Source organism: Lissotriton helveticus, chromosome 7 (genome assembly GCF_964261635.1).
Source record: "Lissotriton helveticus chromosome 7, aLisHel1.1, whole genome shotgun sequence".
Taxonomy (NCBI): Eukaryota; Metazoa; Chordata; class Amphibia; order Caudata; family Salamandridae; genus Lissotriton; species Lissotriton helveticus.
The window spans coordinates 132,245,956-132,378,182 of NC_136068.1; the positions used below are offsets into that span (position 1 = coordinate 132,245,956).

Genomic DNA, 132,227 nt, shown 5'->3' on the forward strand with positions numbered 1-132,227 from the left:
TTCTATAGTGCAAACCTACTCAAAATGCAGTGGCACGCTGTACAGGGTGAAAGACTAGCATAAAGCCATGGTGATAAGAGAAGGAGCGTGTTTGTGAGCGGTTAACACATTTTGGTGTAGTGCCATTTAAAGAGGCGCGTATTCAACTCTTTCCTAAATCAGAGCAGCGTTGGGCCAATCTTCAGAGATTCAGGAACATTGTCCAGATCCTGGGTACATTGATAGGAAAGGCCTGTTGACTTGTTCTTTTCTTTTTCTTAGTCTGCAGCCTGGTGGTGTCCTAGTCGAGGGGCTGTCCCAAGAATCACCAGATATGGTGAGCTTGTCTGCAAGATAGCTGGGTAATGATCAAGATGGATTTGTAAATACCGCTGGTTTTGCAGATGGCGTGAGCAGCCAAGGGGAGCCAATGGAGTTCCATAAGTATGGAGGTGATGTAATCACATATCCTCTGGCCCTGGATGAGACCTGCTGCAATGTGTTGGATGCTCTTAAGGGTGCCAATGTGAAGACAGGGAGGCCAGGGAGCCGGGTGTTACAACCATTCAGATGTAAAAGTGCGAGCACTTCTGAGGTTGCATTCTGTTTTTGGCAATGTTCTTTGTGGGTGAGGTTTGAGTAAATTCAAGTGACTTGGCACTGGGTGAGGGTTGAAGTCGCAAACATTCATGTCACTAGGCCATATTTGTATTGTTCCATGTTTGTTGTTTTTGACAAATAACATGAATCAGGTCTTGTTTGCGTTACGCTTTGAAGAAAAACTTGCAATGTCAAAGGCCAATACTATATGGCAGGGGTGTGAAGAGCGTGTGATCTATAGTTGTACATGCTGCACAAACACATGGATCAAAGGTGGCTGTGCAGACAGTTTTAAATTCCTTCCAGGTGCAAAAGTAGATTGTGAATCACAAAGTTCACCCACAAGGAGATGCCTCAAACTTCAGCAATGCAGCCAGGTCCCCGAAAGAGGCACAGCCTAAATACATACCCTGCTATACACAAAGTTCTACAGATCAAACACATGACAAAATTCTGAGCAAGAGAACAAGCATGTGCCTAGATGAGCTCTTGAGAGTAAATGGCCTATACGAGTAACCAAATGCGAGCAGATTCAGCTGAGCAAACGGATTCACAATCTTGTGCGTTTCGTGTGCCAGAATATAGTGCAACTAAAGAGAAGAGACAGACGCAACCGGTAGCCTGATCTAGAATGAACACGAAACATGGCTGCAGGTTACAGTTATACAGGGCAATGCATGCAAGCTCTTTCACACAGGCAACAATCCAGAATCCAACCTGCAGACATCAACATTTCTAAACAGACTATGATCAGGCTGTTTCAGCAGTTGTGATTAACCGCCTTTAAGACAATGTGCCTCTCACGGAGGGGGGCTTGGGGGATTATTTGTCGGATTGTCTTGTTTCCTGTTTACCGGTCAATAAAAGTTTAAGTATTTTGAAAATGCTCATCTTGGATCTGTACACCCCCTCCTTGGCCTTAGACACATGAGTTGGTTCTAAGAAAGCAAGCGGGGTACATATGCTTAGATAGAAATGATAGTTAAACTCTTAAGGTATACTCATCCCTTTTGAATACTGCCAACATTAAGGTAACAGACATAGCCTAGGACATGATCTTCTCTCTGGGAGGTCACATCACAAGAAACATGGTTTATAGGTATTCAAATTACAGCTCAGTAGGAGGTTCAACCTGATGGACCAGTAACTGATCAGCACCTAACTGAAGTCTTCTGTGCAGATATAGATGGCATGGGAAGATTACATACCTGAAGTCCTAATTCTGCATCAAGGGACTCTTCATGAAGTCATAAACCCTAAGTAATCCTCCGCTGCTTGCACAGACCCTGAAACACCTTTAAATATATTATCATTAATGAAATTAACGCAAGCAAAAGGAACAAATGATGGACGGAATGCTGAACAATGCAAACATTCACCCCCAGTCACAAAGATGTGGGTTTAATCAATTGTTCTTTTGCTCGCCACGCCAGTTTGGACCCAGCTATATGCAAATCAGTCTTGACCCTGTGTCTCATGGGAACAGTCCAGCTTGAACTGCCAAGTCAGGTCCTCCCTGGACGGAAAACAAGCATTCTGAGACCAGTTTCACCCCTAATCAGCCAGGCTAGCTTGAATCCAGTGGCACAGTGAGCACGGGTCCCACATCTGGGCATATCCTTCCCACTTAGGGCGACAAAAGCAAAAGGAACAAATGATGGATGGAATGGAATGCTGAACCATGCAAATATTCACACCCAGTCACACAGATCAGTCTACTGCTAGATAAAGGACAGCACTACACAGTCATGGGGCAGAAACCACTCCAAGAGCAACAAAATCAGCTCACTGACCCATAGAGCATCAACAGACCACACCTGCAATTCATGGGGGCCATGATGTAAATAAACCCCGCACCACCCATTATCACCCCCCCCCACCAGAGAAATGATGAAAAGCCTTGTTGACAATTTGCAGCACAAGATAGTTCAGAGACCAACAGGCAACACAAGGAAACGAGTTTTGCTATTTAAAGGTGGATTTATTATTAAAATAAAACACATTTTAAAACCACAAATTATTCAGTAAGTGCAAATAATTCTTCCCATAAAGTAGCCTCTTGCAACACCAGCAAGAGGTATAAGCCCATTTGGTCTTTTGGAGTGCAAGACGCTGACGCCAGAAGACACTTCCATTACAATTGATCCAGAACATTGGGAGGCAAAGGTCAGGAGAAACCAGGATAGATGTAAAAGGTGGAAGAAGGAGGTCTCGGATTGTACTAAGGTTGTTCTAAACGGAGGTGCAAAAAAAGGGTAAGGAGCATCGGTGTGGATCTAGAGGGAGTGGAACAAAGATGAGCTTCATTTGTAGATCTAGAGGAGTAGGAAATAAAGAGGAGATGATTCCAATGTGTATCTGATAGGCACGTGATGAGGAGGATGATATTTGTTTACATCTGGACAGTGTGGGGTAAGGAGGGAGATAGATTTTCAGTGCATCTCTGCAGGGCAGAAGACATGGAGTAATAAGCGCTTCTCGTATAGATCTCGAGGGCTAGGGACCAAGATCAGTAGAATTATTTGCTGTTTGAGTGCAGTTTGCCAGACACTAAAGTCAGAAGGAATTTACAGTGTATATCAGGCGAGAGGATAAACAGCAGCAATTACAACAGATCTCAAGACAGAAGCCAATAGGTTTTGGGGTGTAGATCTGGTTGGCTGAGAATCAAAGTTGGAAGCTTCCATTGTCCGACAAGACCACAGGTTAGGAGGAACTTCTGAAAGATATAAAGGCCTACAATCTGGGGGTCACAGAGCGAGATGGTTATGCGCCTCTGACAAGACAAGCTTTCTGTAGTTCTGGAGGTTTAGCATGGGGTTAAAAGCCACCGCCTTGTTGACAGATCTTGGAGACTATGGACTATCTGAATAGATCTTTACTAAGACTCGGGGGTGAATGACAACAAGGATGAGAGGCCTTCACCCTCGAGATATATGGTCAATCAGAAGCCACTTCCTTTTCAATCAGCTTTTGCCACAACCAAGCCCCTCTGTAAATTCAAACCTCTGAACCTGGACTATCCATGACCTACCCTAAGTTCACACAACTGGATGCTTTGCATCTTGTTACATCACGATTCATCCAATTAACTAATTGTAAGCTATATGCTAAAGACCACTCCCTTGTACGCTTTGCACTGTGACACCAGTTATTTTTCCTTGTAAGCTTTGCACTCTTCTTGCTGTCATTTCACTCCTCATGCACTTTTCAGACCCCGACCACACTCTTCATCTATGCACTTTTCCAGCCCTTTACTTTGCTCTGTCTGCTCTCTCTTTTTTTCTGATTTGCTGTGGAATTCATAGGCTCTGCATTATCAGGAAAACGTTTCTTGTTGGTTCCTTCAGTACTGTGAAGGGCTTTGAGATAATACCTGGTGGAGTACCTTATCCTCCTTTGGGAATGGTGGTGCATCAGCTGAACACTGCTCAAGATGTGGTTCCATTTGTGCGAGTACCTGTTGACAGCCGGGTCTAGTGTAATGTGGTCCTCTCTGGTTCCAGTTGCGCGGGCTGCTTGAGAGACTGTGGGTCTCTCAGTAACACAGGATCTGGGACTGACTCACTCAACGGACGTGTGCGCCCAAATGCACAGTCTACATACCCCACCTACTATCTGGTATGTCCAGTTGTATCCTAGCCTCCCAACAGGCTCTCATAATCCCTGCCCTATTATGGCCGCACCTAACCTCTGGTATATCTGCCCTGGACTGGCACCTTAGCATGCTTCTTTAATGCTCTGCACTCTACAGAAACCCACTCCTCACTTCTTTTTGGTCCTGCGCACCATTGAACCCTCATGTGACTACCGATAGGATCTTAACCCTTCCCCACTCCCATACAACGTTGGACTCTCCCGACATCAGTCTCTCATACTCTTCTCTCTGTTAGGATACCTCGCTTCTCACACAGATGATTACATGCTCAGTAATCACACGTACCCTTACTTATAACAATAAGAATTGCTTCATGTTGCACTCTCATGATCTCCAAACAACCTTCTGCAGACACTGTGCTGTCATACCTCAAAGAATCACACACACTGTACAACCTCCTGCACTAAGACCTTGCAGACACTGCATTTTCATATTCAAATCCCAACCCAGGCAAAGTCTACACTCTTATGACCCCCTTCTAGAATACTTTCATACACAGCAATGCCCTGACCTTTAACCCTTTGCACACTGCAATCTTAACTTCCCGCTAATCCATTACCTGCTGCACTCTTCTGGCCCCCAATCAAACCCCTTGCCCTGCATTGTCTTTGCTTCCTACTGTAGTCCATTGCATATTCAGCACTTTCTTGGTTCCCCCGAGCACATCTTTTAAACTAAATTCAAATATTACAGACAAAGACTGCATTGGAGAGTGGAAGTGCAGACCTGGCAACACAGAAGAAAGGTGTCAAGCCCAAACCCAGAGCTGGGCACATCAGCAACTGGAACACAGAGCCTTCTCCTAAAGCAGAACCGAAAAGGGGAACATTCCCCAGTTGCACAACGAGGCATGAAGCAATCCACTGAAGCTCCCAGAAGCAGGGCAAGGAAGGGCCTTCTTCACAGAGATGAGGCAGGAACATTGTTCACATAAACATGTCATCATAACCTGGAGGGGGCAGATGATCAGGGTCTGGTCTGTAAAAAGAAAGTAAAAGATTTTAGAGATTTAATATAATATGACAGGAACAACAGCGGTGTCACTGAGCACTGCTTCTACTGTTCGAACAAGGTATGCGGGTGAAAGGCAAGACCATCTGTGAATCTCAAACAGGCCCCGTCCGGTGCGAAGATAAAATTAGTTCACAGAAGGATTGAAGGGGCTGAGAAATCAATGTAGCGAAATCCTAAATCACTGTCCTAATGCTACAATATTATCTATTGTTCTACGTACTGACAAATATCGTTGCCACTCCACTACCTTGTTCATTTTCGTAGCAACTACTATTCAACTGTGTGCACTAGGATAGGTTTTGATTTTAATAGAACACATAATACATTCCTAGTGTGAATTCTTGTGTGGGTCTGCTCACGATTAAAAAGATTCTTCACTATTCCTGCAAGTATACGAGGAGTCATTGTATACCTAATATGCATCTTGTCAATATAATGCTTATTGATTGCAGTCCATAGGGTTTGCTGCTCCATGCTGGCACACTGGCTAAGTTGTTGGTGCCAGAGGGTCTACAGAAGCCTTTCTCTGGTTATGTCCTTAAGAGAATTCCAGAAAACGAATCACCGGTGCCAGCCCCCAAGATTAATTTGTTCTATTATGTAACAAACATTTCCTAGAAGTATGTGATTTCAGGGAATTTATGAAGCAGGTGCTGCAAGGAGTATGCAAGCCAGTGCTTAATTTGTAAAAATAAAAAAAGAAGTGCAGGTGCTGAAAATTTTGCCGAGGAGGCCACAGCTCCCTTCTTCCTCCGGTGAGCCCAACTTTCAACACTCTCACTGCCTCAGTCTCTATCTTCTAACCTTGATCTGTTGTCTGTCCCCTACGTCTTTGCTCTAAGAGTCTATCCTCTCACCTCTCTAATTATTTTCTATCATCTTTCTCATACCTGGTGTGTTACCTTATTCCCTGCATTTCTGATTTGCCCTCTATTCATTCTACCCCTGACCTTTTTCCTCTTCACTTCTATCCATACTCTGCTCTCTCTCCCCTTGATCTTGGCTCTTTACGATCACTCTTCTAGCAGTGATTAGCTGTGTCTCAGTTTTATCACGTGTCTGCTATTTCTCTCTGTCCTGTCCTCTACATCCTTTCATTCTATCTTCTCTCTTCTTAATGCTCTCTTCTTCACATCATGGCTGCTTTCTTTTTGTATCCGATTTGCTCTCCTTTTCTTCTACTTAGCTCTGTCTTATCTCTCTCCTCTCCTGTGGTTTCTTTTGCCTCTTTACTCCTGCTCTCTCTCTCATCTATAACACTGCTGCTGCCTGTGACCCCTGCCATCAGCCTGTACATGTCCCTGCTATTTTGAACTCTGCGTTTTCCTGTTGTCTTTCCTAAAGAAGAGGAAGATGACGTGTTTTACTTCCTTACCTACGACTGCAAAAACAAAATGTACACCAAATGAAAATCCTTTTTTTGCATATATTAATCAGTGCAGTATAACTGGGTTATTTGCAGAACAGGTAGCTGCTCGATCACAGCAGGTGATGTCACTACTAGTGCTGCCTGTAATTAATAGGTCCTGGGATGGCAACGGCATTGGCATCCACTGCTCAGCTTGCTGTGACCCTACCTGCTACAGCACAGGCATTGTCCCCAGCCGTAATGCTGCCAATGCCGGTAAGTATGGCTGTGGTGCCTACTGGACTCACGCACGCTCAGCAATTACCATGCTGGGGTGCAGCGCACAGATTCTACAGGTGACGGCATGGCACACAAAGGTTGTGTTGGGCCACAGCCGCATCTAGCACGTTAAGGATAGCAGCAATACAGGGCTGCAGGATATACTACTCTGGCTACACAGCAAGTGGAAAGTACACACTTACTTTCGTTTATTCTTCCTCAAGAGCCCTCACTCCAAGTTCCAAATGCGCTCTCGCAGCTTCCTTGCCTCAACTCAGTCTTGAGCCAGCCCCCAGCTGCAATTATCCAATGGAAGGCTCAGGCAGTGGCAGGGTGCAGCAAACTCAGGAATAGAATGCAAGTCATAATTTGTCGATACCTTCTTGGATTTGTGATCGGCGAGATGGCATCATCACTAACGTGGTGATACACAATCATGCCTGCCTGGACAGGCATATGCTGGCATTTCTATGAACATTTACCAGACAGTCAACATGCAATGTATGTTATTCTTTTTATTTTGAATTTGAACAATTAATATTGAGACCACCACCTGTAGGGTCAGAAATTGTAGCCTGTGTACCCTGTGAAAGAAGTGCAGGTGCTGAGCACCTGACAGCACCTGTTCAAATTAAGCACTGATGCAAGCAAGTCTGGGATTCAAAGGGTTACAAGCGCTGTAAATAGTGAGGGGATTGGTGCATGCAAATGTGCTAAAAAATGCAGGATTGTCTTCCGTCAGGTTTTGTGTATAGTACCACCATTTATAATGATGAAAGCAGCCACTGGCAAGGAGATTACTCTACGTAGGAGCCACATAAGAAGTGAATCTTCAGCTGCAGAAAATTGAGGGCTTTCGGTCTGCTCTATTGAGAGAAGTACGATGCCTCCTTCCTGGAGATCATTATCTGTCTTGGTGTTAGATTGTAATGGAGAAAGATGGCTGATCTGGCTAAGAGCTGCCACAACACTTTATGCTTTTTAAGAGTTTGTAATGCCCAGTTTAATCGTGTTAATGCTCAAATTTGAGTCTTCTGAGAGTTGAATCCATTGATAATAATTTTAAAGGTGGTTTTCGTTATTTCTCATCAGTTTCTCCAAGTCTTTCTACAGCTTCTCTTTTGGAGTATACCTGATCTTTCATGGTGCTCAAACTAGATTAAGACAGCCATTTGTGACATCGTTTTTGCCACAATGTATGCAGCTACAGTCATAGAGAATATAAGTTATACCTAGAATCTGCTCTGCTTGCCAGCAGGTCAGTCGCTTTGAATAGAACTCTGTACATGAATAAGTCAGTATCAATTGGCAATAAGCTATATAATCGGAATCAAAAAATGTCCAAGAGTAAATTCAATTTTGCATCATTTCATTTAAATCATTATCAGTAATGTTCTCATTCAATTTCCAACCAGTAAAGTATGTCAAATTTATTTTTGCAAGTAATAGTGTTTAAGTATTTCAGAGGCACAAAACTCATGCAAGTTGTCACTTGCACTTTCTGGTTTAAAAGGGATAGGTTACTTTCCTTGTAAGCATCTGGTCGTAGTGTGTGCCTGTAGATACACATGTTCTGCAAAGACTGTAAAGCAGTTCTCCTATAAGCAATGGTTAGCCGGAGGATGTTGCAGAAGACTCCAAGAAGTCTGCAAGACAGCTTAGCTAACTCATACTAATAGGTGTGCTAAGACATCCACACAGTAATGTTTGGGGAATGTGTGTGAAGTAGACCAGGAAGCTGTATTACAGAAGTCATCTATGGGTATGTTACCTAAGGAAGCCCTAGAGACTCCTTTCTTGCAAGTAGAATATGGCCTGAACATTTAGCTTTAATGTAGCAAATCTGTAGGCATTTGACAAGCCATCGAACTATGCCCACCTTAGAGAGGGTAGACCCTTTCAATGGCTTCGAAAAAGCAACAAATAGATGCAGTTTTGAGAAATGGTTTAGTTCTTTCGATGCAATACATGGGAGCACACTTAACATCCATAATGTGAAGGACCCTCTCTGCAACAGAATGTAAAGGTTCAAAAGGAGGATCCACCAGTCTCCTGAGGACAACACTGAGGGTCCAAACAGGGGCGGGTACCTTGGAAGGAATAACACATTTCAGACCCTCCAAGAAGTTTATGACAACAGAATTCTGAATAAGGAAGAACTGTATCTGTTCTGCATGTAGGCAGCTATAGCAGCTAGGTGCAAGCGTATGGAAGCACAGGCGAGCTCAGATTGCTGTAAATGAAGAATGTAACAAGGATGGACATGTATGGTTGAGAGACATTCAGTTAACCAAATTCGAAGACCCGAAGAGAGGCATATCGCTAGATTGAGCGGTCTGGGATTGGGGTGCCTACCTTTGCTGTGATTCTGCGTGAGAAAGTCAAGCCTGATCGGGAGCTTCTTGTGGGGAACCACTGACATTTATAAGAGGGTGGGGAACCACAGCTCTCAGGACCAAGTGGAGTAGGACTTGAGGGTGGAGTTTCCAGTCGTTGACTTACTGCCACATCCTGCTGAGCAGGTCTGCAAAATCTCTGTCCTTTTCAGGAAGGTACTACTCCATGTGGTGTATCTGATAGCAAACGTTCTGAGCTAGCGCCGATAGCGGTGGTGAGTGCCACCTTATTTTTAAAGTTAATACATGGCGGTCATGTCTGCTTTTATCAAGGCTACTTTGTGCTGAATCTGCTAGAGCAGCGTTTCCCAAACTGTGGTCCACGGACCCCCAGGGGTTCGTGAGACATTCCCAGGGGGTCCGCAGGACTCGAGTGCCTGTCGTCGTAGTGAAAAATTAAACGCCCATACGTGCTCACAGCACACAAGAGCTGTAAATGTTGGCTCAGGGGCGTAGAGACCACAACAATACAAACGGGCGGCGGGGGCAGCGAATGGGCAGTCAGGGGGTCGGGCCGCAGAGGGCACAGCGGCTGGGGAAACGAGTGGAACGGAAGGTAAAAGGGGCACAAAAACAAGCGACAAACGAGTGGAACAGAGGGCAGAAAGGCACAAAAAACGAGTGGAACAAAGGGCAGAAAGGCACACAACCGAGGGATAAACGAGTGGTACAGAGGGCAGAAAGGCACAAAAAACAAGGGAACAGAGGGCAGAAAGGCACAAAACACGAGGGAAAAACGAGTGGAACAGAAGGCAAAAGGGGCACAAAAACAAGGGAAAAACAAGTGGCACTGAGGGCAGACAGGCACAAAAAAGGAGTGGCACAGAGGCAAAATACAGAATACGGAAATACAGGGGCAGCTAAGAACAGAAGGCAGAACGGGCAGAGTGGCACAGGGGCAGCGAGGGGAACAGAAGGGAAAACCGGGCAGATACACGGGGCAGCGAGGGGTACAGAAGGAAGGACCGGGCAGAGAGAGCACGGGGATAGCGAGGAGAACAGAGGGAAGAAAAAGGGTCACGGACCACGTACAGGCAGCGGGGGAAGACAGACAACAGCAGTCACAGACACAACAATGAAAATACAGGCAATACAATAAAAGCAATAAAGCGTTGAAAGGCACACATTGAATATGCTACTTACCAGTATGCATCTGTTTTTGGCATGTAGGGCTGCTGACATTCATATCTATAGCATAGATCACCGCCTAGTGTTGGGTCCGGATGATTGCACATTGTTGTCCTGGAAGAGTCTTCGAAGTATCACGAGATAGGTGGCTCCTCCCCTGGACAACAGTGCGCATGGGCATCGACTCCATCCTCAGATTGTTTTTAGCCATTGTGGCGAAGATGGAGTGTAATAGTGTAAGTGATGGCCATGCCTAAGAGTAAATGCAAGAAAAGTCTGCAGCCGCTACAGGCGCCGGGGAGGAGGGCGGGCGATATGAATGTCAGCAGCCCTACATGCCAAGAACAGATGCATACTGGTAAGTAGCATATTCAGTTCGAGGCATGTGGGCTGCTGAATTCATATCTATAGCATAGAATACATAGCAGTCCCTCCATTAACGGAGGCCGCCTGTGCCAGCTGCAGAAGTCTGAAATAGTGTTTTAAGAACAGCCTGCCCTACAGCTGCCTGCTGCTTGGAGTGCACGTCTACACAGTAATGTTTAGTAAAGGTATGTGGTGTAGACCATGTGGCTGCTCTACAAATATCTTCCAAAGGGATATTACCAAGGAAAGCCATAGAGGCCCCCAACTTACGGGTGGAGTGGGGTCTGGGGGGGACCGTTAAAGTGCGCTTAGCCTTGTGATAGCAAATCTGAATACACTTAACGATCCACCTGGCTATACCTGCTTTGGAAATGGGGTTGCCCTTGTGCTGTGCTGAGAAGGCAACAAAAAGCTGTTGTGTCTTTCTAAAGTCTTTGGTTCTGTCAATGTAGTACATTAACGCTCTTTTGACATCAAGCATGTGGACCATTCTTTCTGCTACTGTCTCAGGGTTCTGAAAGAATGCGGGCAGTTCGATGGTTTGATTAACATGAAACTGCGACACAACCTTAGGAAGGAACTTGGGGTTAGTGCGCAGCACCACCCTGTTAGAATGAATTTGGATAAATGGCTCTTGTATTGTGAGCGCCTGTAGCTCACTAACACGCAGTAAAGACGTGATGGCAATGAGAAAGGCCACTTTCCACGTTAAGAACTGAATCTCACATGAATGTAGAGGCTCAAAAGGTGGGCCCATCATTCTGGTGAGGACTACATTGAGGTTCCACACAGGAGCTGGCGGGGTCCTGGGAGGGATGACCCGCTTCAGCCCTTCTAGAAAAGCTTTAATGGCAGGCACCCTGAAAACAGAGAGATGCTGTCTGTTTTGAAGATAAGCCGCTATGGCGGATAAGTGTATCCGAATGGAAGCATATGCTAGATTGCATTTGTAAAGATGTAACAAATAGCAGATGATATTAGGAATGGTCGCATCTAGCGGGTTGATATTGTGTTCATCACAGTAAATGACAAACCGCTTCCATTTTGCTGCATAGCAAGCTCTGGTAGTGGGCTTTCTTGCCTCCCGAATGATGTCCATGCATTCAGGGGGCAAATTAAGGTAGCCAAACTCTAAGACCTCAGGAGCCAGATCGCCAGATTGAGCTGTTGCGGATCTGGATGCTGAATGTCGCCATGGTTCTGCGTCAAGAGCCTGGGTGTGAGGTGCAGCCTTTGATGCGGTACCACGGAGAGTTCTAGAAACGTGGTGTACCATGGTTGGCGTGCCCACGTTGGAGCAACCAGGATGAGCGTCATCGAGTGTTGCTTTAGCTTTCTTGCCACCAGCGGTATGAGAGGCGCTGGGGGAAAAGCGTACGCAAATCTGCCTGACCAGTTCATCCATATCGCATTGCCCTGCGACTGTGGGTGAGGGAACCTGGCGGCAAAGCTTTGGCATTTTGCGTTTTCCCTTGTGGCAAACAGGTCTATCTCTGGATGACCCCACTGCTGGAAGTACGGTCGGAGTACTGATGGATGTATCTCCCACTCGTGCATCTGGTGGCTGTACCTGCTGAGCAGATCCGCCATCTGATTGTCCTTGCCCGGGAGGTGTTCCGCCATGAGGAAGATGTTTCTCTGAATGGCCCACTTCCACATGCTCTGAGCCAGATGAGACAACTGTGGCGAGTGTGTTCCTCCCTGCTTTTGGATGTAGTACATGGCCGTCATGTTGTCCGTCCGGATCAAAACGACCTTGTTGCACAGATGTACTTTGAAGGACTTGAGCGCCATGAAGATTGCCATCAGTTCTAGATAGTTGATGTGCATCTTCTTCTGCTACGTCGTCCATAGTCCCTGCACCGTGTAGTGGAGCACATGAGCTCCCCATCCCTGGAGAGATGCGTCCGTCGTCAGGGTAATCTGTGGCACAGGCTCTTGGAACGGTATGCCCGACCGGTCACCAACACTAGGTCGTTCAACTGTCCTTGAGCCTGAGTCCACTGATGTGCCAAGCATTCTTGGAGCGGACGCATATGCAACCTCGCGTGCGGGACTATGAAGATGCAAGAGGCCATCATGCCTATCAACTGCATGAACACTCTCGCTGGAAGCGAGTGTTGCGGCCTGAACTTTTGAATGAGCGACTGGATGTTGTCGATCCTCACTGAATTCGGCTGAGCCGTGGCTGCCAGAGTATCTATCGTCGCGCCCAGATACTGCCGCACATGTGCTGGCTGAAGGTGCGACTTCGGATAGTTTAGTGAGAAGCCCAGACCGTGAAGGAGATGAATGGTGTGGGACATGTCGGCGGCGCATTGCTGGGCCGACTTTGCTTGAACTAGCCAGTCGTCCAGATAAGGATAGACGTGGACGTTTTGTCTCCTGAGGTACGCCGCCAGACATTTTGTGAACACTCTGGGGGCTGTGGTCACCCCGAAAGGAGGGACCTTGAATTGGTAATGCCTGTTCTGGATTGTGAACCTGAGGTATTTCCTGTGGGATGGATGGAGTGGGATGTGAAAGTAAGCATCCTTGAGATCCAAGGTTGCGAGGAAGTCTCCCTGATTTAACAATGGAAGAACCTGCTGCAGTGTTAGCATGTGGAAGTGTTCTGAGAGAATGTACTGGTTTATGGGCCTCAGGTCCAGAATAGGTCTGAGGGACCCGTCCTTCTTTGGGATTAAGAATTACAGGGAGTACACCCCTGTGCCTTCTTCCTCCACTGGCACGAGCTCTATTGCGCCTTTTTGCAGCATGACAAGAACCTCCTGCTGCAATAAGTGCAAATGCTCTGCTGACATAGGACGGTGCTTTGGTGGTATGTTGGGCGGAGTGGATGTGAGCTCCAAACAATAGCCGAACTGGATCAGTTTCCTGACCCACCTGTCTGTGGTGATGGATTTCCAGACTGGCAGGAACTGCTGGAGTCTCCCCCCCGACAGGTGTTGGATGGTCAGGGGGCAGTGACAGGGAGTCACTGTTTGTTGGTGGCAGAGGAACGGGAGTTGTTGTTGCCTCTGCCTCGGCCTTTGGCGCTGTTGCCCCGATATCCTCCTCTACTCTGCTTAGTGTACGAGGATTGCGCCCCACTTTTATTGAACTGTGTCTGCTGTGACATCTGCCCTCTGTTAACACCTCGATTGCCTGAGCGACGAAAAGTGTTTCCTCGAAACTGTTGGGATTGGAGAGCTCCCATGGACTTGGCAGTCTCCGTATCTTTCTTGATCTTTTCCAGGGTGGTATCCACCTCTGGAACAAATAACCTGTCAGGGTTCACCGGCTGGTTAAGGATGGTAGTTTGGATTTCTGGCTTAAAACCTGAGATTCTGAGCCATGCTTGCCGTCTAAGCATTACACTGGTATTTATTGCTCTGGCGGCAGTGTCTGCAACGTCTAGGGCGCACTTAATGGAAGCGTTAGTGATGAGCTTCCCTTCTTGGATAAGCATCTCCCCTGCCTCTTTATATTGGTCTGGTAGATGTTGTAATAGGGTCTCTAGTGTGTCGTAGTGTGCCCTGTCGTAACGTGCCAAGAGCGCCTGCGTGTTTGATATACGCCAGATATTGGCCGCTTGAGCTGCCACTCTCTTTCCAGATGCCTCCAGCACTTTCGACTCTTTGTCCGGGGGAGGAGAATCACCGGTGGTCTGCGAATTCGCCCTCTTGCGGGCATTAGAAACTACCAAAGAGTCCAATGGCAACTGGCCCTTGATATAGGTAGGATCGCCAGGTGCCGCTCTGTATTTCTTCTCGATTCTAGGGTTGACCACCCTGGACCGCTGCATGTTTAAGGACCCACTTTAGCATAGGAAGAGTCTTTACAGTCTTTTCGGCTGTTGAAAAAGTGTCAAATAGGAAGTCTACATCCACAGGGTCAGGATGTAGTTCCACATCGTGGTTCTTGGCTGCTCTTTCAATTAAGGCATTAAATGCAGCTGAATCCTCTGTGGGAGAAGTTTTAACAGTGTACAGTTGAGGGTCATGGACTGTGTGCTGATCCCCTTGGTCACCAGCCCCTATCCAGGAGTCCTGTTGCTCATCAGGCTCTGTGGTAGCTGGGAAGTTATATTCCTCGTCCTGCTCTCCTGCATCCTCTCCCTCAGAATAAGTGTGCGAGGGTGTTGCAATTCTTTGGGACTGTGGAACAAGTGGTTCGACCAAGACCATGGAATCTGGAGCAGGCCTTTTGCGCTTTAGAGGAATGGTGTACGACTCCAAAGGCTGCGTTGCCGTGACTTTCCTCTTGTAAAGCGTAAGCTTTCCGGTGTCGGCATCGATAAAAGGCTCTGTCTGCTCCTCCGACAAGTGTTGTTGAGCAGCCGGGTGAGTCGGCTTCGATACCCCAGAGTCCTTGGGCACCGAACGGGGTGTGAAGGCCTTTGGCGGGAACGTGAAGAGGATCGGCGTCAAAGTCTTCGGCGCCGAGGCAACAGGCTTCGTTGGCAGAAGGTGTCTTCGGATCCAACGATGAAGCTTTGTCTCTAATCCGCTTGAGGGAGTCCGAGACCTGCTTCGTAAAGGAAGCGGACGGTTTTACACCCCCAGGAGAAGACCCGAGCGTCGTAGACTTCTGCCTATCGGAGCGAGGCGTCGGAGCATCCTCCTTAGGTGCGCCACGACCCTTGTCCTTGGCTGCAGACGCGGCCGTCGACGGCTTCGGATCTGCGGCCTTGACCACTGGCGTCGGGGTTCCGGTCTTCGGCTCAACGCCCTTGCCTGATGTCGGCACGCTGGCCTTCTTTGGCTTTGGCTCGACGGTCTTTGTCGGCTCCGAGTCGGCGGCCTTCTTTAGCTTCGTGTCGACGACCTTGACCACTGTCGGCACCTTGACTGGGTCGACTGCTTTCTTCGGCGTCGATCGCTTCGACACCTCGGAAGAAGACTGCGTCGATGGGGGAGCAGACGTCTTCGGTTTCGATGGCGCCTCGGCCATTTTTGTTGTTGTCGACACCGATGGTTTCGGTTTCGTTTTCGACAATGGCGGCTCCGCCGAAGTGTCCGTAGCCAGGCCAGAAGGCGGGGCCGTGGATGCTGGTATATGGTCTTGGGTAAGGCCGAGTGGCGATCCCTCGACCTGAGCCTTTGTAAATGTTCGAACGGGGCATAGCTCTTCCTCTGAGCTATCTTCCACGGCCCCATAGGCCTCCTCGTCGTCTCCTACCTCGTCGACGACTTCTTCAACGTTGAGGCCTTCAACATCCGCGTTGTATTCGCATTCGACGTCCACCGTTGGAGGTGAAATCTGCATTCGAACCTCTTGTTAGTCTGCTCCTTCGTCGTCGAAGATGTCCACCGGTGCCGGGGCCGACTGCCGGGCCGCCATGCGCGCCGAAGCCGAAGAGTCTTCGTTGAACGAAACTTGGAACAAGCCTGCAGCTTGCTTCATTGTGGTCCGGCGACAGGCACTTGTTGCACACCGGGTGGACGTCGATGTGTGGGTACTTGGATCCACACACGGGACACTTCTTGAACGTGCTCCGTTCCATGTCGCGTCGTCGGGGGTCTTGCTGCGTCAACTGGGCCTCGATCACCAAAGAGTAACTAGACTCCCTGGAAACCCAACTCAGGAACTGAGTCGGGATCGAACCGGGTCACCGAACGCAAACAATACCGACGGATAGTAAAAAAGGCCTTTTGGCCTCGAAAAGTTCAAGTTTATTCCGAACTGGAGATATACATCCGAACCCAATGGCGGAAAAAAACAATCTGAGGATGGAGTCGATGCCCATGCGCACTGTAGTCCAGGGGAGGAGCCACCTATCTCGTGATACTTCGAAGACTCTTCCAGGACAACAATGTGCAATCATTCGGACCCAACACTAGGCGGCGATCTATGCTATAGATATGAATTCAGCAGCCCAGATGCCTCGAACGTATAGGTTACAGTTACTTGGCAGGCAGGTAAAAATAAATGCAGCCAGGATCAGCAGTAGGATTTTCGTGCTGCGGTCTGATTGCTCACTTTCCACAAGCCCTTGGGTGAATTATGTGTGCTGTCAAACTTTCATATATCGGACATATCAAGCTCTTATTCTGTGTAGCCTTTGCAGTTTGTTGTTGGCAAGGGACGGGGCAGTGGGCATCCTAACAGGAGCGGGTCATGTCAGGTGCCACGCGAGGCCTCTCTGAAATATGCCTTAACTGCACTGCTCTCCCCTTGGTGGTAACATTTTGTTCTGCTGTCTGTGACTAAAGATTATGTCTAACAGGGGTTTATGGTAATTGGCATAGCATTGTTCCATGATCTCGCCGAAACAATATGCCTCCTGTGCAGATACCTTCCTGCCATCTCTTGGACTTCTATGATGAACTCCTAATATAGACCTTGAATTTGCTCTGTACACTTGACTCATCGCTTTGTGCACTATCTTGTTAGAATTTTCACAATATTCCTTGCTCCTTGGGGCATGTCTTTATGATAAAATGCTTCATAATTGTATAATATTTTAGACCTTCTTAAACTGTGAATAGGTAAAAATGCTAATAATTCACAATCATTCAACCTGTTGCTGTAAGGAAGGGTCACCACTCCAAGGCTCTGGAATGAGAATGTAGAGGTGCTGCTGGGGATGAGAGCAGGAGACTTGTACCACTAAATAATACACTGCTGTATGCATACATGTCCATGCCAATAGACCCAATTCAGGCTGTCTCCCTCTTGAAATTGCCTCTGCTTCAAAAGGCGTTCTTAAAAAGAAATTTAAATTGTACAAATTGCTTGGGGATCCCCGGCTTCCAGTAGTGATTCAGGGGGGGTCCTCAGGAGTCAAAGGTTTGGGAACCACTGTGTTAGAGGAATGCCTCAGGTGCTACTTGGATGGCCAGTAGATTGAGGGAATTGATGTGGAGGCCTCTCTGCTGTGGTGCCTACATTCTCTGGACATTTTCTGGACAGTGAGAGACTTAATATGTGCTCCCCATCCCAAAGTAATGCGTCCATAGTGTTGGTCACCTGCGGATTAGAGTCCATGAAGGGCCGGCACTGCAGCAGTTTGTTGGTGTTCTTCCACTACCGAGAGCCATGTGTTCTGGCCCAAATCAACTTTAGATCTTTCAAATGACTCTTCTTATGACCATTGCGTTGCGAGGCACTGTTGTAGAAGACAACCCACACTGTTCGCAGATCGCGAAGGGGTACCGACGGAGAGAGCAGGGCCTCAGCCACCGAGCAGTCGCCGGGTGAGGTGAGGCTTACTCCCACAGAAAGCTGGGAATGAAGAAATAACTCCCGAAGAACAAGTTACTTACCGTCGGTAACGCTTTTTCTAGTAGATACAATATCTGCCTGTGGATTCCTCACCTTGTGAATATCCCCCTGCGTCAGCAACATTCGGAAATTCTTTTTGTAGCTTCGTCTTACAAAAGTACCCCTGGTCTGAAGGCCCAACGACTTTGCTGTTGCTCTGCTATCTTTAAAGAGTTCCAAAGCAGTGTCTGCCTTCTTCCCAAACAATCCAGACCCATCAAAAGGAAGATCCATTAATGCAGCCTGGACATCAGTGGAAAACTCACTAGATTTAAGCCATGCGGCTCTCCTTGTCGCAACTGAAGAACCCATGACCCTCGCCACAGAGTCAGCGGTATCCAATCCACTTTGAATAACCTGCCTTGCTGCAGCTTGGGTATCAGAGATTACCTCCTGAAGGTCTTTCCTATCCTCCTCAGGTAACTTGGGCACCAATTGTTTCACAGTGTCCATAAGAGCGTGGATATAACGCCCCATCAAGCAGGTCGCGTTTTTGGACTTTAACGCCATACTGGCAGATGAAAATACCTTTTTAGCAGCCTGATCCTGCTTTCGACTCCTTTTCCGCCGGGACCTGCGGAAATGCACCCGTAGATCTTTTTGAACAGGCAGCCTGTACCACCAAACTCTCCGGCAGAGGATGAGATGTTAAAAATTCCGGGTCTTCAGGAGCTGCTCTATACCTCCTAGCTACAGCTCTAGATACAGCAGGAGCTGAAACAGGATTTTTCCAAATCTCTAAAATTGGATCCTTTAGGGCATCATTAAAAGGTAGTAAAGGTTCAGTCACTGAAGAAGGAGAGTGAAGGACCTCTGTGAGCAGATTAGATTTAAATTCTGCAGTTGGTAGAGCAATGTTCAATAAATTTGCGGCTTTCTTTATCACCACATGATAAGGTGTCACATCCTTTGAGGGTTCACTAGAAACTGAAACAAGGTCCCATTCAGGTGACAGTTCTAGGCCACTAGCTACAGACAGGTCCTCAAAAGGGTTTCACTTGTGACTTCGGTTTGGAACCCGACTCTTTCTTCGATCGATGTCGGGATTCATGGGTTCTATTTTTATGCTTCTTTCTAGAAGATCTTGAAGCATGGGCTGAGGACGAATCCGACCGCGACCTCGATCGAGATCTTGACTTCGATCGTCGAGTTCGCGATCTTGATTTCTTCTTTTCTTTTCCTTCTTTAAATTTGGCAACTAGAAGTTTTGCTTCTCTTTCCCGGAGGGCCTTTGGTGTCATCTTCTTGCAGGATTGGCAGTCTTCGACGTCGTGGTCGGAGCTCAGACACCACAAACAGCATTCATGCAGATCTGTAATGGACATTATCTTGTTACATTCTCCGCAGGCTTTAAATCCGGTCTTCTTCGAAGTCATGTTGAAAAAGACAAGACAAAGAGACTAGAAAATCAGCAAGTGACAAAGTTACAGTAAATGGCTACAGACGATCCCAGAAAACCGTTAGCGTCGACAACGCGGAAAAAAGGGAACTGATGTCATCACGCCGGCGTGGACCTGTTATAGGCGTCGGTGACGTCAGCGGAGTCGCGAGCGATGCCGTGCCTCTGTGACGTCCGGATCCACGTCGGCGAGAAGCTACAAAAAGAATTTCCGAATGTTGCTGACGCAGGGGGATATTCACAAGGTGAGGAATCCACACGGCAGATGTATCTATCAGAAACTACATTACATGGGATACATGTCTGGTAGGGTGGTAATACACCACTGATTTATTTTCTTCTGATAAATGAATTACCGATTAACAATCTTTTCACTTATGACTTATTTGCAGTAGCACTTTGTTCTTATAAGGTCCTGAAGAAAGCAGAGCCAGTGAGCTATCCGGCTGAAACATGTCGACCTCACCTATTGCCAAGAGATAGTTCAATTATTCCAAACTATCTGGCGGTTTTTAGTAGATGGCATTAGGACAATCCTTAATAAACATTTTTTGTCCTCCTAGTCATTTTTAATTCACACACGTTTATCACTTGCACTGCACTTCATCAGTTTCCGCATATCTTTTACAACCATAGTGGTTGAGATTTCATGAGAGTATGAGGCCCAGTATCCATGTATGTTAGCCTTAGAACAACTTTGGCTACATGTGACCCATCTCTCTTGTGTTTCCAGATGACGAAGTTCCGCCAAATGGGTGGGCTGATGGAAACTTATCTCAAGCCAGGTCTTGCACGAGTTGCGGAAAACTGGTGAACTGGGTATGCTTTAGGATTGGAGGCACATCTGTTACACTGTCTAGACCGATTGACTCCCCGTTGTTAGATAGGTTCATACTTAGGGGTATGGAGTGAATCTGGTCTTTAAATATTGCCCCTGGGACCCTCCCCCACAGTTTTGATACTGTTGTAGAAGACACATATGTAGGTAGATCTGGGTAACTATGGCTATGCATGAGATCATCATACCCAAAAGGCGCATAAAGGTTTTGTCAATTGATGATTTGACTGAAGAAGAAGCAGTAGCTGCTGGAAGGTCTGCACTCTTGCTTGACTTGGGGAAGCCATGCTGGAAACGGAGGTCAGTACGGGTCCTAGAAAAGGCTGAATCTGCAGATGCTGCAGGTGGGACTTGCAAACATTTATCATAAAGCCCAGTTTGTGCAGGAGGTAAATAGATGATTGGCTGATCAAGAATGCAAACAAGCAGCACTGCCTCACCCACACTCAGAAAACCAAGTATGAGAATACATGAATGCTGCTGCATCTGAGGTCGGTGGCCACCACAGTGAGACATTTTGTTAACACTCTTGTGGTAGTGATGACCCAGAATAGTCACACTTTGAACTGATAATACTGACTACTAAGCACAATTTGCAAGTAGCGGTGATGAGCGGGGTGGATGGATATATGAAAGTAGGTGGCCTTAAGATCGAGAGCCGTCAAAGTTGCCTTGTTGTTGAGAGGGATGACATATTGCGGAGTGGCCATGTGGAAGTGTTTTGAGAGGATGTACTTTTTTTTTAAAGTGCTAGTGAGTGAGAATAAGCTTTAGAGATCGGTCTTTTTTGTGGATGTGAAAATAGAGGGAGTGGACACCCCTGCCTCGGTTTTGCAATGTCATTGGTTCTATTCCGCCTTTGAGGACAAGCACCTGAACATCCTCTTGAAGGAGGCGCTGTTGTTCTGCAGGAAGGGTGTGTGTACGAGGTAGGATGTTTGGTGGGGTTGCAGTGAGATCCAGGCAATAACCAGATTGTATGATGGATAGTACCCACTGGTCGAAGGTGGAAACAGATCCCCAAACACTAATATCCTACTTCTCAAGCATGGGAGGTAGCAGAAGTTTGTTAATTCCTGCTAGTAGTGGGGAGTATAAAATTGCAATATTTCCCACTATGCTAGACATGTAAAGCCAGTCACATCTACCTCGTCGTCCTTCAGCACTGTGGGATGCATGCACAGGTTAGCTAATAGGGACTTGGTTGTTAGAGTGAATTACATCCATGCATCCATTAGTGGAGTTTGTGTATGTAGACAATATATTTTACATAATGAGCCCGCTCCACAAAATTATAAACATATAAAACTGGGACAGCCAACCCATCATCTTTCATAGGCTGGGTCAGAACGGATCATTACAGTCAAGGTTGTCCACCACTCCATACCAGTCTAGGGAGTAGTTGCCGCAGTTGGCAGAAGAATTCCATAGGGATGCATACAGGGATATTAGTAATCGGAAATAAAAAATTTGGTAGAATTATTATTTTGATAAGTGAGACACCCCAGCACTGAAATCGGTAAATGTACCCAGCGCTCAACGCAAGTTTCAAAAGCCTTGAGTGTCACGCCAAGATTTTGCCTTATTAGCTTGCTTGTGTTTCTGGTGACTTGTATTCCCAAGTATATCGCCCCATCACTGCCCCAATTCAAAAGGTAATCTGCAACAAACTCCACAGTGGCATCCGTTAATGGAAACATTTCAGATTTATCCTAATTCATTTGTAGTCCAAAATAACCTCCAAATCGTACGACTTCTCTTATTACAGTGGCTAAGTTTGTCTTCTTGTCGAATATAGTTTTATAGCCCGTCGTAGCGGTCTATCCCAGTCTCTTAGAACATTTCGCCCCATCAGGGCAGTATGTTCGAATCAGTAAAACAAAGGCCTCACGGATCCTGAGGGGGTTGAAATACCCTTGGGCTCCGTGAGGCTGTTGCGGTCATTGCTCTAAAACTAACAGCTGGGCGCAGGGCCACAGCTGTTAGCTTTTGAACATTCACAGCAAGAACTGTGAAAAGGGGCTGAAGTCAGCCCGTGGTTCTCCCTTGCTCGGCTGAACTGCTTTTTCTAGTTCAGCCATGCCAGGGAGACCCAGGAGCTGAGCAGCATTCCCCCTCCATCCCTCCTTCCGATGCTCATGTGACCCTTAGCTAGGGAAAAGGGAGGGGGAGGCTCCGGTGTGCCTTTGGCTTTCCCCTGCCCATGCCATGTATTTTGGAGAGGCAGGGAAAGAGAAAGGCAGAGGCTGCTTATTAGAACTTTGAAATGCTGGGTGCAGCTGACTTATACTCGTTCATATAGGCCACTGCTGTTCCATTGTCTTCAAAGGAGCTCTCAACATTCTAATTTTCTCATATAAAATACAACACCATCAGCACAGAGAAAGGACTAGGGATAGGGATTTAACCATGCCTAGATTGAAATTCCCAAAAGAAACAGACCAAAAGCGCCAGCGCAAAGTTCAAAGGAGATAGAAGGCACCCTTGGCGTGTGCTCCTACAGATAAATATTAATCATGAATACAGTCTATTCACTTTGATTCTCGCTAATTGGCTAGAGTAAAGAAGGATGATTAATTTCAAGAAATATGTGCCATGGCTCGTGTGACAGAGAATCTCATATAACTAGACCACTCTAAAACATCAAATGCTTTTTCAGTGTCCAACAGTAACACTGCAGCTGGCATATGTGGGTCTACACAATGTAATCTGGCCATTAAGATGACTCCGCTTTATAGATATTGTGAGAAAATGATTATTATAATTGGGGAGGTTGTGGGACCTTACAGAGTAATAATGTCACTATTCTGTGCCAGGTCCAGTTAGGTTACTTTATTTTTTAACCTTAGCGGAGTCCTGGGTAGCTGGGGCACAGAGCAGTCAGACGTAACCCAAAGAAAACAAGAGTATGTTATGTTATGCAGATGTGTAGAGCACACTATCGCCCAGGACGGTATCCTGGTGCTGAGCAAGTGTGATTCTAAGCACAGCTCCTTCCTAGTGGGACTGCTCTAAAAGCTGCGTCTTCAGCTCCTTGCAGAATTTAAGAAGCGAGGAGGAGGCACCTATGTTTAGAGAGGTCATTCGATGCTTTAGGAGCATAGTTGTAGAAGGCTTGACCACCCGATCTGGTTTTCTGTATGCATTGGGATTTGTGCAGATAGGAGTCCGGACTAGCAGAGGTGTCTGGAAGGTTTGTGAAAGCAGATGAGATTGTGGAGGTATGCTGGGTCAGTGGTATGTAGTGCCTTAAAAGTGTGGGTGAGGAGTTTGAATTGTGCTACTTTGTGAATGGGGAGCCAGTGAAGCTGCTTCAAGATTGTTATGATGGGAGTGCGGTGTGGGAGGTTAAGAGTAATTGTGACTGCCGAGTTCTGAATTGTCTGCAGTCTTCTGGTGAGTTTTTTGTGGATCCCAGCATAAAGCGTGCTCCCATAGTTAGTTTGCTTGTAACCAGGGTGTGCATGATGGTTATTCGGGTGCTGATTGAAAACCATTTGAAAATCTTCCTCAGCATCTTCAGTGCAGTGATGGCACTGACGTGAGCGGTCCTCTAGCGTTTGCTGTCGATTATGAATCCAAGGTTTTTGGTGTGGGTCCTAGCTCCCTTAGGCACCAGGTGGAGTCCCACTGTGATATGCTTGCCCAAAGATCACGATTTTGGTTCAGTTAGTATTCAGCTTTAGATAGTTGGTCTCAGTTTTAGGCATTTATTAGTACCAATATGGTTAATAAGTCAAAGATACTGCACAAAAATCCCACTCCACCCCACACAGGGACCCCAGCATTCCATTCATCATCACCCCTTTCAGCTAAGGCAAACCAGCAAGCTGAGTTCAATGGGTAAATTGGTTCCAATTTTACAATTTTGAGGGGGGAAGAGAATACACTATAACACCAGCCAAGGGTCCAGGAGGTTTTGGGCACTACTAGGTGAGTTATGACTCAATCTACCAGAAGCCACCAGAAGGGCCCAGTATAATTCCAGTTGGAACTGCCGAGCAGGACTCTTCTTTGTTGTAGGTTACTTGCAGCTTTTGTGTTCCTGGAGCTTAACAGGAAGCTGGCCAACTAGCCCTTGGAGTCCACCGTTTGGCCCTGGATACCAGAGGAAACAGGGACAGCCTTTAGGGGTTCCCGCCACAGGTCAAACAGTAGGCTGAGTCCTTCTGGGTTTCTCTAAACGGGTATAACAGAAAGCTCAGTCCTTCGTCAGAGAGCCAATCATTTGGCTCTGCTGGTACTATCCTCCTTCTGTATTACACAGGTCCAGCAGTGTCCTGAGAAAGGTCTGCATGGGGGGGGGGGGGGGGAGATGATATAATGCCTTTCTCGATTGCTGGGTGGGGAAGGCACCCTAACTAATAGGAGTACAATTCCCACAGGCAACCCTTCACAGTCACTTGCTAAGGGGGGGGTGTGGGGGGGGGGGGCTTGGCACTAAACAGTGCCACAGTGCATCTCTTCTCTCTGCCCAAATCCAAGATGTAAGAACCTTTCTTCCATGGGCCATAACTATAGACACACCCCTGAAGTGTTTCCAGTATAATAAGGAACTCTCCCTGCTAAGACACTTCTGGGACATGTTTCTCTCTCACTGGGATTGGTGCAACTCTGGCTTCTCGGTCAATGGTAGGGGAATGCCTAGGTGTGGGTTACATCTGCCTGTGACAGGGGCTGTGCCTTTGAAACTTCTCTAGTTGGGGGCACATACACCAGACCATACGGTCAGGACAAGGTCACACCTCCAAGCCAATGAGCGTTTTCCTTTCCTGAGAGCAATTCACACCTCTCAGCAGGTAGCCAGGTTGTCACCTGGCAGCCTGCTGGGAGATAATCCCTAACTGTCGTTAGGGATGATCTCTGAAAGGGCTACAGAGTTTTTCTGCAGAAAAATGCCAAATTTCTAGGTGTACTGCAGTGAGTAATGTTGCTGCACACCTTATTTTCTCAACTTCTCCTGACTTGAGGACAAAAGTACTCAATTGTATTGAAAATGTGCGTGCATCTACCTTAATAAGAGATGGGACCCCCCCCCCCGCTCTTAATAACAATATACCAACGAGGGCTGTAGGAACACAACAGCCTAAATAGAGCACTACTTTCTACGTGTGGCATTTTCTAAATAGTTTTTTACAATTTGATTTTACCATCAGATTGGATTTTAAATTACTGATTATTTAAGTCCTTGAATCATGGTTCTAGCTAGTCCCAAACTGAAATGATACATTATAACGTTGTTATAATTTAACCCAGTATTTTTCTATGGAACAGCCAGCCTTGCCACACTTAAAACTTAAGTACACATGTCATATTTTTTTATATTTTTAAATACCATGCGCCCTGCCCCGTTAGCACCTTGGGCCCCCCTTAGGGGTCACTTTCAGTACTTAAAGGATGCTTTAAGACTGGTGAAGGGGTTATTTTGACAGGTCGAATATGCAGTTTTCGAACAGCCATGCTAGGCTGCAGTGGCCGGTCTAGAGTCATTGTTTGACTTTGTCACTGTAGTGGTGGCACAATCGGTGCTGTAGCCCACTAATGGCATTTAACGTACAGGCTCTAGGTACACAGAGTACCACATACTCTGGACTTTGCCAATCAAGTATTAGCGAATTGCACATATACTTTACGGGACAGAGCACATACAATGGGCTCTGGACATCAGCGTCCCAGTGTTCAGAGTCAGTAAATCAGCACTATACCTAGAAAAAGGTGGGGGCAAAAAAAAGGGGTGATCCTGCAACAAGGGTTTTTTCTCAAAAACATCTAAAAGTCACAAGGCAAGAACATCTATAAATTCCTTGTAGAAATCAACTGAAAGGCCATCATCTCTGGGGGTCTTGCCACTGGATAAACTCATAAAGCATTCTTAACATCTTCCAGTGAGAGTGGGGAATTTAGAAGGTCTCTCATCTTGCCCTCAATCTATGATCTTGGTATGTGCTAGTTCGTTTGACTTTGGTTCCTTAGATGGCCTTGCACCCACCCACATACCTTAGTGGAACAAAAGTATTGATCTGTAGAAAGACAGCTGTTGCTTCTCTCCCCGCTTTCAGCAGCTATTGTGTCTCCAGGCAGGGCAATAAGCCTTTCCGGAAGGCGATGAGCCTTTCTTTAGCATTCGGAAAAGTTGTTCACAGATATTGTCTAAGTGGTGACTCTCAGCTTGCAGTACCCTGGAAGCTAATATTTCTCTCACCGCTACTTATGTTCTAAAACAGCATATAGACTACAATTAAGTTTTATAGAATGTTATTGAAACAATTAATGTATGACTCCTAATATCCTTTCATCTATTTAGGTTTTCATGAAACCACATGGAATGCAGTGGGAAGTTCCTAAATAGGAAAAGTATGAAGATCAAGGCTGCATAACTGCAGAGATACACAAATAGTGTGTAATATTAGATGTTTTGTGGATGGCAGATTAGGTGACTAGAATAAGACCGGTTGCCTTATTCTAGATGGTCTACCATTGTTTGGGCCTATGCAGAAGCAATCGAAGGTTAAAGACAACTACACCGCAATACTTAAGTGTACTTTGCCTTTTAATGGTTCGAGGCACTTTTTGAAGCCTCTAACTGGACAGCCTGCTTGGGAAACTCCTTTGTGAAACATCAATTTAAAAGGTGCAACTGGACTAACATAAAACTGATGGCATACAGGAGTATCCGCTTTAATACAATCCTTTTTACTTAAAAGTAGTATTGTTTTATTTTGGAGATTGTTACAGGCCTTGCCAGCATCCTTGGTATTTTGAGTACCTAACTTTCATAATCAGTTAAATTACTTCTTCTTTGAATTACAAAGTCTAGACCTTTATTTAATGTCTCTTCATTATTATCTTCAATTTTACTTTTTTTATGTACCGACGGTCAAGTTTTAGAAGCGGTGACCGACTACAGCCATGCCACCACAAAGAACAATAGAGCTTCTTACGTTGTACACTCGCCTTTGTGTGCTGCAATCGTTATGGTGAAGACCTAACCTAAAGCTTGCTAAGCCTGGGCTAACAAAATTCCTCACAAACAAAGCAGGTACTTATCCTCTAGTTCAAGGAGCTCAGGCTCAACCACAAATAGACAGAACTCTTCCTCTGGCACATGTGGGTGACTTATCTTATAGTACACTGCCTCATTCTCCAGTACACACATTTTTCTCTTACCCCTGACGAACAAAAGCTCTCACTTACCCTCTGCGCACACAGCTTTTGCTGGCCCTCTTGCACATTGAGCTCACATATGCTCTATGGTACACTCAGTTCTTAATACCCTCACCGGCATGTTCAATGCCAAATGGGTTAGCTAAGTCTTCCTCCCCAATCTCTCCTGTCTATCCAGAGTATAAATAGCTCTCTCAGCACTCACCCTGCACCTCGTGACCCTGGTGGTCCAAAAGGGTCAAAGCGGGCCCCTGGTGGCACGGATCCTGGAGGAAGGCGTCCCGGGATCCCAGCCGAGGGATCAAATCCAGACTTCGGGAATCCAGATCTTAGAGGATCTACAATCATTCCACCGCCAAGACCCCTAGAAGAAGGCAGCAAACGTAAACATCAACTTATTATACTATACATGTGGAAGATTGAGAAATTTAAAAGCGAGTGTGTATGATGGTCAGCAGAGGTGACATGAAGTGAATTTAGAGTGAATGGATGAAGGATAAGTGAGTGGTGGAAGTGTTTAGGGTCTGGGAAAAATAAGGATGGTATAGGGATAAGGAAGAGTGTGGGGGAAAGAGGAAATTGGGAGGGGACACTGAAGGTGTGTAACTAAAGGGAAGAGTGTACAAAGAATGTCAAGGAAAGAATGAGGTGAAAAGAGGAAGAGCGTTCAGAGAACAGTATGCAGAGGAGAGAGAGAGAATTAAAGAAAAGGGGGAGTGTGCTGAGAAACTGAGTGGTAAAGGGCGAATGAGCAGCCGATTGTGGTGCAGGTAAACGTCCATGGGTAGCGCAAGTATGCTGCTGAACGTACAGAGGGTAAGATAATTGAGAGTCAAGGATGAAGCATATAAGGAATTGGTTACATTTGCTGGTTGAAGGTGGTAATGTAGTAATGTAGGGGAAAGAGTAACTTTATTTTAATATATATATATATATATATATATATATATATATATATATATATATATATATATATATATATATATATATATTGCCACAGCTTCTTCTCTCCACTTCTTACGGATCAAAGGACACGGCACAGCAGCAGTAGTTTTTTAGCGTTTTATTATTTACACACCAGTGCAAACATAACGTGCAACAAAAAAGGACGGTCTACGCGTTTCGGCTCCTGCCTTCAACTGGACCATAGAGTCCCTAGGTCTAGACCTTATTTAAGTAGTGTGTTGTAAGTGTAAGTACCCTCTACCATTTCCATGGTCATCTTGACCAACCCGCCCAGCAGTATATACATGGCTATTACATGTTAAAGGTATATACACAAACCTATGTACAATCAATGTAAAGTACTCTACTACATGTACTGTTCTAGTCACTTTTTAGAAAATAAAGTATTTACAATATCTCTCTTTTGTACATGTGTTACACAATTAAAAGATTAACGTAAAGTACCCCTAAAAAATAAAGTATTTACCATTTCTCTCTTTTGTACATATTTGTGTAACAAAATTAACGTAAAGTACCACTGAAAGTGAAGAAAGAGTTGAACCGGTAATTTGGATGAAGTATTGACAGTTATTTACAATATGGTCCTTCTAGTGACATGTAGTATTTATCCAAACACTACGCAATATCAATAGGGAGAGTGAGGGCTATTTAACCTAATGGGTAGGGCTGAGGTTGTACGGTGATGGCATAACAGGATGATAATGTGGGAATCTAAGAGAAGGTCGGGTGAATTTCTATATTAAATAAAATTAGGATTCTAAAGTCCTCTTTTAACCCAATCAACTTCAAAATTATTCTTGTAAACTTTTTGGCAGATTCCTATGGTAAAGTACCAAAATCATTACATCTCATTCCAATAGTACCCTACAATCTCAATTTTTTTAAACAAAGCAGCCACAATGTCTCTCTCCTCAGTGGGAACGTTCTGTGTGGTGGACCATCAATTTTAACCAGTTCAATATCTATATAGGTTATAGCATGTACATTTTCCAGCATTCATTAAGTAAAGGATATCCTTCCTAGGAGTTCAATCTACTCATATGACTTCAATAACATCGGTTCATCAGGAAGTTACAAATGTACATGAAGTTCAGCGTCCAAATTATGGCCGAACGGTGCCTCCGTTCCCATACTCAATATCATTCGGGATTCTAGACGCCTTAGAAGTTGTAGTTGATCTCCACCTCGTTCTGGTGTTTTACATAGTCTGATTCCCGAATATTTCAAAAGAGTGGTGTCACTTTGATGGTGTTTAGTGAAGTGGGAGGCCATTGGGTAGCTAGGGTCTTTGTTTTTGATCGCCCTTAGGTGTTGTAGTATCCTCAATTTCAATTTATTTATAGTGCTCCCAATGTAATACTTTTCACAAGGACATTTGAGTCGATAGACAACACATTTGGATTCACATGTAATGTGGTCATAGATGGTTTCTTTTCTTCCATTCTGAAGTCCATAGTGCTTGATGTTCTCCCCATGTTCACAGGCCTTACATTTATGACATTTCCAAAAGCCAGGTGTTGTCAGCCATACCTGTTTCTTCTCCTTGCATAATCCCAAATGACTCTGTGTTAATATGTCTCTTAGGGATGAGGTCTTTCTATATGTTATGCTCGGGTTGGCTGGCAGGCTTTCATTCAAAGTTTTGTCCATGCGCAAGACTGCCCAGTGTTTTTTATAGGCTTTCTTCAATTGTGTGCTCTGATTGTCATATTCCACAATGATTCTAGTTGTTGTGCTACTCGAATCATTGTCATGTTCCTGGTTTCTGCGCAATCTCTTATCTTTTGGTGTTAGTAATTCTTCTCTCTTCTTTAAATGCATCCGATTTCTAGCAGAGATGATGACTTCCTTAGGGTATCCCCTCTCGAGGAATCTGAGACTCATGTTGTTCACCTCCTCCTCTAAATCATCTACTTCAGAGCAATTCCTTTTTGCCCTCAGCATTTGTCCGTATGGGATGCTCCATTTTACCCTAGTTGGATGTCCACTGTTAGCATGCAGGATGCTGTTGCATGCAGTTGGCTTTCTGTGGATTTTGGAGCATAGTTTGTTATCCTTAATGAATACTTCCACATCTAGGAATATCAATGATTGGGAGCTTGTAGTTGATGTAAATTTTAGAGTGAATCGATTGTTGTTCAAGGTTTCGGTGAATTTTGTTATCGATTCCTCATCTCCATCCCAGATGACGAACAGGTCGTCAATAAAACGACACCATAGTTTGATTCTGGGTCCATCCGGATCTTCTTGGTCTTTCCTGACCACCTCAGTTTCCCATGCCCCCATCAAGATATTCGCATATGTGGGCGCAAAAGATGTCCCCATCGCGGTCCCCTGCTTTTGGAGATATGTGTCTCCCAGGAAGAGGAAGGCGTTGTGTGTTAAGCAATATTGGAGCATGTCCAATAACATTATTGAATGTTCCAGGAAATTGACAGACCGTGTCTTGAGGATTTCTTTTACAGCCTCAATGCCATCCTCGTGGCGAATTGAGGTGTACAATGATGTCACATCAATTGTTGTCATTTGGTAAGTTGATTTCCATTCACAGGTGGATATTCTCTGCAAAAAATCCATTGTGTCCCTTAGAAAGGAGGGCTGAGTAGTCACATAGTGCATCAAAAAGATGTCGATGAATCTCATACAGTGCATGAGTAGGCCAGTGTATTAGAAGGCACTCGGATGGTTACTCTTATGACAAAGTGTCTTGAGTCAGTGGATGGGTTGGTTTGATGGAGCCACTAAAGTTTTCACTATAGGTACTGTAATGCAATGGGACTTAGGTTCATCTGCTGAGGGATAACCACGGGACAGAGTGCCTTCTAATACACTGGCCTACTCATGCTCTGTATGAGACCTGCTCTCTTTTCAAATACGCCCTTACTTCGAAATAAGCATTAGCAGCGCCTCACAATGCCCCCAGTTTCCATTTGGGTAAAATCATAATACGTCATTGAATAGGATCTCTTTCACCATCCAGAAGGTCCATAATCCTCCAAGAACCGTTCTGGCGAAATTAGGTCAAAATCCGACCTGTTCAATCATTTAGCGTGCAACATCACATTTAATTAATTAAATCCCACAACTTGTTATTTATTAAATGTTGTTATTATTATTGTTTTTTCTACCCTCCAATATCTGATCAGAACAACTTGGTATTATTTATTTTTATAATTATCTTCTACCTTCCAATATCTGATCAGAACAATAAGTTACTAGCAAAGCGGGAAGTAACTCTTCCCTTTCCAGTAACTGTGTGTTAAATCCCACCCGGAACCGCACCTCCTGGTAGTTCCGGGTGATTGAGAGGCAGCGCCAGCACATGCGGCAGAGTCCGAGTTAGAAGGAATACAGGTAACGCGATGCGCATTCCGTCAGCAACACGGGAACCAAACCGCAAGTATACACCGCGGCTTGTAACTACTTGTTCTTAATACTCTCCTAGTATTCCTCTCTCGACAAGCCTTCATCCCCGATGAAGTACTTCTTCATCCTAAACAAGGTATGCATTAGCGCGCGCTACGCATTGGGCACAATGATAGCCATTCACCACGCACTTCGCAACAACGACTCCTAGACGTTTTCTGACAATGAAACGAGCATGCTTATATTCATTTATATTTATAACCACACGTGTGATATGCGATAGTGAGCATGGTGTGTATGAGGTATGCAAGCCACTACGGACCGGCCACACCTTCTCGTTTTCACCGTAAACCACGCACTGAGAAAGTACTATGTTAAAACTATGGGCACCATAATACAGTATTAGCCCTACCTATCGGAGTATGAAAAAGGAAGAGTTGACGCCTGAAATGAGTATGAGGTAAAGCATTGCCATTTATGAGTTCCTGAGAAACTACAAGGAACTACTGTATATAATACGTGTTTTCCCGCACCCTGTCTCCCTATTTGTTGTTGTTTGTGTGTGTTTTTTCATTATTCAGGTACAATGAAACCTTGAATTCCGAAGGATCAGGTCAATTTACCTTTTCTCTTCTCACTAAGTTTGCTTTTTTCACTATTTATTCACCCCTATTGGTCCTGACGAAAGCCTAAGATCCTCTGACTACCAAAGGCTGAAACATGTTGACCTCTTTTTAGACATGAAATGCACTTGAACCCCTTACCAATTCAAAAAGTGCACCATCAATTTTTTAACCTAGTCCGAATCCAGACCTATTAAAATTGTCTAAGTCTGGCTGTCCGGATTTTTTAAGTTTGATCATCACCACAACCCCTCCCCTACCATTCACGATCACTACTGCCTTAAACCAAAGGCAAAACCTCCTGGTGGAGGGTGCACAATACAAAAAATAACTCGATGATTACGCACGCACGTGTAAAATAGCGGGTACCCACTATATACCGCTGAAAAAGAACCATCCAAACTACACGTGTATGAGAGTTATATTTGGGAGATACCAGTTCCGCGACTTGTGAAACCCAAGGTTTAAGCAGGACAAGTGATCCTTTCCCCTTTTTGATTAGAATACTTAAAATGTATTACATTTTTTAAGTTAGGTCTCGAATAATCACAACTATTCATTTTTAATAACAGAAGTTACATTTGTTTTAACTAAGTTTAATATTAAATTGTAAAATAGTTGATTAATAGTTATAATTTTAAATATATCGTGAGAGTCAAATTAATTTAATTTGTTTAACATTTTTTCCCCACAAGCTGTTATTGTAAGCTCTTACCACCATAATTTGCTATGAGAGGGTGTTGCAATACCCTGTGAATAGCCATGTGTGGCTTGAATTACTGCAGGGTAGGCTGGAGTACATTTAATAAAGTTTGTCACATTTAGGGCTGTAGTAATTTTAGAAGGGTTTGTGAATAGCAATGTGCTTCGCCTTACTAAGTAGTAAATTTAGATTGTGGAGATCTCATCATAGAAAAGAAAGGAGAGGTGGATATTTTCACTCATACATTTGTGAATTGCATTTTGTAGTAAGTAGGACTACTGTAGAATGACTTTCAGAATACAAAAGGTAGTCTGGGAATCTGGGAATCTGGAATTATATGCATGTGTTAACGAGGTGAAATGTGGGTATGTTTAGATGCCTATATAGATGCACATTTAGAAGGTCTCTGGGCTGGTAACACTTTTGCAGTTCTGCACACTTAACCTGAGAATACACCTGTGGAAAAGTAAATTTTGCCATGTTGTATGTGCCTACGTGTTCCCCATCTTATGTTATATGTGCATGATCGATATGCCTGTATTCCCCTCTGATCGATTAAAGATGCAATTACAGTTGTGTCCATCTCTAGTATGCCAGTTTCCAGTCCTCGTGAAAGCAACGAATATTAGGCCTATGTAAACCTACGTTGCCGCATTTCACAGTGTGCACGTTAATTCAGTAAAAGTCCCCGTTTCTAGGCCTCAAAAGGGCCCGGACTCAGATTCAGCTCCTGTCTCCTGAACCCTCTCCAAGGAGCGATACAGCCCCCACCTGTATCCCTGACCCTTAGCTTACTTCATGCCTCACAGTGCCGTGCCCGGCCCGGCCTGGCTCTGCCTGCCTGTCTGCCAAGAGTATGTTATGCTTCTAGTTATCAGTCCAGCCCTCCTTCTCTGCATTCCTGAGCTACTGAATCGCATCAATAGTTCCCGTCATGGTCTAGCCTTTATGTCTCCATGCAAGAGAAATACTGTATTATATTCATAGAATATTCCTCGCACACGCAATACATGTAGAATAATGCATGCATCAGTCTTAGCGTCAAGTAGCCTTTGCCCTGATAACTTTTGGATTCTATCAACATGTTCTCTAAACACCAGATACTAGATATGCCCTAGGTACATGTCGCTCTGACACTCCAGACTTTAGTCTCCTCTTCTAGCGCAGAAGTCATAGCCCCCAGTTCTCCCTGGTAACACGTCATTGCCCGTTTGCGCGCACCACTAGGTTAGAGGTCCCAGCTGCTCAGGTAGCCCCCTCCATGATTCCGCCCCGTTTATGACACTTCTGTTACGTTTGCATCACATGTCTATGTATACGCCCTGTACACGCCTCTTGTTCCACCCATTTTATGCCTTATCTTTCGCGACTGTTACGAACCACGCCTACTGCTACGCCTACTGTATTGAATGTAATGCATTTGTTTTGATATATATATACTGTGCACCCATATTAAAAGTTATCCCAAGCTAGCCATCCCAAGCCTGCCATTTTCCCTGCCCCCGGCAGCTGCCTTCATTCCCTTCCCGTACAGGCTGTCCTGTTCCTGTCCTGTTATGCCTGATTAAAGCCTGTGACTCAAGATAGCTCAATAAATAAGAGTCAGGATTCGAGGTATCTGTTTATATGAGTATCCTGAAAAATAGAACCGGTAATTAATTATTTATTTACCACATAATGGCGCCCGAACAGGGACTTGCCCTTTCCCCACGCGCCGGAGAAGCCACGCAGGCCCCCTGATCCTCTGCAGCCGTGACGGAACCATACCGTGCACGTGCAGATATTTCTGCTTCAAGTATCCCTCAGGCCCACGGAGGAGACGGAGGTTGCGGTCCAGCGTCCAGACGAGGCGGTGGAGGAACGCGGCGAGTCCCCGACCAGAGCCCAAGCCGAGAGTCCAAGGTCCGAGGTATCCGGAGGCCCACCTGTAACTGAAGTCCGAAGTTCGTAGTCCGTCGTCGTAGCAGTCCAGTCCAGTCCGAGGCCTTCCGTTCTTGCTGCCCGGTGAGTACCATTGCTGGGGTAGTATCTAGACAGGGTCAATTAATTTGTCTCTGGTCCGTGGGTTTGGGTACACAGATCCAACACGAAGTGTCCACCTAGGTGGATGCGGGTCTTGACGTGTCTCTTTATGAGACCGGTAAGTTTCGTACTGTTTTAGCAGTGCATCTAGTCATTCCAGTAAGTCCTGTTCTCGAGAAATTCATGTGCTCTGTTCTCAGTACTCCAGGTAATATTCTATCCGAACTGTCATTTTAAATGTTATTTAATGTGTTTTCAATGTCGTGGTATGAGTGATTTGTTTTTCAAGTTATTATTGTGTTTATTGTGTATTGTATTGTGTCCAGATTCCAGCCTAAGTCATGCCTCTATTCTCGAAATTACGTCAGTTAAAAACAAGAAAAGGGCTGCTCGAGGAAGCAGTCCCTGTCCCTCCTAGGGACAGTCCAGGTCATTTTATGTATCATAAGCATGGCTTAAGTGCCATATTGTACTTAGACTTATGGGTCGAGTATACTAAAGATCTAGAAGAGAAATATAGATGGCCTGTATCAGGCACATGGGATGCCGAGTGCATCATGCGAGTAGAAGAAGCATTATGGAAAAAGAAATCCAGACAGTCCCAGAAAGATGCCATCGAGTTATGGCGCAAAGAATCTCATAAAAGAACCGAAAAAGAAATCAGAAAAACAGAATTAAGTAGGGAATCCTCAGAAAGAGCCCAAGAAAGGGAATTAATCGAAGTAGGTGAACGAGTTAAAGCCGAACAGTCAGACAGACAGAGAAATGCCCTTATTAAGGGTATGTATCCTCTTCTTGCCGAGGGCTTGCCAAAAGTAACCCCGGAAGCATCCAGTAATTTCCCGCCATCATTAGTTCCGATTAAGCTACGTCACAAACCGACCGCAGCTGATATTTTTCTCTCGTCCTATTTGGACGATACAGTCCCAGAATATGCCAATCCTGTTCCGCCAGCTCCCGTAAATAATGTAATTCCTGTTCCTCCAGCCACCGGGGCACCCGTTACAGCACCTGTTACGGTACCCCCGGTCCAGCCTACAGTACATGTACCCGCTACATCAGTCACTCTCCCAGCCCGTACAATACCCGTCGACGATTCTAGTCAAGGGGCCTCGGGGGGGAAGTCCTCCTGGAACCCCGCCTCAGCACAGACGTGTGACATGAATCGAGCTACATGCCCGAGCGTTACAGCGTTCGCCCAAGCATCAGTCAGTTGCAGATATCAAGCGAGCTCTTACCGAATGCCGTTATGATCCAGTCCCAGGTGATGATAATATGGTCATCTATTCACTGCGTGTAAGACGGGTGACCGAATATTTGGACACCCTGCCGAATATGAAAGGTTATCTAGACAGAATATATCGTTTCATCCGTACAGGAGCAGACCCGGGAAGTATTGGCGACGCCATGGCTCAACGAAAAGTCGAGACCCAGCTCATGCTTTTAAAGTTTTTAATTAATTGTTTAATAAGAGAACAAGATTATCCGGAAAAAGATCCGGAAGAAATGAAAGTCCTGACCAGGTGGAGTGACCATATAGCCGAGGGAAGACACAAGACCCAGAACTGTATAGAGAGTATGTACAAGAAAATACGTAGGGAAATAATAAAGTTACACGAGAAACGAGAAGCATTACAAGCAACCGAGAAAGAAGACGCCTCTGATACTGAAGAGGTAGACAGCGAGAATCCCTCCAGAATAGCGTATGTAGGTAGAACTAGACTTCCCGACCGACATTCACGCCTAGAACACAAGAAGGTGTTCCTTCCTCCAGTACCAGAACAAGGTTCTCTCGAACAAGTATTTCAAGCTACCGATCACATTCTGAAATCACGAATCGGTTATAACGAACTCAGTACCATACATGAACAAGAACTAGCCCGATCAGCAGTCCGATGGACTACTGATTCTACCACTTTTCCAGACGAAATAGTGGCACAAATGTTTCTGAAACTGCCCCCAGCCGAGCAGCGACTGGTGGGTGTGTATATGATCCAGCACCTCATTACACTGTATGAGGGACAACATTCTGATCCAGGTCCGTTACATAATGTTCTGAACGAGTTACTCCAGTATAGATGGAGAGGTCTAGGTACCGATTTAATTAGTATCATTCTAGAACAGCGCCACAAATACCGAACGTTTCTGAATCCGCATTTTGTTCATGTCTCACCTCCAGAAAGTAAATCATTGTACATAGATCGACAGCATCCGTTACGAGAAGTACACCCAGTTAGGTCAGCGGGTGGTGATCTAGAACGAGTATTTGTTTACACCCCTATCACCAAGATGGAACTCTTAGAGATGAAGAAGTTAATTCCCTGTCACGACAAAGATCCAGCAGGGTTCCATCGAGAATTAAAAGACATGCTCCGTATGGGAGAATACACGTATCCAGATATCATTAAAATGTTAAAAGTCTTGTTGCCCGCAGGGGTATATGAAAAACTCAAGGAAAAAGAATGGGAGGTGGGAGAGAAAAAGATAGATTGGACAGCTCTAGAAGCTGAAGATAATTCACGAGTACCAGGTACCGGTCTAGGGGGTAAAGTTAAAGAATTGCCCGAGTTATTGATACAGGTTTTGCCAAGGTTACTAACCACGAAAAAGGAAGATTGGGATGCAATCTCAGCTTGTAAACAGAAACAGGATGAAGACACTAGTGATTTTTATTCTAGATTTGAAAAATGTTTTATTATTAACAGTGGTCTGAAGACAGGTAGCGAATCGTACCCTCATCTTTTTGTTACCAAATTAGTCGAGAATTCAAGTGCACAAGTTAAAAATCGAGTTTTGAAAGTCGAAAGTAGTTGGCAAGCTAATACTCCGTCCCAGATGTTACAGATGCTCCAGTACCACCAGAACAGAATCAGGGAAGAGCAAGAACACGAAAGGAGACGTATGAAAGACACGAAAATGAAAGTATTAGTTGCACAATCTGTTCCACAAGACAGTCAGAAGAGGGGTCCGAATCAAGCCAGTCATCCTGCAGCTCCCGTTAAAGGGACTTGCAATTACTGTAAACAGCCAGGTCATTTTATAAACGAGTGTGCGGTTCTGAAACACAACATAGCTACTGGTAAGACTAAAGAAAGACCACGTCCGCCTAGACAAGAACAAGTTTCACAGACTTCTCAGGCACCACAGAATGCACAACAGACAGTTCCAGTGCCGCAGCCTATAGCTGCAACACAGCATGTTACACAGCAGATGTACCAGTATGCACAGTCCGAGTATCCAGAGTATCAACAGTATTCATGAAACAGCCTAGAGAGGGAGGTAGGCTTGCCTCTCATCGAGATACCTGTAGATCAAGAGGGTCCCTATGTACACAGTCAAGTATTAGGGAAAGATAGAAAGTTTCTGATTGATACAGGGGCAAGTAGGACTACTATCAGTCATGACGAGGTTCCAGGGGCTCCGCTCTCAGGCTCTAGAAATGTTTCCCTTGGATTTTCAGGAAAACCGATTGTTAATGAAATTTCAAAACCAGTTACTCTAGAAGTTGGTCCATTGTCCCGAACTACTGACTTGTTACTCACGAAAGCATGTCCCGAAAATGTATTAGGCATCAAGACGTTAAAAGAATTAGGAGCAGTTATATGTTGTTCCCCAGAAGGAGTTCGTTTGTTCCTTAGAGACTTTAAAGGTCACTATGTATTACGTGATTTTGATCCAAGATTATTGAATGTACCACAGCATTTATGGGCGCAAGGTCCAACTGATGTAGGATGTATGCAAATCACACCCCATCGTGTGACTCTCAAGCAAGGTATAGTTTTGCCACAAATCAGACAGTACAGATTGCCACCTGAGGCTGTAGCAGCCTTATCCAAAATTATTGACGAGCTTATTGCTCAAGGGGTGGTTGTAGAAACCGACTCCAATGTATGTAATTCTCCTATCATTCCAGTCATGAAACGTACTGATCCAAATGCACCTCCAGTATATCGATTAGTGATTGACCTTCGAGAACTTAATAAATGTATTATTCCTCAGTACCCAGTAGTCCCAGATATTTCATCCCTCTTGACAGCCATTGATTCTGAAGCCACGTTCTTTACAGTTATCGATCTCAAGAACGCATTTTTCAGTGTACCCATTCATCCAGACAGCCAGTTCCTTTTCGGATTCTGTCTAAATGGAAGAAGCTATAAATTTACACGAGCTCCTCAAGGTTTCACAGAAAGTCCTAGCATTTACAGTCAAGCACTTAAGAGACAACTAGACAATATTCACATGCCAACTGACACTGCCCTGCTCCAGTATGTCGATGATCTACTGATCACAGCCCGTTCTGAACGTGACTGCGAGCGAGCGTCACTTACGGTTCTGTATTTTCTGGCCGAGCAGGGGCACAAGGTGTCCCCTTCCAAATTACAATTCTGTGTCCAGCAAGTGGTATACTTAGGACACTTACTGTCCAAGTGGGGTAGGCAGTTGACACCAGACCGTATCCAGCTAATAGCGAGTCTTCCACAGCCCAAGACCCAGAAGGAGGTACGAGCTTTTATCGGCCTCACTTCTTACTGTAGACAATGGATTCCTCAGTATGCATTTCTAGCCAAGCCACTGATACAGTTAACGACACAGGAGGCAGCCGTATCGACTGTCCTCCCTTGGACCCAGGAACATACACTTGTTTTTAATGAGTTAAAGAAAGCCTTATGTCAAGCACCTGTTCTAGCAACACCGAACTACAGTAAGCCTTTTACACTTTTTGTCACAGAACGTGATGGTACTGCATTATCTGTTCTCACACAAGATCAAGCAGGACAGTACAAGCCTTGTGCTTATTTTTCGAGCACATTAGATCCAGTAGCCCAGGCTCTGCCTGCGTGCCTCAAGTCAGTTGCAGCCACAGCTCTAGCTATCAGACAAAGTGATTCCATAGTGTTAGGACACTCCCTGACAGTACAAGTTCCACACTCTGTGGAAGTTCTTTTAAACCGAACACAGACTCAGCATTTGACAATTGCACGTTTAACAGGTTATGAACTGACACTGTTCCAGCCACACATAGAAATCAGACGCTGCAACATTCTAAATCCCGCTACACTGTTACCGTCAGTTACTTCAAATCCTGCCACACATGACTGTGTGGAAGTAGTTAACACCATGACAAAGCCCAGACAAGACCTGACAGATATTGCATTATCTGATCCTGACCTGACACTTTATGTGGATGGTTCATGTATGAGAACAAGTACAGGAGAACTAGTAGCCGCGTATGCAGTGACTACTGAAACTGAAGTTATAGAAACACATCGTATTGACACCCTGTCTGCTCAAGCAGCAGAGCTAGTCGCTCTGACCCAAGCCTGCATACGTGCCAAGAACCTGAAAGTTAACATATACACAGATTCACGTTATGCATTCGGAGTCGTACACGACTTTGGAGTGCTCTGGCAGGAGAGAGGTTTCATGACTTCTCATGGAACCAAGATTCAGCATGGTCTCCTCATTCAAGCTTTGTTAGATGCAATACATTTACCGACAGCTATTGCTATTATGAAGTGCAAGGCACATACGGAAGTCACTGACATCATTTCCCAAGGTAACGATCTAGCAGATCGAACAGCCAAGCTTACAGCTCAGACCCCAGACATTCCAGTTAACATGACACAGACACTCACTCCAAATCAGACTACTTGTATGACTGTTAAGGACCCTACACAAGATGTCATAGATATACAGTTACATGCTACTCCCGAAGAAATTAAGAAATGGTCCGAACAAGGAGGGGTCCAGACAGATCAAGGATGGTTGACGAAGGGAAAAGCCACATGGTTTCTCCCCGACTCAATGGTTCAAGTCATTATCAATACCGCACATAGTCCAGCACATTTAGGAGAAAAAGCTATGTTAGACAGTATCCAGAACCTTTGGTTCAACAAGCATTTACGAGCTGCAGCCAAGCAGAAAGTCTGTACCTGTATGATATGTTGTCAGTTCAATCCAGGTAAAAGTGTCCCGGTGGAACAAGGTGGATTCCAACCTCCTGACCACCCTTTTGAAGTCCTCCAGATGGACTACATTCAGATGGAGCGATGTCGAGGTTTCAAGTATGTCCTCGTAGTTGTATGCGCTTTGTCCAGGTGGACAGAAGCATATCCAGTCCCAGATTACACAGCCGCGACCACTGCCAGGCAGTTGGTTCGTGAATTCTTTCCCCGCTATGGACTCCCTAGGGTCGTGTATTCAGATAACGGCCAGCCATTCTCATCTGAACTTATGAAACATGTTTCCCTTCTGTTAGGGTACCAGTGGAAATTCCATTGTGTACGCCATCCTGAAGCAGCCGGTCTCGTAGAGAGACATAACCAGACTCTGAAAATCCGCATTGCCAAAGTTTGTAAAGAGAAAGGTGTAGACTGGCTAGTTGCCCTGCCAGTTGCTTTATTCTACATGAGGATGGTTGCACATTCCAGATCAGGTCTGTCCCCGTATGAGGTCGTATTCGGCCGCCCCCCAAACATGTGGGGTACACCTAGACCCCGCAGTATTACAGATGTTTCCAGTAATATGCTGACAGATTACCTAGCTTCCTTGATGTCTGCCCTACACTCTTGTCGTTCACAGGTTGCCGCCGCATTTCCCGACAACACCGAGGTGAAACCGCATGAAGTCATTCCCGGTGACCTCGTATTTGTCCGGAATTTTGATCGTTCAAGTCCGCTGGAGCCCCGCTGGAAGGAGCCCCGCATGATCTTACTAACAACAAGGACCGCAGTCAAGCTAGAGGGAAGAAAAGGATGGGTCCATCTGAGCCATATAAAGAAATTTCACGGACTTAAAGACTGCCCTATTCTCAAGGACTGCCTAAAAACAGACTCTGAACTTAAAGTTCCCCTGTCAGAGAAAACTCCACAGCAGGAGTATAAACAGAAACTCAGGTCTAGTCAAATAAGTCAGCCAGTTTAATTGTCTAAGTCCCTCTCGGGTGAAACGGTTAGACAGGTTCCTGACATGTATGAGATAGACCCCCACAGTGAGAGAGTTAGTCAAAACTCTATCAAATGTATTATTGTTCTAAGTTTTTTGTTACTCTTGAGTCTAATGGTTACCTGCACAAGTTATGCTTTATATTTATGTTTTCCAATTTCACATGTAAATATGTTTTCTAATGCTACAGTAGAGCACACGTTTAGTGATCTGCCTCCTCACGAACTATCCTATCGTCTTGCTATGCGAAATAACACATTTATCAGAATGTTACACTATTCACACCAGACCAGCAATGCCACTAATTGTTGGGTGTGTGGTCGACTCCCCCCTTTCCAGACACCGAAGGGAGTTCTGCCACTTTTTCCTTATCCGTTCTCACATAATGGTTCGTGTGGAGCATGGTCCACGTTAACGTCATCCTCAACTGATATGTCCCTTCTGAATCAAACATGTTTCCCAGACAAGGAAGGTCTTTCCCATAGAACAGGGTTAGATCTTGAAAATGAAGTATATGATTTAGGTAATTATTCTTCGAATTTTATGGTCCTGAATGTTCAGTCCGATACTACTCCAGATTTGCCTGCTATTTCAGTACTACCAGTCAAAGGCGAATTATGTGTCAGAAAGAATGGTTCCGCACATGTAGGACATAGTGATTGTACTACTACTGTCAAGTATAGTGACAGTGGGAAATCTATTTTCAAAGCCTCGCGTCATTCTTATTTTGTTTGTGGTCAGACCGCATATGTTCGTCTGATTGGGATGGAACATGTTACATTGCCTTCCTACTGCCACCAGTTTTTCTAGCCCCATCTGATTATCACAGAAACACACATCTAGTACACGTCAGACATAGAAGGGAGATCGAGTCCCCGATTGTCGATCAAACTGAAACTACTCTAGAACAATATCAAGACTTCAATAAAGGTTTCTTCTTCTTTATAGGACCTATCCAGAATAGTAAGTTAATACGTAGACTTACCAGAACCCTTGAAGCAGTAGTGAATGAGACTACTTCTGCTCTAGGTAACCTAACCGAAGAGCAATCTGCTATGCGTTTTGTCGTGCTCCAAAATCATCTCGTTCTTGACGTCATACTGGCCGATAGAGGAGGAGCATGTAGAGTCATCGGATCTAGTTGCTGTATTTTCATTCCTAATAACGCGCCGTCTGTTTATTCAGCTATAACCAGACTTCATAAAATTGCCCATCAGTTACACCAGAATCCAGGCACCTGGACATGGTCCGGTTGGCTCTGGAGTATCATATCTGCCTGGGGATGGAAAGTATTGTCATTCCTAGGTATTGCAGTAATGATCATATTCAGTTGCTGCCTCTGTATACAATGTGGCCCTGCGATTTGCGGCATTTGTGCTACCTCTTGTATTCCTAGTCCTAAATCCCGTTCCAAGACAATTCGAGACGAGCAAATGATGCAATATGAAATGATAGATGGTATCATGAATATTGATGTTTCCTGATGGAAACGTAGGGCACAAGGAGGGAATGTGGAAAAGTAAATTTTGCCATGTTGTATGTGCCTACGTGTTCCCCATCTTATGTTATATGTGCATGATCGATATGCCTGTATTCCCCTCTGATCGATTAAAGATGCAATTACAGTTGTGTCCATCTCTAGTATGCCAGTTTCCAGTCCTCGTGAAAGCAACGAATATTAGGCCTATGTAAACCTACGTTACCGCATTTCACAGTGTGCACGTTAATTCAGTAAAAGTCCCCGTTTCTAGGCCTCAAAAGGGCCCGGACTCAGATTCAGCTCCTGTCTCCTGAACCCTCTCCAAGGAGCGATACAGCCCCCACCTGTATCCCTGACCCTTAGCTTACTTCATGCCTCACAGTGCCCGGCCCGGCCTGGCTCTGCCTGCCTGTCTGCCAAGAGTATGTTATGCTTCTAGTTATCAGTCCAGCCCTCCTTCTCTGAATTCCTGAGCTACTGAATCGCATCAATAGTTCCCGTCATGGTCTAGCCTTTATGTCTCCATGCAAGAGAAATACTGTATTATATTCATAGAATATTCCTCGCACACGCAATACATGTAGAATAATGCATGCATCAGTCTTAGCGTCAAGTAGCCTTTGCCCTGATAACTTTTGGATTCTATCAACATGTTCTCTAAACACCAGATACTAGATATGCCCTAGGTACATGTCGCTCTGACACTCCAGACTTTAGTCTCCTCTTCTAGCGCAGAAGTCATAGCCCCCAGTTCTCCCTGGTAACACGTCATTGCCCGTTTGCGCGCACCACTAGGTTAGAGGTCCCAGCTGCTCAGGTAGCCCCCTCCATGATTCCGCCCCGTTTATGACACTTCTGTTACGTTTGCATCACATGTCTATGTATACGCCCTGTACACGCCTCTTGTTCCACCCATTTTATGCCTTATCTTTCGCGACTGTTACGAACCACGCCTACTGCTACGCCTACTGTATTGAATGTAATGCATTTGTTTTGATATATATATACTGTGCACCCATATTAAAAGTTATCCCAAGCTAGCCATCCCAAGCCTGCCATTTCCCCTGCCCCCGGCAGCTGCCTTCATTCCCTTCCCGTACAGGCTGTCCTGTTCCTGTCCTGTTATGCCTGATTAAAGCCTGTGACTCAAGATAGCTCAATAAATAAGAGTCAGGATTCGAGGTATCTGTTTATATGAGTATCCTGAAAAATAGAACCGGTAATTAATTATTTATTTACCACACACCAAAGCATGCCACTTAAGAGCTGGTAATATTCCACAACACTGAAACCTAGTAATAAGTCACAGCCTTTGTCTAAGGCTCAGCTGCCTGTACACTGTTAAAAGCCACATCATCATGTACGGATCTTCTACCTTAACATGCACTACAAACCTTTATTGCTTAGATCCCAATTCTCCTGGCATCCAGTTCTAACATGCAGATATCGCATCCAGTCTAAGCACAGTGGGTCTTTGTGAACCACTCGAGCTTTCACCATATCACACGAATGAGCTTACCGATTACAATGTATCTAAGCAGATCCACCGACACTGGACCATTGCCTGAAAGGTATCCATTATTTCTGCTTGGAATCCATTTCTGGAATTCTTTTCAGAGTAACAGAAGGAAGATTATCCTAAACTCATTTTCTAAATAATGTTATGGATTTAAAAACAAAAACCTGGTTGTTGATCCATAAAAAAGTAGTTGGTCGTAAATGTCTTACTTCAATCACACGTGTTAACGGATGTTCAATTTGCATACTTAAGAGTCCAGGTATCACATCAAGGTATTAAGGCGAGACACTGCCTTCCTGTCTATAAATCACAAAGTGGGGCATCTGTCTTTGTAGCGGTTACACCACTGTTCCCTTTGACCTAGCACCCTGTCGGTTTAACTTGAAAACAGTGCGGGAAAGGCAAAGATTCTAGGACCCACCAATCGTTGAGAAGCCAGCATACTCACCCTAAGGGATCCAGGTCTGATCCACCAGCTGCAAATGGTCCCAATGGGTTGCCCCTGGAGAATATACAAGGTGACAAACATGATGAGGATAGTCTAATGCTACACTTAAACAGAAATCACTAGACCAAAGCCTCACGGAGCACTGTATTTGGAGTAGAGGCTGAATTTGGAGGGGGAGGGTCAGGCAAGGCTGAGCAGTTTGATGGGGGAAGAAAATGAGAAGTAACGGGAAAAAGACATAAGCCAAGAACTAGGGAAGGAATTTAAAGACAAACAGAAAACAGATGCATATGCCAGAGAATAGGAGAGACTGTGGTGGTGGGGGTTACCAGACAAGGGAGATGGATATCACAAGTGAGAATGGCAGTTAGAAACATAAGCAGTGGTTGCAACCAATTCAAATGTCAAGGTGTTATCCCTAAAGCAGGTCATTATAATACAGATTTCTCAGAATCTGGAGGGACTCTACACTGGTATTATGAGAAGCAAAACCAATTCTCATCCATGCTGTCTGAAAGTTGTAGCTCTCTGGGACTCGGGGCAGGTCTAGGTTTCAAAGCGTCCGACACAGGGGTTTGCCCTCGGTTTACCTCGCAAAGGATTAGATAATCATCTTTTCTGCGATGCCTACAGCTTCGTAAACCTCCCAACTCTCAAGGGGCATAGTATGTGTTTAAAGGCTTAAACTACAAGTTTCCCCGTAATCCTTCGCTGATCTCCAGTGCAGAAATAAATGCTGAAAAGCAGTATAAATAAAAATATTTCTACACACCTAAGCAATTTACTACAGTACCCACAGTGGGTGGAAGCTCTTGAATGGATCACGAGCAGCAACTTGGAGATGTGCACATGAGCATGGTAGAACAGAATTACAGGCCTTAGACAGAAGCACCATCTCTCACAGTGGGTACTGTCTCAAAGTCACCTTTAGGGTGTGCCAAAAATACTTAGAATCCTCCAACGCTAGGCAAAAAAGTGGAGGAGGCAGAACAGAGGAATGAAGGACATTTTTTAGGTTGGACATATTATAGTGACGTGGTAATAATAAATAATTACATAGACCATTTGATGCTTCGGTCAGAGGTGAATTAAGAATAAAGACAAGAAATATCTGTGTGAAATATCAGGTAGCCTGGAGCAGAATGTGTGCTGGTGACTATGTAGTCAAACAGATTAATGGCCCACACTGTGTTTTTTGGAAAACTTCCCATCTACCCTTGCCTCAGCAATATTATCTACCAGATTTGGGAGCACATAAAGCTGGGAAAAAGCAGCTATTTTTGTGGACATTTAGTGGACGGCGAACAACTACATGACCTTGCAGTTCTAATCTAGTGTTGAATTCCACGGTATGATAAGACAGCAAGAAATTTCAGACTGGAATGAATTTCACTAGTGCAAGTTGACTGTATGTGGGATAGGGCATGGTGTTTACTGGGTATGGAACTGTGCAAGAAAGAAAGGGTGTGCCATAATGTAAAAGATGTTCATATTTCAACATTCTCTCACCGGAGTGGCTGCCTGATTAAGTCTGGGTTTCGTGGTGGTATCCTGAGAGGGTCGTAATCACTTGGGAGTTCTCGATGCACAAACGCCTCCCCTGCCTTGGGCTTCGACTTCCGGCTGGTGAACGGTGAGATGATGGTTGTGAGGAGTTGGTGGCTCAGGTCTTTACTCCTTCTGAAGACTCTGTGAAGAGGAATACAGGGTGGTGGGTAATAGAGCAGCAAGACCTCTCCAGGGAATCACACTCTTTAGTGACCTGCCTGAGATTCGAAGTGTGGTGTTTCCCAGTTTTTGTGGGCATAGAACTGACTTTATGCGAAAGAACTTCGATGTTCTGATGAAAAAAGGACCACATATTGAAACAAACGGGCGTGATATGTATAGAGCTTTGCTAAGAAAATAAAAATAAAATAAAAGCTGAGTGCTGTCTGTAAAACAGTTCTATAGGCAATACCCTCTTTTCCTTAATGGAGGCGCAGTTTCCATTCCTACACAGTGATAGAAGCAATATATGCATAATGCAAGCTAACATCTAAATCACAGAGCTGTGCCACAGGTATGACACTGGGCATGTGCTACACAGACGATGCCACAGAAAATAAACACGAGGCAAGAACATTGTTTCACATTACATTATTCTGCATAAAAAAATAGCCCTGGAATGATACCAGAGAACACCATTTAGGCATACTGGATAACATACAAACTGCATCTGTTGATAGTTCCGCACACACCAGCGCAACATTTTAATAATTCCCAATACTACAACCCATTGGCATGCATTAACACAACAATGTTGGTTTTGTAATGAGCATTAACCAGGTTTTCTATAGCATGAACAGAAGGGAGCGAAGTAGAGTATGAATGACTAATATATTTGTGTGTGTGTATATATCTATGGTACTTAAAACCATTAAAATAAATAATAACATGAACAACATTAAAGTTTCATATCTAATGCCTTCAAAACGATTTAGATTCTATGTCAGGACTGGAGGTGAGGATTATGCTAATCTTTTCTTCGCTTTATTAACAGCAGCAATGTAAAAACAGTACTAAAACTACAAATCCCATGTGATACAGTTCATTAAGGTTCAACCAATCAGGGTGCTTATGACCCCCATTATAGGCTTATGTCAGGATCTTCTCCTCCTCTTTCTTTGCTGTCCCTTGCAGCGGTCAGTACAACCAATCAGGTTTCTTTTAAAGCACGAATACTCACCTATTGAACCTGCAGTTCAGTCGAAGAGCTAGGTCTTGAGTTCCTTCCTGAATTCAGGCAGCGACTGTGATTGCCTGAGATGTAGAGTGAGTGAATTTAAGGACTTCGCAGCGAGATAGGAGAAGAATCTTCTTCCAGCTAGGTCTTGCAGATCCGTGGGATGGTGGCCAGGGCCAGTTAGATGGAGCAGAGATGTCTTCTGGTGGGTGTGTAGAAGGAGAGGCGGTGATTGATATATGCAGGTCTGGTATTGTGGAGGGATTTGTAGGTGTGCATAAGGAGCATGAAGGTAATTCTTATGTTCACTAGGAGCCAGTGGAGGTCTCTTAGTTTAGTGCCAGGCCCTTGGCCACTTGCTTTTATTCTTGTCGGTTAATGCTGGTTTTGTCATAATAACATTTGTTTTCCCTTGCAGGGTTCTTTAATTACCTCAGAGTAAGCGTGCACGTTTCTACGCAGCAAGGGTGTCTCCAAGAGACATGTCTGGCTGTGCAGTGCTGTCCTCCAACTGCTAGGGGCGCCTGTACGTCTCTCAGGAGGCTTGCTCTGTGCCAACATGGCCACCGTTCCAATCGCATTCCACGAGGGATAGCGATTGGATCGGTCTCACGGCTGGCCTCTGCCCATTTCAAGCCCCAAGGCCTGGAGTGCTGCGACCCACACAGGGGTCAGTACTTTTGCCGTTAGGCGACAACTCTTTCCTTGCCCTCTGTGCGCGATTCTACCAACCGCTGGGGTCTGTATAAGAGGCCATTGGCCTTAGTTTACTGCACACATCAAACGCCCGCGTCGAGGCCAATTTCAAGGTTTTTGACCCCAATTATAATGCGCAAGGAGCCTTCACTATCTCCATAGCCCTAATCATGTTTTATGGGACACCTCATCACGACCTCAAAATAACACAAAAGTAATAAAAAATACCAGCTAAAATTATAGCATCACAGCTTAAGGTTTGCTGTTTCTCATAACCTATCTGTAGCTTTGAAGAAGGGGGCGTGGCTAGCAGCCGATGCAAGCGGACGCAGCCTAGCGAGGCTCCCGTCCTTTGCCCCTTTAATCCGTAAACTATCCGTGATTCGGAGCAGAATCCCCGTGGGAATCGGGTTGATTCCGCGTTAATTGTCGATGCCTGCCCAGGGTTTGTGACGGGCCTGTAGACCGCCCGCACTCGGCGCTGTGGATCCACCGGACCCGGAGACGACGGAAAACAACATGGCGGAGTGAGGACGAGGAGAGCGCTGAACTACAGGCGAGGGGGCCCAGGGCTCGGCGATCGGAGTCCAACAACCTTGCAAGGAGGGGGGCTAACCTTGTGAGGCGAACTGGTGGCAGCGGTCTACAGGGAGGCGACAGCGGCGCTGTGGAGCGGGGTGAGGATCAGGGCCCCGGGGAGCCCGAGAATCGACGTCCCGGCTTCTGGGCCTGCCCTCTCTGACGGCAGTGGACCGGCGCATACGCCGGCGCACGCAGGGGACAGGCGAGCGGAACCCCCCGGGGGGTCGCCGGGAGCGCGGCCAAACCCAGGACACAAGCGGAGCAATACCGCGGACCGTCAGAGGTACGGTGGGAACGACGGCGGTGGAGGGTGGGAGGCCCTGGGGGAGAGCGCTCGGCAGCGGAGAGCTGAGCGCGGATCCTACCGGGAGGCCCGCCCGCCTCTTCTCGTGAGCCCTGGGGGGGAGCCAGACTGCCTCTCATAAGGCGCAGCAGGACTGAGGAGTGCGCCCCTGACCCAGTGACTCGGCCCGCCCGTGCTGCCGACTCACCCCATCGTCCGACTCCTACGAGCCCCTACGGGAGTAATCAACACCCTGCGACCGCCCGGAGAGGCACTCAGCGCAGCGCTGACCGGCAGGAAGGTACTCCGCCAGCGAGGAGGGACAGTGCATTCGAGCCTCAACGCTGTAGGCAGCTCAAGCCCAGGCAGGAGACTCTGAGACCACCCGAGTGGAGGGAGGCAGCGACGGGCTGGCGACCTTTGGCTGGGCTGGTACGCGGCCTAGTTGGTGAATAGCGGCGGAGACTGGCTGCTCCGCCTTCGGGACGACGACCCAGCCCTCCCCTAGAAGACCCACGTCGGCAGGAGTACGGGAACGTGAGCACGGACACCCAGTACACCGGCTGGTCTCTTGGCAACCCATGGTGAGAGGAGGAACGTGGGGGGCCGGCACCGGGGTGCAGAGCGGGAACCTATCCTGACCGTCAGTAGTGGGCGGACCGCTGTGGGACTACATTGCAGAGGAGACCTGCCAGGGGCAACCACCCCACCACAGAGGTAGTGGAGGGGGAGCGATCGAGTGCGGCGGCAGGACCACTGGGACACAGCTGCCACTACCGGCGAGCGACTCCTGACTGCTCGGCCCGCGGGCTACCATCACCTAGCAAGTAACGGCTCGGCCTGGAAGTAGCGACCTGACGTCTTGCTGAAGGTCCTGTCGGTCACGACCAACCCAGACTAGCCCGGCGGATCGCCCGGAGGAGGCATGGGGAAACCGAAAGGACCGAAAGGAGAGGGAGGAACGGCTACAGAGGCCCGGGACGCCTTGCAACAACCCCAGTCGGAATTGCTAACGATGCAAGACACAATCCTGGAAGCTATAGCGGCCACGAGGACCGCTCTGCAAGCAGACATTGCTCAGGTATGGACGGGCCTAGGGCTCTTGCGGGCAGATCATGGGAAGCTGGCTGACAGGGTCAAAGAAGCAGAAGTGACTCTGAAAGACATTGTGCCAGGACAAAAAGCTTTGGAAAGTAAACTTGTAGACGCCCTGGACCGCATCCAGACGCTGGAGAAGAGGGCCGAGGATGCGGAAAACCGAAGCCGGCGAAACAATGTACGACTGTTGGGCCTTCCGGAGAAAAGTGAAGGGACGGACATACTGGGTTACGTAGACAATTGGCTGCGGACAGTTGTGGCACCGGAGGGTCTGTCCCCATTCTTCACGTTGGAGCGGGTACATCGTGTGCCTGCTCGACCCCCGAAGTCGGGACTCCCCCCGCGACCGGTGGTGATTAAAGTGCTCCACTACAGGGACAGAGACTGGCTCCTGCAACGGGCGAGGGAAGCGGGACCCTTCCAGGTTGAAAATAGCAAAGTGACGCTGTTCCTGGACTATACCTTCGAAACACAAAAAGCAACGAGCCTCGTTCCTCTCCATTAAAAAAGAACTACGAACAGAGGGCCTGCAGTATTCGCTGTTGTTCCCGGCGAGGCTTCGAATCTCGTTGGATGGGAAAGCACTGTTCTTCACATCATCGGCTGATGCCTGGACTTGGTGGGACTCTTATAAGGCCGGAACAGACGGGGCCCGCCACAGAGCTGCGGAGGACTTCCGACAGGGATCAGTACGGCGATCCAAGCGGCTTCGGAAACGTGGCCAACACCGAAAACGGCCGACGGAATCGCAGACGGTGGTGGAACGGAAGGCAGCATTGCAAGCGGTAAAGGAAGTCTCGGGTGTGGTGACACCACAGCGGAGAGGGGAATCGGTCTCGGAGGACAAACAAGCAGGGTCGGAAACTGAATTATCGGAGGTGGACAGCACAATGGGCCCAACTGTAACGCCACAAACGGCGGAGGAAGTATTTGGCAGCTAAAGTTCGTGCCTGGGGGAGGCTGATGGCGACAGCCTGGATGGACTGGCGAGCCCAAAAGCTGGTGCAGGCAGACGTGAGACTGGTCAGTCGTGAGTTTGGATGACTATTGTGGGGCGGAAGGGGAAAAGGGAGGCAAATTTTACTGAAGTAACTAGTTCACGTGCCCAGAGGCCCCTAAGGCCACCGCAGTACAGACTGCGGAGTAGACAGTTTTGAGAGCACTTTGCTCAATTGTTTGGACGGGGGTGACTCTTTGTGGTTGGGTCCTGTTCTAGGGGGGTGGATGTCTAGAGATGTTGGGGTAACTCAGGACAGGGTGGGGGGGTCGGGGGAGAGGGACGGGCGGAGTGGGGTTAGAGGGTGGAGGGGAAGTGAGACAGAGCAGTTGGGGATGGGGGACGGGGGGGGCGTTACTGGTGTCTGGCCACTGTGGGACAAAGTCCTTAGCAAACAACATCGAGATGATGGATAGTGTGGGTTCGTTAAAATGTGTGTCCTGGAACGTGCGGGGTTTGAACTCAATGACTAAAAGGCACAAAGTTCATTCTTACCTGGTCCGCAGGGGGATTCACATTGCCTTCCTGCAGGAGACCCATCTGATTAACAAGCATTTACAATGCAATGGTTTTGCCTTTGTTAAAGTTAGAGCTATTGGCATTGCTCTTGACACTCTGAAGCTCCACTCTGAAGCTCCACTCTGCACTCTGAAGCTCCACTCTGCACTCTGAAGCTCCACTCTGCACTCTGAAGCTCCACTCTGCACTCTGAAGCTGCACTCTGAAGCTCCACTCTGCACTCCGAAGCTGCACTCTGAAGCTCCACTCTGAAGCTCCACTCTGAAGCTCCACTCTGAAGCTCCACTCTGAAGCTCCACTCTGAAGCTCCACTCTGAAGCTCCACTCTGCACTCTGAAGCTCCACTCTGCACTCTGAAGCTCCACTCTGCACTCTGAAGCTCCACTCTGCACTCTGAAGCTCCACTCTGCACTCTGAAGCTCCACTCTGAAGCTCCACTCTGAAGCTCCACTCTGAAGCTCCACTCTGAAGCTCCACTCTGAAGCTCCACTCTGAAGCTCCACTCTGAAGCTCCACTCTGAAGCTCCACTCTGAAGCTCCACTCTGAAGCTCCACTCTGAAGCTCCACTCTGAAGCTCCACTCTGATGCTCCACTCTGAAGCTCCACTCTGAAGCTCCACTCTGAAGCTCCACTCTGAAGCTCCACTCTGAAGCTCCACTCTGAAGCTCCACTCTGAAGCTCCACTCTGCACTCTGAAGCTCCACTCTGCACTCTGAAGCTCCACTCTGCACTCTGAAGCTCCACTCTGAAGCTCCACTCTGCACTCTGAAGCTCCACTCTGCACTCTGAAGCTCCACTCTGCACTCTGAAGCTCCACTCTGCACTCTGAAGCTCCACTCTGAAGCTCCACTCTGCACTCTGAAGCTCCACTCTGAAGCTCCACTCTGCACTCTGAAGCTCCACTCTGAATCTGCACTCTGAAGCTCCACTCTGAATCTGCACTCTGAAGCTCCACTCTGCACTCTGAATCTGCACTCTGCAGCTCCACTCTGAATCTGCAGCTCCACTCTGAATCTGCAGCTCCACTCTGAATCTGCAGCTCCACTCTGAATCTGAAGCTCCACTCTGAAGCTCCACTCTGCAGCTCCACTCTGAATCTGCAGCTCCACTCTGAATCTGCAGCTCCACTCTGAATCTGCAGCTCCACTCTGAATCTGAAGCTCCACTCTGAAGCTCCACTCTGCACTCTGAAGCTCCACTCTGAAGCTCCACTCTGAAGCTCCACTCTGCACTCTGAAGCTCCACTCTGAAGCTCCACTCTGAAGCTCCACTCTGCACTCTGAAGCTCCACTCTGAAGCTCCACTCTGAAGCTCCACTCTGCACTCTGAAGCTCCACTCTGAAGCTCCACTCTGAAGCTCCACTCTGCACTCTGAAGCTCCACTCTGAAGCTCCACTCTGAAGCTCCACTCTGAAGCTCCACTCTGAAGCTCCACTCTGCACTCTGAAGCTCCACTCTGAAGCTCCACTCTGAAGCTCCACTCTGCACTCTGAAGCTCCACTCTGAAGCTCCACTCTGAAGCTCCACTCTGAAGCTCCACTCTGCACTCTGAAGCTCCACTCTGAAGCTCCACTCTGAAGCTCCACTCTGAAGCTCCACTCTGAAGCTCCACTCTGAAGCTCCACTCTGAAGCTCCACTCTGAAGCTCCACTCTGCACTCTGAAGCTCCACTCTGAAGCTCCACTCTGAAGCTCCACTCTGAAGCTCCACTCTGAAGCTCCACTCTGAAGCTCCACTCTGAAGCTCCACTCTGAAGCTCCACTCTGAAGCTCCACTCTGAAGCTCCACTCTGAAGCTCCACTCTGAAGCTCCACTCTGAAGCTCCACTCTGAAGCTCCACTCTGAAGCTCCACTCTGAAGCTCCACTCTGAAGCTCCACTCTGAAGCTCCACTCTGAAGCTCCACTCTGAAGCTCCACTCTGAAGCTCCACTCTGAAGCTCCACTCTGAAGCTCCACTCTGAAGCTCCACTCTGAAGCTCGACTCTGAAGCTCGACTCTGCACTCTGAAGCTCCACTCTGAAGCTCGACTCTGCACTCTGAAGCTCCACTCTGAAGCTCGACTCTGAAGCTCCACTCTGCACTCTGAAGCTCCACTCTGAAGCTCCACTCTGCACTCTGAAGCTCCACTCTGAAGCTCCACTCTGCACTCTGAAGCTCCACTCTGAAGCTCCACTCTGCACTCTGAAGCTCCACTCTGAATCTGCACTCTGAAGCTCCACTCTGCACTCTGAAGCTCCACTCTGCACTCTGAAGCTCCACTCTGCACTCTGAAGCTCCACTCTGAAGCTCCACTCTGAAGCTCCACTCTGAAGCTCCACTCTGAAGCTCCACTCTGAAGCTCCACTCTGAAGCTCCACTCTGAAGCTCCACTCTGAAGCTCCACTCTGAAGCTCCACTCTGAAGCTCCACTCTGAAGCTCCACTCTGAAGCTCCACTCTGCACTCTGAATCTCCACTCTGAAGCTCCACTCTGCACTCTGAAGCTCCACTCTGAAGCTCCACTCTGCACTCTGAAGCTCCACTCTGAAGCTCCACTCTGCACTCTGAAGCTCCACTCTGAAGCTCCACTCTGCACTCTGAAGCTCCACTCTGAAGCTCCACTCTGCACTCTGAAGCTCCACTCTGAAGCTCCTCTGCACTCTGAAGCTCCACTCTGAAGCTCCACTCTGAAGCTCCACTCTGAAGCTCCACTCTGAAGCTCCACTCTGAAGCTCCACTCTGAAGCTCCACTCTGAAGCTCCACTCTGAAGCTCCACTCTGAAGCTCCACTCTGAAGCTCCACTCTGAAGCTCCACTCTGAAGCTCCACTCTGAAGCTCCACTCTGAAGCTCCACTCTGAAGCTCCACTCTGAAGCTCCACTCTGAAGCTCCACTCTGAAGCTCCACTCTGAAGCTCCACTCTGCACTCTGAAGCTCCACTCTGAAGCTCCACTCTGCACTCTGAAGCTCCACTCTGAAGCTCCACTCTGCACTCTGATGCTCCACTCTGAAGCTCCACTCTGCACTCTGATGCTCCACTCTGAAGCTCCACTCTGAAGCTCCACTCTGAAGCTCCACTCTGAAGCTCCACTCTGAAGCTCCACTCTGAAGCTCCACTCTGAAGCTCCACTCTGAAGCTCCACTCTGAAGCTCCACTCTGCACTCTGAAGCTCCACTCTGAAGCTCCACTCTGCACTCTGAAGCTCCACTCTGAAGCTCCACTCTGCACTCTGAAGCTCCACTCTGCACTCTGAAGCTCCACTCTGAAGCTCCACTCTGCACTCTGAAGCTCCACTCTGAAGCTCCACTCTGCACTCTGAAGCTCCACTCTGAAGCTCCACTCTGAAGCTCCACTCTGAAGCTCCACTCTGAAGCTCCACTCTGAAGCTCCACTCTGAAGCTCCACTCTGCACTCTGAAGCTCCACTCTGAAGCTCCACTCTGCACTCTGAAGCTCCACTCTGAATCTGCACTCTGAAGCTCCACTCTGCACTCTGAAGCTCCACTCTGAATCTGCACTCTGAAGCTCCACTCTGCACTCTGAAGCTCCACTCTGAATCTGCACTCTGAAGCTCCACTCTGCACTCTGAAGCTCCACTCTGAATCTGCACTCTGAAGCTCCACTCTGCACTCTGAAGCTCCACTCTGAATCTGCACTCTGATGCTCCACTCTGAATCTGCACTCTGAAGCTCCACTCTGCACTCTGAATCTGCACTCTGAAGCTCCACTCTGCACTCTGAATCTGCACTCTGCAGCTCCACTCTGAATCTGCAGCTCCACTCTGCACTCTGAAGCTCCACTCTGAAGCTCCACTCTGAAGCTCCACTCTGAAGCTCCACTCTGAAGCTCCACTCTGAAGCTCCACTCTGAAGCTCCACTCTGAAGCTCCACTCTGAAGCTCCACTCTGAAGCTCCACTCTGAAGCTCCACTCTGAAGCTCCACTCTGAAGCTCCACTCTGAAGCTCCACTCTGAAGCTCCACTCTGAAGCTCCACTCTGAAGCTCCACTCTGAAGCTCCACTCTGCACTCTGAAGCTCCACTCTGCACTCTGAAGCTCCACTCTGCACTCTGAAGCTCCACTCTGAAGCTCCACTCTGCACTCTGAAGCTCCACTCTGCACTCTGAAGCTCCACTCTGCACTCTGAAGCTCCACTCTGAAGCTCCACTCTGCACTCTGAAGCTCCACTCTGCACTCTGAAGCTCCACTCTGAAGCTCCACTCTGCACTCTGAAGCTCCACTCTGCACTCTGAAGCTCCACTCTGCACTCTGAAGCTCCACTCTGCACTCTGAAGCTCCACTCTGCACTCTGAAGCTCCACTCTGAAGCTCCACTCTGAAGCTCCACTCTGAAGCTCCACTCTGAAGCTCCACTCTGAAGCTCCACTCTGAAGCTCCACTCTGAAGCTCCACTCTGAAGCTCCACTCTGAAGCTCCACTCTGAAGCTCCACTCTGAAGCTCCACTCTGCACTCTGCACTCTGAAGCTCCACTCTGAAGCTCCACTCTGAAGCTCCACTCTGAAGCTCCACTCTGAAGCTCCACTCTGAAGCTCCACTCTGAAGCTCCACTCTGCAGCTCCACTCTGAAGCTCCACTCTGAAGCTCCACTCTGAAGCTCCACTCTGAAGCTCCACTCTGAAGCTCCACTCTGAAGCTCCACTCTGAAGCTCCACTCTGAAGCTCCACTCTGAAGCTCCACTCTGAAGCTCCACTCTGAAGCTCCACTCTGAAGCTCCACTCTGAAGCTCCACTCTGAAGCTCCACTCTGCACTCTGAAGCTCCACTGAAGCTACACACCGCGCAGGGCAGCTCTGGATGCTGATGCGAGAGGCCAGCTGGGAGGCGCGCTGCTCGTCTTCCTGCTCGTGCTGACTCGGAGAGAAAACTTGTTTTCATTGGGAGAGCGGCCTTCAAAGACCCGGTCACTGCGCCTCTCCGAGTGTTTAGCTTGGGATAAAATGGGCGCAGTGTTGTGGTGATGACAGTAGAGCAAGGGAGGTGCCGGCAATGCCGGAACAGACTCGGGGGCGTTCCCGGCGTCGCGTGACGTTGGCAAAAGGCAAAGAATGTCAGGAACGCCCCCGTGTCTGGTCCGGCATTGACGGACAGGCCCCTCGTCCAATGGCAAGGCTCCGTTTACGGAGCCAGCCAATCAATGACGAGGGCCGACCCAAAGCACCCTACAGTTCTCAACAGGATTTCGCCTGCGCGAAAAGCTGCGCAGAGCGCAGCTTTCGCTAGGCAAAACCTAAAAAGGAAGGGGGCGCACTACAAAGGAGGTGGAGGGGTCACCTGTTCTACACCACATATTCCGCATTTGCTAGGGGGGTACTAATTTGGATTCGGGCAGGGATCCCCTTCCAGGTCACTAGGCATACAGTGGACCCGGAGGGCCGATTTGTAGCTGTCGAGGGATTACTGAGGGGACGCCATATAGCGCTCTGCAGCGTTTATGCACCGAACACTGAGCAAGCACCCTACTTCACTAAACTATCCAAGCACTTAGCGACCTACTTTGCGGGCCCGGTGTTGCTGGGGGGGGACTTCAACTCCATTGAGGACAGCACCCTGGATAGATCGCACCCACCGCTGCACACGTCCCCAGTGCACAGATTGGCGAAACATAGAGTGCAATGGCAGGGGCAGTGGGATCTCACTGATGTATGGCGCGCACAACACCCTAGTGAAAGGGACTATTCATTTTATTCCTGCATGCACGACCTCCATGTCCGTATAGATGCGTTTCTATGCTCCCAACAAGTATTACCATTGGTTACCCGAACGGAGTACCTAACACGCACGATATCAGACCATAATCCCCTGCTACTCACCTTAGCCTGGATGAACGGAAATACACCAATCCCAACGTGGCGGCTCAGACCGGACACGCTCGATGACCCACCATTCAGGGCGGACCTAGAACTTAGGATCACCCAATACTTTGTAGAAAATGAGGAGACCACCTCCTCCAGAGCCACCGAATGGGACGCATTCAAGGTAGTGGTAAGGGGACACTGTATTGGGAAATTTGCAGGCGCACGACGAACACTAGTGGAGGACTTAGACAAGGCGGAACGGAAGCTGCGGGAGGCAGAGAAGTCGCGACCCGGCCACCCCGAGTTGCAGGGCGAGGTTAGTGCAGCGCGAGAGGCGGTTGCGGTCGAAGTGGAACGCCTACGCAGCTTTGATTATAAATCTTATTTGACCAAGACTCTCGCTGAAGGGGACAAGACGGGGACACTCCTAGCCTGGCTGGCCAACCCCCATAAGGGCTCCACCCCGATACTGTCCCTAACAGGTATGAGCGGGGACGTATGCAACACCCAACCAAGTATAGTGCAATGCTTCACAGACTACTACGGCAATTTATATAGGAGGGGAATGGAGGCCCAACCCGAGGCAACGGAAGCCTTGCTGGCAGAGACCCAACTGCCCCGACTTGACCCGGAACACGCTAAAGCAATCGAAGGCCCGATCGATCTTGCCGAAATTAGAGGAGCTATATAGAAAAAGGCGCGCAACAAAACACCGGGGATGGATGGGCTACCAATTGAGTTCTATGCAAAGTATGTGGAGCTACTAGCCCCGAAACTTAGAACGGTGTATAACGAAGCCAAAGAGAAGGGAGAGTTGCCCCAATCGATGCGCGAGGCGATCAGGATTCCGTTGCTAAAACCGCGTAGAGATGGCGCAGATCCAGCGTCATACAGACCGTTATCAATGCTGACGACGGATTACAAAATCTTAAGTACGATTCTGGCAGGGAGACTGATAGCTCATATGAAGGGTTTAATCCACGGGGACCAATCGGGCTTCATCCCCACCAGGAACACGTCCCACAATATTCGACGGTTGCTCAGACTGCTAGCAGACCCGCCACAGACAGCAAGAGCCCCTATGGTGTTGTCAGTTGACATTGAAAAAGCGTTCGATAGTCTGGAGTGGGACTCTCTCTATGCGGTGATGCGGGGTTTTGGCCTAGGGGATGACTATATAAACTGGACCAAAGTGCTGTATGTGCGGGCAGGCGCGAGGGTGAGAGTGGGAGAGTGGGAGCATTAATATCAGATCGATATGAGGTGAACAGGGGAACAAGACAGGGCTGTGCACTATCACCTCTGCTATTCGCTCTGGCCATGGAGCCGTTTGCAATGCTAGCTAGGAGAGGGGATGCATACCGCGGACTCGAAGCGAGAGGGGTACACCATCATATATCGTTGTATGCGGACGATCTCTTGCTATTCTTAGATAACGCCGAAGAGGCGGTTAGGGGTGCGGAGGGTCTGCTACTGAGATTCGGGGCACTATCGGGCTTGAAGGTGAATTGGGCGAAGACTTGCCTTTTCCCGCTCCGAAAGGCGGAGAAGCGACCGACGGCAAACGTTAGCATGCGCTGGGAACCAGATTGCCTGCACTATCTTGGGGTTTACCTCTACCACGATCCCGCCAACTTGCTGGATGGGAACGTTGGACGCTGTATTCGCGCGTTGAAGGGCAACATGTCCTTCTGGGCTACCCCCCCCCCTATCCATGACGGGACGAGTGTCCCTCCTCAAAATGATCGCACTACCACATTTATTGTACTTTTTTAGGACCCTTCCGATATGGATACCAGGAGAAATATTCAGGCGCTTAAAATCTAGCGTAGTGTCATTCCTATGGGGAGAAGGCAGGCGGCGAATAGCATTGACGACTCTCATGCGCCCAAAAGACCAGGGGGGGCTTGCAGTACCAGACTTCGAGCTCTATTATCTGGCGGCGCACCTCCAATTCTTCACGCAGGAGGTGGCAAGGGTATACCGGGGGCCTGACCAAGAGAGAGACGCGGGCACTCCCCGCCATGTGCTAGCATACGTAGCCCTGCAACAGAAATTGTTCCTGAGAGGGTTGACCCAAGAGGAAAGGACACTACGGCTGTGCTGGAATCGCATGCAAAGGCGTGCAGGTCCAGGTCATCCATACGCACCAGAGATACCATTAGGGATGATGACGCCGCTTCCGCACGGAGGGGATTGGTCGAACCTCCAACTGTGGGAGGAAGCGGGTCTTCAAATGGTAGGTGACTTATACTCCGACGGGGTGCTGATGGAATTCCAGACTCAGCAGGAACGATATGGCCTACCACGTGGAGACTACTTATTACATGCGGCAGTGGTGAGGGCAATTCAGACACATTGGGGGGAGGGACTGATTGAACCTAAACCGTCATTGGCGTGTCAATACACGATGATGACAGCAGGAACGTTCAAGGCGGTTACATGTCTTTACTCCCGAATGAGCACAGAAAACATTCCGCCATTAACACGCCTCAAAACGCACTGGGAGAATGACCTGCAAAAAGAGATCCCGGACGCAACATGGTCCCAGCTGATTCAACGAGCCAGGAATAGCACCAGAAATGCCCGTTTCCAATTAATACATCTTTACATCCTGCATAGGGCCTACCTCACTCCAAGTAAAATAATACAATACTTTGGCGCGGTAGATGCTGCATGCCCCAGATGCGCGCTAGTGGGTGCTGACTTGCTACACATGCTCAGGACCTGTCCGCGATTGCAGGACTAATGGATGGGAGTTGGGGACACCCTGAATGAGGTCACGGAAAGAGCCCTGCATTACGATAGCGCGGTCGCCCTCCTACACTGGTTTCCACACACACGCAAAACGAAACTATCGAGCAAATTCATAGACATGGGCCTACTGATTGCAAAGAGGGAGCTCACCAGGGGTTGGAAATCTAAGACAGCACCAACACACCCTAAATGGCTGAACGAATTTCTGAAATGGGCAGCGGCAGAGAGCACACTTAGGTACCAGCTGGCCCGGCGCACGGCAGATGAGAAGGCTCAGGAAGCGGCGCTAGCATGGGAAACCCTAGTCCAGGCGCTTAGGGATAGTGCAGGAACGGGAGACGAAGAAGAGGAAATCCTACACGGGGAGGCCCCAGGGGAGGAAGGGTTGGACCTTGCACAAATGCCGGACACACACACCTAAGCATTGTTTCCATGATCCTACTTCCACCAACTCGCCCGAGTACGCAAACATGACACGTAGGTTCAGACACCAGGGACACGGGGAGGGGGATGGGAGAAAACAGTTAAACAACTCAATACAACGAAGTGAGTTACTACACCACTACAGAACGAGGGGATGAAGTAGGTGCAGAACACCCAAAAGCGGAGGGGGTTGAATCACTATGACGATTGTATATAACGGCTGAACACCATGATACGTGCTTATACGCCACCCAACCTCCGGGATGTGGGATGTACGGCTGTGTAAATAGTAGATGGAAGTACAAGTATTGATTACGATCCCGAGTACAAACTGGTGTATCTGTTATATAACCCGAATTACCTCTGCAATAAAAATTGTTTTACAAAAAAAAAACCTATCTGTAGCTTTGGTTTTTGGCCCTGCGAAATAAAGGGCAGTTAGCGTCCCACTGTTGATTGGCGCCTTTCAGGCCCCCACATTACCTGGTGTTGTCCAGACCGTACTGGGCCTCCATCGCGGAGATCCACAACTCCTATATGGAGGAGACGATCACTTAACTTCCCACTGATGACTTCTGTGAAGTCATGGATGACTCAGTCCATAGGCCAGTGTTGAAAGCCATAGCACCACTCGAACAAAATCTAATGGTCCTGGCAGCACAGTGCCTTCTACCCCTCAATCCGAGGGCAGAACCTGAAGGGCCTTCCCCCATCCGTCTGGCATACCAAAGGTCTTCTTGTAAGAGGCACACTGGTGAAGACTTAGACGCCTCTGCCCACCTTAGGTGCGCATCCCTGGACCATAACTAACGGGCACTAGTAGAGCCTTGCACCCTATTCACACCTCCGATCACTGACTTGGACCCACTTCCCCATTCACCGGACAGTGACGTTTCTCCAGCCTCTGATGGAGACATGGAGCCAGACAGACCCTGGTGCCCCCAATTGGACCCCAAGGCATCCAACAGTGATAAACCCAAACTGGATCCAGATTGCGAGTTACTTAACCCAGATGTCCTTCTCAACCCCCCCTTCTTCTGTCTGGGTCCCTGCAGACTAAGGAGCCATATATGTGGCTGAGAGACCGCAGAAGTCTATGGACAAAGTAGCCCGCAACCGTCTCAACATAGAATGTCCTTGCCCATCCTTTGCAGACAAAGTGGCCCTTACGCCAGAAACAGATCCGGGCCTCGTGACCTTCCTCACCAAGTATATCTGCGACCCTATAAAGGGCAGCGATCGTTCCTGCCAGTCCTGTCAGGACAAGGTTTTAGACGTGGCGGGCTCCTTGACGAAAATATTAGACATAACGGAGAACGCCAAGGCCTCCGGCTTCCTCATATCCCCGATATCCTGTCAGGGCGGGCGCATAGGGCGATAATATTCGCTGGCAGTGCCAACTGCGCCACATCCATGGAACGCAGGAGGTTCCTATTAATCAAGACTGACCCCAAAACTAGGAGCCCTAGCCACCTTTGAAGATGGTCCCGTGGCGCAAGGCGGCTAATTTATCAAGGCGCTCTCAAATTTGCCGCCATGTCCAACTCGCTGGGCACAGTCGTCAATGAAAAAGATTTTTCCCTCTGGGTTTTCAACCGGGCTGGGTGTGCAAGGGGGCGCTTGGCCTGCAGTGTGCAACAGCAGGTCTCTTTCCGAGGCAGTCTCTAGACTAGGGAACTACCAGAACCAGTCCAGGTTCGGGCATGGCTCTATCCCACCAATGAATACCCCACACACTGAGGCTCCAGAGGCGGACCTAGAGGTGGACACCAGCAGGGCACTTCTCACGGTAAATGTAATCCTCTTTTTTCAAGTAAAGTTGGGAGGCAGAGGTTCAAGATCTCCGTCCAAAGGGGCCATTGTTCCAACAATTCCACATCTCCAAGGCTTTCTCAGCAATCATTTTTGTGGTTGACTAACGAGATAGCAGGAGATGCCCAGTTATCAACCTCAAGCAATTCAACGAGATCTTCTGCCCAACGCCTGGTTGGCACGTTTGGATATAAAGGATAAGTACCTTACGGTTCTGTTATTCCCACCTCACCAACACTTTCTCCAATTTCAGTGGCTCCATGCCACTTATAAGTTCACAACCCTCCCTTTCGGCCTCTCCTCGGCTCCGTGGTGTTTCACTAAGAGCCTCGGACTGGTGGTGGCACACACCAGGGCCAGAGGAGTTTGCCTTATTCTCTAACTGAATGATATTCTGTTGATGAACCAGGACCAGAGGATCCGGCAGATCCACCTTCAGTGAATGGTCTCCCTCTTGCAGTCACTGGGTTCTCTCATCAAAGAGAAAAAGTTGGTGTTATCTCCCACACAATCCATTGTCTTCCTAGACTTCGTAGTGGAATCCATTCAAGCCACTCAGAGTCTCCCATCCAGAAAGGTAGCCAAGATCAGACACTAATTAATTTGCTGCATAGCAATCCCTTTGTCAGATCTCAAGGGTGGTCATGCTCCTCTCCTCGTCCATCCAGGCCAAATTTCCCAGCTCCTTACATTACAAGGGCCTTCAATGGCTCAAGATATCAGACTTAAGGAAGGGTCTGACGTACTCAGAGTGCATACCCCTATTAGACAACGCAAAGGCGGAAATTCAATGGTGGTAAGCTCACATGGAGGCTTGGAACGGCCTAGTCATCTTTAGGTCCCAACCTGACTTGGTGATCGAGTCCGATGCCTGCAGAGTGGGCACAATATGGAGAAATTTCCATAGGAGGAAAATGGTCATAACAAGAGAGCTCTCTGCACATCAATTGCTTAGAACTGATGCCTGAGATTCTCAGTCAAGTGTAGGACAAAATAACAAATGCAATGGCCTCCTAAAAATGGACAATGCGGCAGTGTAAGGTACATCAACCACCTGGGTGGTGGGGGGTTGGGAGGGGAGGGTTCACGCTCCAAACCTCCATCGGATCTGGCCAGGAGCTTCTGGGAGTACTGCCTGGAGATCCAGATCTCAGTTACAGCAGAACATCTTCCGGGTTCGGACAATCAGGTGGTGGACTCGCAGTCCCGATACCCGAGGGACCTCAGTCTTTGGAAATTGGATCAGTCCATCTTTCGGCCGTTGAACTTACGATGAGGCCCATTCTTAGTGGACCTCTTTGCGGCCAGGCTAGACCATCAATTTCAGAAAATACTTCAGCTGGAGACTGGACCCCTCATCTCAGGCGACAGATGCATTCCTACAATGGTGGGAGAAAGAAAGGGGTTATGAGTTTCCCCTATTCTCGATAATGAGGCTTTCCACCCAAGTCCGGTGATAGCAGGCAGAATTTGTAGTGATCACTCCCCTTTGGATGTATCAAGTGTGGTTTACGCTTCTGGTGGAACTTTCTTGCGATTCCCCAATCCATCTACCCCCATTCCCAGCTCTCCTCCGGGATCCCTTCAGGAATCTCAATCATCTAGTCATGAAGGGTTCACGGCTGCTCAAGGCATAGAGGAATACTGGGGACAATGGCATGTCTATGGACATTCGCTCCAAGCCGCAGACCTTCTCTCCCAGGCACGGGCAGGTAACACAAATAAAAGATATTGATCAGCTTGGTCCCGACGGATGGGTTGGTGTCGTCAATGACACTTGGATCCCGTGGGGCCCACTATTGTCCATTTCCTTAGTGTTGGATGGCATGGCTTTTATAAGGCGATCAATATTTCTCTGTCAGCAATTTCTGCGGGCACACCCTCGATTCATGGACATCCTGTGGGCGAACACTCGTTGACCCAGAAACTCCTGAGATGAGTACAGCTATCCATTCCCCCAGAACAGTGGTATTCGATCCTTTGGGACTCATGAATCTTTTTCTCTCTGCCGAGAATCAAGAACCTTTCTATGAAGCAATTGTCTGCCAAGTTACCTTCCCTCCTATGCCTGATCTCCTGTAGACAAGTATCTGATGTCAGGGCTTTGGACATCAAGCACGAGTTTTTACTCCGGTGGGTGTTACCTTTCAAGTCTCAAGGAGAACAAAAAACAATTCCAGGTTGATCTCTTATCCAGCTTTTCCGGACTCTCCCAGGTTATGTGTAGTGAGATGCATTAAGTTTTACGAGTCCATGACAGAGAAACACCATCCACCAGGGAACAACAAATTCTTATTACCCTTAAAGCGATGCAGGAACTAGGCATCAACACTCAGACATTTAGGGCCCAGTGCACCAGAGGGGTTATAGCCTCTAAAGCCTTCTCCTTGGTAGCTCACTATGAGGATATCAGGAATGCAGTGGATTGCTTACAGCCTCAGTTTTCATGAGCTTTTACTTTAAGCCTCCTCATAACATACCATCCTTAGTGGGGAATAAGCTTTGAACTAGCATAACCCGCGCGCCCCTGGTCCGGACAGAATATAAAAAGTCGTATCATTCGTAATGCAAATTTTCAATTCTATTAAGGACACAAAGGCAAGGATATCTATATCTATATCTATATCTATATCTATATATATATATATCTCTATCTCTCTCTCTAACTGTACCCCCACTCACCCCCCCCCCCCCGGGTATTAGATGATGATTCGTAAGAAACGTAAGCAATCCCTTTTCGATTACATATGGCTTTGCAAATGACAGTCTCGAGTTTGTCTCTTTGTTAAATTGTACTTGTGATTTATGATGAACAGTATCTGTTATTATGCATGAACGTTAGATCTTTCAGACTATTATAAATGCTAGCCTCTTTTACAGGAAATGATTTGGGCAAGCAGGACTAATGGTTAACTTCCGGCTAATCATCACACTAAGAAAGAAGAGGAGAAGATACGGACATGGGACTATAATGGTTTAATGAGCACCCTGACTCGTTGAACTTTAATTAACTTTATCCCATGTGTTCATGGGATTTGTAGTTTTATTACGGTTTTTACATGACTGCGGTTAATAAAGCAAAGAAAAGATAAGCATAATCCTCATCTCTGTGTCCTTATTAGAATTTACATTTTCTGTTACAAAAGCTAGTAAATGTTATATTATCAATAATGCAGTTGCATGCAAACTGCTACAGTGGATTATAAAAACAAAGTGGAATATATAAATCGCAGCAAACGTTTGTCGACAGGAGTTAGGTGCATGAGCCTATTGTTTCCTTTAGAGACTAACACATAGTTTGGCTCAAGTAACTTAAATCCTTATCATAGCCAACATTAGAAATTCATAAACAAAACCTACAATACACTTTGAATTAATCAATAGTGCAGATGCAACCAAACTGCTCCAGTAGATACAAATAAACGAAGTAAAGAGTGCAATATATAAAATAGCAGCAAACTTTTATATACCAGAGATAGGTGCAGGGGCTTATAATTCCCTTTAGAAACGAACACATAGTTAGGCTCAAGTTACTGAAAACCATAACAACGAAGACAACATTAAAAAGTTATAGCCAATAAAGCGTCAATACATTTAAAATTAATCAATAGCACAAATACAGTCAAACTACTCCAGATTATGATAAAAGCAAAGTGCAGGGTACAATATAAGAGATAGCAGCAGACTTTTGTCGATTGGAGTTAGGCGCGGGGGTCTTTTGCTCAATTTAAAAACTAACATATAAATCGGCTCAGTGTGTCTTCAATGAATACATACAACTTAGAGTGCAATTACACCGCTTTTCATACAATGCATTAAAACAGAAACTTCATAAACAAGCACAGCTGTAAGAAGAACTCAAGTAAATAACAATGATGCAGGAAGCATAAAAAGCACTTCACCCTTAAACTTGAGACTGAGGAGGGTTGCCTCAATACGATGTGGCACTAGCGGGCAGTCCTGTAAAGTGCTTGAGCTTATGACTGATGCCACACCAAGAGTTGTTACCTCCCTACTTAGTTTCTTAACAGTCAGGGCCACAAACTTGACCAGCAAAATATTCAAAGTGTGGTTGTCAGGATTGAGGGCGCAGATAATTGCCTGCTGGCATGTAGGAGTGCCTAGTTTGTTCCATTCTGGCCTTGGGAGTGCTTTCCGTTCCGCTGACAAGGCTGGGTAACTACAAACAAGGCGTTGAAGAGATTCCTTGTACATACTGCAGGCTCTAAATCTTGTGGCTTCTGAGGGTCTACGCCACCTGGTTAGGTGTTTCAAAAACTGCCAAGCCCCCAGGCTATGGGCAATGAACTAAAAATGGTAATACATGCAGGCCAAATAAGGTTGTTGACGAGTCCGCTGGTAAGAACTCATGACAGCATTTATTTGTGAGTTTTTTTTTTAATTACTTGGGTATGTCAAAATAGGCTTACCTTCAGATTCTTTTTCGGAGGACCATCACTTTTTTTTTTTTTTAAAAGAACGAGGAGTGAGACTCCACTAGGGATATGAACTCGTTTAGTATGCTGGCTGAAAGTGAACAATGGGATTGCAACAATATTTACACTGGGCAGTTTCGGGGCTAATGGGTTGATGGAAAACCTCACAAATGTATGACTGAATTAGAACAAGGGTTTTGTACCTGTTAGACCTGTCTGCCCTTTGGGTAGCCCCTCCTATTAATCATTTATTTTGTCCCCTTTTTACCCCTCAAAACCTTTTATCTTTTTATGTCCACTGATTTTTTTGTGGTGTTGTCCTAGGGGTTAGGTGTTTCTTTGCCCTTATAGTCCTTTACCTGAGGCCTAGGTGCCTGTCCCTGACTAGAAGTAAGGGTCACACAAAATGGTGGTCATCAACTGCCATAACTGTCACCCCTGAGACCTGACCCATAGGATAGAATAGGGCATTCCAGAACCTTCTGGTCCCTTCTGGACCTCCTAAGGTCAGCCTATAAAAGGCGGAATACTAGGCAGCCATTTTGGAGGTGACCATTAAATTACAGGGTGGAACTGGTGAGGAGAGAAGCAACTCTGAGGAGGAGGATAGTGCTTACTAGGAGTGGGATTGACCTGTGGGCCAGCCGATATCCTGTAATGACCCGTCCCCCCTGGTGTTGACCGAACCCTGCCGTGAGGGACCACGCCTAAAAGCTCTTGAGCAACCCACAAGTATTCCCAAAAAGGCTCGGGCGACTGTGTGTGTGTGGAGTCGCTACTGGAAGGGTGAAAAACCCCAACGCTGTCGGATCATACCCAGAAACTGCGGAACTTAACTCACCCCCACCTTTCTGTGAGAAGCTAACCAATCCCTTCAGGAAGGTCTCCCTGCGCATGGATCCGGTGAGATCGTAGGCACCTTAGCCGGGCTGATATCCTCCGGGAGCTGACAGGGGGCGGAGCCGCATCAGAGGAAGCTGGTCGGAGGAGGCGGAACCACCGGCGTGTGGAGACAGCGAGGAAGGAGCCGCCTGCGTGAGAGCGCCGGGAGCAGTGTCTCTTCGTCGTCTACTGCGCAGGCCCAGCAGCCGTGTGAGGGCGCCGGGAGCAGTGCCTCAACGTCGAGAAGTGCGCAGGCCCAGTTGTGCCGGTCCCCGAGGAGTGCATCGGGCGGCGGTGAATTGCTTCCGACTCGGAAGGAGAAAGTGCGGGGTGATTCCAGCATCGGCAACCGTTCCGTGTTGCCAGCGCCAGGTCAGAGGGCTCTTCAGAACAAGAGCGCCGGGGTGAGTGAAGTGAGCGGAGCTGTGGGACCGAAACGAAACCCCTGGTAAGACTGTGGGTAGCGTGGCCGAGTCTGAATGGGTGCTGCTAGTGCCTAACAGAGCTTGGTGAGGGAGAGCCTGTGTCAGCACAGACTACCAGCGTGGAACCGAGAAAAGAGTAGAGCGCTGAGGTTGACTGAGAACAAGTCTGGGGGGTAAACTTTAGACAGTGCTTTTAATAAAAGTGAGGAAGTGAAGTAGGGGTAAAAATATTGCTAAATCCCTATCAGGGAAAGTGAACAACTTCGAGACATTACTTGGGCATTTTTCTGAATCTAACTGGGTGAGCCATAGGTGGAACTGAGCAGGCATCCTATGGAGGCGATGTACATGTGAAAATTGAATTATCTCATGTTAGGTTGCTATTAAGAGAATTAAATGTATGGCTCAATCTGGATGTCAGAGAGAATAATGCTTACTAGTTTCCAGAATTTAGGATGCATGTTTTATCTGCTTAGGGCTGAGGAGGTGTTAGAGAACTCTTTCTTCGAGGTGAAGGTCTCCCAGAAAATACCAGTAACGATTTATCTTTTATAAAACCTGTCTAGTTGCCAACTACTTTCATGCAAGGTAAAGTTTAGTGCTGAACTCTTATGTAATTGACGAAGGAAGTATAATATGACTTTGTAATGTGATATCAAATCCTAAAAGTGAAAAGGAGAAATAATGGTGTGAAAAAGAAAAAGTGAATCAAACTATTTTTATAAACCAGTCCATATTTTCCCACAAATTTGGTGTAGTGTTGTTTTTGTGTGGAAGTACATTGAGTTACTGCTGGGTGGAGCGCAAACTTTACACGTGTGCTTCTAGGATCTGACTGTCTTACCCTAGGCCAGGCTACCCTATGTGACTTGGTAACCCTAGGTCCAACATGTTTGGTGTCTAGCGGTGGGATGAGAACTGTGGTTGCGACTACTCTGCAGTAACTAAGTGTAATCCACTGACCTACACCAGGAGTTTTCTCCTGGCGGACTTCCTAATTACTACTTTTGTTTTTTCTAAATTCATTCCTGGTGGTGGGTGGAGGTAGCTTCAAATTGCCCCTTGTGAATCTATTCTTTTTGTGTGCTTGTCCCTACATTGCTCTTCAGCAAAATGGAATTTGCTCTGGAAGAACTGGAAACTTATTCTGCAGCCCAGCTTAAGGACTTTTGTCAAAAGATGGGAGTGTTTTTTAAGCGTGGTGCCAAGAAGGGGGAACTCCAGACCAGTTTGAGGGCTTGGGTGGCAGCACATGGAGAAGAGAAGGAGGAGGAAGAGGGGACGGACCGGGACACAGTCATAGGGGTAGAGGGATTGTTCCATCCTGAGATGGGAAACCTACTTCCAGGACCGATGACCTACTCAAGGAAGGGTAGTAGTGTCTCCGGAGGAAGCTTGACCGAAGCTGAACTAATGGACAGGAGGGAGAAAAGACAATTAAAGTTGGAATTAGCCAAATTGGAACAGGGGAGGGAGGAACAGAGGATGGCTCATGAGAGAAAACAGAGAGCTAGAACTCAAGGCCCTACAGTTAGGGCCCTCCAATTCTCCGAATGGTGGCAGCGAAACCAAAGAATTAACCAGGGAATCCAGACCCTACCTACCTAAAGACATAGTTGATAGCTACAGCCAAGGGGATGACATCGCCAAGTGGCTGGCTGCCTATGAGGTCTCCTTAAGAGCCCATGGGATCCAGGAGAAACACTGGGGGGGTGGTTTATACAAGTACATGCCTCCTACTGGACGGGATACACTATTGGCCCTAGAGCAGGATGAGCAGACCCACTACCCCACCATGAAAGTGGCGCTGATTAAAAAGTTTGGGCTGACTCCAGAGAAGTACAGGCAAAAGTTCAGGGGGAGTCACAAATTAAGCACCCAAAACTGGGTGGATTTCCTGGACTATGCAAGGAAGGCATTGGAGGGCTGGATACAAGGCAGCGAGGTGAGGGACTATGAGGGGTTATATGACCTTTTTCTCAAAGAGCATCTACTCGAGAAATGTTTTCCCGAGCTGCGTCAACACCTGGAGGATAGCAAGCTGACCAACCCCCGGAAGCTTGCAGAGGAGGCGGACATCTGGGCAAGTACCCGGGTGTCCTCAAAGGGGACTGGAGGGGATTCCCAAAGGGCCGGACAGGGCACCCCCCAGAAGAAGGAGGGGGGAGATAAAAAGCGGGAGTTCTCTAAAGGTCCCCAAAATAGTTTCCAGAGTAAGGGAACAGGATTCACCCCTAAGGCTAACCCGCCCAGAAACCCTCATCCTGGCCAAAGCCAGCAGCCAAGGGTTGTCCACTGCTTTGAGTGTGGTGGTGTTGGACATTATAAGGGAGATGTCAAGTGCCCAAAGAGACGACCACCCCCTCCCACCGGAGGAAAAGCCCGGGAGTAGCTAGTGTAGCGCTCGGGGAGGAGTTGCCCTTAGATAAGGGGGGTGAGTGGGCGGGTGTCACCTTAGTGTCCCTGGGAGACCGGGAGATGGTTCCTAAGATCCAGGTGCCCTCAAATACTACCAAGTATGGGCAATGGATCACCATCAATGGCCAGAGAGGGGAGGCTCTGAGGGATACAGGAGCCAGTATGACTATGGTAAGGAGTCAACTGGTGTCTCCAGAGCAGGTGATTCCCAATGTACTCCACCCTGCCGCGATGGCCGACGGCAGAATGGGCCACTACCCTTTGGCCGAGGTTCCCTTTGAGTGGGAAGGGGTTGCAGGTTCACTTCGAGTTGCCGTAAGCCCTGCCGTGCCAGTCGATTGTCTGCTGGGGAATGACATGGAGCACAATGCTTGGAGAGAGGTGGAATACCGGACTCATTCGGAGATGCTGGGTACACCTGACTGGGCCTGTGTAAGCACAAGGTCTGCGACTGCCCAGAGAGGGAGTTCGCCTGGGTTGGAGCCTGGAACAATGGCCCAGCCCGCTGCCAAGAAGGGACAGACCCGGAGACAGGAGAAGCCTGCTTCGGCTTCCGCGCCCCATGAGACAGATCGGCCACCTGCGGTGGTGAGCCAGGAGTCCGTGGAGGGGGAAGTAGTCTCCTTGGAGTACCTACCCATCCCCGCTGAGTGGCATGTGGAGGGAGGACCTACCAGGGAGGAGTTCTGTAAGGGCCAGAAGGAGTGCCCTACCCTTGAGGGACTGAGGCGACAGGCCGAAGCCCAGGTAGCAGGGAACATTGCAGGGCACTACCACATTTACTGGGAGGATGGACTCCTCTACAGTGAACCCAAGGTACCTTTGCCCGGTTCATCACGGGCCTTGGTAGTCCCTCAACGATACCGAGCCTTTCTGTTAGAATTAGCTCATGAAATACCCTTGGGACACTTAGGTCAGGACAAGACCTTTGCCCGGCTTGTCTCCCACTTTTACTGGCCTCAGATGAAAGTGGCATCTGACACATACTGTCGGACATGTGTATCCTGTCAAGCCAGTGGGAAAACAGGGGTGAAGCTGAAAGCTCCCCTGGAACCACTACCTGTCGTTAGCACCCCCTTTGAAAGGGTGGGCATCGACATTGTGGGGCCATTGGATCCACCAACTACAGCTGGTCACAGGTTTATCCTGGTTCTGGTGGATCACGCCACGCGGTACCCAGAGGCAATCCCTCGGAGGACTGTTACTGCACCTGTTGTGGCTAGGGCCCTGATGGGGATCTTTACCCGAGTGGGTTTCCCCAAGGAAGTTGTGTCCGACAGGGGGACCAATTTCATGTAAGCATACATGCGGGCAATGTGGAAGGAGTGTGGAGTGACTTACCGGTTCACCACTCCCTACCACCCCCAGTCAAATGGACTGGTAGAAAGGTTCAACAAGACCTTGAAGGGCATGATCAGAAGTCTGCCTGAAAGCCTGCGGAGGAAATGGGACGTCCTCCTACCCTGTCTGTTATTCTCCTACAGGGAAGTGCCACAGAAGGGAGTGGGCTTCAGCCCCTTTGAGCTTTTGTATGGGCACCCTGTACGTGGAACTCTCAGCCTGGTGAAGGATGGATGTAAATGTAAATGTAAATGTAAATGTACAGGAATTTATATAGCGCAAATCACCGAGCGGTTTCTAAGGGCTTGCTTAGGGAACCCGTCCTGGTATTCCCCTGTGAGATAACCCCGGCAGGGTATCCGCAAGGTGAAAGCCAGGCATCCCGCCGCGAGTGGCCGTTGTGGAGATTAAGCAAGCTATTGCCCAGAGTCGCAGAGTGTGAACCCGTGAATCGAGTAGGCACCGGAGCGAGAATTGTCGAGTCCGTGGACATTTTAGGACTCAAGACCCCGCTGAGCCGGGAATTGAACCCTGGTCCCGGGCTGACCTCTGCTTCCAGGTATGCCTCCTCTAACCAGTGAGCCACACTTCGCCCAGAAAGCCTCCCCAGGATGTGGTGAGCTACATGTTGGCCTTCCGGAGCCAAATGGCCAAGTTGTGGAAGCAAGCTTCTGACAACCTGGAAGCCAGCCAAGCAGTAATGAAGGAGTGGTATGACCACAACGCTCACCCGGTGGAGTTGGAGCCTGGCCAGAAAGTGTGGGTGATGGAGCCTGGAGAGCTAAGTGCCCTCCAGGATCGCTGGACAGACCCATTTGAGGTGTTAGAGAAGAAGGGTAAGGCCACATACCTGGTGGACCGTAAGACCCCTCGACAGCCCTTACGGGTGCTGCATGCTAACCGCCTCAAACCCCACCATGAGAGGCCCGAGGTCATCTTGATGATGGTGACTGATGGAGGAGAGGAAGCGGAAAGTGAGCCTCTCCCAGACTTGTTTTCGTCTCAGGAAAAGGATGGGTCGGTGGAGGGAGTGATTCTCTCCCCATCCCTAACTCCTGAACAGCGGGAGGACTGCCGCCAGATACTGGAGCAGTACTCTACGTTGTTCTCCCTTGTCCCGGGAAGGACCCACCTGTGTACCCATGATGTGGACACAGGAGACAGCCCACCAGTGAAGTCCAAGACCTACCGGCTGTCAGACAAGGTGAAGGCCAGCATCCACGGTGAGGTTACCAAGATGCTGGAGCTAGGAGTTATTGAACCTTCCAGCAGCCCCTGGTCCAGTCCGGTGGTTCTAGTGCCAAAAGCTGCTCCACCGGGCACCACCCCAGAACTGAGGTTGTGTGTGGATTACCGGGGACTGAACTCAGTGACCAAGACTGATGCTCATCCGATTCCTAGGGCGGATGAATTGATTGACCGGCTGGGAGCTGCCCAATATCGGAGTACCTTTGACCTCACTTCAGGGTACTGGCAGATCTCCCTTACAGATGGAGCGAAAGAAAGGTCAGCTTTCTCCACGCCTGAGGGACACTTCCAGTTCTGCGTGATGCCCTTTGGGCTCAAGAAAGCCCTGCCACTTTTCAGCGGCTGGTGAACCAGGTCCTCTCCGGAATGGAGGGTTTCTCCGCTGCTTAACTGGATGACATTGCCGTCTTCAGCAGCAGTTGGGAGGACCATTTGCATCACTTCCAAGCAGTTCTCCAGGCCCTGAAGCAAGCTGGCTTGACAATCAAGGCCAGTAAATGTCAGATTGGACAGGGGGTCGGTTGTGTACCTAGGCCACTTGGTGGGTAGGGGAACAGTGCAGCCCCTCCAGGCAAAGATTGGGGCAATCATGGCCTGGGAACCCCCCCCAAGACCCAGACTGAGGTCCGAGCTTTCCTGGGTCTCACAGGTTACTACCGTCGCTTTGTGAAGGGGTATGGCACTATTGTAGCGCCCCTCACAGAGCTCACATCCAAGAAACAACCTCGACGGGTAGTCTGGACAGAGGCTTGTCAGCAAGCCTTTGAGAAATTGAAACAGGCAATGTGCGCAGCACCGGTCCTGAGGGCCCCCGACTTCTCCAAGGAGTTCATTGTCCAGACAGACGCATCAGAACATGGCATTGGGGCAGTGTTATCGCAACTCAACGAAGAGGGTCTGGATCAGCCTGTAGTCTTCCTATCCAGGAGACTGCTTCCCCGGGAACAGAAGTGGAGTGCAATTGAGCGGGAAGCTTTTGCGGTGGTGTGGGCTCTGAAGAAGTTGCAGCCATACATGTTTGGATCGCACTTCCTGGTTCAGACTGACCACCGACCCCTTCGTTGGCTGATGCAAATGAAGGGGGAAAATCCCAAATTGTTGAGATGGTCCGTCTCCCTACAGGGAATGGACTTCCGGGTGGAACATCGGCCTGGAGTGGACCACGCCAATGCAGACGGTCTCTCTAGGTATTTCCGCCTTAGTGATGAGGACTCCCAAGGGGTTGGGTAGCTCTCCCCACTTTCAGCTGGGGGGGGGGGGGGGACGCGTGTTAGACCTGTCTGCCCTTTGGGTAGCCCCTCCTATTAATCATTTATTTTGTCCCCTTTTTGCCCCTCAAAACCTTTTATCTTTTTATGTCCACTGATTTTTTTGTGGTGTTGTCCTAGGGGTTAGGTGTTTCTTTGCCCTTATAGTCCTTTACCTGAGGCCTAGGTGCCTGTCCCTGACTAGAAGTAAGGGTCACACAAAATGGTGGTCATCAACTGCCATAACTGTCACCCCTGAGACCTGACCCATAGGATAGAATAGGGCATTCCAGAACCTTCTGGTCCCTTCTGGACCTCCTACGGTCAGCCTATAAAAGGCGGAATACTAGGCAGCCATTTTGGAGGTGACCAGTAAATTCACAGGGTGGAACTGGTGAGGAGAGAAGCAACTCTGAGGAGGAGGATAGTGCTTACTAGGAGTGGGATTGACCTGTGGGCCAGCCGATATCCTGTAATGACCCGTCCCCCTGGTGTTGACCGAACCCTGCCGTGAGGGACCACGCCTAAAAGCTCTTGAGCAACCAACGAGTATTCCCAAAAAGGCTTGGGCGACTGTGTGTGTGGAGTCGCTACTGGAAGGGTGAAAAACCCCCAACGCGGTCGGATCATACCCAGAAACTGCGGAGCTTAACTCACCCCCACCTTTCTGTGAGAATCTAACCAATCCCTTCAGGAAGGTCTCCCTGCGCATGGATCCGGTGAGATCGTAGGCACCTTAGCCGGGCTGATATCCTCCGGGAGCTGACAGGGGGCGGAGCCGCGTCAGAGGAAGCTGGTTGGAGGAGGCGGAACCGCCGGCGTGTGGAGACAGCGAGGAAGGAGCCGCCTGCGTGAGAGCGCCAGGAGCAGTGTCTCTTCGTCGTCTACTCCGCAGGCCCAGCAGCCGTGTGAGGGTGCCGAGAGCAGTGCCTCAACGTCGAGAAGTGCGCAGGCCCAGTGGTGCCGGTCCCCGAGGAGTGCATCGGGCGGCAGTGAATTGCTTCCGACTCGGAAGGAGAAAGTGCGGGGTGATTCCAGCATCGGCAACCGTTCCGTGTTGCCAGCGCCAGGTCAGAGGGCTCTTCAGTACAAGAGCGCCGGGGTGAGTGAAGTGAGCGGAGCTGTGGGACCAGGACGAAACAAAACCCCTGGTAAGACTGTGAGTAGCGTGGCCGAGTCTGAATGGGTGCTGCTAGTGCCTAAAAGAGCTTGGTGAGGGAGAGCCTGTGTCAGCACCGACTACCAGCGTGGAACCGAGAAAAGAGTAGAGCGCTGAGGTTGACTGAGAACAAGTCTGGGGGGTAAACTTTAGACAGTGCTTTTAATAAAAGTGAGGAAGTGAAGTAGGGGTAAAAATATTGCTAAATCCTATCAGGGAAAGTGAACAACTTCGAGACATTACTTGGGCATTTTTCTGAATCTAACTGGGTGAGACATAGGTGGAACTGAGCAGGCATCCTATGGAGGCGATGTACATGTGAAAATTGAATTCTCTCATGTTGGGTTGCTATTAAGAGAATTAAATGTATGGCTAAATCTGGATGTCAGAGAGATTAATGCTTACTAGTTTCCAGAATTTATGATCCATGTTTTATCTGCTTAGGGCTGAGGAGGTGTTAGAGAACTCCTTCTTCAAGGTGAAGGTCTCCCAGAAAATACCAGTAACGATTTATCTTTTATAAAACCTGTCTAGTTGCCAACTACTTTCATGCAAGGTAAAGTTTAGTGCTGAACCCTTATGTAATTGACGAAGGAAGTAAAATATGACTTTGTAATGTGATATCAAATCCTAAAAGTGAAAAGGAGAAATAATGGTGTGAAAAAGAAAAAAAGTGAATCAAGCTATTTTTATAAACCAGTCCATATTTTTCCACAAATTTGGTGTAGTGTTGTTTTTGTGTGGAAGTACATTGAGTTACTGCTGGGTGGAGCGCAAACTTTACACGTGTGCTTCTAGGATCTGACTGTCTTACCCTAGGCCAGGCTACCCTATGTGACTTGGTAACCCTAGGTCCAACAGTACCCCAAATAGGAATACCAGCACCCACTGTCCTGAGGAGGCCTCAGAAGCAATATTGGTCGAAACATGTCGACAGCCATGTGAGCGAGAAAAACGATCAGATTAAATTACTATGAAGCCATCAGCAGAAAGAGTCATCTTCCCCTGCCCACTGTACATGACTCCTTGATCTCTACTTAAAAAACATTGTGGGCCTTACTCACACAAGCGATATTGGTACCCACACACTAGCAACAAAAAAATTGGACAGGTGCATAGACTGAGTTGTCCACCCTAATCCATTGTGTACTTACCTTCACCGCAGTTATCCAAGATTATGCACTTTATGTTCGATGTACTTTCCGTGATTGTTTCACTTTGAACTTTTTAGGGGTCACGGTTTTGTCTGTTCACAAACTCAAAAACAAACTGAAAGTATGTACAGAACAATTCCTCGTGAATGGATGTGATACTGGGTTTTGGCACTGGAGGAATTAACGTAATATTAGATTGTAATACTTGTGCCTACCTGCCGATAATGCAGAGAATTACAAAATTAAATTAAATATATTTATATTAAAAAAATGAATTACAGTAATTAATGTGTGCTGTATTGATTGAAAGTTTATAGATCGAGCGGGAAGACACATCTTCACACTGGAGCACCCAGCCAGAAAGCACAATAACATATTACTGGAATGAAAACTGTCCCACTGACAAAGGGTCTTCATGGGACTTTATTAGACAATTGCTTTAAATGATGAATGCTTTATAAGATGTTCGTCCATTGTCTAGTTATGTTTTTTTAGTATAAAATACTACACCCTCTCCAAACTTCAATGTACAGTAGGATGATCATCCTACTCTCTGGGAAGCAGGAACATCCCTTGCACTCCAAAATGCCCCTTGAACTCGAGAGGCTATCCGGTAGAGAGCGCCCTCATATATTGACCCGTAATTTAGGTCTGCACAGTGCCTTCAGCACCAGCGGGTCCCACACAATTTAGATAACAGACTCAGGCAGTCCCTCAAATCGGATGAAGATCTTCAGGAGCACAATAAATACCTGTGGAAGTTCTTCAAGCTTTCGCCATCGATGTAATCTGCCACATTAAGTGCAAGGTCCACCACCTGCTCCAGTTTAGGATCCTGAGGAGAAAAAAAAAAAAAAAAAAAAAAAAAAAAAAAAAAAAAAAGAAGAATGTAACTGTATGAAAGTAGCAAAATCAGAAAGGTCAGGGACTAGATTTTAGCCCACCAGATGCGGTGAGGTACTTGTGATATAGACTTAGCCTCAACACCACAAACAGCAGATCAGCATGATATGTCCGCAAGGTCCCTTAGAACACAGGGTCAATGAAAGACACACTGAAATGAGCCGCAAATGATCTCCTGCTTCACACAAAAAGACTGCATATTGGATCACGAAGAAAAACTTCCCTCACCTGTAAATCTTTTCCCAATGCAAAGTTAAATGCCTACTCTTGCAGAAACAACCATTTTTATACAAAAAGTGCTCAGGCTTGAAAATCCACGAACCACCAAACCACATCACTCTTTATATGGCTCACCAGCTGCAAACCAATGGCATGTGGATGCATCAACTTGCTGCACTGTTATGAAAGTGGGAGACTGGACTCTGCCTCAAGAACCACTAGAGAGTAACCGCTATTGCCAATATAATGTAAGGAATATTCTGTAACTGTGCCAGTCAGCTTTGTCAAAGATATATGCATGTCAAAAGGTACCCGAGGAGAGCGGCAGAGTCTCTTAATCTGCCCTCCCATAACAATGTGGTAGCAGGCAAAGCAATCTCCTCGTAAAGAAATGAGAGTGCAGCATTATCTTAAGCAGCCTGATCTCTCTTCTGGGGTGGGGACTGCGTCAGGAGTTGGTCCGTTTCTATGATTTGTGTTATTGTAGAGCGACAGCTAGAAACAAGCATTAAAAAGGCAATAGGTCTCGCCTTTCATTAAGTTAAAGCCATTTGCTTTGCTATACAATACCATTAGCAAAGCAAATGGCTTTAACTTAATTAAAGGCGAGGCCTTTTGGATGTTCAATGCTCGTTTTCCTTTTGGTTCCAGTTCTAATCTTATCGCTCACCTCGCTTCAGGTTTCCTTGTTCTTATACGGCCTTGCATCTTATTCAAATGGACATCCCCCATTGGGTACGGACCACCCCCGCCGACGTGTTGTCTTATTTATCTAAGCATCCACGAGTTCACCACGGGGTCAGTCCTCATTTCAAACTCTCATTTTTCTTCTGCTCTGCGAGATGTCAGATTTGTATCTTTATCGCCCCTCCTCCTCTCACCCCTTTAAAAAAATCTTCCCTGACCAGAGACCACAAAAGAGATGTCTCTTGTGCCCAATTCCCCTGAGCCCAACTTTCAACAGAAAACCATACAACGGGAATCCCAGCGACTGCTTGTCCCACCAACAGAAGACCAAGGAGAAGCCACGAGAGCTCCTTAGACGCAGAGTGGTAGCAAAGAAGGTGTGGGAAGACAAGAACAGCGGAGGGTAGAAAATACGAGAAAGCGAATAAGAAGACAGATACATTATAGAGGGAAGATGGAGGGAGGAAAGGAAACGAGAGCAGAGGTAGAGCAAGGGCTGGGAAAGATGAAGAAAAAGAAGGAGAGCCAGGAAATGGAGTGAAGAAAATGAGAATTATAAACCGAGAAAGGTGAGGGGTAAAAACAGGGGGGAGAGGGGATGTAAGAATAGGTGAGGGGAGGGAATGGAAGGTGGGGATGGGGGAAGGAGGAGAGCGGGAGGAGTAGGGATGGACACAGTGTCCCGAAAAGAGGAAAGGGGGCGGACACTGCGGACATAGCTCGTGCAATGGAGGTGGGAGTGGGCCAAGGAAAGAAAGCCTGCAGATGGGTGGAGAGGTCGGTACCAGGAAGTAGAGAGGGTGGGAGCAAAGGGTGAGAAGGGGGAGCAAAAGCGTTGGGAAGAGGTATGGAACGAATGAGGCAGAAAGCGAGAAGAGGAGAAGAAAGTGAGGCAAACTGAGATAGGTAGAAGAGCAGGGAGTACTACAGTAAAAAGAAGACAGAAAGGATAATCTTTGGAGGCATTGGGAATTTTTTAATACTATTTCTGGTTCTTGCCTAATCCATTGAACATTTGCGAGCACTCGGCAACTCCACCGAAAATAACGTTAACAAAGAGGCACTGCCAGATTCAAAATAACATACTAAGTAATGAAGATCTGATATGTGCCACCACGGGAACTGGAGGTGTGTACTCCAGCCACCTGCCCTGAGAGGCCAATGCACAGACAGTTCTCTTCACTGACAGCGGATGGATGTGTACATCTGCAACAAGCACAGACCTGATATTTTCAGAGTTCATTCTGAAGCCTCAGCACACCCACCGATTGCAACACGCGGAGGCCCATGCCACCCGGGCGCGGGACATGGAGCAGTGACACACAGGCTACACGATACCCGGCGGCCGCACAGAGCCTCTAATCTGGTCTTCCAAGAAGGGTGTGTTGAAATATGTCCCGTCCTTCTGTGAAGGCAGCTGCATTCCTGACGTGTAATTCCCCAACCCCTAGTCACCCACAGACCCAAATCTGGTTCAAGCACCTTGTATCAGGAATAATCTTTTCAGCAAACAACTGGTGACAAGATCCCAAGTCCTCGCATCGCCCCAAACAATCTATTTTAGAGAGACTTCTTGTTTTTTTTTGTTAAGGGGGGGGGGGGGGTGGTTACACAGTTACGTCACCTAGGTAAAACATCGTTTGGGACCCCACATCAATCCATGTACAGCAATTTCACACAAGTCTCCTGAAACTGTCCAGCACTTCACCACATGCTTTCAAGTCCGGCCTTTCACCATTCTGTGGTTGATAAACTGCCACTGAGCTGGCTAGAGGCATATCAGTTTGTGGTGTGCACTCTGTAAACCGTTATTATTGGAATCAATGTGCAAGTATGCATTTGTTCACCTTGGTAGTCTTAGCAGCAGGTATAACTTCAGGATGTCCAGCTATCACGGAGAATATTCGGTTCGACAGCAACTAGAATATTTCAAACCAGCAGCTGGAGGAGACGACACAATAAACGATGACTCCAGCCCAGGTGCCATCTAAACATTCACCTGTATGTGTATGGCATTTCTCAGTGGTCAAGGGAGACTGGGAAAAGCAAAGGCCCCTTTCGGTTCAATTATTGGTGGTTTTCTGAGCTGTGTTAAATTCCTTCAGGAGGCGAAAGCGGACTTCTTTGACCATGTACAGGTGGAACGGCGTTTATTTGTAAGCTCTCTTCAGGACTAGAATGCCAGCAGTCACTCTCCTTATCCTCTTCTCTGAAGGGGGGGCCAAATCCTGTGACTGGCATGGTGGTGAATGCGGGGGCAGCATCTAGCAAGTGCAGGGTGTGGCGCTGGCCGGCATTCTCAAACTAAAAGCGCACTGAATAATGAGGCTTGGCCTGAGGGAGGTGGCACCAGGAGCATGCTGAGGCGCATTTTAAACAAGCTGTCTGCGTTGTGCGAAAAATAAAGTGCGTAGCAGCTAATGAAGAAGAGTGTGTAACGCCACAAGTGAGAGATCCAATCCCGGTGGGCGGGTGCCAAAAGTGGACAGGGCGGTAACAAGTAGGGACTAAGAAGCCTCCTTTTCAATCGTGAGCCAGCGTTTAACATGGAGGATGACGCCCGTGAATGGAAACGATGGGCGGGGCTTCAAGTCTGCCTCTGAAAGCTTTAGAATCCGTATTGATTCCAAGAAGCCCTCGCATGGCGAGAGTAGCTCATGCACGCTGCCAACATCAGGCGAGACCTAAAAACACACACAGACTGATCAAGAGCAAAATGCTTTTGACTGAAGTTATGGCAGCAAGAATGAGGATGCCCTGAACATATGCAGAGGGTGGGGGCCACAATGTGTGAGCTGATATTTATCAAGGTTGAGGCATATGAACCTGATATGCATGGAGAGTATTCTTGCTTTAAAATAAACAAGGGGGTACAGAGGCAATTTCTAGGCTACGAAGGGGCCTATTAATTATTTGCTTCTAAACAAAGCGTCTGCTCTGCAAGCCCTTAATATTACTAAACTGACTATTAATTCACCCGATATTCCTTGCACACAACATGGATAACATAGCCAGGGTGGATCCAAGATACTAAAAGCCACATATCTCCAAAGGAGAACATGAAGAGGAAATGCTTTGCTGCAGTGGCATATGATGGGGCTCCAAAATTCCTTCCTATCACAAGCCCCCGCAAACTGGTACCGCCACAGCTTGTTGGTAGCAGAGCCACAAACTTTCCTTCCATGACTCATAGTCCTGTATTCAGCAGAAAGGGAACAAAACCCTGACCTCCGTGTCTTTGGCACCAAACTTGATTGGGTTTGGTGGATGTCTTTCTGTGCAAACAACAGAAACAGAACAGCAAGACATTGAGCTTCCATGGCAAGGCCTGCAGCTAGGCTGGGAGAATTGGGTAATATGTAGAATCACAGGCAAGATTGTGTGGTACAGGTGAACAATATTAGGGTGGAAGGTGGGCATGCATAATGTAACACTTACAGGTTATTGGCAGGTGAAACTAATGGGCATAATTCTCTGGCACACCGACAGCCAGATTCTTACTTTGGGCAATAACTCAAGAACATTGGTGGCCAATTTCATGCAGGATGTGGTACCATTTCATAGTGATTAGGTGAATGGGTTAGGATCTTTATTACATTCAAATCTGTGCAGTAGGAACTTCTTTCCATCTGTTTTCGTGGTATTTCATAACCATAAAAGTTTACAAACCAAAACAGAACTCATCCTGATCAAATTACTTTGCTACTTGACCGTGGCAAAAATACTTATGAATTAGGCTGCATACTTGCACTTTTACTGTTAAGTAGTGGAAGGACTCACCATTGCATTAATAATTATGCTGCTCTCAACCATTATGGCCTTCAGGAGGATCTCCGAGGTATCATCTGTAGAGCGGTACCGCAGGGTGTACAATTCTTTGTTTGTATTCCATCCTCTGGGAAGCAGCTCAGACTTTGTCTCATCAGAAGCTGGCTATTGTAGGGGGGATAAGAGAGAGAAAGAGAAAATCTTTTACATTGACACTATTACAGCACCTTTCCCAATTGGTCTACTACACCTTGTGATCACTGAGACTACAAAATTAGACAGTATCTGCAAAGATTATAATAAGCCTTACACCAAGCACAGAGATCCGGGGCTCCTGCTCCCTCAGACTGAAATTTACAACTTAAATAGTACTGTGTCTTGAAAGAGGTTCGCATAGAAAAGGAGCTACGGGCAATCCTACCAGGGTACCTGTGTGTGGGAGGGGTCCCATTTTCTCCGGTAAGAGGGCAGCTTCTTAGGTTTCTCAGAAGCATGAGGAATGACCAAAAATTGAGTTGGTGCAGGCTGTCTCTTCTCGCCTGAGTCGCCTCTGATTTTTAGGTCGTCATAGAGGGGTCAGTTTTGAATGCATCTCTTAGCTCAGTAGTCGGGGTCTTCTGCCCCGTTCTGTAGGCATAAAGAGGTGTGAGATTCCCAAGGGAATTAATGCAGAGGTAGGGCGGTTAGAACGGCACCTCAGATAAGCGCTATTGTGCGTGTGTCTGCATGTATGCACGTAGCATTCCATGACTCCTAGGGTTGTATGAGCAGAAAGACACCTACACTAGCAGCGTATGAATATGGGCTCTGTGGCAACCCCTGAGTTAGTGCACTTGGTTCAAAATGGCCACTAGTATGCGTGATCCTGTGGCTCTCAAGGTAATGGATATAAGGGGAATTGAGACTATATGTATGCTAGTGTGAGAATGAGTGTTGTATGATCTCCAGGGAAAGAAGAGTTTAGAGGTAGCTCATATATTCATGAATGGTGACGGCCATGAACCTATTGGTGGGCATAGAAATTTCCCAATATACATTAGGTGTGGGCAGAAAATACACTAGCTTACTACAGTGGAATCTTGTGTGCACAGTGTGCACGGAAAGGCATAGTGGAGTGTAAGTAACAAGGTACTGTAGCCCTTGGGTGTTTGCGTAAGTGGTAGAAAATATGGCCCAACGCTTTGTATTTTGAGGTAAATGGGTTGGTGGTCAACCAGAGTACAAATACTGAGCCAGAAAGCACATTCAGAGCTCAACTCGCAATCAGCATTAGTGTAAAATAGGTGCAGCAATTCCTTTTTTACCCTCTAATGCCAGTATCGAAATGAGCTCTGTATTTCTTGCAAAAAAAAAATCCATTGAAGCCTTTGCTTCTTGGCCAAAGAGAAGCCTGTACTCGCTTCACTGTTTTGATGTGAATGCGTTGCAGTATAGAAATTAAGCATTTAAACAGTCCGGAAGAGACTACATTATCATAACTTGGAAAGGTTACTCTGATTAAAGTTCTTTTTTTCAATTAAATAAATAAAAATATACACACACACAAATATACTTACAACAATTATGTATATAGATAAAAAAAACTTACATTTGTGAAGTGAAATTGAAAAGGTTGATATAACGAGATTGCAGTAAGATAATAAAGCCTTTGCCTCACAGGGATTAGGAAAAAGCAAATACAATCATTACATTACATTCGGTCTGAATCAGGGATTCAAAAACCCTCTAAAAGGTTTTTTTAGTGGCCCTCAAAACAAAAAAAATGATTTGCCTTAACAGCCATTTTTACTATAGAAACATTTCTTTGAAATTCATGTTGTTTCATCCTCGGGCCCACAACAGTGGATATTTGGCAGGGCAAAGATAAGCAATTGGACATTGAACAATAAGCAAACCAAAGAAAATAAAGTGGGATGGGTGCATGCATGAGCAGGTAAGGTTGTTTCACAGCCCTCCCTTGTACGGGTAGACACAGGTCATAAATAAGCTGCTGACCCAGGGAGAGACCTTATAGTAAGAAGATGCTCCGTTGTGTAATATAGGGCCAAACGTACAAAGCATTTTTGAGGTCAGAAACGACTTGACTCGCAGAATCAGGCCGTTTGTGACCATTAAAAAGCTTTTTGGTAGGTACAAAAATCAATAACTGCGATTCTACAGAATCGCAGTTTGGGTTTGTAAATCGGTATTTGGAAGTGGCATGTTTAAGGCGTCCCTTTCAAATCCTTATTTGCAGTATTCTGTGTTAATCTTTTGACATCGAACTACGTCTCAACACAAATTTTTTACCGACTACAGAAAGGTAGCGGTACTCATTCTTATTTTTTCTTTTTTATTCTCGTTTTTATTAAACAATAGTGATGGTACAGTGGCGGGCCACAAAGTCACATGATAGTATTGTACAATGACAAAGGTAAATAAGCATACACACATCTTAAATCTTGATTCAAGACAACATTAAATGAGAGACGCGGGGCAAGATGGCGGACGCGTCGGCGTCCGAGTGAGCAGCACTGAGACGGGGCTCCCGTCCGGCTCTATTCTTCCTTATGATTTCATCATCTAGGCGTTGAACCGCGCTAATCCACGCAAAAAGGGGCTGAAGAGGAAAACTTTTGCTTTGTTTAAAAAACTTACGGGGGCTGGAGAGTGACTGACATGCAGCTTGATCTTTGGAAGATCTATCAGCGGTCGCTTCGTTCGGTGTGGCTACAGCCGATTCTGCCCTCATCTTCGCTGAACGCACCTGACGCAAATCAACTGGCTTCGCAGTCGGATTGCCGAGAACAACGGAAACACCCGGAGCAGTCAGAGCGGTATACTCGGCATACCAGAACGCGGGTAGAACAACAGGACTTGCTCCAGTTCGGACATCGAATACAAAAAGGGGATTGCTTAACTGCGGCTGTAGCTGTAATGGCTCCAAAAAACCCGACTACTGGGGCAGCACCTAGACCACAAAAACCGAAGACAAGGGCAGTCACCGCCGCAGCACAAGACTCTGGTCAGACTAAGGGAATTTTAGCTGAAAATGTGAGTACTCTTAAAACAGTGAATTCTGCAAATGCTCATGCTGATGTGGTTGAAAATATCCCTCCAGCCCCCCTATATCTCCTGCTACAGCTCCTGCTATACATAATGTTTCAGCTTCAGAAACTACAAATACGCTGAATTCTGGGGGATGTAGGCTTGGTGCTATTCCCAAGGTTCCGGGGATGTTTACTAAAAAGACTCCTGTGCCTCCAGTAGCCTCAAAAAATGTAAATAATCAAAGTAATATGCAGGATAAACACCTACAGACAGTTACATGCTCTAACAACAGCTTAACTACTGTATCAGCAGACCCAATTACTGAAATAAACCCAATCTCTGATAAAATACATGGGATGCCAGAACTCTCAGAGTCATTGATTCCAGTGGAAGATAGAGTCTATCGACTCTGCTGGTAATTTCTATTCAATGACAGACTTGTCTCAAGCCTTAGATTCTGATGGTGCAGAGAGAGACATAGACAAGAGACCTGAATGATTCTGAAAAATCTTTTTCTGACCCCGGGCAAGACTATGTTAGTAATGCGGAAGATTCGGACGCCAAAGAATCTCCAAATAGGCCGGAGTGGGGAGATGAGGAAAATTAAAATATCACTATGCAAGGTGGTAATGGGTACCCCTCTCCCTCTACATCAACTCTACCCGAAACGTCTAAAGCTGTTTCAGAGGGGTCGGAGACACCTGTGATTACATTAGATGTTCTATATCAGGTTATGCTCCATCATAGAGAAGAAACAAGAGCAGAAAATCTACGTACCAGGGAGCAGTACGAAAACTACAAAACAATTTAAGAAAAGTGGTGAAGGCATCTAATGAAACTATTGCGAGAGTAACAGAGACAGAAAGCAGGATCTCAGTAATTGAAGACTCTATGGCTCAGCAAAAGACTCAAATATTGGCAATGGAAGGGTTAAAGGAAGAGATTAATTGGAAGCTCGTGGATTTGGAAAACAGGTCACGCCGGAACAATCTCCGAATCTTAGGTGTACCAGAAGGAAAGGAGGGGACAAATCCTCGACAATTTGTAACGGAATTATTCACAGAGGCCTTCCCAGAATTAAGCCACTGGAGATGGGAGATTGAAATACAGAGGGCCCATAGATTCCCATTCCACAAAAACGCTCGACAAGACTCAACTCTTAAACCGCGAGCGATTTTGATTTCTTTAAATAATTTTTTGGCTAGGGAAGCACTCTATGATCTAGCTAGGCCTAATAGGAAGCGCAAGGGAAAAGGCTTGGAATTTTTTGTGCGCCCAGACTACTGCCATGTCACTGTTCAGCTGCGCTGGCAGATACGCCAGCTTATACCTTTATTCCAAGCTAAGGGTGCCCAAGCTTTTCTTTTGAATCCTGCTAAACTCAAAATAATTCACAAAGAGCGCTCTTATTTTCTAACTTCGGAGGGGGCAGCTAAAGAGCTATTAGCCTCGTTTTGATATGACTACTCTCTAGGTGATTAATGTAGCGGTTCTTGTGTCTAAATGTTCCATGGTTCTTATCCTTAGAGCATGGAGCTCCTAGCATTACTAGAAAAAGCTTTTGTTTTTCTATCGTGCTCTCTTTTCACTAGTTTAACCGGTATCTTTACTTGATTGATGAGGTACTATAATTTTCTTTAACTGTGTACTGGATCTAGATAAGGAACAAATAACTGTAGAAGAGAGCCTGTGACGTGAGCCACTCAGCGCTTATCATGTCATCAATGTTATGGACTGGAAAGTCCCTTTGCCCCGTTTGGGTGGGGTTGCTGGGGGGGGGGGGGTTGGCTCGGGTTGAGCTCGGGGTGGGTTGGGCTTGGAAGGGGGGGTGCAAACAAAATCAGAAAATGTACTACTTTGACTATTATGATTATCTGTTTTCTTTTGTTCTCTCAGCAAACAGTATAATTTGATGCATAATAACCATTGTTTGAGTGTAGAGATTTATATGATTCTCAACTGGATCTCTTGTATACTGATAATTTTTTTGAAAGATATGCATGCTATGCAGATAATACCTGATTAGATGGAGAAATTACGAATATGCTCTTGGAATATTTTTGGGTTAAATAATAAAAAAAAAAAGGGGGGGATTGCTGCACAAATTATCTAGACTATGAAGATTGATATCTTGTGCATCCAAGAATCTCATATTACGTGGAATGACAGACAGATGTATAAGGATTTGGGCTTGAATTTAGTGGTATGTACACGTCAAGGGACAACTACAAAAGGAGTGGCAATTTTAATTAGGAGAGGCTTAGGAAATTCTATTCGGAGTAAGGCAGATCAATATGGTAGATGGGCAATTACTGAGATTGGAATTAATAATAAATTATGGACTATTTGTTCAGCATATGCTCCAAACCTAGATGATCCAGGTATCCTGAACTTTTTTAATTTAGAATTAGCCGTTGGTCACCCTCTCTAATATTATGCGGAGATTTAAATCTTTATATAGAACCCAATCTGAATATACGTGATAGTGTATCCTACCAAGGTGGTTAAAAAAAAAATAAAAAAAAAAAAAAAAAAAAAAGTATAAAGCACTCCGCTCCATGATAATGGATTATGGCCTATCTGATGTAGCTTATGAAAAAAATCCTTTGGCACCCGGGTGTACATTCTTCTCCTCTCCACACAGAAGGTTTGTGCGCTTAGATTACTTTTTTATTAAAATGGCATTACTTGGTGATACTAGATTTGAGACATATCCACGTATAATCTCGGATCATAACCCAATATTGATTGAAGTTAAAACTAATATGGTCTCTACATCCCAAGTCAGAACCTGGACATTCGATCGTAAACTGTTAGTTGATTCTGATTACTTAGAGATAATGGCAAAATGGTTAAAAGAATGTTTTGATATTAATAGGGGAACGGCTTCTGTTCAGAATGTCTGGGACGCATTCAAAGCAAGGATACGTGGAGAATCACTATCGTACGTTATTAAGAAACAAACAATTATTCGGCAAAAAATAGGTCTAAGCTACAAAAATGTTCTGGACTGGGAGAAGAAATTAGCAACAGCAATTGCCTTAACACAGCCAACAACCAACATCGAAACTAATTAGCTATTTATAAAGCGCGGTTATATGAAACCTTCGCGTCTAAACTGGCGGAACAGATGTCAACTTTTCGATCTCAGATTTATGAAATGGGTGAAAACTCAGGAAAAATCCTTGCTAAGAGAACTAGACAGAAAGAAGTTTTTAACATCATAAACTCAATACAGGATGGAACAGGGCAGATACATAATAAACCTGAATCAATTTTGGAAGTTTTTAGTCAGTTCTATCTTAAACTATATCAATATAACAATATATCTTATTCCTCAGACCTCTTTACGAATTTCGGTAGGTCAAATCTTTTACCATCTCTTTCCAGTAATCAAAAGCTAGTTTTAGAGTCAGAAATTACATGGGAGGAAATTGAAAAAGCACTAATGTCATTAGCAATAGGGAAGGCTATGGGACCCGATGGCATCCCGCTGGAATTTTATAAGATATTTAGGAATATTATAAAACAAGATATGCTCACTATCTTTCGCGAGGCACAGAGAGGTGTACCACCAGCCTCTTGGGCTCAATCTGTAATTATGACATTTCTTAAAAAGGATAAGGATCCTCTAAACCCTGCATCATATAGACCAATATCATTAATAAACACTGATAGGAAGGTATATTCTAAAATACTCGCCTCTCGACTATCAAAAATAATATCTACAATTGTGTCCCGATGGCAGCATGGGTTCATTCCAAATAGAGACACAGCAGATCACATTCGCAGAATCATTGCCCTGATGGATTGGGCAGAAGGCACTAATACATCACTCGGGCTCACCCTATTGGATGCCGAAAAGGCATTCGATAGGGTGGCCTGGCCTTATCTTTGGGATTTACTTTATATGAAGGGATTTGGTCCAGGTATAATAACAGCTTTGAAGGGTCTGTATCAAAATCCGACATGTGTTAAAATGGGGGCTAATAAATCTGCTTCATTTCCTATTCAACGAGGAACGCGGCAAGGATGCCCATCCTCTCCACTTCTCTTTGCCATATATATCGAGATCTTCCTTAATCAATTAAACCAGGAAGAGGATATTATCCCGGTGGAGGTGGCAGGTGTTCGCTACAGAGCCCTCGCATATGCAGACGACGTGGTGGTAGTAACCAAAGATATCGAAAAAGCTTTTTTCAAAATTGAAGAATTGGCAGCAACTTTTGGTTCCTTTTCAGGATATAAACTAAATCTATCCAAAACACAAATACTTTATCTTGGTCAAAATCCCCCGCCCCGAATTAATATAGTTTCTGAAGCAACTTATCTGGGAATCAAATTAACCACCCCAATTTCTAATATTCCCAAACTTAATTATATTCCAATCTTGAAAAAAGCCAACTCCACTCTGGAACGAATTGATCATCTACATTTATCATTACACGGTAGGAATAACGTCTTAAAAATGCTAATCCTACCAACATTTTTATACTTATTTAGAACAGTGCCACTCGAATTTCCATTAGACTTTTTCAAACAACTAGAAAAAATGTCAGTGAGATTCTTATGGGGATACAAGGGCATTCGGAGAGCTTTAAAAAAATGATCCTACCAAAATCTAGAGGATGATGGGCCATCCCACACTTTCTATTCTATTTTATCGCAGCCGTACTACAATTTATATCCCCTTTAATTGTAGGTAATAAAGCCCCGACCTCACCAGCACATACTTCATCGATATATGAATTTGCATTAGGCACTGAAATTTAAGATCATAACTGCTGCATATAAAACATGGAAAATTATAAGGAGACTGGTTGGGATTCCAAAACTGTTGCGATATACTCCTCTAAACTCACCACACCGTTTCCCCCCTATATTCAGAGACCCTGTGATGAATAGATGGAAAAATAATGGTATATTCCACTTGGGTGATTTATGGTTAGATAATCGTATAACTACTTTTTCTGAACTTCAACTTAAATTTAAACTCACAACCCATGATTATTTTAAATATTTACAGCTTTATAGTTTTTTTAAACTCGCTATCTTCGAATGATCGACAAGGCCTTCAAAAGATTTTATTGATAGACAGTCTCTATTCTAAAAGAAAAATTGGCTACTTCTATAATTTACTTATGATTTACCTTCCAGATGATCTATCTGTGATTCAACAGAAATGGGTTGTGAAATTAGGAGTAAATGATGTTCTGCTTAAAGAATCAATTGAGCTAGCCAACTCCATTTTATTCTCCGGGCGATCACAAACTCAACATTACATGGTTATGTTCGATCTTTATTATACACCCACTAAAGTTATGAAATGGGGGGTTACTGTTGGTATACGTTGTAATCGCTGTACTCTGATAGGAGCAGACGCAACACATATGTTTTTTTCCTGTACCAAGTTATCTGGTATACTATCAGAAATGTATTCAGATCATATTAGAGAGAACAATAATTCTCACCCCTGAGTTGATCTTATTTGGATTATCATCAGACTCCATAGAAAGAGAACAACGGTCTTTGATTTTCATTATGATGTCCGAATTTCGTGCATGTATCGCCCAGGAGTGGATTAGTCCTGAACCACCTTCTTTTTCTATGTGGAGGGTTCGCTTACTAGTCAAACTTAACTTTGAACTTGCTATCTATGCAACAAAAGGACGAAAAAGGAAACAACTGGGGATGAAATTTTGGGCTCTGATACAACAATGGATTCAAGGGGAAACTAATTAATAAAGTTTGTGATGTAATTTTGTCAAAATTTATACTACCCCTTTTTATTCTTTTCTTTATTTTTTTGATCTTTCTATTGGAGAACCTGATTTTGTTTTCATGTTTTATATTCTATGATGTACAATGAAATAATCGACCGTGACCGTCCTGAGCTCCTCAGAAGCGGTCGCTCCTCACGCTGCTCCCTGCTCACAAACTGGTATTGTAGCGCTATACTGCCAGAGTGCTCTTTGCCTTTAATATCAGCTGCCCATTGCTCGCATTGCCCCAGCAACTATTTGTGCCTTATTCGTGCCTAACTGTATTTGAATCGTAGCGCTATGCTGCCTGCTGAGCTGCGCTTTAATTATTATTAGATTGTGCATTGCTGCCTTTAGCTGATTGATTTATTTGTGCCTCATTGTGCCGGTGACGCTTCTCTTTTAATACCGATTGTTGTGGTCTCGTCCTGTGTGGCTTTTGGCTTGCTGCCATTTTGTTGTGCCTTCCCAGCCCGGCTTTCCACCCCGCTCCCGCCTCCCAGCTGCTCCTCCCTCCCACAGAAAGGTTAGGCTCTCCCCTCTCGACCTAGCGCTGTGACCGTCCTGAGCTCCTCAGAAGCGGTCGCTCCTCACGCTGCTCCCTGCTCACAAACTGGTATCGTAGCGCTATACTGCCAGAGGGCTCTTTGCCTTTAATATCAGCTGCCCATTGCTCGCATTGCCCCAGCAACTATTTGTGCCTTATTCGTGCCTGACTATTTGAATCGTAGCGCTATACTGCCTGCTGAGCTGCGCTTTAATTATTATTCGATTGTGCATTGCTGCCTTTAGCAGATTGATTTATTTGTGCCTGATTGTGCCGGTGACGCTTCCCTTTTAATACCGATTTTTGAGGTCTCGCCCTGTGTAGCTTTTGGCTTGCTGCCATTTTGTTGTTTGTAGTTGTGCCTTCCCAGCCCGGCTCTCCGCCCCGCTCCCGCCTCCCAGCTGCTCCTCCCTCGCCCCACCCCCCTCCACTATCCACTTATGACAGATGCTTTAGCGCGCAGCGTTCACGCGCAGCGATCGCACCCCATGCGCGCCAAAGGTAAGCCCGTCCACGCCTGGACCACGCCCAGCGCCAGACCCCCTGGCCCCCGCAATACCCACTCCTCCCGCATAACGTACGACGCCGCCACCCTCTCAGCACTCAACCCCAGCCGTCTCCCAAACTGCTACCAAGCTGCCCCAGGACACACCCATGGACCCTTCACCTGCCACCCCTGCAAGTTCGACTGCATCAGGACCCGCACCAAATCCTCAAACTCCAAACAGAGCTCCGATACTAACCACCTGAAGTGCATCCTGCTCAACACCCGCTCGGTCCACAGACACGCCACTGAACTTTGGGACCTACTCGACACCACTTCGCCGGACGTCGCCTTTCTTACAGAAACCTGGATGAACGCCTCATCTGCACCCGACATCGCCATAGCCATCCCTGACGGCTACAAGATCATCAGAAAGGACCGCATCAACCAAACAGGACGAGGCATCGCCATCGTCCATAAGAACACCATCCGCATCACAACCAGTTCCGACGATGAACTCGCAGCCGCCGAACACCTTCACTTCCAGATCCGCACCGACCCCAAGACCACACTCAGAGGCACCCTCATCTACAGGCCACCAGGACCACGCACACAATTCAGCGAAGACATCACTGAATTCATCATCCCACACGCTCTCCCCTCCGAGGACTACATTCTACTGGGAGACCTCAACTTCCTCCTGGAAAAGAACAACGACAGCAACACCACCACCCTTCTAGACAACCTCGCCAATCTCGGACTCAAACAACTTGTTGACACCCCCACCCACTATGCCGGACACACGCTCGACCCAATCTTCACCTCCAGCAAGCACATCCCCTTCAATCACACCACAGCTCTCCATTGGACGGACCACAGCTGCGTTCACTTCAACTACAAAAAGACCACGACCCACAACCACCCACAACCAATTCCCCGAAGAAACTGGAACAAAATTACTACCGACCAGCTCCTCACATTGCTTCACCAAAACCCTCCTACCAAATCATCGGACCCAAACCAAGCAGCCACCAACCTCACACAATGGATAACCCACAGCGCTGACGTAATAGCACCCTTGAAAAACCATCAAATCAAGCGAGGTAGCAAAAAAGCCCCCTGGTTCAACGATGACCTCAAGAAATCCAAGAAGTTCTGTCGCACCCTCGAGAAAGCCTGGAGAAAAAACCCAACCACTGACAACCTGGCCACCTTCAAGAACGCCACCCGCAAACACCACCAACTGATCCGATCCACCAAGAAATCAGCATTCAAGGATCGACTTGACAACAACTCCCACAACAGCAAGGAACTATTCAACATCGTCAAAGAATTTACCAACCCCACCGCCGGCACCAACGACATCACTCCCTCCCAAGAACTCTGCGACTCCCTCGCCTCATTCTTCCACAACAAAATCGCCGACATACATAACAGCTTTGAAAACCAGTCCGGAGACCAGTCCACTCCACCCACCTCCAAACCAAAACCCCCCTCGTACAACCTTTGCGCCTGGAACCCAATCACCACTGAAGACACCATCCGCCTGATGAACTCCATCCACTCAGGATCACCAACCGACCCTTGTCCCCACCACATCTTCAATAAAGCAGACTCCACTATCGCACCCCATCTCTGAGACGTCATCAACTGCTCCCTCAACTCGGCTACCTTCCCGGAAAGCTGGAAACATGCCGAACTCAGCGCCCTTCTGAAGAAACCCACAGCAGACCCCACTGAACTGAAGAACTACCGCCCCATCTCGCTCCTCCCATTCCCTGCCAAAGTCATTGAAAAAGCCGTCAGACAGCTCGTCGCCTTCCTCGAATCCAACAAATCTCTCGACCCCTCACAGTCCGGCATCCGAGCCAAACACAGCACCGAAACCGCCCTCATCGCAGCAACAGACGATATTCAAACACTACTGGACAACGGAGAAACAGTTGCCCTCATCCTACTTGACCTCTCCGCAGCCTTCGACACAGTATGTCATAGCACCCTCATACAACACCTCAGCAACATCGGAATACAAGGAAAAGCATTGGACTGGATCATCTCGTTCCTAACCGGAAGAACCCAGAGAGTCCGCCTCTCCCCTTTTAGATCAGAGGCCACCGAAGTCATCTGCGGCGTACTACAAGGATCATCACTCAGTCCAACCCTCTTCAACGTGTACATGAGCCCCCTCGCATCCATCGCGCGCCAACACAACCTCAACATCATCTCCTACGCAGACAACACCCAGCTAATCCTCTCCCTCACCAAAGACCCAAACACCGCCAAAACCAACTTACGCGAAGGAATGAAAGAAGTAGCCGAGTGGATGAAGAACAGCCGCTTAAAACTGAACTCTGACAAAACAGAAGTCCTCATCTTAGGTTCATCCCCCTCTGCCTGGGACGACTCATGGTGGCCACCGGCCCTGGGAACCGCACCCATACCTACGGACCACGCACGTAACCTGGGCTTCATCCTGGACTCCTCCCTCTCGATGACCAGACAAGTCAACGCCGTCTCATCATCATGCTTCAACATCCTACGCATGCTCAAAAAAATCTTCCGTTGGATCCCCACCGAAACAAGAAAGACAGTCACCCACGCACTGGTCACAAGCAGACTGGATTACGGAAATACCCTTTACGCCGGAATCACAGCCAAACTACAGAAAAAACTCCAACGCATCCAAAACGCCTCAGCCAAACTCCTACTCGACATCCCCCGCCAAGCTCACATTTCCGATCACCTGAAAGACCGCCACTGGCTCCCCGTCAACAAGAGAATAACGTTCCGCCTTCTCACCCACGCACACAAAGCCCTCTACGACCCGAATGCCTCAACACGCGCCTGTCCTTTTACACCCCCACCCGCCAACTACGATCGTCCAATCAAGCCCTCGCCGCAATTCCGCGCATCCATAGATCCACCATGGGGGAGGGGAGGGGGGGGGGGGGGACAGATCCTTCTCCTACTTAGCGGCCAAAACCTGGAATTTTCTCCCCACCCACCTCCGCCTTACACAGAACCATCTCTCCTTCAGAAAACAACTAGAAACCTGGATATTCGATAAGTAAAGTACCACCCTCCCTCAAGCGCCTTGAGACCCTCTGGGTGAGTATTGCGCTATACAAATATTGAACTTGAACTATCTGATTTGTTTGCAAAAAAAAATATTAAAATACCAAAAAAAAAAAAAAAAACCAACAACAACAAAAAAGACAACTTTAAATATTGAGGAGATCAATGTCCAGGTCACGTGTCCGCAGTTCAACTGAGGGAGATATAAATAGTTCACCTCATGACGTATTCCATTTCGCCCACTTGTGGTCCCACTTCGCAGGACAACCTCTATGCTTCAATACATCCTTTTCTGCAATCATAGCATTATCCATGTCGTTGGCCCATTTTGAAAACTTAGGCAAATCTCCGATTCCCCCTCCCCTGCGCTACATTCCTCTTGGCAAGGACAAACCCTAGGGACGCTCATGTGCGTTCTGTTTGAGTCAAGTCTGTGGCTTCCCATACATTCAGTAAGTAGAGGCCTTCTGTAGGAGAGTAGGGTCTGCTATCCTATGGTCACCCCAAATTTTTGCTTTTTGCTTCACTGGTTTTCGACTACTGAGGCTGTGGGCCTGCTGATCAGACCCCCAGCCTGCTGTTCTCTCACTAAATTAATGACACATGTGCTATAGGCACATACCAATTGGAAATGGACTCCTTGTCAGCCCCTGTAGAATGCACTATAGGTGCACAGGGCACAGGAGCCACTAAGGCCTACCAGGGGCTGCAGCATATCTTTTGCCACCCCTGGCTGGTTCTTAAGTTGACACAACTGGCTGATCACTCAGCTGGGGTAAGGTGGTGTACACACCCCTTGCTTAGATATAGTATACCTATGTCTAAACCTATATCTGGACACATGTAAACCTGGGAGCCACTCCTATAGACAGGCCTCACCAATCCTGGAGGCTGGGTGCTTGGTTTTTATGTGAGATGGAGCTCTAGCATGAGCTGAGCCTGTCTGCAGCCGTCGGGAACAAATCCCTAAGCTGTTTCAGGATAATGCCATACCATATACTATTAAGTGCCTTATAATCCTCGCGGTTATTTAGCAACTCTGGTTTGGCTTTATCAAAACATGTCGTGTAAGGTGTCATACGCTTTGGAATACCATCCCCTCGCCAGTTCTGGCGACGGGGATGGCATTCCACCCCTCTAGAGGGGTAAGACATGTTACTTTACTTTAATGCGGTTGATTTCTCCAAAGACCTTAAGATCCCCAAAATGGATGCCTCTGCCACAGACAAATGTCTGGACCCCTGGAGCTGACCGAAACCCAGTCAAGGGGGTCCTGGACAAAGGGTTTCCTGTCACAGGAGGGTGTCACCGCCCTCCAGACAGGAGATAGTGTATTGTAGCAGGGAGGTTTGAAAGAAACCAGACACTGCCTGGGGCGCACAAGGCTGCCCCTTGCATAATCCGGCCAAACCGGTTCTGGGGCACTCCAGCCCTCGTGCCAGGGCGGCCTGGATCAAAGGAAGGGGGTGTATCCACCCACTTCCTGGGTCCCACCCATAGGAGGGGACCTAGCAGGTAATCACGCCCACCAGATTCGAATAAGAGTGGGAGCAGTGCCAATGCACATCAGATTTCCTGGAAGAAACATTTGAAACGATATTCTGGACCCTTCGCCCTCCATCTCAACGTGGAAGCCCGAAGAATCTCCCTTGTGGTCAAGGAGTGACCACCCTGCAGCAGCAGGCACCATCCAGCCCTCGACGTCTACTTAGTTGCAGTTCCCGCCGGAACTCGAGCGACTGAGATCGACGAGATCAAGCCTGCCCAGCTTCTAACAGCCCGATCCACAGTCCCTGCAAAGCTGAGACCCGTGGAGGCGACCGGAAGCGTGGGGCACGCCATCTTGAAGTGACCACGAGACGCTGACCGTGCAGCCCACGAGTGACCCTCGAAGCTGTACACCGGGGTTTGAGAAGCCCCCACCCTGAGCTACTCCTGAGCCGAAGTTCAGCCCTCCACACTCGACGAGTGCTGCGTGGGGCCCTTTGGCACGATTTGGCTCAACGCGTTGGCCCGGTCACTTGCCAGCTGGCTTGTGGTCCCTGTGCCGACGAACTACAAAAGAAGACTCGTGATTCTGGTTGCTCCAGATCCACACCAGCTCCCCTGAAAGGGAGCCCCGACTCTGACCTTCCTGGTCCGAGTGAGACGCCATCTTCCAATCCCGCGTGGATTGCTCTTACCAAGGCTTGTTTGCTCCAAACCGGAAGCCGACTGCACCGACGGTGAGAGCCTGCGTGGGACAGATCGTGACCTGCTCCTGGACGTCGCAGATGCCCCAGAGCCCACGTGACAGCGAAGAGAAGCGCCTCGACGACCACCTGATTGCGCCCGACATTGCCTGGTTCCGTCCTGGTTCCACCCTGGTCACTGCTGAGTGACCCAGACTCTGTCCCCTCTGCTTTCAGGTACTCTACAACTTGAGTCCACCCTTGGACTCCACCGGACACTTCGTCTTCACCCTGCCTGCAGCCCTTTCAGCTTCAAGCACCAAGAGCCTGCGTGTCAAAACCCGACGCCACTTCGACCCTGTGCACCCACTTCCTGTGGGTGAGGTAACTTTGCTCCGCCGGTGTTCCCACACTGGTGCACACCTCTAGGGTCTGTGTGTTAAGTTTTGTTCCTCTAGGTTCAGCGGAAGTGTCCTTAAACTTTAACTATTTGACTTTTACGCACCATTGGTTAACATTGGTGCATGCGTGCGCTTTCCGCACATCTCCCGAATCCCGAGGGCCATTCCCGACTTCAGCATTGCTTGTCCTGACTGCTCCCAGCGATTCCCTAGGCCCTAGGCCTAACCACTGTTCGAGTGGCCTCTCTTATACCACTTGTTTAGTATATGGTTTGAGTGGCCCCCTGCCCTCATCCATAATTGTGCAACTTTGTATGTTTAAACAGTGCTTTTGATTTAACGCTTGTGCCCCTTTATTCATAAAGAATACTGGGGATTGTTTTTAGTAATAAACACATATATTTTTATAATATATACTTGTGTGGTGTCCCTTCATTTGGTATTACAGGATTGTATGTGGTAAAACAGCTCGCTTAACACGACCTCTTAAGTTAAGCCTTTAGGCTGCTTAGTCCATGCTACCACTAGGATAGCTTGTCTAATAAGGTTGACTTACAACCAGACACCATAAGGGGATTGTTTGGTCAGGTAGTAGGTGGTTCCAGAATTGGAAACATCCCCTACCAGGCCAACTTCTCACATTGGTGAGCAGCGGTGCGGATTTGAGCTTGCTGTTGTTTTACCATTGCAATCTTTATATCAAATTGAAAGATCACATCAAGTACCTCTAGGTACATATAAAATCAAAAGCTTAGCATATTAAGTTCTACTGAACTTAGTAGTTGTAGGTTGAAGGGAGTAGCACACCCCTGACTACAACTCACTAGCAAGGTCCAGTAGGAAAACACTTAGTGTAGGTAAGTGCACCACTTACACCTCACTAGTAACCATGTCCGACACAGGAAAGGCCTCAGGGTCTAGTCCTGTGACAGTTGACCCTACCCAGGCAACTTCTGGATATGACAAACTAACCCGCAGAGACTTGATTGTCTTGTGCAAAGCAAGAGGGTTAAAAAGGGGCAGAAGCCCCACCTGCCTAATCCTGATAGGACTCCTAGAACAGGATGACTTAGAGAGGGCAAAAGCAGCTTCCCTAGATACAGGAACTGGAGGGAACCCCCCTGCAGTTGATCCCCCTGAAGAGGAGGATGATGATGACTTGGATGAGGACTCAGAAGTTGAGGACTTAGAAGTACAGGATCAGGGTAGCCAGGCTCCAGTTGGTAGGCTTAGCCAGGCCAACTTGGACCTACTGGGAAATGGAGAGGGCCAGCACCTCCCCAGATCCCAACAAATGATTCTCCCAGGCAACAGAAGAGTGAGATCTCCCTCAGGAGACTCTCATCTTTCTAGTGCCTCCAGGGAATCACAGAGAGGCATGAATGCTTCTCAAAAGTTAGAGCATAGGGCCAGAATGAGGGCTGTCAAACTCCAGATAGAGAGGGAGGAGGTAGCCTTGGCTCAAGCTAGACTTGCCTTGGCAAGAGAGCAGAAATTAAGTGGCTTAGATGTCACTGGTGGCAGCAATTTTCCAAGAGAAAAAGACAGGGCCTATGACAATAGAAACCTGACCAAGATTGTGCCCCCCTTTAAAGAAGGGGATGACATCCACAAATGGATGACTGCTCTTGAGAGAGCCTGCATGGTACAGCAGGTTCCTGAGAACCAGTGGGCTGCAATTTTGTGGTACTCCTTTTCTGAGAAAGGGAGAGACAGGCTCCTCACAGTTAGACCTGAGGATGCCAAAAACTACTCTGTTTTGAAGAGTGCTCTCATTGAAGGGTATGGCCTAACCACTGAGCAATACAGGTTGTTGTTCAGAGACACCCAGAAAGCACAGACTCAAGACTGGACTGATTTTGTGGAGTGTGCCACTAAGGCTTTGGAGGGTTGGTTACAGGGAAGTAAAGTTTCAGACTATACAGGATTGTACAATCTTATGATGAGAGAACAGATCCTTAATAACTGTACAAACCAGCTGTTGCATCAATACCTTATTGACTCTGATCTGACCTCTCCCCAAGAATTGGGAAAGAAGGCAGACAAATGGGTCAGAACAAGGATTAAGCAGAAACCCCAGAACCAAGGTGGTGACCAGAAGAAAACAGACCAGAAGGGTGGTAATCAGAATCAGAAAGATAAAGAAAAAGACCAGAAGTCTTCAGGCCCCCAAACTAATAGTAAGGAGGGTGGTTCCCAAAATGGTAACAAGAAGAAGAAGAACAAAGGTCCAAAGACACCTTGGTGTAATACCTGCAAATCAGTTTCACACTGGGGCAGTGAGTGCACCAAGGCAAATCCAGTTCCCACCACTACAGCTCCTAAAGCAACTGCAACCCCAAGTACAGTAAGCAGTGGTGGAACACAGTCCAAGGGTGTAGCTGGGTTGACCCTGGGTATTGAAGTAGGATCTGGCCTAGTCAGAGTCCCTACACAGGCAGTTCTCCTGTATGATGTGGACATTGAGTTGCCCACTGCAGTAAGCCCCACTAACCTGGGCAAATACAGGCAGACTCCCTTAATAAATGAGAAACTGGCTCAAGCTTACAGGGACACATGTGCTAGTGTCACCATGGTGACCCCTGGCTTTGTGGACCCTGGACAGATTGTACTAGGAGAGAGCTACCTAGTAACCAATGCAAGCAACTCCACTACCTCCCATAGTGTGGCAGTTGTGAACTTCTCCTGGGGAGGGGTTGATGGCCTAAAGAAAGTTGTGGTGAGTGCAGACCTACCAGTAGACTGTCTGTTAGGCAATGACCTTGAAAGCTCAGCATGGTCAGAAGTGGAGTACAGGACTCATGCAGAAATGCTAGGGATTTCAGAGCATGTCCTTGCCATGACAAGGGCTCAGGCTAAGAAGTGCCTTCCTGAACCAGTGGTGGATCTTGAGACAATAGACCAGCCACAACCCAAGAGAAGGAGCAAGAGAGGAAAGGCCTCGCCTTCCACCTTACCCCAGGTTGAGGATCAGGTTTCAGAGGAAACTGATTCTGCAGTCCAAGAGGAGACTGTCTCTGAGGAGCTTGAACCTGACCAGGTTGAGTTTCTGGGGACAGGGGGACCCTCAAGGGCAGACCTGAGGCAGGCTCAATTAGATTGCCCTTCCCTTGAACCCCTCAGACAGCAGGCTGCTGCTGAGGCTGCTGGGGATGCCCAAGGTACCCATACTGTATATTGGGATGAGGGACTCCTTTACTCAGAGGCTAGAGCCCCCAAGCCTGGCATGACCAGGAGGTTGGTGATACCTCTGCAGTTTAGGGGATTCCTCCTTACCTTGGCCCATGATATTCCCCTTGCAGGACACTTAGGCCAGAACAAGACGTGGGACAGGCTTGTTCCACACTTTCACTGGCCTCACATGTCAGAGGATGTCAAGGAGTTTTGTCGCTCCTGTGTCACTTGCCAAGCCAGTGGTAAGTCAGGTGGCACAACAAAGGCCCCCCTAATACCACTACCTGTGGTGGGGGTCCCCTTTGAGAGAGTTGGAATTGATATTGTGGGTCCAATGGACCCCCAAACAGCATCTGGGAACAGATTCATACTGGTGGTAGTGGATCATGCCACCAGGTACCCAGAGGCTATTCCCCTAAGGACCACCACAGCACCTGTGGTGGCAAAAGCCCTCATTGCAGTTTTCTCAAGAGTGGGCTTTCCTAAGGAGGTACTATCAGATAGAGGGACAAATTTTATGTCCAGCTATCTAAAAGCAATGTGGAAGGAATGTGGAGTAAACTATAAGTTTACCACCCCATATCATCCACAATGCAATGGGCTTGTGGAGAGATTTAACAAGACCCTTAAAGGCATGATAAAAGGATTACCAGAGAAGCTCAGGCGGAAATGGGACATTCTTTTACCCTGCCTGCTCTTTGCTTACAGGGAGGTCCCACAGAAGGGGGTTGGCTACAGCCCTTTTGAACTTTTGTTTGGCCACCCTGTGAGAGGTCCATTGTGTTTGGTGAAGGAAGGATGGGAGTTACCTCTCAAAAAGCCCAAACTAGACATAGTGGACTATGTACTTGGTCTCCGCTCCAGGATGGCTGAGTACATGGAAAGAGCATCCAAAAACCTGGAGGCCAGCCAAGAATTGCAGAAAGCTTGGCATGACCAAAAGGCTGTGCTGGTAGAGTTCCAACCAGGACAGAAGGTATGGGTACTGGAGCCAGTGGCTCCAGCAGCACTCCAAGACAAATGGAGTGGACCCTATCCTATTATTGAAAAGAAAGGGGAAGTCACCTACTTGGTAGACTTTGGAACACCCAGGAGCCCTCACAGGGTAATCCATGTGAATCGCTTGAAAGCATTTGTAGACAGGGAGGACATGAGCTTGCTCATGGCCACAGATGGGGAACAGGAGGAAGAGAGTGACCCTCTCCCAGACCTGCTTTCCCAGAACCCTGATGATGGTTCAGTTGATGGAGTAGCCTTGGCAGGCAGCCTCACTGACCAGCAACAGAGGGACTGCAGACAAGTTTTGCAGGCTCACAGGCAAATGTTTTCACTCACACCCAGCCAAACTGACTGGTGTACCCATGTTGTGGACACTGGTGACAGTCTGCCTGTCAAGAATAAGATCTACAGGCAACCTGATCATGTCAGGGATTGCATCAAGGCTGAGGTGCAAAAGATGTTGGAGCTTGGAGTGATTGAGCCATCAGAGAGCCCATGGGCCAGCCCAGTAGTCCTGGTGCCAAAACCTCATACCCAAGATGGTAAGAGAGAAATGAGGTTTTGCGTGGATTACAGGGGCCTCAATGCTGTCACTAGGACAGATGCTCACCCCATTCCAAGAGCAGATGAGCTCATTGACAGATTGGCTTCTGCCAAGTTTCTGAGCACATTTGATCTGACAGCTGGCTACTGGCAAATCAGACTAGCTGAGGAGTCAAAAGCCAAAACAGCATTCTCTACCCCTAGTGGACATTATCAGTTTGTGGTAATGCCCTTTGGTTTGAAGAATGCACCTGCCACTTTTCAAAGGTTGGTGAACCAAGTCCTTACTGGGTTGGATGACTTTTGTGCAGCTTATCTGGATGATATTGCTGTCTTTAGCTCCACCTGGGAGGATCACCTGATCCACCTGAAGAAAGTTTTGGAGGCCCTGCAAAAGGCAGGCCTAACTATCAAGGCCACAAAGTGCCAGATAGGGCAGAGTAAGGTTGTATACCTGGGCCACCTAGTAGGTGGAGGCCAGGTTCAGCCACTGGAAAGCAAAATCCAGGCCATACAGGACTGGGCTCCTCCAGTTACCCAGACACAAGTCAGAGCCTTCTTGGGCCTGACTGGGTATTACAGAAAGTTTGTGAAAAACTATGGGTCTATAGTGACACCATTAAATGACTTGACATCCAAGAAGATGCCAAAAAAGGTTCAGTGGACAGTTAGCTGTCAGAAGGCATTTGAAGACCTGAAGAAGGCCATGTGCTCTGCACCTATCCTAAAGAGTCCTGACTACTCCAAACAGTTCATTGTTCAGACAGATGCTTCTGAGTTGGGGGTGGGAGCTGTACTCTCACAACTTAATCAAGATGGTCAAGACCAGCCAATTGCTTTCATTAGCAGGAGGCTAACCCCAAGAGAAAAACGTTGGTCAGCCATTGAGAGGGAGGCCTTTGCTGTGGTTTGGGCATTAAAGAAGTTGAGGTCCTACTTGTTTGGAACTCACTTCCTAGTGCAAACAGACCATAAGCCCCTCTTATGGCTTAATCAGATGAAGGGTGAAAATCCCAAACTGCTCAGGTGGTCCATTTCCCTACAGGGGATGGACTTTACAGTGGAGCACCGCCCAGGGACTGACCATGGTAATGCAGATGGTCTCTCCAGGTACTTCCACTTAGAACATGAAGACTTATCTGGTCAAGGTTAGTTTAATGTCCCTGCGTTTGGGGGGGGGTTGTGTAGGAGAGTAGGGTCTGCTATCCTATGGTCACCCCAAATTTTTGCTTTTTGCTTCACTGGTTTTCGACTACTGAGGCTGTGGGCCTGCTGATCAGACCCCCAGCCTGCTGTTCTCTCACTAAATTAATGACACATGTGCTATAGGCACATACCAATTGGAAATGGACTCCTTGTCAGCCCCTGTAGAATGCACTATAGGTGCACAGGGCACAGGAGCCACTAAGGCCTACCAGGGGCTGCAGCATATCTTTTGCCACCCCTGGCTGGTTCTTAAGTTGACACAACTGGCTGATCACTCAGCTGGGGTAAGGTGGTGTACACACCCCTTGCTTAGATATAGTATACCTATGTCTAAACCTATATCTGGACACATGTAAACCTGGGAGCCACTCCTATAGACAGGCCTCACCAATCCTGGAGGCTGGGTGCTTGGTTTTTATGTGAGATGGAGCTCTAGCATGAGCTGAGCCTGTCTGCAGCCGTCGGGAACAAATCCCTAAGCTGTTTCAGGATAATGCCATACCATATACTATTAAGTGCCTTATAATCCTCGCGGTTATTTAGCAACTCTGGTTTGGCTTTATCAAAACATGTCGTGTAAGGTGTCATACGCTTTGGAATACCATCCCCTCGCCAGTTCTGGCGACGGGGATGGCATTCCACCCCTCTAGAGGGGTAAGACATGTTACTTTACTTTAATGCGGTTGATTTCTCCAAAGACCTTAAGATCCCCAAAATGGATGCCTCTGCCACAGACAAATGTCTGGACCCCTGGAGCTGACCGAAACCCAGTCAAGGGGGTCCTGGACAAAGGGTTTCCTGTCACAGGAGGGTGTCACCGCCCTCCAGACAGGAGATAGTGTATTGTAGCAGGGAGGTTTGAAAGAAACCAGACACTGCCTGGGGCGCACAAGGCTGCCCCTTGCATAATCCGGCCAAACCGGTTCTGGGGCACTCCAGCCCTCGTGCCAGGGCGGCCTGGATCAAAGGAAGGGGGTGTATCCACCCACTTCCTGGGTCCCACCCATAGGAGGGGACCTAGCAGGTAATCACGCCCACCAGATTCGAATAAGAGTGGGAGCAGTGCCAATGCACATCAGATTTCCTGGAAGAAACATTTGAAACGATATTCTGGACCCTTCGCCCTCCATCTCAACGTGGAAGCCCGAAGAATCTCCCTTGTGGTCAAGGAGTGACCACCCTGCAGCAGCAGGCACCATCCAGCCCTCGACGTCTACTTAGTTGCAGTTCCCGCCGGAACTCGAGCGACTGAGATCGACGAGATCAAGCCTGCCCAGCTTCTAACAGCCCGATCCACAGTCCCTGCAAAGCTGAGACCCGTGGAGGCGACCGGAAGCGTGGGGCACGCCATCTTGAAGTGACCACGAGACGCTGACCGTGCAGCCCACGAGTGACCCTCGAAGCTGTACACCGGGGTTTGAGAAGCCCCCACCCTGAGCTACTCCTGAGCCGAAGTTCAGCCCTCCACACTCGACGAGTGCTGCGTGGGGCCCTTTGGCACGATTTGGCTCAACGCGTTGGCCCGGTCACTTGCCAGCTGGCTTGTGGTCCCTGTGCCGACGAACTACAAAAGAAGACTCGTGATTCTGGTTGCTCCAGATCCACACCAGCTCCCCTGAAAGGGAGCCCCGACTCTGACCTTCCTGGTCCGAGTGAGACGCCATCTTCCAATCCCGCGTGGATTGCTCTTACCAAGGCTTGTTTGCTCCAAACCGGAAGCCGACTGCACCGACGGTGAGAGCCTGCGTGGGACAGATCGTGACCTGCTCCTGGACGTCGCAGATGCCCCAGAGCCCACGTGACAGCGAAGAGAAGCGCCTCGACGACCACCTGATTGCGCCCGACATTGCCTGGTTCCGTCCTGGTTCCACCCTGGTCACTGCTGAGTGACCCAGACTCTGTCCCCTCTGCTTTCAGGTACTCTACAACTTGAGTCCACCCTTGGACTCCACCGGACACTTCGTCTTCACCCTGCCTGCAGCCCTTTCAGCTTCAAGCACCAAGAGCCTGCGTGTCAAAACCCGACGCCACTTCGACCCTGTGCACCCACTTCCTGTGGGTGAGGTAACTTTGCTCCGCCGGTGTTCCCACACTGGTGCACACCTCTAGGGTCTGTGTGTTAAGTTTTGTTCCTCTAGGTTCAGCGGAAGTGTCCTTAAACTTTAACTATTTGACTTTTACGCACCATTGGTTAACATTGGTGCATGCGTGCGCTTTCCGCACATCTCCCGAATCCCGAGGGCCATTCCCGACTTCAGCATTGCTTGTCCTGACTGCTCCCAGCGATTCCCTAGGCCCTAGGCCTAACCACTGTTCGAGTGGCCTCTCTTATACCACTTGTTTAGTATATGGTTTGAGTGGCCCCCTGCCCTCATCCATAATTGTGCAACTTTGTATGTTTAAACAGTGCTTTTGATTTAACGCTTGTGCCCCTTTATTCATAAAGAATACTGGGGATTGTTTTTAGTAATAAACACATATATTTTTATAATATATACTTGTGTGGTGTCCCTTCATTTGGTATTACAGGATTGTATGTGGTAAAACAGCTCGCTTAACACGACCTCTTAAGTTAAGCCTTTAGGCTGCTTAGTCCATGCTACCACTAGGATAGCTTGTCTAATAAGGTTGACTTACAACCAGACACCATAAGGGGATTGTTTGGTCAGGTAGTAGGTGGTTCCAGAATTGGAAACATCCCCTACCAGGCCAACTTCTCACACCTTCCCACTGACCCTTGCCAGTGTAGAGACAATTTTCACCCAATAAGGCTGGAGTAGTGGACACTCCCATATCGTGTGGAAGAAGGTACCCTCAGCTGCACACCCTCTGAGGCACCCAGGATCTGGCTGACAACTCATCTTAACCAGTACATGTGCCGATAGATATGTTCTCTGCAATATTTTAAGTTGAATGAGACGTAGTCGCATTGGGATGGCAACTTCCCTGGGGGAGGAGAGGGCTTCCTGCCAGTCGTCGTCCTCTAGATATCCCAGGTCTGTTTCCCACAGTTGTCGGAGACGTATCAATGGGTCAGATTTATAGTTTATTAATTTACGGTAAGTAAGCAAAATCGCCTTACGTGTTAGGGGGTCTGTCAGGAGTCGGTCTTCCAGCAGGGAGGCCTCGGGTAGAGCCCCACCACAGGCAACAACAGTGGTGAGTGCGTGTCGGATTTTGAAGTAACGGAATGCCTCAGACTCCGCTAACTGTTACTCTTTTTCGAGAGCTGCGAATGAGACCATAGCATTTCGTTTCCAAAGGTCCCCCACTGAGGAAATCCCAATTAAGTCCCATTTATCAAAGCCTGGACATCGACTCAGTATGCCGAGTTGCTCGGATTCCCTTAAGGGAGTGAGCAATGTTAATTTCTTATGCCACCCTAGTTTCTTAGTTGCAGAATGCCAAAGTGCCACTGTGTGAGCCATGGGGCCAGTGCGGTCGTTTAGGACTGGAATAGAGTGCGCGCTGGTACCCTCCCCTAGCCATTACCCACCGATCCGTGCGATACGCCGGCTCGTACAGTGGAGCGAAGACCCATTGATTAACCACTGCAAGCGGAGAAGCCCAGTAGTAGTGTTTCAGGTCAGGCAACACAACCCCTCCGTCGTACCACCCTCTGGTCAGTTTATGTGTTGCGATGTGCGGGCTTTAACCGTCCCATAGGAGTGTTCGAACCTCGCTCTCCACACTGGTAAAATAGGCGTCTGGGACCCTATACATATAGAAATCGAGGAAGTGCCAGCATTTTGAACAATGCCGCTCTTCCAAGCAAAGTGAGGGGCAGTGTCCGCCAGTGAAGTAAGTCTTTCCGAAGTCTGGTCAATGGGGCTTTAAGATTGATATTATAGAAGTGTGCTGGGTGTGGCGTAATGTAAATGCCAAGATACCGGAAGCCCTCAGTAGCGACTATTATAGTAGTGTCTTTGGACATCCGCGGGACAGGGCCCTACAGCATAAATAAAACAGACTTTGCACAGTTAGTAGTATTATATCCCGAATGGGAACTAAAGATTGCAAAGATGTGCAGAATCCTGTGGATCAAGGACAAAGGAGCTGCTACATATAGCAGGACATCGTCAGCATATAGGGAGATTCTATCCTCGTACTGGCGAGTCCACTTCAGTCCCCTGACCATGGGGTCACCCCTGACCTAGGTCGCCAGTGGCTCCAGCAGTAGAGCAAATATGAGGGGTAACCGGGGGCAGCCCTGCTTAGTCCCCCTCTCTAGTTGGAAGAATCGGGAAGTGTGTTGATTAATGACCACCTGGGCAGTGGGACCCGTGTATAATAATTTAACCCATTGTATAAAGTGAGGGCCGAAGCCCAGGCGCTCGAGGAGTGCAAAAAGAGAAGGCAACTCAATTGTATCGAAGGCTATTTAGCATCCAGTGACAGCAATGCAGAATCCTCTAGAATGGTGTGGGTTCCCCGCATTACCCTGTGGAGTCTTTGGAGGTTAAGAGTCGTGTTGCGGCCGGGCATAAAGCCAGACTGATGTAATGTAATGTAATGTAATGGACACTTATATAGCGCTACTACCACTCCAAGGAGTATCTTGGCGCTTAACCAACCCAGATGAAAATGGATTGGAGGGAAGACACAGCTCGATGAAACATACCTTACACTAGTGCTCTACACGCAGCATCTGTAAGGGAAATCACCCAGGTTTTAAGGGCTTTCCCTAAAGTGTTTTTCATGGGATAGTGACCGAAGGTGCAGCGGGAGCTTGTTCCAGGCCTTAGCGCCCAGGACAAAAAGAGATTTCCCTCATTTAGTTGCCAGACTAAATCTGGGAATAATTAACAAATTCTGACCAGCAGACCTCAAACAACGAGTAGGATGATACCGTTTGAAACCATTAGATAGATATTTAGGCCCTTGCTGTTGAAAAGCTCTAAATGTGATCAAAAGGATCTTAAATAATATCCTTTTACCAATTGACAACCAATGAAGCACATTGAGCGCGGCAGAGGCAGATGACTTACGGGACCACCGTAGCACCAGCCGGGCGGTCGCGTGCTGGACCATCTGAAGCCTATGGAGTATGGACTTGTTCACTCCAGCATATAGGCTATTGCAATAGTCCAGCCTTGAAGTTATTAGAGCAACTGCAACCGTTTTCCTGGCTGATAGGGGAAGAAGATCAAAAAACTTCCTCAAGGATTTGATTATGTGAAAACACATACCAGCTACGGTCACCACCTGCTGTTTAAAAGACAGCTGGTCATCAAATTTGATACCCAGATTTCGGGCAGACGAGATGGTGTTCGGGGGGATTTCAGCATCATTAGGCCACCAGTTTTTCAGGGAAAACAAGTTTTGCTTTCCGAACGGCAAGATTTCCGTCTTGCCGGAATTACATTTGAGATGACGGTTGGTCATCCACTCAAACGTAGCCGTCAGGCAATTCTTCAGTTTTCCTCGGCACCAGGCAGTTCCTTATCCAACACCAGAATAAGCTGTGTGTCATCAGCATACGAGATTGTGCTAATCTGAAATGACACGATTAGCTCAATCAGGGGTGCCATGTACAGGTTGAAGAGTACAGGGCTTAAACTGGAGCCCTGAGGGACCCCAGAGCTGATGACTTTAGCTTCAGATTGAAATGGGCCCAGGACTGTGACTTGGCATCGGTTGTTAAGAAAATTTCTAAGCCAGTCCAGAACCACCCCTCCTATTCCAGCCATAACCATCCGGTCCACTAAAATGGTATGTGAGACCGTGTCGAAGGCTGCCGACAGGTCAAGTAGAATCAGGACAGCCTTCTTTCCCTGGTCCATGGCCATTCGTAGGGTCTCTGCTGTAAATAGCAGGGCAGACTCGGTAGAATGTTTCGACCGAAACCCTGACTGGTTTGGGTGCAGGATGTTATTCTCCTCCAGAAAGTTTGTGAGTTGACTATTCACGAACTTTTCAGCCAGTTTGAAGACCAATGGGAGCAGGGAAATGGGACGCAGGTTGGAGAGGGTGGTCGGATCAGATAGGGCCTTTTTCTGGAGAGGATTGACTGCTGCAAGCTTCCATTCATTGGGGATTTCTGCCGTGGCTAATGATGAATTTATGATGCTGTTGATGGTAGGGTTAATCACCTCTATTAGCGTCTGCAATACTGAAGGTGGACAGGGATCAAAAGGAGATCCAGATTTGCTGGCCAAAATGGCTTTAAAGGTATCATCAAGAGAAACAGGATCAAATGAGTCAAAACGTGGGGACCTAGTTAATGACTTCACCCCCTCCATTAATATTGGATTTCCTAGAGTAGGAGATACCGGGGGAAAAGTCTTCACAATGACGAGGATATTATGTTCAAAATAGTCAGCAATCGCATTACAAAGATTTTGAGACGGAGGAATCTCCTGCGATAGAGCTGAAGGGTTAGTGTAAGCGTTTACTATTTTGAAAATTTCTTTTTGTCCATTTCCCGCGGTAGATATAGCCTGTGAATAGTGGGCTTTCTTAGCTGACTTAATCCCTGCGTGATATTGCCTTCTGGCCAGCTTATAGAAATTGCGGGCAGTTACATCATAATACCTGCGCCACCTCCGCTCCAATGTTCTTACCTTCCCTAGTTCTAATTTCAGGGCTGGCGAGAACCATGGAGCCCTCCTTTTACCAATGGAGACACCGGAATTATTCTTGCCAGTTGGACCTAATAAAGTGCCGGCAGTTGCTATCCAGTCACAGAATTTCTGATTATCAGTGGAGGTATCGCCCGTAAGAACGGGCGTGTTTTCTCTTAATATTCCTACAACATCTGGTCTACTGGATAGTTTCTTCCAGTTAGGTTTATAATTATTATCAGGTCTTCTATTTTTTGTAGAGTTTGTCAAGGCATTATGTTTCAACGTAATGTCGAAAGGGATGAAATAGTGGTCGGACCATATTAAAGGACGGGGGGGTTTAACTATTAGTCTAGATGAATTGGAACAAATACAATCCAATAAATGTCCTGCAATACGTGTGGGTTCTTTATTATGGAGCGTAAGACCAAGAATGTTGATGATGTCTGTGAAAGCACCCACTCCTGGCTCTTTAGGGGAATCTAGATGTAGATTCAGATCCCCCAACACCGTAAATTGGGAGAATCTAAGCGCTAAATCGCTCAAAACATCACCTACACTTTCTAAAAACTCTGTAGGAGACCCTGGAGGGCGATAAATCAAGGCGCCCAAAAAGGTGTAAGAGTCGTGGATACCCAGGCAGAAGGCCAAGGCCTCTGCCCCTTTGATGTCTGTCAACTCATAGGTGGAACATTTGAGTGAGTTACGATGAATGATTGGGGTGCACCAGCTTGCATATAACTGGGATTAGACGATTAGCCAATACCCTGGCCAAGGTTTTAACTTCAACCGTCAGCAACGAGATGGGGCGATAAGATTCACATCTCGTCACTGGTTTGCACGGCTTATGTATGACAGCAATTGAAGCCAGCAACAAATCTGGGGGGAAAAAAAAAACAGATTTGTTGGGGGTATTTTCTGTCTGGTAACACTCCAAGTACAGAGCCCGGAGAGCAGGAGTTATCTTGGAGGTCACTAGCTTCAACAATTCTATTGGGAACCCATTGGGGCCCATGGCCTTGCCCGACTTAATGCTGCTAATGGCAGTCACGAGTTCCTCTTCCGTAAGGTCACCCTCCAAAGAGTCACTGTAATCTGGGGTAAGTACGCCCACCGGGATAGTGGCCAGGAGATCTCTGGAGTCTTGTAGAGTGGTATGAGTGGCGGAGGAATATATAGAGGCAAAGTGGGAGGCGAAGGCCTCAGCAATGTGTTGTGGATCCGTAACCCGTTCACCCGCGTCCGTCTCAATAACGGGCACCCATCTCTGAGCGGTTTCCCGCCTCTCTCACCAGGCAAGCATTTTGCCTGTGGCGTCACCTAACTCATATATTCTGTGAAGAGTCGCTTTGCGCTTCGCCTTGGCAGTCTCCATCGCTAATTGACGATAGTCCAGGAGTTTGGCACCTAAAGTGTGAGCGAGCAGTTCGTAGTCACTGGTTGCCACTTCATCTTCTAAATCCCTAATCTCCTGCTCCAAGGTGTCTAATCTAGCCAACCGTTCCTTCTTGTGTCCCACCATCAGTGAAAGAGCCTGACCATTGATTACCGCCCCGAAGGCCCCCTACAGCATGCAGTGAGATTGAACTGAAAGTGTGTTCTCAGTAAAGTATTGAGTCACTCCTTTGAGCAGGTCACTTCGGAACTGTGGGATCTTCAGGCTCAATGGGTTTATGCAGAGGCTGAGGTGACGGTGGCCCTGAGGCAGGGTCAGTTGAATAAGAACAGGGGAGTGATCTGAAATACCACATGCCACGGACCTAGAGCCAGTAAAGTAGGAAAGATCATCAGTATGTGTGAGCATATGGTCGATTCTGGTCTGACTTCCATGGGCCCCGGAGTGAAAAGTAAAAGCCCATTTCAGGGGGTTAAAATGGCACCAGAGGTCCACTAGGCAAACGCCAGGAGGAAGGGGGATGACGGTTAATCAGACCATCCACCGCAAGGTTAAAGTCATCTCCCATCACCAGGATACCAACCGGAAGATCCAGCAGGAGTTTACCCAGGTCGGATAACGTGTTTGCCTTCAGCACTGGAGCAATATAGATGGAAAGTACATTTAGGGGTTCCCCTCCCAAGACCCCGCTATTGCCCTCTACCTGCCCTGGCCATCAATTCAAGTATTCTGTATTATGAATGGGCATTTTTTACGAACAAGAATACCAGTACCTCTAGAGGCAGTCGTAATTCCTGTGTGTGCCACTAACCTATAGCCCCAGCAGTCCAGTGCTTTGCAGGTGTTACCAATGAGGTGTGTCTCTTTGAGGAATGCGATATCCGGGGCCTGTCTCATGAGGTATTGGAGTACTAGCCCACACTTGAGTTTATCCCCCAGTCCGTTGGCATTCCAAGTAATGATGCGGAGCGTTCTTTTTACGTTACGGTCTGACACACAGGAATAAATGGGTGCGCCATCCCCCGTGTCTCGAGTGTGTGAGACAAATTTCGATACGCCGAGTCTGTGAGCCCTAGGTGTACCCGATTGCATAGTATATCTTGCATCACCGCCATCACAATAAAAACAAGTGAAACAAGTCCCCCCATCCGCAAAACACCTCCATCCCTCCCCCACCCTGCCTCCCTACACAACGGGCACCGAACCTCCTGCCAACCCAAACTTGCAGTGCCTATCGCCCACCCTTTAAACAATAGGGAACGTGATCCAACCTCACTCCCTGGGCAAAAATTAGTGTTAGCACATTTACCCCATCATTAAAACTGTGAAATAAATAAATAAATAAATTAGCCCCATAATCGTTGGATTAAGGTATAACAGAGTACAAATAGTACAAAAGTAACAATACCCCTCAGCAGGAAGCAAGCACGGCCATTAAAGTTGTAAGCAGTAACACCAAGTTATATAAAAAGTCCTGAGTCAAGACAGCTTTACCGCCAAGCAGCCTGTGCCCGTAGGCCCTTGGTAGCTTAGGCCACGTTTACTAGAAGCCTCCGTCACACACTAGCAATCAACCAGTCTCTAAGCCGCCAAACTCTTCGTTGTCGATTCATCACTCGGCAGGGACCCAAGCTGTCGGCTCGACTTGTCCTTATTGCCATTGTCACAGTGTGGTTTACGGGTCCATTTATTGACCGTGCGCCAGCCATCAAGCCAGTCCCATGCATCTTCAGGTCTAGTTAAAAAAAAAAAATCAACACTTTCCCCTCGGATTCCACTCACAGCTTCGCCGTAAACAGTACGGCGTATTTAACTTCCTGATCCCGCAGTGCTCCCTTCACTTTCAGGACACTATGACGTTGTTTCTGCACTCGTAACATGAAAACTGGAAAGAAAGTGATTTTACTATTGTCCATGGCAATCGGTGGGGCAGCTCTCGCTGCTAGGAGTATGGCGTCTCTGCACCTTTTCGATGGAAAAGTGCTTGAACAGCCCCTTTGGCTGGAGATGTTGCAATATCAGATCTTCAACTAACAGGTCTGCTGCTTGCCCCTCTGCCTTTTCCGGCACACCTAGTATGCGAATGTTGTTGTGTCGAATTCGGCCTTCGTAGTCGTCGTTCGAGCACATCTTGATTGGTTTTGAGTTCAGTTACTTGGTGTTTGAGGAGGTCTGTATCCATCTTTAGGTCCTTGGTCGTGACTTCAACCTCGGTGAGGCGCTCGGCCCTTTTCCGCAGGTCCGCTCTGATCAGGGAAACCTCTGAGGCGACAGTATCGATGCGGCCTTCCAGAGAGGTGCACACCGTCGTTATGGCTGTTGAGATGTCTTGCAGCGTGGAGTGCGCCACGGCCGCTGCAGCCACTCGCCATACTGTAGCCGGTGTGTGGGGTGTGCAGGATGTGGGACCAGGTCGTCCAATCTACTCACCACCATCTGTGAGAGGGACTAGGCCCTCTTCAGCCTGTCGGTTTTTGCCAGTTGGGCCCAGACCGATGAGTGAAACACTCCAGGAGGATGCGCACACCGAAGGGGGTGGGGGGGTTGGGTGAGAGCACTGATGCAGTATTGGTGCCTTCGCAGCCACCCGAGGAATCACCCCTCAGAGAGCCCTTACAGGGTAGGAAGGCACAACATTGGTGGACCCAGGATGAAGATTTCAACCCCCCCCCCCCCGCCCTTAGCGGGTAGTCCATAATGTCTATATAAACAAAAGAGAGAGAGGAAATTTTGGGGTGCGTCCCTATCCCCAGTTCAATAATTAGGAAAACAATGTGGACAAACCCACTGGAAAGAAAACTAACAAATCTCACTGTTGTGATAAGCAATGTCAGGGGACCATTAGGTTTTCTTAAAAGACCCCTCACACACCAACCTGGTGCTTAATCATTGGGGTCCCAACCGGGTGGCCAAATGCCCCCGGAGGTGCTACAACACCTGATTACAGCAGAGTGGGCGTGGCGTATGTGTGTGAAGTAGTGTGGATTGAAAATATTTCTGGGTATCCTTGCCTGATATATTTTTTAGTGGCCGCCCAGGATACAGTAAAAACAAATGGCGCAACTGATGGAGAGATTTACTCCTGGTTGTCGAATACTGGTCTACATGTTTCAGCCCAGAAAAAACATGTGAATAGGCTTTCGTCAGGACCGGGTGAATAGTGCGAGTGTGGCAAAAATCAAGCCACGTGAATGTGAGTATCCAACACACGCGCTAAGGTGTGTTGTAGTGCTAGGTGGTGTTGGTATACTTACGGACACAACACTGAAAAAACACCAGACTGTGGTGTTAAACAGAAATTCGGGGCCCGGGAGGGGTCTCATCTGTAGTCAGACTTTCGTCAAGAAGAAAACCCGCAGTAACCTATTGCGGTCTCCCGTGGTCTTGGCTGCCACTCATAGAGACACTGCTCCCAGGATGGATCAAGTATTTGTGCGTCTCGCGCCTCCCCTGCCGAGAAGAACAAGGGGTCCAATGCCCATCCGGTGTGTCCCCCCTCCTCACGAGGCCAATCCGCAAAAGTAGGTTCCAAGTCGGCACCACAGCGTCAAGTTGTAGTGCACCAGGCACACGCACTCTCAGCAAATATTGGAGAGTAGGCCCCTCTACAAGCCCTGTCCCTCGCTGTGGCCCAAAAACTTGGAGCGCCGTTAATTCACCGCAGCCCGGCATGTGGAGCATTTGTGGGGCCAGCCGCCCGCTAGTTGTAGAATGCAGATAGGGGGGGGGGGGGCTGAGAATTGCCCCACAGGTCAAACCTTATAACAATCACAATTGCCAGTACTGATAATTATTCAAAAATTGATTTGTTCCAGAATGTATACTACATACACATCAAAAAGCTAATTAGTCGCTTTTATTTGAATTTTTCATTAATCATATAACCTAAGGAGTTTTTTAATACATAATCCAAAGACAAAAAGAACAATTTACATCAACAATGATTTGGGGGACAAGTATATCAATTATCACTTACTCAAGCACTCATAAAATCATCATTCCACATTTTTACACATTCATACATCCTAATTTACATATATACACCACAACAATAGGAATCAACCTATGGTGTAGCAAACAGGCTGCCAAAAAGTCTAAACAATATTTAGTATTTGACGGATAACTCAACTATACACAACATTGAACATGAATTGTTCTTTTTGTCTTTGGATTATGTATTAAAAAACTCCTTGGGTTATATGATTAATGAAAAATTCAAATAAAAGCAACTAACGAGCTTTCGGATGTGTATGTAGTATACATTCTGGAACAAATCAATTTTTGAATAATTATCAGTACTGGCAATTGTGATTGTTATACGGTTATATTTTGCTCAGCCTTACTGATTAGAGCCATCCCCATTTTTGGTAGACCACAGGTCAAACAGCGCCAATTTCTGCTATGCAGGGCCCTCCTATTGCCTCTGGAAATCTGGGCTCTAAGCCGCTGCCGCGGGTGCCTCCACGGGCCACAGAAAGCCCACAGGACATGATCCACATCCAGCCCGTGCCACGGGGGGGGGGGGCGCGAGGGGCAGAGAACTCACCAGAGGAGCTGCAGCCGGTAGTCAAGTCAGCTCGGCCCCCTCAACTAGGAGGCGGGCCCAGGATATGCACCGCTGCGTCGATTGCTGAGTGCAGCCAGGGGCCCAAGCAGCACGCCTCACGTCCTCTGCCGCAGCAGTCAGGTCCAGCCAGTTTTCTACGCCAGGGCGCAGTGAATGGAGGCAGCCGTCCATACAGCTGCAGGGCGCGCCTCAGAGGTCAGGAGAGCTCCGTCTCCGTGTGTCAACTCAGTGCAAATCTATGTTTTTAGGATGCTTAGGGAGTGGTGCGACGGAACTAAGCTACCGTGTGGCCATTTCCATCAGCAGTTGGCCACGCCCCCAGTGGTACTCATTCTTAATGGGAAGGCATAGCCTGGGAGAATGTAAATAAAAAAATTTTCTAACCAGGAGGCAGTTGTCCCACGGACTACTTCCTACTTTAAAAAAATTTCTTGTAAACTTTTGTTTTTTTCTTTTGAAATTCGTTCCGGAATTTCAAAGGAAAAAAGGTTGCTTTATTTAAAGGCAATCACAGACATGGTGGTCTACTGGCTCTATGTCTGTGTTGGCTATCATCCATAATGTAAAACCAAAGGGGATGATGGACGGAGTGTTGAACACTGCAAGCACTCACCCCCAGTCAACTGAGCCGGGTTTAATCCATCTTCATACTGTGCCACAAACTATGACCTACCTCATTAATATTCATGGAGGTAAGGCGATTTGCACCCCAATAGGAAACCGATAATTTAAAATTCCATACATTAGGTATACCGATTTTCTAATTTTGATTCGTAGAAAATAACAAATAGGAAATCGCTGTTCCTGAAGTTCATCTGGCCCATAGTTTTTATAGTGAAAAGTATGGAGTATGCAGAAGATCTGAATTAACAGGAAGTTGATTAGTTAAAAATGTTAAATCATCCCAGTCTGTCCGAGACAGCTCAATATTTAGCTCTAGCTGACAAATACTTTCATCATATCATAAGTACAGAGATTAATAGTAAGGTATGGGAAAGGTGAGGTAAAACTGTATCAAACAAACATGTTTAAATGCCAGTTGCGGATACTTAAAAAAAAAAAAAGTAAACTACCACAGGTCCTAGCGTTGTAGAACTCTTGACGTTTTTCAAACACTAAGAAGTCCTCCAACATTTGATCCACCTCTCGCAAACCCTTGTTTTAATCCGTTCAGGTACTTCCAGAGTGACAACCCGTGGGAGGGTAGGGTAGGGTTTTTTCTGAGGGGAAAACATCCAGTTTCTCTTATTTATTTTTTTTGTTTCTTTCCAACTGATTATCACTGGGGCGAAGGGCTTCTGTCATGACTTTGATGTAAACCTTTTTGAAAAATTGAGAATTTTATGAATTCTGCTAGCAAAACCAGTCAATCCACAATTCTGTGTCGTTCTTGATCAAATAACTAAAAAATAACTACCTTCAATGGGCAACAACCCACATGAGAACAAGAGTAAAGCTCACTGGAGAAGTTATTCAATTTCTTGTACAGTCCACCTGATCTTTTCTAATGGGTCACATAACTTCCCTCTAGCCACCCATGTGGACTCTCCTGTGCACATGAAGAATAAAATCAAATGTTGATTTTAGTAAAAAGGTGATTTCAATATGAATGGTAGACACTGAAATCTAAAAAGGCACTGTACAAGGGAGTCGTCCTTAACAAGCTTTATCCTAGCTACTAGAGTGTATATAGCGCCATTCCGAAAAATAAGTCAGTTAGAATTCATCTAATACAGCAGTGATACTCATCTAATACAGCAGTGATACTCAAAGTACAGCCCGGGGGCCACATGCGGCTCTCTTGACCTCACCATGAGGGCCCTGGTAAAGAGCAGCACTGGTACTAATGTTTACGTGACTCAGGACTAACATAAAACATATGTTAAATAAACCTGCAAGCATTCGTTTAAAGGTTAATTGACATTAAAGAAAGGAAAAAACTAAGCTGTCCTAAAGCACTTAACTTTAGGAACACCATAATTTATAAAGACATCTTGCTTTAAAAGTATGATAAATTCTGTTAATAGTTCATTAACATGCAGAATCATTTCACCTAAGTACCTTAGAGTATCAGTGCATTGAGAAGTATGTTTTTTTGTGATAATGTTCAAACATGCATTGAGAAAAATTCATTGTTCCCTACACACTGAGAACAATGGAGTATGAACACACAAGTGAATTGTCATGTGAATTTTTTGGAGTCCGGGGTTTCTATTATACATGATAAACATATAGTTTATTATAACACACACTGGAGAAGGCTTTGTACAGCACAGATCCAGAAGTCATGCATTTCGAGATCCTCATATGTGGTGAAGAAGAAAAAGGAGGTAATGTGAAATAAAATAATTGCCTAGGATCACACAATTTGGATAAGCTGGGAAGTCAGGATTAATCCCAAGTTTATGGTTTCACATTGGGCAATTCAGACACTAGAGGCCTGTTATGATGCCAGTCATTCCACCTGGCTTCCTGTCAGCCATTCGGAACCGGCTCGAACTCCAAATGGACAGCTGTTTACGCTTTCCAGATTATGATGCATGGTTTCCAGCAGGGTTTCCAAGCCAGCCTTTCTGACATGGAAACCCTGTCGGAAAGTGTGTTTGGGGGCCCCAAGCAGGCAGAGGGTTGGTGGCCGAGGGGGTACCTACGGTACCCCCTGTTAATCCCTGCACGGGGTGCAGGGATTAACACCAACTCACATTTCCCTATGGGAGCATGTACTACTAGCTGCAGTGCGTAATTTTGAAACTGGATAACATAGTTGTAAATGAGTATTCAAACTAAGGCAATCTCGAACAAAATGGGACCGTGGAACTGAATTTTTTTCAGTATAATAACCATGACATGAAAATCGGGTTAGACTTGACATTAAAAACGGGTTGGACTTGACATGACGTGAAAAACGGGTCTAATTAGACAACTTGCTTTGCAACATCTCTCTCAAATGCAGATATCGATGCAAGCTCTGTCATGTTTTTTAAATGTATTCCACTTGGGTTGCCGCCCAGGAATGCTAATCGCCTGCACCCTCAGTGTTCTCGAGCGCAGCCAAGAAATTCGTCAGCATCCTCAGTGTAGTTAGCCACTGCAAGTTAACGCCCTCCTTGAACAGAAGTGGACCAGAACACATTTTTGTCACAAAATCGTATGTGTTGTTGAAATAAGTTACAGATTGGAATATTGTCTATATTAGTGCCAAAACAATGCCCTAAAATGGCCACTACGTATGTTTAGGAGTAATTGGCACCTGCTGTTAGGGGGGGCGAAACCTTGGAAGACGCATGAAGCATGCATGCCATGGACAAATAGGGAGAATGAATAATGGCATGACGATGAAGCCAGCAAATCGAAGCCTATGGGCGGGCTGAAGCCCACAATGTAGATACAACCTGTCTCAAGACAGCTTATGCGCGCTGTCTAGAGCTAAGACCTAACAACTATTGAGTGTACCTTAAAGAAATGTAAGCAGCCTTGAGAAAACAGGTTCAGTCCCTGAAGCCGGTTTAAATTACTAGTTTAATATCACAGCGCCACAATTGTCTTCAATGCGATCAAGTTATGGGGAGGAGGTCAGTGACCGTCCATAAGCTCTTCAGAGGTTTTGCAGTAAATGCAAGGCAATTTGTCCAGATGTACGGGGAGCGCAAATGTGGAACTTTCTCATATTTATCCCATTCCATTAATTTTAACTCGAGACAGTGACACTAACAGTGTCCCACAATATCTATAGGAATGTCACGCAAAAGCACACTGAAACCTTGAAAATATTATGCCACACAAACAATGTGGAAGTTTGCCAGCTATGCCAATGGAAAGTGCGTATATGTACGCTAGAGGCACTCCATAGGTATCTGAGGGTGTATGGACTTATAAGGCTAATTATATTTCTACCAGGGCGAGTGTCAAATACTATATAAAGGGCTGCATAGTGCAAGCTCCCAAAAGTGGGAGTGCTAACACAGCCGGTGGCGAATGGACCACTCACCTTGTCCCCGGCCCCCAAACACGCATAGCCCTGCGACACCAACTCCCAGTGCACGAAGCATATTAAGGCGTCCTGCGGCACCGTGATCTCCTGGGCCACAGAGGCGAAGAGGAGCTGCAGCCCTGGAGCCATGTTCGGACCACTGAAAAGGTACTGGAGAGCAGCAGTGACAATACAGCGAGCTCTTCCAAATGCGCAGAATTGTACAATTACACAGTCACTGCTCAGCTTTCTAGGCAAACCCTGCCACTGTCTGTCATGGTAGTAGAAAGACGGACTAGCATTCCAATGCCTTTCCTTAAGCAACCGTGCAATGCTGCTACTATCCTCTGATCACAATGAAATCCATGAAATAACGTTACTGAGAGTATAACATGTTTAAATAAAATGCTTTCAGATAAAACAAATAATTTTCTTTAAAAAGGTAATGAATGGCACTTTGCGACAAAAAAAATAATTTAAAAATTATCATGTTAAGGACTAAAACTGTAACAAATGAGTAATAACAAAACAGAATCCCAGTCCGCTCTCTCTCTCTTCGCCCACTTTGCATTGATAGACGGTACTCCATTCCAAGATGGCCGATATGTTTAACACAGTTCGACTTGACGTGCCGTCCGTTAATCTCATCGCGTGCACGATTACACGTTCCTATAATACTGTGGGCACGTAAAGAGCCCTCAAAACTCCTAACACGATGTGGATCTTGACCGATTTGGTGAATCGTAGCAGAAGCCGTATCACGTCCAAACTTCCATTGATTTGTTGAATGTAGGTACAACACACATAAGGCCTATTTGTTACTGTTCTCTGTGCTACATCAGCAGAACAACAGCCTGAATTCGAAAGCGAAACTGTTTTTAGAAAGGGGCTTTTTACATAGGTGGTAACCTGCCTTTAAACCACGTGGAGATCACAGCATAGCTGTTTTGATACGGAAGTCAACAGGACTTAAGAGCATCATCCAATTTGATACTATACGGACTGGCTTGAACTGGAGTGAGGACTGGACTACTTTGCTTTAGTCTACAACCCACAAATGAACTTGACCGCTTAAAATGGACTCTGCACCCAGGTCAAATGACCCAGAACTGTTCTCTAGCTGGACAGTACATATTGTACAGTATATTAACTGGTTTTTTGCCCACCCGAATGTGAATGTGAAATAAGCTCTTAATCTGTTTATACTCCATTAGGGTTTAATTGAATGTTACTAATGGTTGCCCTTCACTTGCGCCGATTTTTAAACACTTTCTTAATCATTCACGTCCCAATTCCCATCCATCCCTCACCATTATAAGATGGCCGCCACGTTTGCATGCTCAATCGGCTATGCCTCACACACTCCATAGGCACGTGACCGACGCTCACAATCACCTGATTGTCGATCCTAGGGCTTAACAATATGGCCGCGCTGTGATCCTCAGGCTATCCGGGCGGTAAGAGCTCCTCAGCGGACCAGCGCTCTCATTTGTCCATAGACCCCGACATTGTTCAGAAATTCGGTAAGCTTAATTTCCCTCATGGCCTCCCGCCCCCTACCCCTTACGGATCCCAGGCTCCGGTTTCTGTAACTCTAATTTTCCCATCACAGCGTATCCTCTATCAAATTAAGAACGCAGGAAGCAACGCCTAACCTTATACCGAAGCTGCTTCTCTAATCCTTATTACGTTGATGACCGCCCGAACCCCTGGTAGGTCCCTCGACATGTGTTCCATCGGCGACCGATGCATGTTCTGTCCTTACTCAGCTCACTGTCCCTCAATGTTGCCCCCACAGCGCCTGCCGGCATACAATTACCCATAGCCCAAGCAACCGCTAGAGGAACTTTCCGCTCAGCGTGCTTCTCCCAGCATTGCGTACCCTCCAACCCGAGGTATGCCTTACGGTCTTTTAGGCGATCTTGAAACCATCTCGCATCGACCCTATCAGCCCTTCACTGGTCCTGCTATAGAACTATGTGCACAATTATTGTTCGTAGCTCCACGTAAATGCATGGACCTATGCGCCCGTTCGGAGATGGAACACAATTGTTGGAATATTTTTCGCTAGTAATGAACACCACGACCCGCACTCACGTCGGTCACACGGTCAATTCCGACAGTCACTTATTTCACAAAATGTGTTTTACAATGTGTTGCCAATTGATGGATCCATGCAGTTTGCTCGGTATGACTCACCTGTGCACATGCCCGCTATAGAGCTATAACACCAACAGGTTCACTGCGGTTCCGAGTAATGCAAATGTGTGCAAACCTTTTAAAATGCTGACTTCTCAAATTTAGGCTTTCTAAAAACTTTATTGTTCTTTCTCTTTCTCTGTTCCTTCTCTAAACAGGCGTATTGTTCATACCAGGCAAAATAATCTTGTTTCTAGTCCTGATGATGATCCTTCCCAATTAGAGCTATGGATCGAAACGTCGACTTTTTTAAGTGGACATACATGTAACCATTGTGTATTTTTGTGTATGTTCTACTCTGGAGAACACTACCTACACTGATTTAAAAAGTGTCCAGGTTGTTCACTTTCTTTTGCCTGTGAAACTCTTTCTCTGTACTTCTTTTTCTACCACTGTGTCGTTTCCATTAGTACGGTACAGGACTGTGCCCTACTATCAGTATTTGTTGTCCTTTGATTCAATTTTATTGTGTTATTCCAATATCAATAAATTCCTGGTCCGGCTGGACAGGAGAACTATATAGTACCTATTGTGTTCTATATTACAACTGTTTAAATCCCTTAATTTGCTCAGGACCTTTGTTTTTTCAAATGACCTATAATACTGCGGGCACGTAAAGAGCCCTCAAAACTCCTAACACGATGTGGATCTTGACCGATTTGGTGAATCGTAGCAGAAGCCGTGTCACGTCCAAACTTCCATTGATTTGTTGAATGTAGGTACAAGACACGTAAGACCTATTTGTTACTGTTCTCTGTGCTACATCAGCAGAACCAGTGACAACAGCCTGTATTCGAAAGCGAAACTGTTTTTAGAAAGGGGCTTTTTACATAGGTGGTAACCTGCCTTTAAACCACGTGGAGATCACAGCATAGCTGTTTTGATACGGAAGTCAACAGGACATTTTTGCGGTTTCATTTCTGTTGTAGGCATGGTGAAAATAAGAAAAAGAAACATACAATAATAGGTGGATCAGGTCTTTGGGACATAACCCGTTTGTTGCTTCGAACGTTCTGCGCCAGTCAGAGGCGCAACTAGAGGCAAATTTCGGGGGGGGGGGCTAAGAAAACATTTCGGGGGGGGGGGGCTGAACATTTAATCAGTATGGCAGAGTGGAGCTGCAGGGCCTCCGACAAGGGGTGAAACAACTGCAAGGCCTAATTAACATTCAAATGGTCTTTTAAAGACCTGTGAAACGTTCGGGTGCGGCTGTGTGTGTGCCCGGGATCTGTCTCATCCCGGGCTGCCACACACGACGGGGGGGGCTGAAGCCCGGTGAGTCCAATGGGTGTTGCGCACCTGTCGCCAGTGCTGAACGTTCGAAGAAACGGGTGCGGCCCCGTCGGCCAACGGACGTGCGCAGCACTGGCAAGGTAGTGCTCGCGACGACCTTTGGCCGACGGCAGCACTAAAGGGGTTAAAAGTATTTAGCCAAGGCTATTGGCTTTGCCAATGTATGTGCATGGCTGTTGTGCAGCATGTTGTTATAATTAAAAAAACATTTTGCTATCATATAACCGAGAAGACATTATGTATAATTGAATGAACCTATTAAAAAAATATTTAACTTAAAAAAGGTCTTCTAGTTTTTAGGTCTCGCCTGTCGATGCGCATGCGCATCGAGCTTGCGAGCCTATTGCGGCTTAAACAACTTTTAACTAAGAAGCAAGGAATCGTGGCGATTCCTTGCAGTGCCCGTGACTTTTAAGCTCAATGCGCATGTGCATTGAGCTTAAAAGCGCGTGCACAGCCGCAATCGCCGTCAGCCGCATTCCTCCGACACCTTTTGAAGTGAAGCTTAGCTTCACTTCAAAGGCCCGGCTTCTTAACACCCACATGCCGCTCTCCCCGCTCCGCCCCCTCCCCTGCCCGCCTTGTGCATTTCTCCCGACTGACTGTCTGCTCTCTGTGCTATCTTGGCCCGGCTTCTTAACACCCACATGCCGCTCTCCCCGCTCCGCCCCCTCCCCTGCCCGCCTTGTTTCTTTTCCTTTTTATTCCACCCCTCTCTCCTTCCTTTTCCATCTGCCTTACCCTGCTAGCGGCCCCTCATCCGTCACATGCTGCCCTGTCACCCCTCTCCCCTGCCTCTGCTCCGTGCAGATTTTACCCCTGCGTTCCGTCTCTCATGGCCCGTGATGCTGTGATGCGTCCCTGACTCACTCTCAGACTTCACAGAGACTGTTAGGTTTCTTTGATTGTAAAGGGGATTGTTGGGGGGCGGGGTGTTTGCAGATGACAGAGGCGCTTACACTGCCGTCTAGTGAAATAGATGGCTTCCACGCCATGTCAAATCTCCCATTCGGCTCCGCGGTCCCTTTATAATCTTACATTTCCGATATGTGGCAGTCTTCTCTCATTCTGCCTGCATTGCTCTTAGGTCTCTTGGAGTGGCGCTACTGCTACAGCAAGAGGTTTGCTTGGGGGCAGGAACGTGGCGGGACTGGGAGATGATGCTGGTTTTACTCCTGACTACCGAGGTTCAACAAAAATCTTTACATTTTTGGCAGATCGCCTCATTTGCTCGTGCATGTAAACGTGAATGTAACATGCATGTTTGCTAATTGCACGTTCACCTCTGGAGCTTCTTGGCGCTGAATAACCGAGGTTTACTGTTACCCGCCGCAGTGATACTCATTTTATGTTTCATGTAAATATGTCATTTAAAAGCACTTGTATTTTTTACTGTCCCAATCACGCGTACACCCCTCCGTTTTGTGTAATCTAATTCACAGCACTGCGCTGCGCCAGATATACAGGGACGTGTCTGTAGAGCTCTGTTTGTCACTGCAACAAGATCTACGCTGTGTCGGTCAGGGGGTTTGCTGCAGAGGCAGTCTTCTGAGGAACTGCCTCAGTTGTGTGATCCTGGGCAACTCGCTCTGTATCACTGCGTTCAGATCGGCATTCATCAAAGTGAAGCAAACCAAAGCCAGTGCCTACCATTGTGTGAAAATAGGACAGTGTGTAATCTTATTTCAAGCAAAAGTCATACATCTCAGGATGCGCTCACAATCCCTAAGTTATCACAAATTCAACACCCTGCAAGTGGAATGTGTTAATTTGTGTGCGTGTGAATTCGAGATCCTACATTTTTTAATTAAATAGTGGAAAGTATGAGGTCCTAGAACAATGCCCTCGAGGGACCCCTCTGCCACACCCTGAAAACGCCCATTATTATATGTGCACACATGTTGGTTCTATGAGAGCAGTTACTTCACAGCCTTAAGGCCACACTCCATGTGACATCCCTTTTATGCACCATATGAACATGACCTGCACTTGCTTAATTCTTAGATGTTTGTATTTAGCCCCTATGCAGAGGGTTGAGGCGATGAGGAAGGTCACGTGCCCAGTAGATGTCCCAAGATCGTGAAGACAGGTTGTCTTTTATTCTGAACCCTCTCAGATGTATGCATGACCTTAACATATGCATGTTCTTTCATATGCCTGGCCCTAAGATGTCCTCAGACATGCCTGACCATAACATACTGTGAACAGAATATGAATGTACTTACATATTTTCTCAGAGATGTCAGATGCTCTTGGGTGGTGTGCCTGCATGTACGCAAGAGCGTGTGTTGCTTTGACTAAAAAAAAAAAAGCACTGGTGTTGCCAATAGGTCTCGCAGTAGGAAAGTTGGAGCTATTGGTTTTGTACATGACAAAGCCCTTTATGTTTTTAAAATTAAAACAAAAATAAAAGGCATTGCTATTTGCAATTGTAATAGCTCCAACTTTCCTACTGCGAGACCTATTGGCAACCCTTCACCCTCAACCTCTCACTCACCCTCACTCACCCTCACTCACCCTCAACACCTCAGCCTCACCCTCACTCACCCTCACCCTCACTCACCCTCAACCCCTCACTCACCCTCAACCCCTCACACTCACTCACCCTCACCCTCACTCACCCTCAACTCCTCACCCTCACTCACCCTCACTCACCCTCACCCTCACCCTCACTCACCCTCACTCACCCTCACCCTCCCTCAACCCCTCACCCTCACTCACCCTCAACCCCTCACCCTCACCCTCAAACCTTCACCCTCAACCCCTCACTCACCCTCACTCTCACTCACCCTCAACTACTCTCACTCACCCTCAACCCCTCACCCTAACTCACCCTCACCCTCACTCACCCTCAACACCTCACTCACCCTCACCCTCACTCACCCTCAACACCTCACCCTCAACCTCAACCCCTCACCCTCACTCACCCTCACCCTCACTCACCCTCACTCTCACTCACCCTCAACCCCTCACCCTCACTCACCCTCAACCCCTCACCCTCACTCACCCTCACCCACCCTCACCCTCACTCACCCTCAACCCCTCACCCTCACACAGTGCAATAGGTCTCAGACCATTTCAGTTAGAGCTTTAAGAAATGTTTATGGCTTTTTTTATTTGTAATTCTTTAGCATTGGCTACAGGAAACAAAAATGCTAAACATTTACAAAAAAACCCCATAAACAATTCTAAAAGCACTAACTCTAATGGTGCGAGACCTATTGCATTTCCAATGCTTGTTTGGTCGAGGGACCGTTGCGCTCTCTGCGAAGCAGTGAGGGCGGAGTCCCGAAGATTTAATGTTTTGGAGTTAGGGGGCTTGGAACCCGCCTCTCCTCCATTCTCCTCCATTGGCTGGCTTTCCTAAACGGAGGCCAGCCATTGGAGGAGAAGGGAGTCACTCCAATAAAGCCCCGTCTCTTTCGGATTCGGGGGCGTGTTTTTTTGCGTTCTTTAGCCCTGTGACGTCACCCATCACTCAGAACCCCAAAACACGCCCCCGAATCCGAAAATGTTCGGAGCTTTGCGGCCGCCATTTTTTTTCCCCAGCCGAAAGCCTGCTCCTCCTCGCTGCTTTGTCTTGTAAGCCATACTCAAGTTAGGGAACCTGGAGCCGCCCAAGTTGTGACTGCACGGGCAGCCGCCGCCCACAGCCCTCAGCAGAGCGTAGGGGGCCCGGGCCGCCCGCCGCCACTCTTGCCGTCCTTCCTGTTGTGGGTCTCTCCCTCGGCCGGCCTCCTCCTCCCTGTGCCATGCCAACATTTGAAGCGGGACTTCTTAATCAGACCCTCCAGCATTTCGCGATTCACGAAAAAATCGCGAAATTAGCTGGGTAGCGCGATGGCCGCGATATTTGCTTTTTCGGCCGCAAAATAGGTCTTCCGGCAGGCATGAAAATAAATGGTGGCTTCTTATTGGCTGTACGCAAACACGTCACTACGTGTCTCCGTACAGCCTTAAAATAGATAGCCGCCGGGGCTCATATCTCATGAATTTAGTGACCATGAGGCTCACTGGCTAGGCTAGGCACCCCTCAGAAGAGCGCATTCTGTGTGGAACAGAGTTATCAAAGAGAAAGAGTGCAACCGCACTCAGTATCCCCCGGGTGATGGCAGAGCTCGGCAAAGAACAGTTTTCAATTGTTAACAATTACACCGACAGAAACCACATCTACAGAAGTACTAAGGACTACTTGACAGAGTGGCCAGCATTGGACGGGGTTCGAACTACAGGTCACCTGAGGCGAGACTCAAAGACTGGCCCCTTCTGTTCATAATAATATTTACTGTTTGAGCACAATTACGTTTGTTTTGAATATTGCATTTCTTAAAAGGGGTGACGCGGTTTACTGGGCAATACTCGAGGGTAGAACCTGGACAGACAGAGATGCGGATGTGTCCTAGTAAAACTCATTTAACTTGTAAAATTTAAGGGGCATTGTGCAAGCAAGTTGTAAGAATAAGACGTACAATTAAAATGTAATTTATTTTAAACTAAGACTAAAAAAAACACATTTGATATACACTTGAAAGGCCCCTGCCTTCCCAGCGGCACCAGCAGTGATGTGACGAGGTCCACTGAAACTACAAATGGGAGGCCTTCACCGCAGTGAAGAGAAAAGGAGAGACCTCTGTTGATGAAGTATATCGTGTAGGGTGGAATCTTCTTTCAGGTTCATCACTGGATCATTTTGTGACTTAATAGTTTGATTTTCTCAATACATTGCACGAGTCCTGTGCCTTGCCTGCTCCCGTTGCTAAACTGAAACACATGGTAAACTGCAGTTTTGCTGTTTGACAGCACTGTGAGAAACATTTTGCTATCTCCATAGTTCATTAGACTCACTTTATTTAATTGAAAACGAAGGAAATCTCAGCTGAGCTGGAGTGTCAAGACTTGAACCTCCAAGTTGAACGCATAACTCTAAAGCAAGTGCTTAACCAGCTGAGCTTTCTTGGTTGGTAACATTGTCTCCTTCGAGCGCACCAGACGTGATCAGTGCCCTGGAAGCATGGCACTGGGTAAGGGTATGGCACTGGAAGGTCCACAACAGGTGAGGGTTTGTGTCCCGGGTAGGTGCCAGGTGAGGGGAACAGACCTGTAATCTCAGCCCATGCTGTGTCCTGTAGGCATGTGGCTGGAACTTTTAAGGACAGGTGTTCTCTGTTCTCAAGACAGTAGAGACAACATGGCAGCTGCTCTGTCAGGTGCCTCTGAATGGTTGCACTGGCATGGGATACCTGCCGTCCCATATAGGTATGACTGTCACCTGGCCTGTACTTTACCCGCCTTCCCATTATTTCTTTTTCAAGACGGGTAAAACAAAATAGAGAAATTCAGGGAAATCAGGTATTTTCTTTCTCCCTTAAAATAAGAATTGAAACTGCAAATGTAAGAGAGAATCACTCTAAAAGTATTTTAGAACAATATGGAAACACCTAGTGTGTTATTTTTTTTGGTCTCGCCTACAGACAGCTTTAGCGAGACTCCCCAGCATTTTGCGATTCACAAAAAACTAGCGAAATCAGCTGGGTAGCACAATAACCGCGATATGTACTATTTTGGTTGCAAAAAAGGGCTCCCGACAGGCACGAGGTTAGGATTGGAGCTGTGCTTCCATATAGCTGCAGAACTTTAAACATGCCTATTTCAAAGTGGAATACTCTGCTAAAACAGTTTCCATTGATTTAAGGCTGAAAATGAATGATTATGAGTAAAATAAAGTGCTGCAAAAATGCCGCTAAATTTCCGTATTTGTGCCGCTAAATTTCCGTATTTGTGCCGCTAAATTTGCTAATACATGCTGCTATATCCTGGGGGGTCTGCTTAATGTTACTCGGAGGCCGATCGCAACTCCGCGCACCCGGCCCGCGGCTCCCTCAGCCGGCTCTGGAGCGCAGACTGCGAGGGAACCTGGAGCCGCCCCAAGCCGTGACTTCACCGGCAGCCGCCGCCCACAGCCCTCAGCAGAGCCGCCGCCACTCTCGCCATCCTTCCTGCTGCGGGTCTCTCCCTCGGCGGGCCTCCTCCTCCCTGTGCCCCCCTCTGACAGCCCGAGGACAGTGGCACGGATTATGGCTGAGACCGAGGGGTGCTGCTGGCAACACGTGCTGCCCTGAGAGGAGGCTCACACCGACAGGAGGGCACCCCAGAGACCTGGCAGCGGGCACCTGCTGCCCTCAACCCCTCCAAAGCCAGGCAGTGTGTTTACTGATAAGTTACAGCATCCAGGGGTAGCGTGGAAGCCCCAGGTCAATGCAGTGCCCTATGCTTGTGCCAGCACAGAAACTTCTGCCACGGTATGAGTAAACCACGATACATGCAGCGCTCCAGCACAGCTTCCAGCGTTCACGACATGAGTAGCGAGAGTGTTCATTACTGAGGCGCAGTGCCCGTGTGCAGTGTGTAGCTTTGCTGCTGTGAGCAGTCATTTTATTCACTTATAGGAAGTAGAGTCTCACTGCACTGTGCCAGGCCAGTGCGGTCACCGCAAAGAAAGATGAGTTACCCACGTACACTATAAACAGACAGTGATGGCTGCAGTGCTCCAGCGCAGTTCTCATGATGGGAGCAGGTAGCGTTTTCACTATTTCGATGAAGCGCCTTGTGCAAGTCTAATGGTATGTGTAAAGAGCGCTAGATCAAGTGCTCTAGTGCAGTGTTCATGTACCATAATATGCTCAGGCAGTGAGTTTAGTGATAAGATGCAGTGCCCCCGGGAAGTATGCAAGACTCATACTGTGACTATGCAATGTAAGATGCAGTGGGCACTTGTACTATTTATGTCCTATACAGTGAGCATGCAGTGCTCTGTTTATTTCGCAAATGCGACAGGCTGGTCTCATGATGTGAGCAGGCTGAGCTCATATAAATCTCTAATGCAGTGCAGAATTGCAGTCGATGTGTATTATGATGTAAGCATGCAGTGTAGGTTGGAGAGTCCCAGTGCAGCTGACGTGTATGTGATGCAAGCAGGCAGTGTAAGAGTAAGGGCCCCGTACAGTGGACATATACTGTGCTGTAAGCTGACAGTGTATGATACACTCACTGCCCGTGTTCAGTAGGTAGGTCTCCAGTTGTGAACAGTGTTAAGATGCGGAGCTACTGTGCATGTCTCATGATGAAAGAAGTACCACACTGCATCAAGACTTTGGAAGACACAGTCCTGTGCCCAAGCGCAGTGTCCGGGTTTCAGTCCATGACAACACAGTGTACAAAGCAGCGCTCTTGTTCAGTGTGCACGTGTTGTTCTGCTCACAAGTATGTGCTGAATGTTGAGTTTTCACGAGTGTCTAAGTCTCATGCTGTGCACTGGCAGCGTGTTCACTGACAATATTTAGCACTTTCCACGTCACACGCCGATCTCATGCAGTGAGAAGCAGTGCACGATGTGGTGCCCCATACAGCAAGGTGGCCCAATGGAGTGCGCATGCAGGGGGAGATGCAGCTCTCAAAACTGTGCAAGCCTCGCATGTTAAGATCGCTTTCACTAGTAATCTGCACATCCCACTGTCTCACCAGGCAGTGGGGCATTCAGCATCCTCCACTGCAGTTTGCACATCTCATGCTGTGAGCAAGCAGTGGCTTCGTGCAGCACCCCAGTGTAGTGCTATTGACGGTGTTTGATATGTATTTACACGATATAGCGCCCAATCGGCCATTAATTAGTAAGTGAGCGTCCGATGCAGTGCGTAGGCAGTGGAAGGTGCAAGTGGAAGGTGCACACCCTGTCTGGTGAGGCAGTGGGGTGAGCGCATAACTAGTGAATGACATCCCACACGGCC

At 47.3% G+C, this 132,227-nt stretch overlaps 1 protein-coding gene across 1 annotated transcript; it reads right to left on the bottom strand.

The window, feature by feature from the left end:
• Window positions 1-2,539: 2,539 nt before the first annotated feature.
• PSMF1 (proteasome inhibitor subunit 1) lies at window positions 2,540-121,237 on the bottom strand. The gene is made up of 8 exons (XM_078651714.1): window positions 120,970-121,237; window positions 83,076-83,228; window positions 78,239-78,321; window positions 46,999-47,178; window positions 45,490-45,543; window positions 27,623-27,781; window positions 4,391-5,215; window positions 2,540-4,327 (listed from the first exon to the last, which is right to left on the bottom strand). The coding sequence occupies exons 1-7, from the start codon at window positions 121,099-121,101 to the stop codon at window positions 5,164-5,166; spliced, it is 813 nt and encodes a 270-aa protein (XP_078507840.1). The 5' UTR covers window positions 121,102-121,237; the 3' UTR covers window positions 2,540-4,327; window positions 4,391-5,163.
• Window positions 121,238-132,227: the final 10,990 nt, after the last annotated feature.

What these genes read in the sequence shown, in the direction of transcription:
- PSMF1 (XM_078651714.1), bottom strand. Translation starts at nt 121,101, where the DNA reads ATGGCTCCAGGGCTGCAGCTCCTCTTCGCCTCTGTGGCCCAGGAGATC. An exon ending in GCATAATTATTAATGCAATG is followed by an intron (nt 78,322 to 83,075) that starts GTGAGTCCTTCC and finishes TTTTCTCCTCAG; the next exon opens with GATCCTAAACTGGAGCAGGT. An exon ending in TCAGACCTGGATCCCTTAGG is followed by an intron (nt 27,782 to 45,489) that starts GTGAGTATGCTG and finishes GCCTTCTTCTAG; the next exon opens with GGGTCTTGGCGGTGGAATGA.